This window comes from Cnephaeus nilssonii (genome assembly GCF_951640355.1).
Source record: "Cnephaeus nilssonii genome assembly, chromosome: 6".
Classification (NCBI taxonomy): domain Eukaryota; kingdom Metazoa; phylum Chordata; class Mammalia; order Chiroptera; family Vespertilionidae; genus Cnephaeus; species Cnephaeus nilssonii.
In genome coordinates, this window is record NC_137077.1 from 46,436,313 (window position 1) to 46,571,491 (window position 135,179).

Sequence of the window (135,179 nt, forward strand, 5' to 3'; positions counted from 1 at the left end):
ATTTATTGGTTGATTTTTGTATGTGCCCTGACAGGAAATTAAACCCTCAACCTTGGCGTGTTGGGACCACACTCTAAGCAACTGAGCCACCAGCAGGGCTAGATTTTTCTTATTTTCCCTCAACTTTCCTGCTTTTCCCATTCTCATTTTTCTCTATACCTAATACTCTCCTCAGACTCCCTTTGCTCTGATGACCCATTTGGACCTACTTCTGTGTTTTGAACTCAGCAGTATCCCATGGAAAAAATTCCGATGTTCAACTTCTGCCTTTAAGCATTAAGGCCTCAGATAAGAGCTATATCTAACTCTTCCAGCTTTCCCACTAAAGAGGAAGTATCAAATATACATCTTCCCTATTAGCCCCATTGGGATCTCCCTTCCTCCATTTTTGTCTTCTCTCTGCCTGCTTCCCTATTATATTTCCTCTTTCCTTCTTATCTCCCTCCTTCTTTTCATTTCTTCCAAGAAAATTTGCACACAGTGTCAGGCATTATAAACAAAATAAATACATTGCCCACCCTCATGAAATTTACAGTCTTGTGGGAGTAAGATAGTAATCAACACATACATCTATATATATAAAACCCTAAGCAACCCTTCGACTAGTTAACCATTGGATCGGTCGCTATGATGCGCACTGACCACCAGGGGGCAGACACTCAACACAGGAGCTGCCCCCTGGTGGTCAGTGAGCTCCCACAGCAGGAGCTAATCTGACTGATAGGTGCCAGACACCAGGCTTATGGCTGGTGAGCACAGCTGTGGTGGTGCAAGCCTTTCCCTCCGCAACTGCGGCAGCTCAGGCAGCCACAGCGGGGCTGGGATGATCGGGAGCAGGGCTCAGGCTCCTCCCCAGCTGCCTGCTGCTTTGCGCACTACTACATCCCCCCCAGGGGTCCCAGATTGCGAGAGGGCACAGGCCAGGCTGAGGGACCCCACCAGTGCACGAATCCGGTGGTTAGATAATTAGAATGGTGGTAGGCTGCCCTGGCTGGTTTGACTCAATGGATAAAGCGTTGGCCTGCGGACTGAAGGGTCCCGGGTTCGATTCCAGTAAAGGGCACATGCCTGGGCTGCGGGCTCGATCCCCAGTGTGGGGCATGCAGGAGGCAGCCAATCAGTGATTATCTATCATCATTGATGTTTCTATCTCTCTTTCCCTCCCCTTTCCTCTCTGAAATCAATAAAAATATTTTTTTTTAAAAAAAGAATGGTGCTAGGCCAATGAAGGAAAATAATACCTACTGTGTAATCAAAGTATAAAAGGGTACCTAATCTGGACTGAGAAGTAAGAAAAACCCTTTCTCAGGAAGACCTGAGAGATGAGTATGCATTAGCCAGGCAAAGAAGGAAGAAGAGTCTACTGAAAAAAGGGACAGTGACCTCTGAAATGAAAAGGAGTTTGGCTCATTGGAGGAGTAGAGAAGGCCCATACGACATGAGTGAGAGGAAGAGTAGCTGGAGAGTGAACTATAAAAATAGTATTAGCCCTGGCCGGTTTGGCTCAGTGGATAGAGCATCGGCCTGCGAACTGAAAGGTCCCAGGTCCTATTCCAGTCAAGGGCACGTGCCCAGGTTGCGGGCTTGATCCCCAGTGGGGAGCATGCAGGAGGCAGCCAATCTGTGGTTCTCTCTCATCATAGATGTTTCTATATCTCTCTCTCTCTCTCCCTCTCTGAAATCAATAAAAAATATATATTTTTTAAAAAATTGTATTAGTGCCCGGCCACTGTGGCTCAGTGGTTGAGTGTCAACCAGGAGGTCATGGTTTGATTCCCTGTCAGGGCACATGTCCAAGTTTTGGGCTTAGTCCTCAGCAGGAGACAGCTGATGGATTATTCTCTCTCATCATTAATGTTTCTATCCATTTCTCCCTTTCTCTCTCTGAAATCAGTAAGAACATATTAAGAAAAAAAAATTGTATTAGAGCCAAATCATAATATACCTTCTAGGTCTTACCGTTCCCGAGCTGTGGGAAATCGCTAAAGAGTAACAGGATCTTCAAAGAGGGTCATATTTGTGTTTTTAAAAGGCCATTTTGGCTCCTGGGTTGAGGATGGATTGGAAGGGGCAAAAGTAGTTACCTGCTGTGGTGGGAATGCCATTGTCTTGCTCCATTTCTTGAATCTAGGCAATGCAATTCTATTGGCAGAGGTGAGCCCAGAGCTACTGACGCCAAAACACCCCAAAATCCTGGCCCAATGTCCCTCTGCTGCTGTTGCCAGCCTGAAAAACAACAACATAGGGACTCCTGCAGGATGTCTGTTCCTTGCTCTAAGTCAGTGGTTCTCAACCTTTCTAATGCCGCGACCCTTTAATACAGTTCCTCATGTTGTGGTGACCCCCAACCATAAAATTATTTTCGTTGCTACTTCATAACTGTAATTTTGCTACTGTTATGAATTGTAATGTAAATATCTGGGTTTTCTGATGGTCTTAGGCGACTCTGCTAGCGACCCACAGGTTGAGAACCGCTGCTGTAGAGCCTAAGACCATCGGAAAACACAGATATTTACATTACGATTCATAACAGTAGCAAAATTACAGTTATGAAGTAGCAACAAAAATAATTTTATGGTTGGGGGTCACCACAACATGAGGAACTGTATTAAAGGGTCGCAGCATTAGAAAGGTTGAGAACCACTGCCTAAGTGAAGCTATGTATGGAGAAGCTGGCAAAGTGGAAAACATTTTGTTTCTAGTCATACACCTGGCAGGGAAGCAGCTACAGCTGCTATTTTCTCCAACTCCCTGCCAATCAGTATAGACAAAGCATGTCAAACTCTCGGCCCGCGGGCCACATGCGGCCCACAACAAATATTTTTGTGGCCTAGCCAATATAACAGTATGTAAGAAACATTTTAATAAAAATTTCTTAACTTAATTTTTACAATATCCTGTTATACATAATTATTAATAACGAACTACAACATTCGCTAATGCCTGATTACTGTAATCGTGTTTCATTTATTTCCCTTATGTGCCTTACGTGCAGGCACACCATTTCTCTCTACTAATATTAGCAAAGAATATTTTAGCAGCCGATTGCCACATCATTAGTCTTGGACTGACTTGTTTGGTGTGCACAACAGGAACTATTTCGCTTTCGGAGAACAAGAAAAATATGTTTATTTGCATTACTTATTAATTTGTGCAGTTATTCAGTGTCTAGTAAGTTAATGTTCAAGAAAAAATACTAATTTTTATTAAAATGTTCCATGATTTTATGTTAACGATTACTCATTTATTTCAGCCCTTAGTATTCAGCATGTCTCTACCGAAATAAACCTATGTTTCTATGAAAATTGAAGTTTTTCTTATTTTGCTGCCCACATGAACTTCAACCTTGTTTATTTGGCCTGTGTTAGCCTTTGAGTTTGACATGCTTGGTATAGGCAGTTTCTGGCCAATAGAGGATCAACTTCCAACATAAAGAAGGCATTTGATCTTGCATTGGAGCACAGCAAAGGAGTGGGTCACCTAGGCCCATAACCTTTGCAAAGAAAGGTGGTTAGCATTCTCAGATAGCCACTCATGGGGGACAACTACCTCCAGGACAAAGGTTCAGGGACAGTTTTGTGGGCCAGGCTCTGGACCAGCAGATCCAACTGCTATCAAAAGTCTCTCCTGCTCTGGCTGGGTAGCTCTGTTGGTTAGAGCATTGTCCCAATATGCCAAGATTGTGAGTTTGATTCCCCATCAGGGCTCATACAAGGAGCAACCAATGAATGCATAAATAAGTGGAATAACAAATGGATATTTATCTTTCTCTCTTCCCTTCCCTCTCTCTCCCCTCATCTCTCTAAGCATGTCCTTGGCTGAGGATTAAAAATAAATAATTTTTTAAAAATCCTCTCCTATGCATGAACCTCTCCTATTCACTGATGAGCAACAGGCCTTGGTTGGTAACCTGTGACTCTTGAGAAGACTACTTTCTGGGCTGCAAATGGAGGATCATGCCAAGATAGCAATGTTACACCCATCTGCCATCTGTGCCACAGCTTCTCCCCGGAAGCACAAGACCTTACTATCATATCCTTTATTTCATACAGGCTACCTGTCATCAGCATTGCCCATGTCCCCACCATCTTCTGATCCTTTGACAGTGTACTCATACATAGGTGGTTTATGCAGATTGGGATGCAAAGTTACCCTAATATTGTGAGTGCAACTGATAAGTAGAGATGATTGCTCCCTGTAGCCCAAGTTCTTCCTAAGCAGGTACACAAGATTCCCCATACATAGATGCAATGTTATAGTGATCCAAGAACCTGCATTTTTGTTGAAGGAAAATCAATGGAGTTCTTTCTCTACCAAGATGACCTTAATCTCAACCTTGAGCTTCTGACCCCAATCTTCCAGAACCAGCTCCAGAGAACTTGGGTTTTCCTAGAGCTAAAACTCCCAGGACTCTTATATTAGTAACTAGAGGCCCAGTGCACAAAATTTGTGCATGGGGGGGTGGGTCCCCTCAGCCCAGCCTGGACCCTCTCCAATCCGGGACCCTTCGGGATGTCCAACTGCTGGTTTCGGCCTGATCCCTGGGATCGGGCCGAAACCGGCAGTCGGACATTTCTCTCATAATCCAGGACTGCTGGCTCCTAACTGCTCACCTGCATGCCTACCTGATCTCCCCTAACTGCCCACCCTGCTGGCCTGATCACCCCCAACTGCCCCCTACCCGCCGGCCTGGTCATCCCTTAGTGCCCCCCCTGCCAGCCTGGTTGCCCACAACTGCCCCCCCTGTCAGCCTGGTCCCCCCCAACTGCCCCACCCCCACCAGCCTGGTTGCCCACAACTGCCCCCCCCCACCAGCCTGGTCGCCCCCAACTGCCCCCCCACCAGCCTGGTTGTCCCCAACTGCCCCCCCCCCCTGCTGGCCTGGTTGCCCCTCACTGTCCCCCTCTGCTGGCCTGGTCACCCCTCACTGCTCCCCCTGCTGGCCTGGTCGCCCCCAACACTCCCCCCTCGCTGGCCTGGTCACCCCTCACTGCCCTCCTCTGCCAGCCTGGTCGCCCCACGCAGCCTGCTGGTCAGTCGTTTGGTTGTCCCTCGCTAACCCCCCTTTGGGCCTGGTCGCCCCATGCAGCCTGCTGGTCAGTTGTTTGGTCATCCCTCACTAACCCCCCTGCCAGCTTTGTCGCCCCACGCAGCCTGCTGTTCGGTTGTTACTGTGAGGGTGTCATGACCAATTTGCATATTACCTTTTTATTAATATAGATGTCAATTGAATTTGGAAGATAATTGAGTGGATAATGTTTTCTTCTAGTCAAATCTGCAAGGATACCAGTAGACCTGTGGAACACTTATCTTTCATCAATTAATAGAGATGACCTTATATTTCCTCTTGGACCACGGTACTCTGGGCAATCCCCTATTACACTACCTCTCAATTAACCCAGGAAAATGTATTTAAGAGCATAGAGGTATATTCCTTGGCCCATATGCTTACTAAACAGCTAAGCCTTCCACATTAGTCTTGATGAGATGTTAGTGGATCTGAAGTAGAAGACTCCCAGGATTGTCTTACAAAATGATTATTTATCGTCTCTGCTCTGATATCCCCAAAAGTTTACTTCTTTAAGGAAAGAAAAAGATTATATTCCAAGCTGAAGGCTGCATACCTCAGCTAAAGAGTTTGTTTACCTCTGCCCTAATCAAAACTTGAAGTAGTGCCTTTGACCTGCAGTAGGGATTGTCTTATTACCTGTGATCTCTTCCCTGAGCTAGCTTTCTCAAGAAGTTGGTACTAATTGGTGGAAATGACTCCTTAGGAGCCATCTAGGCCTTTGAGACATGTAGCTTATCCTTCAAGTGAAGGTGTTCTTGGACCTCCACAACCTGGAACAGTGGTTCTCAAATTTTACTGTGTATCATAATCACCTGCAGGGCTTGTTACCCACACGGCTGCATCCCGCCCCCAGAGTTTCTGATTCAGTAGATCCCAGGTAGGCCCAAGATTTGCTTTTCTGACAAGTATTCAGGTGATGCTTAATCTACTGGACTGGACTGAGAACCATTGTCTTAATCCAGAGCTCTTTGTCAGTAACTTTGATATTAGTGGCTGGTGGAGGCGGTTGTCTCCAGGAGTCATCCCTTCCCAGTTAGAGCTAAAGATGACTCTCCAGTGCAGACAATGGTTTCATAACTATGCCCAAGGTCTGTCCTCATGGAGCTTACAGTCTAGTGGTGGAAGACAGTCTATGAGGCCAGCATTACTATCATACTAAAACCAAAGACATCACAAGAAAAGAAAACTACATATCAATATCTGTTATGAACATAAACAGAAAAATCCTCAAAATATTAGCAATCAAATCCAAAAAAGTATAAAAAGAATTATCCGTGATGACCAAGGGGATTTATCTCAGGTATGCAAGGCTGGCTCAACATTCAAAAATCAATTGATATAATTCATCATGTAAACAAAGCAAAATAGGAAAATCACTTGATCGTATCAATATATGCAGAAAAGGCATTTGACAAATTCAACACCAAATCATAACAAATTCTCAGTAAACTAGAAATATAGGGGAACTGTTTCAACTTGCTAAAGATTACAGAAAACTTACAGCTAACATTATACTTACTGGTGAAAAATTTGAATCTTTTCCACTAAGATCAGGTATAGGGCAAAGATCAGGTACATCGCTCCTTTTCAACATTTTATTGGAAGTCCTTGCTAATTCAATAATGCAATAAAATGAAATAAAAAGTGTACAGATTGAGAAGGAAGACATTAAACTGTTTTTTCCCACAGATGATATGATCATCTATGTAGAAATTCTATAGCAAGTTTGCATGATAGGTTAATATGTAAAAGTCAATTGCTTTCCTATATATCAGTGGTTCTCAACCTTTCTAATGCCACGACCCTTTAATACAGTTCCTCATGTTGTGGTGACCCCCAACCATAAAATTATTTTTGTTGCTACTTCATAACTGTAATTTTGCTACTGTTATGAATCGTAATGTAAATATTTGTGTTTTCCGATGGTCTTAGGCTCTACAGCAGCGGTTCTCAACCTGTGGGTTGCTAGCAGGGTCGCCTAAGACCATCGGAAAACACAGATATTTACATTACGATTCATAACAGTAGCAAAATTACAGTTATGAAGTAGCAACAAAAATAATTTTATGGTTGGGGTCACCACAACATGAGGAACTGTATTAAAGGGTTGCAGATTTAGAAAGGTTGAGAACCACTGCTATATATCAAAAATGAACAAGTGGAATTATAAACTAAAAACACAAATACCATTTTATTAGCAGCCCAAAAGTGAAATAATTAGGCATAAATTTAACAACATATATGAGATTTTTATGAAGAAAACTACAAAACTGATGAATGAAATAAAATAAATACATCCTATATAATAAAACCCTAATATGCAAATCGACCGAACAGCAGAATGACTGGCGGAATGACCAGTCTCTATGATGTGCACTGGTCACCAGGGGGCAGATGCTCAATGCAGGAGCTGCCCCCAGCCCGCAGGCCCCGACTGGCAGTGGTGGTGGAGGACCGGGCCAGCAAGCGGGTGGCACCAGGCCAGCCAAGGCAGGTGCCAGCAGGGGCCCGCCAATCGCCCCGCCAGTTGCCCCACAGATCGGCCCTATCACCGGCCAGGCCTAGGGACCCTACCCATGCACAAATTTTATGCACCGGGCCTCTAGTAAATACATAAATACATAAATAAATTCCATGTTCATAGATAGGAAGACTCAATATTGTCTAGAAGTCAGTTCTTCTCAACTTGATCTACAGATTCAATGCAATCCCAGTCAAAATCCCAGAAAGTCATTTTATGGATATCAACAAACTAATTCTAAAGCTTATATGGAATAGCCAAGACAATATTGAAGGAAAACTAAGTTGGAGACCTGATACTATCCAACTTCAAGATTTACTATAGAGCTACAGTAGTCAAAACAGTGTGGTACCGGTAAAAGAATAAATAAATAGAGCAGTGGAACAGAATAGAGAGCCCAGCCACAGACCCACATAAATACAGGCAACTATTCTTTGACAAAGGAGCCAAGGCAATACAATGGAGCAAAGATAGTCATTCCAACAAATGGTGTTGGAACAAATGGATATGTGCACAAAAATAAATGAATCCAGATATAGAACTCACACCCTTCACAAAAACTAACTCAAAACAAGTTATAGACTTCATGTAAAATGCAGAACTACAAACTTCTAGAAGATAACATAGGACAAAACCTAAATGACCTTGGGTTGATGATGCCTTTTTACATACAACATCAAAGACATGTTCCATGAAAGAAATAATAGATGAGTACAACTTTATTAAAATTGAAGTATACAATTTAATTTTTTTATTATATTCATAGAATTGTGCAGTCACTCTAAGTTTAGGACATTTTCATCATCCAAAAAAACAAAATCCTTTACTCATTGGCAGTTACTCCTTGTTTCCCTGAAGCCTTGCATAATATAACGGCTAATCTACTTTCTTTCTCTATAGATTTGCCTATTCTGGACATTTCATATCAATGGAATTATATATGTGGTTTTTTTGTGACAGGTTTCTTCCACTTCGCATAATGTTTTCAAGGCTCATCTATGTTGTAGCACGTATTAGTACTTCATTCTTTTAATTGCCAAGTAACATTCTGTTGTACAGATATGACACATTTTATTTATCCACTCATCAGTTGATGGACATGTGGGCTGCTTCCATTTTTTTTTCTATTATGAATAAAAATGCTAATGAGCATCCTCCATGTTTAACATTTTGAGAAACTGTCAACTTGTTTTCCATATTGGCTAATCTACAAAGATTTTAATTTCTCCACATGCTCTTCAACATTTGTTTTTCTTTTTTTAAAATATATTTTTAAAAATAAATTTCAGAGAGAGGAAGGGAGAGGGCGAGAGATAGAAACATCAATGATGAGAGAGAATCATTGATACATGCCCCACACTGGGGATGGAGCCCGCAACCTGGGCATATACCCTGACAGGGAATCAAACCATCACCTCCTGGTTCACAGGTCAATGCTCTCCTTTTTTTTTTTTTTAATCCTCGCCCAAGGATATTTTTACATTGATTTTTAGAGAGAGTGGAAGAGAGAGGGAAAGATAGAGAGAATGTCGATGTGAGAGAAGCACATCAATTGGTTGCCTCCTGCATGAGCCCTGACCAGGGCCTGGGCCAGGAAGGAGCCTGCAACTGACGTACGTGCCCTTGACCAGAATCAAACCTAGGACCCTTTGTCCTTAGGCTGACACACTATCCACTGAGTCAAACAGGCTAGGGCTCCTTTTTTTTTTCTTTCTGATAGCCATCCTAATAGGTATAAAAGGGAATCTCATTGTAGTTTTGATTTGCATTTCCCTAACAATTAGTGATGTTGAGAACCTTTCCATGTGTTTATTGATTATTTGCATATCCTCTTTAGAGAAATGTCTATTCAAACACTTGCCCATTTATTTTAATATCAGAACTTTTTTCTATTACAATGAACAGAATATACTTTTTATATTAATAACTAGAGGCTCAGTGCATGAAATTTGTGCACGGGTGGTGGTGGTGGTGTGTGTCCCTCAGCCCAGCCTGCACCCTCTTCAATCTGGGACCCCTTGAGGGCAGTCAAACATCCCTCTCACAATCCAGGACTGCTGGCTCCCAACCGCTCGCCTGCCTGCCTGCCTGATTGCCCCTAAACACTCCCCTGCCAGCTTGATTGATGCCTAACTGCTCCCCTGCCAACCCAATTGCCCCTAACTGCCCTCCTCTGCCAGCCTGGTCCCCCCCAACTGCCCTCCCCTGCCAGCCTGGTCCCTCCCAACTGCCCTCCCTTGCAGGCCTGGTCCCTCCCAACTGCCCTCCCCTGCTGGCCTGATCGCCCACAACTGCCCTCCCCTGCTGGCCATCTTGTGTCCACATGGGGGCGGCCATCTTTGACCACATGGGGGTGGCCATCTTGTGTGTTGGAGTGGTGGTCAATTTGCATATTACCTCTTTATTCAATAGGATTTTATTTGTTAGAGCAATTTTAGGCTCACAGAAAATTGAGCAGATTGTACAGAGTTTCCATATATCCTCTCTTCTCTGTTTGGTCTCCCCTATGATTAACATCTTACACTAGTGTGGTACATTTGTTACAATTGATGAACCAATATTGATACATTATTATTGACTAAAGCCCATAGTTTACATTAAAGTTTACTCTATGTATTGTACAGTTCTGAGAGTTTGACAGAGTCATGGTGTACGTGTAATCATAATAATCAGATTAACTTCACTGCTCTAAAAATCCCCTGTGCTGGACCTATTTATCCTTCCCTCTGTACTCCAAGCCCTTGTCAACTACTAATCTTTTTACTCTCTGTATAGTCTTGCCTTTTCCACAATGTAATGTAGTTGGAATCATACAGTATATACCATTTTCAGACTGCCTCTTTTTACTAAGCAATATGTATTTAAGTTTCTTTTATTCTTTTCTTGGCTCAATGGGTCATATCAAGGTGGGGGGGAGGTCTTGCCTCTTGGTATTCCCATTCCTAGCTAGATTGTCTGTATTTTCTCTTTTTATTGCTGAATATTTCACTGTATGGATGCACCACAGTTTGTGTATCCATTCACCTTTTAGGGGACATTTTGGTTGCTTACAGTTTTTTGCAATTAGGAATGAAGCTGCTATAAATATATAAATATTCATGTTCATGTTTTTGTGTGAATGTACTTTTCAACTCATTTGGGTAGTCACTGGATCGTGTGGTAAGATTATGTTTAGCTTTGTAAGAAACTGCCAAGCTGGCTTTTAAAGTGACTCGACCATTTTGCATTTTTACCAATGAAGAATGAGAATTGCAGCCACATTCTTGTCAGTACTTGGTATTGTCAGGGTTTTTGTTTTTCAGCCATTGTAACAGGTTGTAGTGTCTCACCAATTTAATTCGCAGTTCCCAAATGACATATGATATTAAGCATTGTTTTATATGTTTATTTGACATCTCTGTCTTCTCTGGTGAGGTATGTGTTCAGATCTTTTACCCATTTTTTAAACTGGGTTATTACCTTTTTTAAAAAAATACCTTTTTATTGATTTCAGAGCAGAAGGGAGGGAGAGACAGAAACATCAATGATGAGAGAGAATCATTGATCGGCTGCCTCCTGAACCCCCCCCCCCCCCACCGACTGGGGACTCAGCCCGCAACCCCGCACGTGCTCTTGACGGGAGTTGAACCTGGGGCCCTTCAGTCCGCAAGCCGACACTATCCACTGAGCCAAACTATCTAGGATGTGTCATTAACTCTTTATTATTGAGTTGCAAGAGTTACTTATAGATTCTGGATATCCATCAGTCCCTTCTCAGATATATGATTTGCAAAGTTTTTCTCTCCTTCTAAGAGTTGTCTTTTTAATTTTTTGATGGTAACATGTGCAGCACAAAAGTTACTTTTGTGTCGTCAATGGCGTTATCTCCTAATGACTTGCATTCCTATCATTTGTGGCCAGAGGGTATAGGGGCAGCAAAGGTAAGCTAGACTGGGCTGTAGAAACCGCAAGAAAAGGGACGGCTGGGGAGAGGCACCGACGCAAAGACGTGGGTGGAGCAGAGGAAGGAGTAAAGGGGATCTGAGTAAAAGATGCACCTCTTGCTCTGGGAGTACTTGACCAATGTTCCCAGGGGGGACCCTCTTTGCTTTGCAGCCCAACAGATATGCTGGCTTCACCGCCAGAACCCTGCACCCTCTTCTGCTGCAGACTTGGGACAGGGTCATCCCGGCAGGGGTCTTGTCTGTTGGTACTCCCATCCGTCGCTGACTTTTCTGTATTTCTCTGAGACAGGGAAACGCACATGTAAAGGGAGTGTTTGAGGTCCCTCTATCTATAGTAAATACCAGTGTTTAATGTTCCTCAAGGGCTGGGACTCTGCTTCATTTATCTCTTCATCTCTCAGCACCTACAACCTGGCACACAGCCTTCCAGTAAGTGTTCGTTCAGAGTGACAGAGGTGGGAGACCATAGATAGGGCCAGAGGGAGGGCTTACTGTTTGTTGCTGAGGATGCTTGAATGCAGTACGTCTCGGAGAGTCCGGGCTAGGAAAAAAAAAAAAAAGTTGTCTCTGCTGACAACAAGGGAAGCAACTAAATAATTTCTGATTCCTACTGTCTACAGGAGCTGATGGCTCCCAAGATAGATATGGGGGCCCGAGAACGCCCTGGAGAGTGAAGAAACTAAAGCCCTGGTCACATCTGAGCTGCGTTCACAGGGGGAGAGGGAGGAGGAGGAGAGAGGCGAGCAGGAGGGGCGGGGCCTCTTGGCCGGCCTCTGCCAGTGGAGGTTGGGAAGCCTCTCCTCCTTCCCCCTCCCCGGTGCCTCCACCTGGCTCCTCCCCTTGTTCGCCAAGCTCCCCTCCCCCCTTCTCCAAGGACAGTGTGCAAGCCAGCCGCGTCCGGGAAGAGCTAGAACAAAAAGGCAAGAGGGGCCCTTGGGTAACCAGCGAGGGGGAGAGCTGAGAGCGACGTGGAAATGAACGCTCTGGGAGGAGGCGGTGGGGAGGACGGAAAGGAGCAGCGGGGGAAGAAGAGGTGGTGTGGCATCAGAAGCCAGAGGGGGGATGGGTAGAGCAGTCATGAGGAACCCTAAGCCCCCGGGCTCACGTCCCTCGGCTCCCACACACAGCCCGTTCCCTGGGAATCAGGGATGGGTGGAAGGTGCTTGGACCTTGTTGCTCTTGGCTGGTAGGCTCCTCTCCTGGCACTCATCCAGTTCAAATCAGTGCACCTCCGATGCTGACTCTTATTTCCTCCCTCCTGCTTCTCTACACACGTGATTGTATGTCTAGGTTTGAGTATTTCTTCATGTTTACGTATGTGGCACTGTGGATCTGTAAAGGATGCTTATAGTTGAATCTGCGTGCCTTTCTGCGTCCTGTCCCTGTGTAACTGTCTTAGACATGCAGAAGAATCGGAGCAGGTTTTTGTGTGATCAGCACCACTAACCTCCTTGCTATGGTGAATTCTCTCCCTCACTGAAGCCTCCAGGTGTGGGTTTCTCTGCCCCAGGAGCTCCCAGAGTGAATGAGGGAGAAGACAGCGTAGGGGAAAAGGGATCGGCTTACTCACGTTTTGGTCTTTTCTTTACAAATTTTTACCTTCCTATTTGCACCAGCCACTTAGTCTTTCATTTTCTGAGAACAGTAGACATTTGGACATGAACGCTAAATAGGAGATTGTCTCTCTCCACATGTTTATATTTCTTTTAGCATTTGGTTTCTTTGGTCCTTTTTGCATCTGTATGTGTTAGAAGTACAGATCATATGAAGCTGTGTCTGTATCTAAACATATTTGACCTTTTTCATATATTTGTGTGCATTTTGTGTTGTTTGTCAGCTCACTAATGCTTTCAACAAGTATTTATTGAACTTCTGTTATGTGCATAGACTTCGCTAGACTTTGGCAAGCTGTGGGAAAGTTTTAAGAAATGGACATGATCCCTCCCTGGGTGAGTTTTTAGTCTAGTCAGGGAAAATGACTTTAGTAATCATCTAGTTCAGGGGGCTGTAACTTTTTCAATAAAAAGACAGATGGTAAATATTTTAGGCTATGCAGGGCATCTGGTCTCTGTTGCAATAATCTACTCTCTTTTTGTAGCACAAAAGCACCCATAGATGATACATGAAAGAATGAGAGTGGTATGGACACTGAAATTACAATTTTATATAATTTCCACATGTCATGAAATTGTTTTTTTTTCAACCGTTTTAAAATGAGAAGGGCTAGATTTGGCCTAGGGGTTGTAATTTGCTAACCCCTGATCTAGTCTAACCTTCTTTTCAATAAATAGTATGCAATTAAAATACTACAGAAAGTAGTAATTAAGTGCCACATGAATGATCCAGGTCCAGACAGTATGTTACTAGAGGAGATCCATAAAGGAGCCCTCCTTGACCTGTGGTCATCGGTGAAGGCTAAATAGGTTTGATAGGGATGCGACTAAGATGGGTCTTAAATGATGGAGCGGGATATTGATCTGTGGAAAAGGCCCACAGATCAATACGGAACTGTATCGCCTTCTGGAAAAGGAATGCAGTGTGTCCAGGCACAGAAGTGGGGAGGAGCAAAGCATTGTTCAGGTGATGATGAAACAGAATTCGTGGGAGCCAAGGTTCAAGCTCCAGGCAAGGGCTAGATCTTGGAAGTTTTGAATGCCAACCCAAGAAGTCTGGACTTATCTGTCAGCACTGATTATATGAAGTATGTCTGTGAATCTGTGTCTCTTAATAACACTCTGTGTGTATGTATGTCTTCATGAGTCTCATTGCATGCATTTTATTGGCAAGAGTGTGGATCTGTGTTTACGTGTATGACCTATATCTTTATCGGCAGTTACCCTATTTTCCCAGATGCACAGCAGAAACATGATTTGTGCTTAAAGGTCATCACCCTCTGTTCATGTGAATGAATCTTCTCTTCACTGAGGCCTCAGAGGTCTATGACCTTCCATGGAGGTTTATTTTGTGTCTCTAATAGAGCGGACAAGGGAAACACAAGGAGAGGGAGACAAGCTATTGTGGTGGGCAATTCAGATGGAAAGAGGCAGTGAGGATAGACGAGACTGGAGTGATAATAAGAAGGGAGAATAGACCTAGCCAGTTTGGCTCAGTGGATAGAGCATCGGCCTGCGGCCCGAAGGGTCCTGGGTTTGATTCCGGTCAAGGGCATGTACCTTGGTTGCAGGCGCCTCCCTGCCCCAGGCCCTGGTCAGTGTTCATGCAGGAGGCAACCAGTCGATGTGTTTCTCTCACATCAATGTTTCTCTCTGACTTTCCCTCTCTCTTCCACTCTCTCTAAAAATCAATGGAAAAATATCCTCAGATGGGGATTAACCAAAAAAAAAAAAAAAAAAGAAGGGAGAAAAATAGGATTTGGTAACTTTTGATTCTGAGAGTAAGGAGGAAATAAATTTTAAAATATAAGATTTTAGCCTGGATAACTGGGAGAATGATGATTCCATTGGCATTTTATGGACACAAAAGTATGTCTTGCGTGCTCCTTTGAGAGACATAAGCTCTAAAGACAAAAATATGAAGGTGCTCACAAGTTGTGTGCACATATCTGTGTATGTGTGACAGTGATTTTGTGTTATTCTTCTCCTTTGATATTATGTAGTGTGAGGGGCAAGGGCTGAAGACAAAGGCTCAAAGATGTTCAGGAGGTGAAGAGCCTGAGAGGGATTGGAAAAACCATAGAAAGTCCCTAATTATATAATGACAAGAGAAGATTTGACTTTGGGTGGTGGGCACATGGTGCAATATACAGATCTTGTAACATAGAAACCCACACCTGAAACGTGTATGTTCATGTTGACCAATGTCACCCCAATAAATTTAATAAATAAATATTTTAAAAAAATAATAATAAAAAGAAAGTCCCTAACCATTCCTGAGCCTGACACTGTTAACGTGCCCAAGCTCTAATGCACCTTTAAACCTTAAAGTCCAGTTCCCACTTAGCCCAATTCCATAACACCCAGCCCTAATCTTAACCATAATCCAACCTATCTTTGCTTTTCTGCTTTCACTTTGCTGGGTCTCATCTGATTCCTATGCTCTGCAACAGCCCTTCCCTTCATTAAAAGAAAGGATCCCTAAGGCTAACTTAACTTTCTCCTTCCTTTTTCATTTCTGCCCAGTCAATCACTCTTCTCCTTGACCTTTGCTTATTCTACAAATAGGCTCCAATTGGCAGGATCAGCCAGGACTTTTGCGGTCTCGGGCTTGATGACTGTGACATTTCAGCTTGTCACTCTGGGGGTGTGCGCCTCTCTGGAAGAAGTTCAAGCTCTCAGGCTGCAAAGCCCAGACTCCGTTTAGTGAGAGAGCCTGACTGAAGTGGCTCTATCCAGTCTAACAGCCATTTCCAGAGCTCATAGCACCTTGATCCAGCTGTGTCTTAACTGATTACTATTTGCATTCTAGACTGGATCATGACCCATGAAGAGCATCATGCAGCCAAAACCCTGGGGATCGGCAAAGCCATCGCCGTGTTAACCTCTGGTGGAGATGCCCAAGGTAAGGAGGAGGGCCCTGCTTGGTTAGAGACAAAAACATGGCTGATGGGCCCGCCTTGAGCTTCTTGACTCCCCTTAGCCTGTAGAATGAACTATCCTCGGGTTACAGATTCACACTGGAATCTTGGGTTTTCCTAAAAATCGCGCAACTGCTTTGGATTTTATTTTCTCTACTTTTATTTACCTAAATCTTCAAAAAACTTCTTTCCAAATTTCTCTGAAGATGTGGGTCCATTTGAGTCCTTTGGTACCTAAAAGACGGATGTTGTCTCAAAGAACATTGGAAAGAAAGAAACTGATGATATAAAATGATTGAGGAGGCAAGTAGATAGATTCACTTCAAGTACCGTGGAAATGTTGGGAAAAGGAGGAGACCCAGCATTGGTATTTGGTGGGCTCCAGCTAGAGCTTCAGGACTAACTCTGATGTCTACAGAATTCCTGCACTGACCAGGGTCAGGCACCTCACTCTTACAGCACATGTCCTTCTACTAGGCAGAGTTCTGCTCCATTCTCTGTTTTCTCTGGCCTGCCTCCCCTTCCATCCATTTAGCCCTTGGACACACAGAACAGCAGCAGTTATTCAGTGCAGATCCATGGTGGGGGTGGGCAGTGGGCAGAAAGCCAGAGGGAACCCATTTCTGAGTTGCATTTAAGAAAAATCAGGTATATGGAAAATGAAGTGGGAGATAGGAGATGTGTGATTTATTTTACTTTTTCCCCTCCTTTGATGATCTTGTATATTCTAACTTAATACCTCGAAGAGAGGCAGAATCTCTTAGAAAGGGACATCAGGACACGGAGACTGTGATGAGAAAGAGAAAGAAAGAGATTTCAGCTAGTGTCCCTTCCTCTGCACCACTTTCCTAGGCTTTCCGATACTTTGTGGTAAGCACACACTTCGTATAGAGCCCTGTCTCGTATGTTGTAAAGAAGGTGATTTCCTTTGGGAACTTACAGTTTAATGAGAAAAGATGTCAGACATAACTAGAATGCCTACGTGTAGGACACATAAATAGCAATTATCAAGTGTGCTTAACCCAGTAGAATCTACTTATACGATGAAAAGATAGGATTAACCAGGGAAAACTTCACAAAGATAGATTTCAAGAAACTGAACTCTTCATTCAGCTAACGTGCTTAGAACAGTGCCTGGTACATAGTACGTACTCAATAAATGTATCACTAATTAAATAAAGTGAATAATTGAGCACCTGCCGTGTGCCAAGCAGGATGCTAAGCACTAAGGCTATATTAATGAAGAAGTCACACATTGTCTTTGAGTAATTGTCCTTCTTGTTAGTATGGTAGACTTTAAGCATCTTTTTAAACTAACATTTATTTAGTTATAGTTGGATATATATTATGAATAGAAGAATGTTAGAATGAGGAAGCTGAGGAAGGGGGGCACAGAAGCCCCACTTTAGGAATAGTGGGAAGATTAGAATGCAGAGCCCAAGTTGAGGCTATAGAGACTGTTGACCTGGCTCCTGCCGCTTCACTCTTCTCTCCTGGAAAGAATCCTGTGCCAATACTGAGCTCTTCAACATAAACTTTGAGTGTTGATCCTAAAACTTAGGTAGGATGGCCTGTAGAATGGATCAAATTGTAGGAAATGAGTAAAAGTGATGACCTGGTAAAAGTACCAAGTAAGTCACCCAGAGTTGTGAAATTATGAAAAAGAAGATCTCTCTGGAAAGGGAAAGAGGTAAGAGGGGAAAAAAGGTTTAGGATTTAACGTGGGTCTAAGAGCAACAGAGCCCTTCCGGCATCTGATCCTGAGCAGAGAGACCCTCTTATTCTAGAGATGACCATCACCTGTGTTAAACCTGTGTGAAGGGAAGGGTCATCTTCTGTGAAGGCAGGGGCTATTGACAGGCTGATTTCTGGAAGGCCCACCTAGGACAAGGCCCAGGGGATTCTATGACAGAATCAGTGTACCCAGGGAGCTATCTCACTGTGAGTCCACACAACATCACAGGTGCATAGCAGTAGGCACCGAGAGTGGTGGAGGATGAAATTCTAGGGAGGCAAGGAAGCAAAGCAGAAAAGTCACAGTAGAGCTGAGAGGTCCCAACTGAAGGAGCAGCTCAGATGCAGAGGCGGCCTGGCCACGGATAAGTTTAATGGTGCCTGTTCTCTCAGGGAGAGAACACAGAAGTGTGTTTTCCCTGGAGGCTAGGGCTCTGTAAAATCCATGGAAGTCATAGCTCTGTCACTCTCTGAGCCTTAGCAAAGCTAATAACCTCTTAAAGTAGAAGAGTGGTCAGGAGTGAGGAGACATCCTGAGCTCAAAAGTTGGGCTGATTAGATACCAAATCCTAATTCTCTTCCCAGCCCTGCCCCCCTAAACCATGCCACAGTTGGCCTTAGGAAATCGGCATGTCTATCGGAAAGGACCTCAGTCATCTGCTCTTGCCCTCTGTCTTCAGACCGACAGTCCATTTAATTAATTTATTTCATTATTATTATTATATTTTTTAATCCTCACTCGAGGAATGGGGATATTTTCCCCCCATTTATTTCTAGAGAGAGTGGAAGGAAGGGGCGAAGGAGAGAGAGAGAGAGAGAGAGAGAGAGAGAGAGAGAGAGAGAGAGAGAGAGAAAGAGAGAGAGAGAGAGAGAAACATGAAGTAAGAGAGACACATCGATTGGTTGCCTCCCGTTTGCATCCTGCCCAGGGCCAGGGATTGAACCTGCAACCGAGGTACGTGCCCTTGACTGGGAATCGAACCCAAGATCCTTCAAGTCTGTGGGCCAATGCTCTAACTACTGAGCGACCAGCCAGGGCCAGGCAGTTCATTTAAATGCATGTTCATTCTATTTTTACATGTTTACAGGAGCAGGGATTCTGTTCTCTCTCTGATTGCTATTCTAGGAGTTATAATTTTCAGTGACATATTCATCAGAAAGAGTAAGTCACATCTAATAAATATTTATTCCTCTTATTTGGAGTTTAATAATTTTTCTCTTATTCAAAGTTCAGTTAAGGTAGAAAGAAACATTTTAGCTTCTGCTTTAAAAAAGATAGTGATCAAGTCATATATTAGTTTTATTGCTATCTTGTAGAGAACCATCACCCATAGTTCTTCCCAAAGCCTCTTTCCAACAGGCTGTAATTGGAGACTCTAAAAAATTGCATGCTTCTGATGTTCTCCAGAGCCCCTCCTAGCTGTACCCAGAATACCCCCTGGCTGCTGCCTGTAATCTTATCCTTCATCTTGCTTCTAATAGGTCAGACAGCTGCTCATAGAGAGTTATTTAGGACAACATGGAACAGCCAAGGGGAGCCTGGCCAAGACTGGCCTGGGGCCAGAATAGGCCAATGAGTTTGGATAGCAGAGTCCAAAGAATTACTGGGACTCTGTAGTATAAACAATCTATACATCCTGGTCTGTGATTTCTAGGGGACTAGGAGTTTGAGACAGGTCCAGGGACACAAAGAGGGTCCTAAAACTTGATTTCTAAGAAAACACTCAGCTATCCCATTTAGAAGCAGGAAAGATGGCCTCTAGAGGTTGGTAGGGTTGAGGTAAGAAGAAGGCAGAGGGAGGAGAGAAGAGAAAGAATCTTCTTTCCTTGTGGGATTTTTCTTCTGCCCAATGGACTTGGATAGTTTGTGCCCACCATCTTTTGTTTCCTTTACACTTAAAACCTTTTACTTATTTATTTATTTTAAAATATATTTTTATTGATTTCAGAGAGGAAGGGAGAGGGAGAGAGAGATAGAAACATCACTGTAGAGAGAGAATCACTAATTGGCTGCCTCCTGCACGACCCCACTGGGGATTGAGCCCACAACCCCCGCATGTGCCCTGACGCATAATCGAACCCTGACCTCCTGGTTCATAGGTTGACGTTCAACCACTGAGCCATACAGGCCAGGCACACACAGACTTTTCTTAAAGCTTCTGAGAAGCCCCCTCCCTTCATAGACTTTTCAGTTTTGACTCCTTAAGTCTGAGGGTGTTAACTCTGACCTCTAGGCTTCACGGGGCTTTGCTTCAGTGATGTCGTAAATAAGCTTAGATATCAGTGCTCACCAATGATCTCTTGTTGGCATGCCCAACCTTGCGGTTGTTATTTTAATTATCAGAAGCATTAGACACTGTTCCCACATCTTAAAACTGTCCCCTATGGCTTCGAAGACGTTGCTAAGTCCTGGTCTCCTTTTGTCTTTCTGGTTGCTCCTTAGAGTTTCCTTCATGGATTCCTCATCCCCTGCCCATTCCTTCCATGTGGGTTTTCCTCAGGGTTTCTTTCCTGGCCCTTTTCCCTTCTAATTCTTCGTATTCTCTTGAGACAGTCTCTTCCAAGTTCACATGATGTCCCACAGGAACTCAACTCAAAATATGAGTGTAGCATCCCCACCCCTATCTTCCCAAATCAAAACCTGCCTCTGCTCAGTTAACTGCATGACAGTTTTACCCTTTGTGAAAGCCAGTCATGGGCATTTCCTCTTCTTCCACAAAACTTTGAAATCTAATCACATTGCTGATTAGATGTGAGTCCTATTGCTTCTGTTTCCTGGGTGTCTCCTGTCCAGTATCTCTGTTTTGTAACAAATATCACTCTCACAGTCTAGAACCTCATCACCTTTTGTCTGGGCTATCTGATGGCCATCCAATCCTTGTGTCATCCATCTTTTTCAGTTTGTCCTCCACACTGCCAGAGCCATCTGCTGAGATGTCGATCTCATCCTGTCCCTGTACTCTCACAGTGCTTCAATGATTCTCCATAGTCTGTAACTTTTTTTTTTTTTTTGTCACAAACCCTTTTAAGAATCAAATGAAAGCTGTGGACCTTCTCCCAGAAGAAGTGCTCATGCCCGCAAAACCATTACCCATGGATCCTTAGTCAAACACTGGCCTACAGAATGAAGGCCACTTTCTCATATAGCTTACAGGTGCCTGCCCACCTGTGTAGCTTCATCGCTCACCACTTCCTGTTTTATATTTTATTTTTTATAATACTGAATTACCTAAGGTTATTCCTTGAAACGTGCCTTTATTTGTGTTATTCTCCCTGCCTGGAACATTTCCCCCCAAATTGTCCACCTGATAAAAAGATTAAATGGAAATTGTCCTTTAGGTCTCAGCACAAATGGTCTTTTCTATACAGCCTTCCCAGACTTCCTCCTAGCAGCTGAAATGCTCCTTCTCCTTGTTCCCACTGCACTTTGTACAAATCTCCTTCATAGGGACCCATATTGTCACCATATTATAATTCTTCACAGGTCTTGAGGACCATTACCAAGCCCTTTATCTCTGTATCCCCTAACTCTGCGTTCTTCTCTGCTGTATCCCCAGTGCCTACATAGTGCCAGGAACATGATATATATTCACTAAATATTTGTTCAATGAGTGAATGGACCTCCAATATGATTTGGAGCTTACAGCCATATTAGCCTAAAAAAAACAAAACAACAACCAGAAGCAGACATTCTGGTCTTTTTGATTCTCTTCCTTTCCAGAGAGCTTTGGGTTATGCAGTAGTGTGTGATGGATTTTAGTCTAGTGCTGCAGATTTTTCCATCACTGGCTTCTCTAGTGCTCAGTGGTAGATGGTATTTCCCCAGGTAGGGTTAAGGAGCATGCAACTAGATTTTAGATTGAAACAAAAATACATAGTGGAATATCTTGAATAAGAAGTTGATCTCTTATGACGCTATGATTCCTTGAACATCACCTTGAGTCCCTCCTCACATTATAAGCCAGAGAATCTCAACTGTGTGGTACACATTGGAACATACACCAACTCAAATGACACTAAAAAGCTGTATATGTATGGAGACAGGTCACTGAGCCTCAGAGAGTCATGTCTTTGTCCTGAAAAGCCTACCAAAGCTGGGTGTATGTCTAGATTCAGTGCAGAAGGCAAAAAACAAACAAACCTAAGACAGCCATTGAGATTAGGAGGACATAGCATGGAGGTCGGTAGTGTTGGTTTAAGCATTTTAGGACTTGGATTCAAATCTGAGCTTTTTAAGAGTACTAGCTCTGTGACCTTGACCTCTTGGAACTTAGGTTTCCAAAATTTGTAAAATGGAGGCAACTCCAGGGTTGTGAATAGGATTAATTGAGATGATGTTTGATAAGCACTTAGTGGTGTCTAACACAATAAGCGTTCAAGATTATTATTCCCCAGATTACCCTGGCAAGGAAAGATAGGATTTGCGGGGAGGGAAAATGAGGGGGGTATCTGGAGCTACATTAACATTGAGACTTGGCTGAGCGGAATATTCTAGATTTAGAAAAAAGCCTAGCCCAGCCAGTGTTGCTCAGTGGTTGAGCATCAACCTATGAACCAGAAGGTCATGGTTCAATTTCCCATCAGGGCACATGCCCAGGTTGCGGCTCTGTCCCCAATGGGGTGTGTGCAGGAGACAGCCGATCAATGTTTCTCTCTCATCATTGATGTTTCTCTCTCTCTTCCTCTCCCTTCCTTTCTCTGAAATCAATAAAAAAATATATTTTTTTAAAAATAGGGAAAAAACCCGGCCAGTGTGGTTCAGTGGTTAAGTGTTGACCTATGAACCAGGAGGTCATGGTTCGATTCCCGGTCAGGGCACATGCCCGGGTTTTCGGCTCAATCCCAAGTGTGGGGCAGGCAGGGAGCAGCCTATTAGTGATTCTTTATCATTACTGATGTTTCTCTCTCTCTCTCTCCTCTCTCTCTCTCTCTCTCTCTCTCTCTCTCTCTCTCTCTCTCTCTTTCTCTCTCCCTCTCTCTTCCTCTTTGAAATCAATAAAATACATAAAACAAACAAAAATAAAATAAAATAGGGAAAAGAACTGTCTCCTATCTTGGATTCCAGGGCTGCTTTTCTTAGGAGTAACCTCTTTCTCACTTCTTTCTTTTCTCCTTGCAGGAATGAATGCTGCTGTCAGGGCTGTGGTCCGAGTTGGTATCTTTACTGGTGCCCGTGTCTTCTTTGTCCATGAGGTTGGTTGTCTACTTTGTTCTCCATTTCTTTTTTTTTTTTTTTTTTTTTGCTACATGCTTAACCTGCTCCTTTCCTCTCCCCACTTCCTCTTTCCTTACCTCCCAGTTACATTGCTGTGTCTGATTTGTCGTGGCTCCCGCCCCACTCTCAGCCTCAGTAATGATGGTAGGACCCAGGGATCTGAGGACCGGGTCCCCATGTTGCCTGTTCAGTTTAAAGGAAGAAGTACCTGTCTTCCCTCCACCTCCCTCCAAAACAGAGAGAGAAGCTGAAATGAGTTAGTATTTCACAGCAAATTGAGTATATCCAGAGATAGAGCCGTAGGAGGAAAGAGTCTCACTAGATTTCTGTAGCTTGCCCAGCTTTCTGAGGTTCTAATTCCTCTTTGTTTCCCTTCTTTTTGTTTCCTCTTGTTCTTTGTCACTCTTCTTTAGGTAAGGTCTAGCTGTCTTCTCTTAAATTGTGTAGTCTCTTGTCTTTTCAAATCACATTCCTCTCCTCCCTCCAACATCCCCTTTTCTTCTCCTCCGCTGTTACCAAAACCATCTGTTATGTAGTTCCCCTGGGAAGCAGATTAGAGGAAATGGGATGAGCCAGGAACAAGAGGAATTAAGATTAAGTATTAGGAAGGACGTAAAAAATGGGAGAAACTAGAAGAGGGTATTGAAAAAGTTAACTTCTCCTTCTTTGGACTGTGTTAGTCTCACAAGTATCCAGGAATCTGTAATGGGAGCAGGTGACTTCATTCTCTGAGAACCTCTTCCCAGGTCCTGTCTTGATCCTGGGAGTTAAGGGGGAAGCCTAGCCGAGACTGAATGGGTCTAATGTGCCCCACAGGGTTATCAAGGCCTGGTGGATGGTGGCGAGCACATCAGGGAAGCCACCTGGGAGAGCGTTTCGATGATGCTTCAGCTGGTACGTTCTAGAGGACGTTTGTCCCCTGTTTTGTCCTTGTTTCACCCCATGCTGCTTTGGGCTCATGGTTTCCCCAGTTCCCTGCCATGTGGTTTGATGGGAAGGGATTCAGTGACGAGGTAGGGGCTGTGATTGCCCTTTACTCTTTGCATCTGAAAGTATCACCCTGGTTTTCTAAAATGGGATAGAGAGTGGGGATGTGATCATAGGACAGTTCGCTCTGTATATAAAGGTCATAGGCACGACTTGGGGAACTGGCATGTAAGCAAGACCTGCTCTGGGGTCACGGGGAAGGTCTGGCCCTGAAAATAACCTTACCCGAGGACTGGAGCCAGAGCCAGAAGTAAGGCTGAAATATGCTGCTAGTCCTCGTGTGATGGTGATGAGGTGGCCTGAAACCAGACCATTTAAGGGAGGGAGGAACCCAGAAAGCCTTTCAGAGTTAAAAATCAACCAAACAAACAAACGAAAAACTAAAAATACCCCGATCACATTCATAACCCTTTGTCTTTAAGTCATTCTTTAAGTCACTATATACTCATTTTCTGATTTACTGAAAAACTTACTAATTATATTTATATCTCCATCCTTTGCTTCAATCCCCTACCACACCATGAAAAGAAATTTAATGTGCAGGGCTTAGTGACGGTTCTAGGCAAGTGATGGTGCCTGCCATAACGTGGCCTGGGAATCAGTGCCCCAAAGTTCTGGATATCAGAAGCTTATATGATTTTTGAAAAATAAGTGTATTTACCTCTCTTGGGGTATCTGTAAACCCTTGGAAATTTAAGGCTTTCTATATCCAAAGCTATTTTTCTTGTGAATAACTGGGTATTGGGGTTCTTTCCACTAGCACCCTAGATCCCACAGAGCGAAGGGAGAAGACTGGCAGTGCCTGGTTACAATTAGAAATCACAGTGTGGTGGAGAGGGGAAAATACTACCAAGCACACTGAGATGATGCAGTCCTTAATGTCAGGCCAGTAGGGAGAACTTCCAAAGGGTGGAGATTATTTCAAAAGCCAACAGACATCTATGTATTCGCCTTGAAAATCATGTTGATAACAAGGCCTTCAAGCAAATGGGTTGATCTTAGAAGCCTTCCAAGAGGTGTAGCAGAATGTAGGAATGATGCTGCGACATCCCAGCCAGCGTTATTGCCCCTTTCCTTTCAAGGGAACAAATGACTCTTAAAGATGTCAGGAAACTTCCCAGGGACCACATGGTGATGTCAGCCCATCACAGAATCGGAATAGGGGAAATCTGAGCATGTGGAGCCCAAATTTGGCTGTGTCATCTGGTGAGCTGACTTCTCCCTCTTCCCCAAAGGGAGGCACAGTGATTGGCAGTGCCCGGTGCAAGGACTTTCGGGAACGAGAGGGTCGACTCCGAGCTGCCCACAACCTGGTGAAGCGTGGGATCACCAATCTGTGTGTCATTGGGGGCGATGGCAGCCTCACTGGAGCCGACACCTTCCGTTCTGAGTGGAGTGGCTTGTTGAACGACCTCCAGAAAGAGGGTGAGACATTGTTCTCATCGGTACTGTTTGTGCGCGCACACACACACCCCTTCCCTTCCATTGGAGAAAGTCGTTACCTAGACAAAATAGGCAGTCTTTGTCCTCCTTTTTCTGCCATTGCTTACATTTCCCACGAGCTCCAGTTCCCCCTCTCTCTGGTCATCTGCTCTTCGGCATGCCGGGCACCTCACCCAGGGCTCCTGGTTTGCTTTCCATTGTCAGGGAAGATCACGGCTGAGGAGGCCAAAAAGTCTAGCTACCTGAACATCGTGGGTCTGGTTGGCTCAATTGACAATGACTTTTGCGGCACCGATATGACCATTGGCACTGACTCTGCCCTGCACCGGATCATAGAGATTGTAGACGCCATCACTACTACTGCTCAGAGGTAAGGGGCTGGGGGTGGGCAACGTGGGAGGATGGCAGCTGGGACAGACTGAGAGCTCCGAGCTGGAGAAGATGGAAGTGTTTGAGCTATGGTGACTATAATGACTAGTTTTCTGAGGCTAGAACACATTTTTAACTAGGAATTATCCCTAGAGCACTGAAATTGCACTGCTCTCGAAATGTGTAAGATTTGCCTCTTGCCTCTGTCTAGCCCACTGTCCAAACATGTAGCTCTGAGGTCTTTATACCTCTTGAGTCTCCCACATGATTAGTGTCTAGACTGAGGCGAATCCAGGGAGCCCAAAACCTGAGCCACCCTTTCCAACCACATCGTAGAGATTGTAGAGGCCATTACCACCATGCTCAGTGGTTAGGGGGCTTGGAGGCAGTGTGGGAGAATGGGAGGGCGAAGGGTAACAGTTTACCCCAGGGGAATCCTAGAGGATTCCAGGTTAGTCAGGTCCTCTCTTCTTCACTTCTTTTCCCTTTCTCTCCTTCTCTTCCCGAGCCCCATCCCTTCTGGAAAAGAGCCTCAGTACTGACACCTTTGTTTTTTTGTGTGTTTTTTTAATATATATAATTGATTTCAGAGAGAAAGGGAGAGAAATAGAAACATCAATGATGAGAGAGAATCATTGGTTGGCTGCCTCCTGCACGTCCCCTACTGGAGGGAATCGAACTCACAACCCGGACATGTGCCCTTGGCCGGAATTGAACCTGGGACCCTTTAGTCTGCATGTCAACAAATCTATACACTGAGCCAAACTGTCCAGGGCAGTACTGACACCTTTTACTGCTGTGTTCTCTTAGGCCTAGGAAGGACACCCTGTGGCTAAAGTGTTTCCCGTAGGTCTTCCTATTCTCTCAGGAAACCTGCTGGAAGGCCTAGCAGCATAAATACATCTTCCAGAGGGGTTACTTGGTCTAAAAGTGGGTACAGCTGATCTTAACCAGAGGGACACTTGGACAGTGTAAGTGTCTGTCTCTTGCAGCCACCAGAGAACGTTTGTGCTAGAGGTGATGGGCCGGCACTGTGGGTAAGATCCCCATCTTGACTTGTTTATTCCATGGACCCAGCACTAGCCCTTTCCTTCTCCCTGTGGCGTCCAGAGAGGCCTCCAGTGGTACAGACCTGGAGGTGCCCACACGCCTCTTGTTGTGGCCCCTTTCCCTGTCCCCACTGCACCTCCCATGCATGCCTACACGTGCATGAGTGTACATGTGTGCACGTGCACAGGCACACGCAGTGTGAAAGAACAGGCAGTGCTCTGAGATGGAAGCCACTGTGGGAGGTGAGCATGAATAGAACGTGCCCTGCAGGGGCAGAATCTCATTGAGAAGCTGTCTCCATGGTCACCCTCACCCCAAGAATGAAACTGAGGATCCTCAGTGCTTTCACCAACTCTGGGGACTGGCGAACGTGTTGGGTACAGGGGAGGCTATCTGTGGAGTGTAGCTCCTAGCGTGACGCCTCTGGTTCTCACCTCAGATACCTCGCCCTTGTCACCTCTCTCTCCTGTGGTGCCGACTGGGTTTTTATTCCTGAATGTCCACCAGATGATGACTGGGAGGAGCACCTTTGTCGCCGGCTCAGCGAGGTACTGGCACTTTATTTTTGCCCTTAAAAAACAAAATTCCTCACCCTGTTTCACTGATGTTCCATTTCCCCTCCATCGGTTTCATCCACTGACCATTTCCCTCTTTGTGCTTGACCAGACAAGGACCCGTGGTTCTCGTCTGAACATCATCATTGTGGCTGAGGGTGCGATTGACAAGCATGGGAAACCAATCACCTCAGAAGACGTCAAGAACGTTAGTATGAATGAAGTCGGAGATGTCTTGAACACCTTCCCCACCCCGGGCCCATTCCCTAATGATTTCTGAGTCTCTCCTTAGTCCTTCTGCACATCTCTCCCAGGGTTCCCGCCCCCTGGTTTCCTCCCACCAGGAATCATTATAAGACAAGAAGATAAGTTGTCCATGCTTTATCTACGTCTCCTTTTCTTTGACTCTGTATATCCCTTTCTCTGTTCCTCTCTTGGTCTCTTCAGCTGGTGGTAAAGCGTCTGGGATATGACACCCGGGTCACTGTCTTGGGGCATGTGCAGCGGGGTGGGACACCGTCAGCCTTTGACCGAATCCTGGTAAGTCCTGGGGCTTGGTGGCCCTCCTGCCTTAGAACCCTCAGCTTGCTGTCCTTCCCCTGCAGGGCTGTACCTCACCAGCACAGGGCCTTAAACCACTGGTCACGCTGCCCCGCCACCAGCCTCTGCAGTGGCTGGACCCATTCCCGTACACTCAAGAGTTCTCTTCTGTTGCAAAAAATAATGGGAAACTATATGATCCCCCAATGGTGAGGTCTCCTATCTTAGAGCTATGAGCATCAGGGCAATGGTTAGATCTAATCTAACCTCAGACACTCAGTTTAAACCCTCTTATCGTACTTTCATCGGAAGAGAGAGGCAATATCCTTCCTTGTTTTATCAATAAGAAGGGAATATTATTAAGCCTCATCGATCCCCTTGACCACTATAGTGGGACATGTTTCTCTGGAATCAAGTAGTATCTTTGGGGTTCTGATGGCAAGAGGATGAAGAGTCATGAAGCTTTAGATGCAATCTGGGTAGGGAGGTAGAGCCCAGTAAGTTCTTGGCTACAGTCTTTAAATGTGGAACTCTACCCTGTGAGTTGGAAAGAGCGCTAAGTGCCCTGGTTCCCCAGGCCAGGCCAAGATAGGGAGGCCTGAACCAGACTTTTGCTCCTTGGGCTCCTACAGGGCAGCAGGATGGGTGTGGAAGCAGTGATGGCACTACTGGAGGGGACCCCAGACACCCCAGCCTGTGTGGTGAGCCTCTCTGGTAACCAGGCTGTGCGCCTGCCTCTCATGGAGTGTGTCCAGGTGGTAAGTACTGACTCCAGTGCCCCTTCCTAATGCTCCAAACCCATCTCTGAGCTGGAGCTTATGGGGAAGGAGACCAAACCCAGGGCTGCTGGGGGCAGGAGCAGAAGGAAGGCAGCACGGCAGAGTAAGAGAAGTCTGGGGAAAGGATGCCATGGGCTTTGCATAGCAGCTGTAACCTCTCCAACCCAGCCTCAGTTTCCCCATCTGTGACATGTTCCTAAAGATTGGGAGACTCTACATCTTGCCTAGTAATGAGACCCGTTATCTCATGATATCCAACCTCAAACCCCTTCATCAAGTCTATTAGAAGAGAAATGCAATATCTCTCCAAACTTTATTTATTTATTTAAAACATGTCTTAATTAATTTTAGAGAGAGAGGAAGGGAGAGAGACAGCTAGAAACATTGATGAGAGAGAAACATCAATCGGCTGCCTTCTGCATGTCCCTACTGGGCATCGAGCCCGCAACTCAGGCATGTGCCCTGACCGGGAATTGAACTGTGACCTCCTGGTTCATGGGTTGATGCTCAACCACTGATTTACACCAACCAGGCTCTCCAAACTTTATTTTTTTATTTTTTTAAAATATATTTTTATTGATTTCAGAGAAGAAGGGAGAGGAAAAGAGGGATAGGAACATCAATGATGAGAGTGACTCATTGATTGGCTGCCTCCTGCACACCCCCTACTAGGGATTGAGCCCACAACCCTGGCATGTGCCCTTGACCAGAATCGAACCTGGGATCCTTTAGTCTGCAGGCTGATGCTCTATCCACTGAGCCAAACCAGCTAGGGCTCTCCAAACTTTATTAAAAGCGGGGATATTATTAAGGTCTGGCTAGGTAGCTTATATCTGCCTCTGATTTCTACCCTGGACATGCTTCTCTGAACTAACATGAGGTACTAATACCCACCTGGAGGGCTGGTATAAGGATTGGAGAGAAGCCACGTAAAGGGTTTGATGCAGTGCCTGGAAACAGGAAATGGTGTGGCCCTTATAGAGGAATCACTGATACCACAGAGCGAACATCGTGGCTGAGAGCTAAAGTGTCTGGCAGGAATGCTCAGGGCTGGCTCCCACCTCTTGGCCGGCTTCCCTGTGAGACTTGGGGTTCCAGTGACCTACAGCCCAGACAAGCTCCAGCCTTGCTTGGAACTGGATCTCTAAAAGCCTCAGAGCTAAAGCACTGGCTCCCAGAGCAGAAGTCAGTGGTGGGGGAGCACATGGCCGGGGTCAGCTCTCCTCCCCATCTGGGTTATCTGCAGGGTCTTCTCCATGCACTCACTGGTTCGGGGGCTACTTGAGGCTGGGCCCTGAGTGTGATGGAGGAAGATGCTGTTTTATATGGGAGCACTGCTACACTCTGCCCATCTTCTAATAAACAGAGCATTGGATCAGCTTTCTTCTATTGCTGCTCATTACTCAGAAAATTAAGGGGAAAACAAAAATACTTCTTCTGTGAAAGTTTGAGGGGCACAGGAACGGTGGGGTGCAGGGTGGACAGGACTTAGTCACGCGCCAGCGATGGGCAGAGTCTCCCTGTGGGATGGGCCTCCAGCTGTGCAAGACCTGCCCTGGAGTCACGATTGTTGCTGTGCTCCTCCCTCAGACCAAAGATGTGACCAAGGCCATGTCCGAGAAGAAGTTTGATGAAGCCCTGAAGCTGAGAGGCCGGTGAGGAAACGACCGGAAGCTCACTAGCTACAGCGATGAGATGCCAAATGAAGCCAAAAGTCACAGAGCCCCTGCCTCCGCCTCTTCTTGTTGTCTCTGCAAACTTTCTTCCCCAAGAGAATTAGTTGTGAAGTAACCTTGAGGCTCAGTTCATCCCAAGGATGCCCTCCCTGAGACTGGCCTTTTATAATCTGTCATTTCTCTCTGTGGAGCCCGGCTAGATTATTAGTGTCTAGGCAAGGGGCAGTCTCTGTGCGGAGCCTGGGGAGAAGCGTGCTCGGGAGGGTTTGATGAATTAGTGCCCCCTTTGCAGACCCTGCCCAGTCCCTGCTGCTGCCCCACGTATGTCCTTAGAGATTTGCCCTGTGGAATTTCACATTGGGAGCAAAACTTCAGACCAGATCCCATTGGCTGCTGGCTTGGGGAACAGACGGAAGACACCTCTCTCTACTTTTTACAGGAGCTTCATGAACAACTGGGAGGTGTACAAGCTTCTGGCTCATGTCAGACCCCCAGTGTCTAAGGTACTAGCAAGTTATTCGCCCTGCGTCACCCTGGCATGCCCCCAGTCTCCCTCTATGAAATGCTTCTCCCAACTCCTAGTACCTCAGCCTTTCCAGCTTCTTTGCCCCACTATCACCTGCAGTGCCGAGTCCCTGACCCTGCTAAGATAACTTTGTGTTAGCCACCCCCAGGTACCAGCCCTGTGTTCTTAGCATGCCCTGGATATCTCTGACCAAGACCCGTGTCCAACTCAGGGCTGACGTGATAGCACGCAAGGAGCAGGAAAGAGGGCTTAGGTATTATTTTCTCTGGGCAAATCTGGGAATAGTCACACCTAAGTGTGTTGAAGCCACCTCTTCCACTGGAGGAGTGTTTATATTTATGTAGAGCAGAGTCCCTGGTGCTGATGCGGATTCCTGGGTCATTCCTCCAGAGGGGATTTAGATCTGGGGCAGGGCCCAGGAAGAGGTAGATTGACTGAGCTCCCTAGACGGATTCTGAAGCAAGTGGTCCGAGGATCTCACTTTGGGAAATGCTGCTCTGGAAGGTCTTATTCATTATATAATGACTAGAGGCCCGCAAGGTTGGCCAGCCGGGGAGGGACCGCGGGAGGGCTCCAGGGCATGTCCGGCCAGTCTCGCTCAGTCCAATCGGCCGGACCCCAGCAGCAAGCTAACCTTCCAGTCGGAGCGTCTGCCTCTTGGTGATCAGTGCACATCATAGCGAGCGGTTGAGCAGCCTTAGCATATTATGCTTTGATTGCTTGAACTGACAACCAGACAAACAGACACCTAGCATATTAGGTTTTTATTATATAGGATATCTGAGGTCAGGGACAGCAGCTTTATTGACTGATTTGTGATACAGAATTTTGCTTCCATTGTATGAGGGAGCAAGCTATACAGGAGTTCCCTGAGAGAGGGGTGTGTGTTGTCAGGCAGCTGTCCTGATTCAAGGACCACAAGGGACTCAGTTCAGCTTCCTTTCTGACCTGTCCCCCCTTTTTCCCTGCTCCCTCTCTGCTTGCTTCTCCACAGACGGGCTTGCACACAGTGGCCGTGATGAATGTGGGGGCCCCGGCAGCAGGCATGAATGCTGCCGTCCGCTCCACTGTGAGAATTGGCCTCATCCAGGGCAACCGAGTCCTGGTTGTGCATGACGGCTTCGAGGGCCTGGCCAAGGGTCAGGTACGGGAGCCGAAAGGAAAGAGGGTGGTATTCTGGGGCCACAGAGCAGTCATGGAGGATCAGTGTAGCAGGGAGTCACCTGTCTGTTCTCTTTTCTGCCCCTGTCCCTCACTACCTTTCTGTCTCATAGTTCGAGCAATGAGCAGAAGTAGATATTTAATTTGAGGACAGTAGAAACAGGCAAGGGCCACTGAATCGAACCCCTTGCAAGCAACACATCTCATTTAATTCTCTATCCCAAAGCTCAACACCGTGCCTCACATAAGTAGGTGCTCATTATTTGGGCATGAGCAGAAAGGGTGGGAGATGTCCAACGAGGTGGGGAAAAGCCAGTCCCTGGTGGTCCTCTTCCAACCAGAGGGTGTCAGGGTGGGTCAGAACTCAGGTGGGGTCAGTGTACGATCTGACCTTTCCCCGCAGATCGAGGAAGCTGGCTGGAGCTATGTTGGGGGCTGGACTGGCCAAGGTGGTTCTAAACTTGGGACTAAGAGGTAAGTGGCATTGCAGGAGCCCCCCCTCCTAGTTACCCCTTCAAGGGAGCCAGTTCATCAGGTCAGGGTCCGCTGGGACCACTGCTGTTGTCTGGGATTCTCCCTGCTACGCTCACTGTTGCTTCAGTGAGAGCAGACAAGCCACCCCACCTCTTTTAGCAGCTCTGGCAGTTTAGAGCCCCAGTGTGTGTTCTTGGGTGGGGGTGGGGTGGGGAAGAGGGCACAAATCAAGAAATTAAAAGTAAAGTGTCCTCTAACTTTCCTCTCTCTGCTGTCTCTTCCCCAAATTTCATTATCCTCCCTCCCCACCCCCACACCTATTCCCACCCACCTCCACCCCCAATTAGGACTCTGCCCAAGAAGAACTTCGAACAGATCAGTGCCAACATCACTAAGTTTAACATTCAGGGCCTTGTCATCATTGGGGGCTTTGAGGTGAGTGCCGGTCCCATTTCCGCCTCTCCCTCCCACCCTCCCTCATTGTCCCTCGCTCCCCTCATCCTGCCCCGCCGCTGTCTCCTCAGGCTTACACCGGGGGCCTGGAGCTGATGGAGGGCAGGAAGCAGTATGACGAGCTCTGCATCCCGTTTGTGATCATTCCTGCCACCGTCTCCAACAATGTCCCTGGCTCAGACTTCAGTGTGGGGGCTGACACAGCGCTCAATACAATTTGCACGGTGAGAGCCCCCCACCCCCCACCCAGGCCTCTGGCCAAGATTATAAGCTCTGGACTGAGTCTGGTCCTGGAAAGTGAGGTATATTTTTTGTACCAACCAAGTGGAAGGTTTTGAAAAATGCTTCTTCAAGTCTAGGCATTTGCACAGACTATGTAACCATTCATATGTGTTTATTCTCCTCATCTGTGAGTCCTCTGACCAAGAAATGTGTCAAGACTCTGATACCAAAGTTTTTTTTCCTTTCTGAGGTCACAGCCTAATTTCCGTGCTCTGAGCAACGGGAAGGGTAGCTCAGCAGTGAGCGCGGCAGGTGTGCCTGCCGTCCTGAAGGCAGGAACCTAAGGTGCCCGGGGAGGAGATAGTTCCAGGTTAGGTTACGAGCAGGGCCACGGAAGTGACAAGAATCAGATTCCCTGACCGTGTCTTTCTATGACCCTTTGTCTTTGCAGACCTGTGACCGCATCAAGCAGTCAGCAGCAGGCACCAAGCGTCGGGTGTTTATCATTGAAACTATGGGTGGCTACTGCGGCTACCTGGCCACCATGGCAGGACTGGCAGCTGGGGCTGATGCCGCCTACATTTTTGAGGAGCCCTTCACCATTCGAGACCTGCAGGTAGACAGCCACCCAGAGCCTGCTAGGTGGCTCTCCCCTGCCCCGGTCTGTCCCCACCATCCCCACAGCGACCTGAGCTGAGAGCGCTCAGGATGAGGACAGAGCTGATTGGTCTGGGAGTCCTGCGAGGAGACTGGAGAGAGCACTGAGCAGGCCTTCCTTGGTGTGACCTCACATACACGACCACAGCGCCTACTGTTGGGGCATTCATTCAGAAGGATGGCATGCTGCTCGGACCTTTATGTGTGTTTTTCCTTTTATTTTCACAACAGACATGCTAAGACGATACTATCTTCATATTACAGACGAGAAAGGTTTAGAGAGGTTAAAAACTTTTCTCAACTCATAACTGATTGAGAAAGTTGGTGACCTTTCTACTACACCGCACTGCCCTTCCCAATTTCCCTTGCTACCAGCGTGGGCTCTTCTCATTCCAGTTTTGAGAAGGGGATGCCCGTTCACCTCCAGGGTGAGGCTCTGACTCCTCTCTCTCAGAGGGACCATATGACCCTTACTTTCCAAGATCCCAGTTCCCTGGAGGAAAAAAAGAGCCACACAGTGGATACTGAAGGAGTTCCCTAATCCAAGACTGCAGCCAGCCCCCGCCAGGAGTGGAGGGAGGGACTTTTTCTCTCCTACCCCCAACTCAAAGCCCAAGCGAAGGAACAGGTTCCTCCCAGGTGAATCACTGCTGTACATACAAGCAAATCACGTAAAGACTGACGCTGAGAGCAGAGTCAGCCCTCCGAGGGAAGCAGAAACCCCTAGGAAGGGAGAAGGAGAGGGGTTACGAGGGGGCTAAAACTGACAGTCACCACGGCTGTCTCCAACTTCTTCCTCTGCCTGTCTCACTTGCGGTCTTCATTTAAATTTCAGTCTGCCCTGAACTTCATAAAGGGATCAGGCCCAGTTCCCTCTGGGAGAAGCCTGGTTGGGAAGAGGTCTCTGCACTTGCCCGACCTTATCCACTCCCACAGACTTAGGATTTACTGCTTCATTTTTTTAGGCGAATGTTGAACATCTGGTGCAAAAGATGAAAACAACTGTGAAAAGGGGCTTGGTGTTAAGGTACCTCCTCCACGGTTTGCTCCTAACTGAAGAGAGAAAATAGCCAGGCGCTGGCCCTAGCCCACAGAACGGGTCCATGGTTGGGACACTGAGGAATCTGGATACAAAGGGAGGGAACCTGAATCATGGGAGGAGATAGCAGAGGGCAGAACAGAGCCTGCAGAGGCAGAAAGGGGGTGCTGGGGTGGGGAGACAACCAAAGTCACGGGCATTTGGTCTCTACCTGGCAGGAATGAGAAGTGCAATGAGAATTATACTACTGACTTCATTTTCAACCTGTACTCTGAGGAGGGGAAGGGCATCTTCGACAGCAGGAAGAACGTGCTTGGCCACATGCAGCAGGTAGGGAAGACGCCCCAGTCATGCCCTTCACCAGACAACCATACCCTCCCAGCCTTGAGGCTCCCGCTGGCCTCTGACCTGCTGGAGGCTGTCGGTGCCGCGGAGAGCATGAGCCTACAGTCTTTTACAGTCATAGAACCAAACCATCTTTACCCTGGAAATGGCCTTAGAGATCATGTGGCCCATCCTCTTCATTTAGGGCAGGGTTTCTCAACCTCGGCACTATTGCAATTTTGGGCAGGATAATTCTTTGTCGTAGTGGCTGTTCTGTGCATTGTAGGACAGTTTTAACAGCATCCCTGGACTCTGCCCATGAGACACCAGTAGCACGGCCACCCCAAGTTATCACAAGTAAAATCTGTCAATGTCCCCTGGAGGGTAAAATTGTCTCCAGTTCAGAACCACTGATTGCAATGAAAAAAATGAGGCCCAGAGAGGAGAAATATTTTTTTCAGGGCTATTCATTAAGCTTGGATGAGAGCCTGAATGAGCCTCAGCCATTGTTCTTCCCTCCACACCATTTCATACGGAGCCTGTGGAATAGGAGTACAGGCACCTTGCTGCTGTTGGGCTCCATCTCCACTAACTGGGTTTCAAGGGAAAAGGAATTCCTTTCTACCACCCACATCCAATCCCCACATTCAATCCCCACCCAAGGTAGGCCTCACTCACTTACAGTACTAGTGGTCTGAGACCTCCCCCATCCCAAATGTCCCCAGTTGATGCTATCTAAGCATTGCCCTTTGACCTTCCTCTACCCACAGATGAATTCCCAGTATCTCAGTTTGAATGAGTACCTGCAGGAATGGGGAACTATTACATGAAAGTATGAAGACCTCGTTCCTGTTTTTCCTTCCCACTTTCCAACCTACTTTCTCTTAGTTCAGAAAAAAATCTACATCTATAATAATAAAAGCATAATATGCTAATTAGACTGGATGTCCTTCCGGATGACCTTCCAGACAAAGTTGGGACTGTGAGGGAAGCCTGGGTCCCGGGTGCCTGCCAGTGGCTGGAGGGAAGCCTGGGTCCCGGGTGCCAGAGGGAAGCTGGTGCCAGCAGCAGGGGGGAAGGAAGGCCTACTCTTGCATGGATTTCATGCATCGGGCCTCTAGTGTTTTATATTATTCTGAGGTGCTACCAAGAGCATCCAGACTTGGCTACAAGGAACACTTCAATGTCATCGATGATGATGACTGACAAAAGCTGCTAGGTTGAAGAGGGGTAGGGAAGTGACCGAGTGGCCAATGAGACTAGAAGTACATGAACAGGATCTGGGAGTTGTGGAGCTAGGAGAGGCCATTGTGATACCGGTCATCCCTTTACCTAATTAGTAACTCTTATACCTGACAAATAGCCAAATATTCCTGGCCAGCTCTCCCTGGTTCCCAGAACTATCTCAGAATTTCCTTTCATAATTATATTTCTAGATTTCTGTTTCTGGCAGTAACCTGAGTCCATTCTTTCCTTTTTCTCTGTTTTCAGATATCTCTGCTGCTTAGAGCCCTTCCCTCTATAATTTTTATGATTCTTTTTCTAGGGTGGGAGCCCAACTCCATTTGACAGGAATTTTGCCACTAAGATGGGTGCCAAGGCCATGAACTGGATGACTGGGAAAATCAAAGAGAGTTACCGTAATGGTAGGTGGGGTAAGAGGGTAAGGCCCCTCCGAAGAGACTCCCCAGTATAGAAGCTGACTGACCATCCCTTATTGCAGGACGGATTTTTGCCAATACTCCAGACTCGGGCTGCGTTCTAGGGATGCGGAAGAGGGCCCTGGTCTTTCAACCAGTGACTGAGCTGAAGGACCAGACCGATTTTGAGTGAGTACCTCTGCTTCCTGGAGTGATTCCCTCCCTGGTAGTTTCAAGGTCTACTTTTCCGGTCTGCTCACTGCCTTCAGTTTTTCTCTTAGGAGCAACATCTGTAGCTGTACCTAGGATCCGATGCCCATGCCCTAAATCCAGCCTCTTTTGCTCAACTTCTTCCCATAAGCATTTGATAGTTGACTGTCCTGCTAAAAGATTAAATCATCACCTACCTCAGGGGTAGGGAACCTTTTTTCTGTCAAGGGCCATTTGGATATTGATAACATCATTCATGGGCCATACAAAATTATCATTTTAAAAATTAGCCTGCTATATTTGGCCAAACATTTAATTAACTCACCCTAATGCCTTGGCAGGGCCAGACCAAGTGACTTCGTGGGCCTTATACAGTCTGCGGGCCGGACACTCCCCACCCCTGATCTACCTCATTCCTTTGTAGGCACCGCATCCCCAAGGAACAGTGGTGGCTGAAGCTGAGGCCCCTCCTCAAAATCCTGGCCAAATATGAGATTGACCTGGATACCTCAGAGCATGCGCACCTGGAGCACATCAGCCGGAAGCGGTCTGGAGAAGCTCCTGTGTAAACACCTCTGGAGTGAGGGGAATGGATTGTCTGATCATGGGCAGCTCACCCCCTGATAGATCTCACATTCTCAAGTGTTTTAGCTCATTTTTCATTAGGTTTCCTTTTATTCTCTAACTGCAGCCAAGATCAGCTCTGGCTAGGGGGCAATGAGTGAAAGCTCCTTTTAGGTAGAATTTATCAAGACTTCTACCCCAGCTTCATCCATCACACGGGCTGGGCTCCTCTACTGCTAGATTTCAGTTACTCGGTTAGAATTTTCCTAAAAATAAGCTTTATTTATTCCTTTGTGATAACAAAGTCTTGGTTCCTCTACTGTGTTTGCTGCAGTGACAAACAATAACTACACTAATAAATGCCAACTGGTCACTGTGCTTTTGGATCTCCTGCTGTCATCTTCACAAGTAGAGCATAGCACTACCAGACTCTGTCCGGACAGGACACATGGGAAATGCAGCCCACGGGAACAGCCCATGGGCTTTTGCAGCATCTCCTGGCTTTGTACACAAGGTCCTTGAACATAGTACACTGGTCCTCACCTTCATCCGCACTAGCTGCTTCTGCAGTCAGTACGATGCTCGACTCCCTTAAGCTAAAGCTGTGCTTCTCTTTTTGATCATATACCCATTACCCAGAGTTGCTTTTCCCCAGCCATCCCATGATCTCTACTCCTCCACTGACAACCCAGGGTTCTCCCCTTTTTAACTATTCCCCTGTACTCCTTCCTGGATGAGAACCAGACTCCATTTGTGGGGAGACATGTATATTTGGAAAGCTTGGGAAATTCAGACATCTAATCTGGGACTTGATTTGGTTGCAATACTGTTTTGGAAAGATGTCCATTCTTATTCAGCTTAATTTGTTTTCTGTCCCATAACAACAGCTTCTTCTTCCTTATTAGCCAAGTGCCCACGTAATGCAGTCGGTCTTCAGGATTGGGACTACAAATTATACCAAAATGGTCAGGATGATGCCCTGGTTTAAGGTTAGCCTCCAATAACCAGATCCTGGCTCTCAGCACAGGCAAACATATTCCTCCCAACTCAGTTTCCTCACCTGCTTGGTGAAGCAGGAAGGAGGTTCAGGCTTAGAAGGGGTGGAGGAAGGAATTATATCTAATAAATCAGTTTTGCTGGCTGTCCAAAGTATTACTTCTTTACTCTAAAAAATTATCTAGATGTAGCGACTGAGAAGTTGTGTCAGAGTCCAGAATTAAAGCAGCCAAATGCTCTTTATACAAGAACTAACAACAAATATCAAGCATTGTTATCACTGAATCCTCAAAATAGCCTATGAGGGGAGGGTGACAGCCCCATTTCAGAGATGAGTTCAGGGTGATTAAATAATGTGGAGAAAAGTAAGAACAGCAGAAATTGCCAGTTACTTTCAGAACTGTTTATTTTTTAAGGAAGCAAAAACACCAATAGCAAAAGAGCAAAAGCAGATATACTTTTTCAAATTAGCTAAGTCAGCAGATTGTTCATTTTTATTTGTAGTTCCCAATTGTTTTTTTTTAAAAGGTTTCTCAAATTTGCATACAGGTCATCTAAGACCAATAATAACTTGATCTAGCCCTAGCTGGTTTGGCTCAGTGGATAGAGTGTTGGCCTTTGGACTGAAGATCCCAGGTTTTTATTCCGATAAAGGGTACATGCCCGAGTTGCGGGCTCTGTCCCCAGTAGGGGGTGTGTAAGAGGCAACCAATCAATTATTCTCATCACTGATGTTTCTCTCTCTTCCTCTCCCTTCCTCTCTGAAATCAATTAAAAAATAATAATAAGTTGATCTAGTTTAGGGACATGGAAAGGAGTATTGTTGACTAAGCATTATTCACTAAAACAGATCTTTTTTTGGTAGATGGGCCATCTCTAAAGAGACTTCCTATAATGCTCTTCCCCCAGCCCCAACTCCATCCCCTCTACCAATGTCTTGTTTAGATCAGTAAAGAGCCAATTTTCCAAAACAAACGAAAGAAAATAATTCCAAGCCCTTAGCAAAGTGAGCTTCATATAGGGAATGAGGAAGACCCGCAGGGAAAGGCAGCCCAGCTCCTCTCCTACTACAGCAAACACCTCCGCCTATGGTGCAGGAAACGCCTGCTAAGCCATTAGAGCAAGCTGGCTTTCAGGAAGAGAACGAACTGCAGTAGAAGAAAGTTCTTAGGACTGCTTAGAACCTGCTATCCTATGTGGAAAGCAGTGAGACAATCTTTCTGAAATAATATTGCTGAATTATTGTAATCCTTAGGCACAACCATGGAAAAGAGGCAAAGACTGCTGCTTCTTTGGATGGTGAGAAGGGGGGCCAGTCCCTTCTGAATGCCCCATGAGGTAACACTCTAGGGATACCATCCAGCCCAGTTCTCCATCTGCACACTACTTGAGGCTATGTAATACCTTCATCTTTGGGCAAATGTTAGATGGAATTTTCTTAAACTTCTTCACAGATCAATTAAAATGCTTCTAGAGGATTGTTCCAAACTGTTAATTATGTCCCCAAAGGAAAACCAAACACACATTCTTTGAGTACTTTGTACTTTTCATCTTCCTAGAGAAAATTAGATTGCACTGTTGGCAATCTAATCTAAAGAGGAGGAGAGATGGGAGACCTCTTCACAGGGTGCAATATAGTAAGTAAACAGAAGACAAAAGTGAGAGATCTTTTTCTTGTTGTTTGGTTGCTTGGTTTGGGGAGAGGAGGTTACTGTTGTGACATGTTGCCTCAAAATATAAACAACACAACAGGAACAGCTGCTTTTCCTGTTTTCCAAGACAGAGAGACAGCAGCGCAGGGAAAACCTCACCCAGAGTTGCCTGCGTGATGGTGCCAATGTCTTCTCCAGGCTATTCTACGAGTAACAGGTATTCCTTCAGAGAAGCTGGCAGGGGAAGGCCCTTCACTGCATCTGGCAGATACTGGAGTCCCAGGCTACGGCGCACAGCATAGCGAGAGAGTGTTTTTAGAGTTCCTGGGGCTGAGCACAGAACAGTCAGTTTTTCACATAGCTGCTGGTCTCTGGCCACTTCTCGTGGCATGGTGCCATTTTTCCTTAATTCAAAGTGTCCAACAGCCCTGTGGAGGAGCTCAAAGCAAGAGTCCTCTTTCTCAGTTCCAAGTCCCCTGACTAGCAGAGCCACCAGGCGGGAGATGGGTGTCTGGCCTTTTAGGTTGATGACTCTGACCTCTGCACCATAATCAAGAAGGATGCTGACGCTCTCAAGATTTCCCTTCATGGCAGCCCAGCTGAGTGGGGTGTCATTGTTGTAATCCAGGGCATTGACAGAGGCCCCACTCTCTAGGAGGGCCCGCACACAGTCAGCGTTGTTCTTAAAGGCTGCCCAGTGAAGGGGGGTGTCGCGGTTGCCATCCAGTGCATTGGGGTTTGCACCATACTCCAACAGGACCTCCACACAAGCCTCATCCTTCTCAGCTGCATAGTGGAGGGCTGTTCGGTTGTAACCATCCAGGGCATTCACCTGAAGAGAGGGAGGAACTATATTACGGTAGATGGACTACTGAAGACGATAGGTGGGCAAAGAAGCGTGCATGTTTATCCACTACCTTTGCTTGTAATGTTCTGAACAAGAGGGTCAACAAGCAATTCCCAGGGGGGTCTTGGTGATTAAGGTAGAGATATCACAGGAGCTTAGGAGCAAATAGGAAAAGAACTGTCCCCAAGCAACACTATTATGTGCACTTCCTGGCTGGCCTGCGTGCTTTAGGTGCTTGCTGCTGTTCTCATTTATTATTCACTAGAATCTCTACCACAGAATAAGGGCTAAAGAAAGAGAAGATATGCCCTGGCTAGTATGGTTCAGTGGTTAGAGGCAACTACTCAATGTCGATGTCTCTCTCTCTCTCTGTCTCCCCTTCTGCCCCTCCTTTCCCCTATATGCAATAAAGAAAAACTGAAACATTTAAACTGAGTTCAACCTTGTATTTAGCTAAAAACTCTCTTCTCCTCCTCCAAGACATTTTCATTTTCATCACTGACATTAATCACTGGCTTTCATTTCAGGGTCACTCACAAAAGTGTTATGGAGCCCTGGCCAATTTGGCTCAGTGGATAGAACATTGGCCCATGGACTGAAGGGTCCTGGGTTCAGTTCCAGTCAAGGGCATGTACCTTGATTGCAGGCTTGATCCCTGGCCCCAGTTGGGGTGCGTGCAGGAGGCAACCAATCGGTGTGTCCCTCTCTCATCAATGTTTCTCTCTCTGTGTCCCTCCCCCTCCCTTCCACTCTCTCTAAGAATCAATGGGAAAATATCCTGGGGTGAGGATTGACAAAAAAAAAAAGTTATGGAAAATATAATGACAGTAGAGAACAGCATAGCTGTGTGGAGATCAGATGCTGGGGCTGCCCTTTAGGCTTACTGATTAGTGTGTTTGGAGCCTGCACACCAGTTTCATGGCATGTCTGATTCAAATTAGTGCCTCTGCATGTGCACGTTAAGATAGCTCACCACGAGTCAAACTGCTTATATAATTATTTAATAAGCAGATCGCAATTATTACATGCCAGTGTTCTAAATACTTTACAACCTTATAAAGAAGATACCATTGTCATCCCCATTTTACAGGTGGGGAAACTAAGGTAAAGAAAGGTTAAGTAACTTGTTCAAGGTCACATAGCAGGAAGAAGTGACAGCTAGAATTCAAATCCATGAAGTCCTGCTCCAGAGGCTATTCTTTTAATCACTCAGTATACTATGCTGCTTCTTGCTAATGCCAACATAAATTAAACTATGGTTTTTACAGAAGCAAGATATACTAAACCAGAAAATAATTGGTAGGCAGAAATAGCACAAATAACCCAACATTGAGGAGGGATTGCTAACTGATATGTATCTCCCAGTGACTGATATTAAGAATGCACGTCTAGCAGCAGGTCTCACGTGGTTTAGATTTAATCAGAGTCCAGGGACCTCTGCCCTTACGCTCTTGGACAGTCAATAGGCAGTAAAAGGGTTAAATGGAAGTATAAACAACTCGAGAAGGAAGGCTGGGAGAGAAAGGGGAGATAAGAGTCCTTCTTTCTGGACAACTTTAAAAAGAAAGTCAAAGGAATGAAATCCTTAGGATGACTTTATATATTTGCCATTGCATTTTGCTTTCATATTGGCTATGCCAATATTACCAGGAGCTAGAGGATGGGAAGAGATGGGAGAAGAGATAAATTTTAAGAAAATGCGAAGCTCCAGTTTTAGTAAACCATTAATGTGACAGTGTTGAGAACATTACCTCAGCTCCCTTTTCCAGGAGTAACTCCACGCAGTCGGCATCGGACACCATGCAGGCACAGTGCAAAGGCTTCAGCGTGCCATGGGTGCAGTTCACATCAGCTCCCTACGGCAGAGGGCAACTTCAGTCAGTGTGCTCAGCTCTGGCTCATCAAGCAGGACAGAACTCAGAACTGAGTCCAGGGGGAAGAGGGTTCTAACTCAACTGTAAACAGACTAGTGGTCCCAGTTTCTATTCCTATTAAATAATATTGTTAATATACAAACCAAACAAACACACTGACTATGAATAAAAGGGACTGTCAATTCCTTAAATAAAGTTATTTTCTCCACAAGAGAGCCTGCCAGGTCATTTGGACATCACTGAGGACATAAGCTGATATGTAAAAGCGGTGGGAACCTCATCAGCAGGCAGGAAAGCTGGAAAAGCTTTCTATGAGCACTAAGCTCTGAAAAAGTCAGGAAGTCAGACTGAAGCCAGCAGAACCGAGCATGCTCTTTTTGCCATTCAACAGATGACCATCACTAATAGTAAGGTCACCTTAACATCTTTTTGTTTACAAACATTTTCAAAGTAGCCTCTTAGTGTCAGCATTCTTTGCCATCTAGCCCTGCTGGTACTTTTTTCCCCCCTAAATCTGATCCAGGAGATGGAGATACTACAGTCACACCAAAGTCACTGAATGACTCAGCAGCAGAGCTAGAATTAGAACGTGACAAAGTTTCTACTGCGGAGCCTTCGGATACCACTTTTGTTGAGAACAAGCTAACACCGTATGGCTTTTTCTTCTCACTGCTGTGCCATACAACTCTGAAGCAGCTACAGAGCTCTAGGCTGTAAGTAAGGATTCTAAAGTTGTTAAAAAGAATGTACAGAAGTAACCATCTGGATACATTTTCTAGTGATCAAAAATTACACTGTAGCCCTAGCCAGTTTGTCTCAGTGGATAGAGTGTTGACCTGTGGACTAAAGGGTCCCAGGTTCCATTCCCATCAAGGGCACATGCCCAGGTTGCCGGCCTGATCCCAGCAGGGGGCGTGCAGGAGGCAGCTGATCAATGATTCTCATCATGATGTTTCCTGCTCTCTCTCCCTCTCCCTTCCTTTCTGAAATCAATAAAAATATATATATATTTTAAATTACGATGTAACTTCTCTTCAACAGGAATAATATGCAGAAAAAGGTATCAGAGACCTTCTAGGATATACTAGTCATGAATTATTGAACAGTAGTGGTTAAATATCAGATATTAAGGTATTTTCTGAAGTCAAAAATTACCATGTATTGTAGGGGTTGATACTATTCTTTACAGAACTAGAAGTGGTAGCTGTTGTTAGAAGGCAGATGATATCTCTCCAGGTAATCATAAAACACAAAGATTTGAAAACCACTTCTGCTTTGCTGGTCTCCTTCCTCCCTTAGTACATGTGTAGAAGACTTTGAGCTTGCTGGATCTGATAGACACCATATCCAGACAGGGATTTCACAAAAAACATGAGACCAGGGTTATCTAGAACATATGTTCTGAAGGAAAATATCAGATGCTCAAAGTGAAAAGGAGAAGGGAAGAGAAGCAAAAAATAGGGAAAATATATTTCAATGGTCAAATTACTACATTTAAAAATACTGAAAAATTACTTTGTGATCTTGAGCTGAGTCAAAGCTGCAAATCTGTAATCTAATAGGATTTCCCAGGAACTTTCACCTCCCCAAGGACTCTGTGTCAATAGCAGCACACTCACCCCTCTGATGAGGTCCTCTACATTATCATGTGGGAAGGAACGAATGGCAGCAATTGTTCGGATTAAGCGCTCTGACAGAGAGTATTTGCTCTGAATGCTCTGCATAATATACCACATACTGGAACTCATCAAGGCTCAGGGTTTGTTCACATGCTCCAAACTGCCTGAAACAAAGAAGTTTTAGGCATACACAGTATCACTGAGCTACCTGTTCTTAGGGGTAGGAGTCCTCTGAGGCCTTCCCAATACTAAAAGCAGATTTCAAAGAGATCAATGATTAGTTAATATAATTTTCTCTTAATCTAAAGAAAGAAATTAATAATAATTGCTTGGGGAGCTGGGTAAACCTGGACACAAATGACCTGACCATTAGAACCTCAGTTCTACTCTCTGACCTAGCCTAGCACAAGATTTCCCCAAGAGGTCCCAAGAATCCCATGGAGTTCTGTGTGATTTGAAACAAGTGTACACAAGGAAGGGGATTTTTTTAAAGTCTAAAGATGCCACAAAACATTCTTTTCCTCCTCTGAATTTTGTGGTCTTTATTATCAGCACCACCTTTAGGGTATTTGAAATGTTTGGCTTTGAAGTATAGTTATAGTCATATGTTTTCTCCATCTAAATTGTAATCAGCCCAGCCCCTGTTTACTTTCACTTCAGATCCAGAGAAAACACCAAGGGGTTTTTATTGAGCACTGACCTATGAACCAGAAGGTCATGGGTTCAACTCCCGGTGAGGGCACATGCCCAGGTTGCTGGTTTGATCCCCAGTTGGGGGCATACAGGAGGCAGCCAATCAATGATTCTCCCTCATCACTGATGTTTCTATCTCTCCCTCCAGAGGAGCCCTCTTTTTTAAAAAAGAAAAGAAATTGTAATCAATTGGAAGGCAAGGCCTTTGTCTTCCACTTTTTTGCCCATGTAAGGCTATCCACAGAGACTTGCAAAAAGTAGGTATTTAATAAATATTGGTTGATTGACCAAAGGGCATGGAAGTGATTGTTATCTGTGAGGAGAGAGGGAAAAGACTTCGGAACAACTACATTTTGTTAATGACAAAGTTTTTGTGAAACGGTTTAAAATGTTTTTAACAAAGAAAAAATGGGAAATATTTGAGGTAATATTCTAAAATAAGAAAGAAACGTAAAAGTACAACAACTCTGGAGTCGATTATATTAAATTAGAAAAGAATCCAAAGTTTGCACCAATGACACACAATTATAGGGAAAGAAGCAGATTTGAGTGCAAAATGAATTAAAAATTTTAGTAAATTTGTGACAACTGAGAAATAGATTTGGGCAAATATATATTGAGACCACAGGACAATTCTAGGATGGAAGAAGAAAATAATGTAATATTTGTAAATTCAACAATGGTCAAAGTTTTGGCTGTATATATCAAGCATATATCAAAATCTGTAGAGAAAATATAGTATGTAGTATCAGCCCTCTATGTGTAACTATTTAGAATCTGTTATCTATATATATAAAAGCCTAAGCATGAATGACCAATCAACCAGTCGCTATGACAACACACTGACCACCAGGCGGCAGATGCTTCCACAGCCAACCACCCTTGGTTAGCCAACCACGCTTGGTCAGCCAACCTCCTGCGGTCCCTCTCCCTGGCCAGCAGGCCCCAGTCGGCCAGATTGCTGGCCAGGCTGAGGGACCCCACCCATGCACAAATTCATGCACTAGTTAAACTATAAGTTCCTTGGGGGTAAATATAATCTTATTTTCAATAGTGCCTGGCACGTGATAGGTTCTCAATAAATGTTTGTTGAACCAATGTAAAGCTTATTACTTTGGATCTTAAAAAAATTCAAGACTTGTAATTAAACAACATTATGCATATGATGATTACTAAGGGAAAAATCCTAAAATTATTTTGGTCATTTCATATTATATCATTTTTGCTTTTTGTGATAGAGTATCCCCTCATACATTATGTAACATACTACAAACGCTAATAGTTTCTATTTTGCTAATCACTAGCCATTTCTGTTTAAATATATACAGTGATAATTAATAGAATGCAAGTTAAAATTATTCAGTTCATAGGTACCAATGATTCAAATTGGGAATTCTTCTCCCCTATGTTATTATGAATAAGCTTACACACTTGTTTATATGTCTCTCTAAAATTTCTAGATAGTTTAGAATTAGCATAATCTGTCCAACAGCCGCTAAACTCCTCAGAGACAAGGGTCAGTATCTTATATTTCTTTGTTGCAAGGAAAGCGCAAAGGTGCATTTGAATCAGAGATTCCAAGAATGGGGACAGAAGACAGAGCATCTGAAGTGGGAAGGCTTAGACGAGTGGTCCTGTTAACCGATTCTGGGCCATGATCATCTGAAGATGCTAAATAAACCCTGCAATCATTTTGGGGGGTGCTCATGGAACTCCTAACTCAGAATATGACCAGGGGTTCTCTGCTGCTGCCTCCAAGTTCCTGGTGAAGAGTGAAACTCCGGGGCACATTGACAACATTCACTGTCAGGAAGGGTCCAGGAAATCTAAACGCGACCTATCTCCAGTCAGCAGCCATGCACGGTCTGACCCCCAAGTGACCCCTTTTCTCCCCTGGAGCTGAAAGCCCTCTTCCCCCATTTACTTGCACTTCAGATCCAGAGAAAACACCAAGGGGCTTTTATTGCGAAGCTAGAAGCGAGGTCGGAGGCGACACTTAATAGCTCTGGTGCTTCCACGGGGAGGGGAGACCCTCGGCCCAGCCAGAGGAACCCCCAACCCTGCCGCACCTGCTGGGGGAGGGCTCGCGGCAGCTTAGTCTCGCCGAGACTAGCGGGCGGAGGGTAAGGGTACGAAATGCGAGGACGTGAGGTGTCACTTTCCGCAGGTCTTCCCCTCAAACTGCAGCAAGCCTGGCAGGTCTCCCGGAGTCGGTACTTTGAGGGGGTCGCATAAACGGAGCCGCGGGAGCCCCAGAGGCAGACCAACCCCCTCCCTGGTCTCCCAGAGGCCGGGACGAGATCTCAGGCTCGAGGGCTCGCGGACCCCGAGCGGAGAGCGGAGGAAGCGTTACCGGGCTTGGTGCCCCGGGTTAGGGAACCTGGATGCAAGCATTCCCGCAGCGAGGGCCGCACTCACCGAACCGGGGGTGGGGGTTGAGCTGGGTCGTGAGAGCGGCTGTCAAGGAGTGACCCGGAAGCAGAAGTTGTCACCAGAGGGCTCCCCTGTTTACAGGACTTAAAGAGCGACTAGGATAGCGCCTGCGCACCGACCAGTGTCCGTAGGCGGGCCGCGCCTGCGCAGACTCGTGAAGCATCGGTCCTTCCCAGGCCTAAAGCACCCGCCGCTCTCTCTGCTGGTCCAGAGGCTTTGCGCGCAGGCGCAATGTGGCGCTTTCGGCCGCAGCCGCGGGGCTCGGGTCCACCGCGGTGGGGACAAGCTCATTCACTGGCTGTTGGACCCACTCTGTGGGGCCGCACCTGCCTAGCTGTGGCCTGCAGTGGGTCCATCCATGCCCCCCGCTGCCTCCCACTGCTCCATCCGAGATCAGTCCTGAGCACCTCGTTCCCAGATTATTCCCCAAGTCGCCACACTAGTTCCGCTGTCTAGGAGACTGACCAGTTAGTAAGAAGTGTCTTTGGCTAATAAAAGAGGCTTCCAGAATTATTCATAATATTGGAACGCATTTATGCTCCTCGGAACCCTCCTGAATATTGTCAGCCCTCACTCAGAAGGAGCTATACCAAAGGTAAACAACCACCTAAGACAGTGATGGGCAACCTTTTAAGCTTGGTGTGTCAAACTTTGCCAAAAAACTGAGCATAACTCGGGTAGTGTGTCACTTTGAGGAAAAAACTAACTCCAAGACTCTAGTCGCAAATGTTTCATCCTCAGGAGCAGCAAATGTTTCATTCTCGGCATGCGGCCGCGTGTCATCAGAAATGGCTACGCGTGTCAGTGCTGACACGCGTGTCGCAGGTTCGCCATCACTGAAGAGGTGCAGTAGCCCAAATGTTGAGGACTGAAGAAGAGGTACATGCTAACAATAACGGGTCCCACCAAGAGAGATGCAGATGCCTGCGATGTGCTTTCCATATAAAGCATAAACATTTCGAAGCCAGTAGCAGATAGTATAGTGATGCATACAAAGAGTGAAGCAGCCGACACAGACTGTCAGTGCTGTGGTCTACTGGCAGCCTTTTTTACCAAGAGTGCCCCAGCACCCACTTGCCAAAGCTTGTTCTTAGCAACAATATGTAAAAGTAAAGCAGGGCTCAGACCATCCATGTACAACAGTGAGGGGGTGGTGAACTGGAAAAGCTCACGCCCAGTCTGAGTGTGCCTCCTCTGAATTCCAAACGCAAAAGGGTTTTGCCATGCAGAAATGTCCCTCACCTCCTCCACTCTGCTATGGTGAGATTGTCTAATATTTAAAAGAAGCTGAGCCCTGACCAGTTTGGCTCAGTGGATAGAGTGTCGGCCTGTGGACTGAAGGGTCCCAGGTTCGATTCCAGTCAAGAGCATGTACCTTGGTTGTGGGCTCATCCCCAGTAGGGGGTGTGCAGGAGGCAGCTGATCGATGTTTCTCTCATAGATGTTTCTAGCTCTCTCTCTCTCTCTCTCTCTCTCTCTCTCTCTCTCTCTCTCCCTTCCTTTCTGTAAAAAATCAATAAAATATATATTTAAAAAATAAGTAAAAGAAGCTGAAACCCCAGATTTTTAAAAAGTGAATTCTCCCAAATTGCAAGTGTTGGCAACTTTTCTTTTTCTTCTTTTTAAAAATATATATTTCTTCATTGATTTCAGAGGGGAAAGAAGAGGGAGAGAGAGGTAGAAACATCAATGATGAGAATCATTGATTGGCTGCCTCCTGCACGCCCCCTACTGGGGATCGAGCCTGCAACCTGCGCATGTGCCTTTGGCCAGAATCAAACCTGGGACCCTTCAGTCCGCAGGCCCACGCTCTATCCACTGAGCAAAATTGGTTAGGACTGCAACTTTTCTTTGTTTTTGTAAAAGAATTATTTTTAAAAGCAGGCAACATTCAGCCTGCAAACCACCAATTCCAGACTCAGGATTAACGGCAGTTTTGGTTATTGACAGCTCTGTGCGGGCAGTCCTCTGGGAGTGAGTCTGGAGACTTGTTTTGAAGTAATGGCTACATATTAACTCTGTTGTTTTTTAATTCATAGGTTTACTTGGGAAAGTTTGAATGAGACTTTATGGAAGCTAGAGTTTCTCACCCCCACCCACCAAACTGCTAAAAGGCATTTGGATCAAATCACTGACCTGGAAATGGTTTGATTCTATATCCATTGCTTCTAACCTAGAAAAGTATATTAGGGCCCTAAAGAACATTAGACCTCCAAACATAGGATCATGCTGATCCAAAATAAAGGAGTTATCTGAGAGCCTTAGTCTTTCCTGACCACCAGCAGGAACGATCATAAGAGAAATCAAACCACCTGCATGTCCTGTCCAGACCTAACCTCATTTCAGTCAGTATCTCTCAAATTCCCATTTTTGTGTCCAGAACTGTGTGACTCACATTAATACCCCAGTGATATATTCTCCCCTGGACCCTTTAGATCCTCCTTGGCTGGGGAATTAATGAGATGAGAGGCAGAGATGTAATAAATACCGTGGGCCCAGGCCTGCTAAGTCTTCCTCTCTCCAGATCAAGGTGATGCTCTGATTGGCACCACCCATCCCTTTCTCAAAGTGGAGCACAGCTTCACACAACTGACCTATTGAGGTTGACTGCCTCTCTGGCCTTCGTTTTGTTAAGTCTAGCTCTAGTGGCTCTACTGCTCGTCTAAGAGAATCCACTGCACAAAGAAGAAGGCCCTGCCTGTACACAACAGAAATGATAGAGTCAGAAGGACTCAGCACAAGAAAGTCGTACATCTGAAGGGTGGCATCCGTCCCTTCTCTGAGGTTCCATGCTTTGGCAGCTCTTGTTCAATGTCATGTGCCAACCAGGATGATAGAAAGAAAAAGCATAATATAGAATACCTAGATTTTTGCCTTGGCTCTGAGATTGGTAGTTATTTTGTTCCATTTGGGGGGGGAGGTAAGGGGAGGATCAGTATTCTCATTTGTAAAGTGAGAGCACAGGCTGAAGTAATCTCTAAATATCCTTCTATTTCTATAAATTCTGAATCTACCTAATTCCTAAGCAAAAATTCCTGCTTCCAAAATTTTTATTCCCTAGTCCAAATAAGAACAGCTTTATGGCTGTTGTAATACTAATACTGTATATTAATGGGACCTGTGAAGGCTTAATTTTAAGATGGCCAAGTCTACATAGTTTCTGTTACATTTTTGCTTCTCTGGCTCCTCATTTCTAAAACAGGGTAAAGACATTAGTGATATCCAGCTTCAATTTTTAATGTCATATAAAAGATAAAATGTTTAAGCATACAAAAAAGCTAAAAAGAATAGTATGATGAACTCATTATATCCATCACCTATGTTTAACACATTAACATTTTGCTAAATATTTTAATCTAATTTTTTCTCTGTTTTTTTTTCCCAGCTTTAGGGTTTTGAAATGAAATACTCAAACAATATATCTGCAGTTCTCACAGGTTTGAGGAAATTTTTTATGAGGTTCGATTTGACATCGCATAACTTTTTTACAAACCTAAGCTATCTCATGATAATTTATTCATCTCTTCCTTGAAAAAAGATGACATTTTCCCTGTGTTGTGTCATCTCTCAAAATTTCTTGGCTGATAAATGCTAGAGTATATAAATTCTGAAAAACGCCAAGCATGTTATAAATATAAGAATGATTAGTCTCCCAGGGAGTGATAAAATAGGCTGTCTATACAGATTATTTTATAGTGTTTCTGAGAATCTACTGCACAACCAAAAGAGAGTTCAGATCCATTCATTCATCCATTCATCAAACATTTACTGTGCACCTACTTTGTTCAAAGGTCTGTGCTCAGCAGGCAGGGAAGATAAAGATGGAAAGATAATTCCCTTTCTATCAAGGGCTGGGAGAGAGAATTGCAAATGGTTAATTGCCATTAAAGATGATTATTTCAATGAAGTTTTTATGTACAAAGTCAGTGTTGAAGAACAGTTCTACTTCATGGTGAGATCAAGATAGTGTAGGGAGGGAGGGTCTGTGAAGATGTTTCTTGGGGAGAAATTTATTTGTGCTGTTGAGTTCCCACTCTCCTCATACACAGAGAAAGAGACAGTACTTGTGCTGTACCCTCTTCTCAAGTATAAAGAGGGGCTTCTGTGGGACTAGAGAGCTTGGAAATTGTTCCCTGTAGTTGTAAAACACAAGAACTGCACTGACTCTTACCTACAAACTTGAAGAAGGCAGTAGCCATAATGAAGCAGAGGTGGCTGCATTGGGATCCACTAATACTCCCAGATTTGGTCCGGATGACGAATGAGTAAATGTTTCCCTGGACCAGATGTGGGTCACATAGAAGGCAGTCAGCATGGGGTTGCCTTTGGTCTATTCAAAAGGGCTGTCTGGAGATGTGGAAGGACGCAGTGACCAGAAGTTAGCGATGAACACAGAAATCCTAGAACCTATAGAGGCTGTCACAAGCAACCATCTGTGTCTATCTAGGACAAAGGGACTCAAGTGAGAGGTCTCTGATGATGGTAATCTCCAAAGAACCTTGAATAGCACTCTACAAGAAAGTCAACTTGAACCATCCAGGTAGTACAGACCATCCTATCAAAACAGATCTGCCCTACCCCCTCAGCTGTCCAGCCTCCTCCCATTTTTACACAGCAGATCAAACAGCAGTTACCTAATGGGGGTGGAGGTAAATTGGGGAGAGCTGGAGGCTGGCAGCCACTAGCCACAGAAGGCCTTGTGCAGGGGACAGGGAGAAGGAGAAGGCTTAGACTAGTACTTCAGAATGAAGACTGAAGTATTTGGTTACCATCTTGGACTGGAAACATTCTATTTACTAAATTAAGACTCTCTTTTTTTTAGTTAAAGCAACTGTCAATTATAGAACAATGAACTAAAAAGTCAAGGAATCTGCTCAATTTTCCATTCAGGGGCATTGGAAGATTATCACCTCCCAATCAGTATTTAAACAATATAGTAAAAGCCAAAAAGTAAAATTGTATTTTGATCATATCCCATGGATCTTGCATTTAACATTCCAACTTCATCTTTATATATTTCAGTTTATTTCTGTTTTTCATATTTTGATTATAAGTAATCCCACAAGTTTTTTTTAATGTGTTGTATCTCTATAAGACTTTTTGCATTATTTTTTCTTCTCTCCCCTGCTAATTCCAGTTCTGCTCTTAAGCAGTGTTCATTAGATGGTGTTGATTGACAGAGCAACTAGTGTTCCTATTTTCAGACCTTGGCATAAACTTAAACTAGAAATTTGATAATGGTGTTTTGCTTGTAATTATTGCTGCTATCACTGTTCAACTTGTGTTAGTATCCAATCTCCGTGAGTAGAGCATTTGAGCTGTCCCAGGTTACAGATCTGGGTGTCTTGCTCTTTGAGCATTGTGGCTACCTATTGGCGACAGGCCTTTTGGAGTGAAAAACTCCTTTCTTCACCTGCTGGCTCCAAACCCTTTCCTGATTTTGAGTGCAATCCTCTAGAGTGACAATGTGCTGGTGGAGAGGAATTCTGCCTTGCAACCTCTCTAAGTGGTTACAAGAAGCCTTTTATAACATTTTTTTTTGGGGGGGGGGGGGGGGAAGTTCTTGCCAGAGCTCATTAATTATTCTTCTGTCTAAAAAGGCCTCACCTCTCTTCAGGGGCCACTTGACTAATGTTGATGGCAAAGTTTTCCGGGCACCTTTCCCAAAGAAAGTAAGAAATAAGTCCTATCCCCTCAGCTGTCCCAAATAAGCATTTCTCCCATCATCAAAGAAAAAGAAAAAAACCAAAAGGAAGTTTGAGATTTCCTAAAGGCAAAGTAGAGAGAGGGGAATCAATCAAAATTAACAGAGTAAGGTGAAAAATAAGATCTAAGCGCCAGACTAGTTGAGAAAAATAAGCTTTCCTTTATTGCTATAATAGTGTATCCTCTTTACTTTGAATTTCTTTACTTTTTAGGGTTATTGCTTATAGCATAATCCCTATTTTAGGAACAATGTAGTATTATGTGAACACCATCAAGACCAAGCTTCCATTTCTGATAGTAGCTCTAGTTACTTGACCTGTCTAAGCAAGTTACATTATCTAAGTCTCTGTTTACTGATCTATACATCAGGATGAAAGCAACAACACATACCCCAAGGGTTAATTTCACAAAACTTAGATCGCATTTGTGGACAGTGGTTTTGTAAATTATACATATGTTAGATCTTATCTATGTCATCTTTGTATTATTTTATACTAGAGGTCCGGTGGATGAATTTGTGCATGGGTGGGGTCTGGCTGGCCCACCCCGATGGGGGCCCATTGGGCCGGGCCAGTGGGGGGGAGGGGCCATGGGCGGTTGGAGTGTTGGGGGCTGATAGAGGACCAGATTAGGCTCGTTGGCTGCTACAGTGTGTGTCATAGCCACTGGTCGTTCTGGTCATTCTGGTCATTCTGCCGTTCCGGTTGCTGGGCTTATCTATACTAATAAAAGGGTAATATGCTAATTAGACCAGGAGACCTTCCAGGAGACCTTCCGGATGTCCTTCCAGACAAAACCATGGTGGCAGGGCCAAGGCAGAGGCGGTTAGGGGCAATCAGGCTGTCAGGGGGGGCAGTTGGGGGCAACCAGGCCAGCAGGGGGGGCAGTTGGGGATGATCAGGCTGGCAGAGAGGCAGGTGGGGGTGATCAGGTCTGCGGCGGGGGGGGGGCATTTGGGGGTGATCAGGCTGGCAGGGGGGCAGTTGGAGGTGAGCAGGCCAGCAGGGGGAGCAGTTGGGGGCGAGCAGGCTGGCGGGGGGCATTTGGAGGTGATCAGGCCGGCAGGCAGAGTGAGCGGTTAGGAGCCAGTTGTCCCGGGTTGCAAGAGGGATGTCTGACTGCTGGTTTAGGCCTGAGTCCCAGATTGGAGAGGGTGCAGGTCGGGCTGAGGAACCTCCCACGCCCCCGTGCACAAATTTCGTGCACTGGGCCACTAGTATATATATAAATTTGTTTAAGGAGGTTACCAAATGTCTAGTCTTCCCAGTTACATTGTAAGCACCTTAAGACAAGAATTAGATTTCCTGCACTTGCCTCCCTGCCAATGCACAGTCCCAAACCCAGTAGGTATTGGATAAATGCAAGCTGAATTTAACTACAGTGAACTGCCCTCCCAAAGACAGGAATAGTGGAATGCCTCTATGTACTGGGTCCTGAGAAAGAACTCCAAAACACATATAAAAGGAAAATTGAAAGGGAGCTTTGGAAATAGAGCAAAAGAAAAGAGAAAAAAGTTCAGAGAAATATAATGTCAGCCTCTTGAAATTTTTTATATACTTAAACCTTGTCCTAGAGAAAGTAATTCAGCCGAGAAAAGAACAGTATTAATGTGCAGCAGGGGTAGTCTCCCAAGACGTGTCATCAGGATTAAACAAGGACTTCTTTCAGAACACTGCTCAGAGGCAGACATGCTCTCAATATTCAAACTCCACTCTTTCTTCTTCCCTTTAACTTTCCCCAAGGCTCAGGGAAGTTTATGAATCACTGTTTTATGTTTTTAAATTAGCTTTTCATCAATGTTTTATTATTATTTGGCTCTATAGTTCACCCATATTTTTCATTACTTGAATAATTTTGAAAGATTTTGGGACTTCATAGAGAAAGGCTATCTAAGGAATTTTTAAAAAAATTACAGTAAAAATACAAATAACAAAGTTAATGATAGAATTTAAATTACATATTCATGATACTATTTTTCCAAGAATGTGAGCAGTTATAGCTACATTTCCTAGCAAATCAAGACTGCAATAGAGAAACTCTAGCCGGAAAGATTTAAGATTGTTCAAGGGAGGAAAATTAACAGAGGAAATGCCAGTGGTCTGGGACCGGTGGATGGTCCAGACTGATCTGGAGAATCCTACTAGCAAGAAAATGATTGAATTCTGTGAATCAATTTCAAGGGCTTGACAAAATAGAGACAGACTAATAGATAGAGAGTAGGCAGACAGCTGTGGGTGGGGAGGGTGGGGGGTATGGAGGGATTGAGCAAAAAAGAAAAAAAGAGAGAACTTAGGACATGGACAACAGTATAGTGAATACAGGGGGTAGAGGGGGTGAGTGGAGGTGGAAGAGGGCATAGAGGGGATAAATGGTGATGGAAAAAAATAAATTTAAAAAACACTCAAAACATGGGGAAGACACTGCATCCCAAGTTCTTTTAAAAATTTAAAAATTAAGACAAAAAAAATTTCAAGGGTCTGAGTTCTGTGCTATTTCTAGTAGGAGTATGTCTCCCCCTGGAGGGGAAATAGAGCATTTGTCCCTTCAGGCTTCTAGCTCAGAGTTCCATAGTAATTAGTTCTTTGTTCATTCATTCATTCATCCATCCATTTATTCAACAAATACTTGTTTCTTATGATAGATGCTGAATATTCAGCTGAAAATAAAATCAACATAGTCCTTGCCTCCAGGGAAATTCTACGTTTAGTGTGGGAAATAAACATTAGATAAAGAATCACCTGAAAGTCTAAAAGATCACAATGGTAATAAGGAAAAGTTTGGAGGGCAATATGGCCATTCAGTAGAGTACCACAATCATACTAGGAGGTCAATGAAAACTTTCCTGAGCACAGACCTCAAAAATGAATAGATATAACCAGATCAAAAGTGTGGAGGAGGTGCAGGGAGTAGGCTTTCTAGCAAATGAAAAAGAATATTCAAAGACTCCAAGAGGAAAAGAGCTTAGGAAGTTGGAAGAAGAGAAAGAGGCCAGAATAAGGAGGGAAATACAAGTTGAGGCTGGATGCTCCAGATCAGGCAGGGTCTTGGGGGACATGTTAAGGATTCTAAACTTTATCCATAAAGAATAGGAAGCTATTGATGGGTTTTATAACCACAGTTGTGTTTTAAAGGATCACTTCGATTTTATGATAAAGAATGGATAATAGAAGGGGAAGATCAAAGATTAAAATGGGAAAAACAGAAGTTAGGTGATCTAGGCAAGATATAATGGGGGCTTGTATTAGGGTAGTGGCTATAAAAAGGAAGATATATGGATGAATTTGAAATATTGTAAAGTAAGAATTATTAAAACTTGGTGATTTATTATAAAATGAAAATGAAGGTATACAGATTGCCAAGGATGGTTCCTAGATATTTTCTGTGAGCTCCTGGATGAACTGAGAAGACATTTACAAAGAGGGGAACTGGAGAAGAAATGTGTGTCGGGGGATGGGGGGCGGGACAGGGGAGGAGGGAGCTGATCAAAGATCAGTTAATTAAATATTTATTGAGGTTACTACTATAGGCAAGTATAGACACTGAAAGTTAAAAAGTAGAGGCAATACGGGATCCCTGTTGGCCCAAATCTTTTGGATAAAAGAGTTATCCTTTGATAACTCTTGTTGCCATTAATAGATTACTTCAATATAATGTATCTATGCAAGAATGATCAATGTCCAGCAGGAGCTCAGAAAATATATACCTTTGCACAACCTGGGGGGGTCAGAGAAGAATTTTGAGAGGAGATGATAACTGAACAAAGTCTAAGGAATAGAGGGAGTAAATATGGTAACAAAAGTAGAGAGGGTTTCTCTCTGCACCCCTCTCCCCTCCTCCCCAGAAAAAAGAAGCCATTCTGTTGAAAACAATAAATATACTGACTAGATTTATTTTTAATCTCCTTAAAAGTATCCAAGTTAGTTTCAAATAGGATTCTTTAAAGACCTATAATCCAAATTCTATTCCAAAGCACATGAAAATGGCAACTTCAAAAATTCTTTAATAAAATAAATATAATATTGAAATTAAAATTTGAGATTGTACAAAAGAGAACTATATGCCAACCTCATTCATTTAACATCAATGCAAAAAATCTTAAATAAAATATTAGCAAATGGAATCAAACAGCATGATATATCCTGACCAAGTGGAAATTGTTTCAGAAATGCAAAAATGGTTAAATGTTAGTAAATACATGAATATATTTAATAATTTTATATATTTTTATTTATCATTATTTTTTAATCCTCATCCAAGGATATTTTTCCATTGATCTTTTAGAGAGAGTGGGAGAGGGAAAGACAGAGAGAAACATCGATGTGAGAGAAAGACATTGATTGGTTGCCTCCTGCATGAGCCCCAAACAGGGCCTGGGCTGGGGAAGAGCCTGCAATAGAGGTAGATGCCCTTGACTGGAGTCGAACCCAGGATCCTTCGATCTGCAGGCTGACACTCTATCCACTGAGCCAAACCAGCTAGGGCAATAATTATATATATTTTTAAAGTTTTGCAATTATCTCCATAGTGCTGGAAAAACATTTGAGAAAGTTCAAGATGTATTCCTAATAAAACAACTTTCAAAAAAAGAATAGAAGAGCATTTTCTAAGCATTGTAAAGCACCTTGCTTATCAGCATCTTACTATTTTCATGGGAAAACACTGGAAGGATTCCTGCTAATGTTGGAAACAAAAGCATGTCCCTATTAATATCATATCTAACATGGTGTTGGAAGTTACTTGTCACAGTATTGCTACAGAGAAAACAATTAATGTATGAGAATTGTAGATAACATGATGGTGTGTCTAGAAAATGAAAGCAAATCAATAGAAAAACTACTGCAAAGAAAAAGATGATTCAGTAAGGTAGCAGGATATAAAAGCAATTTACAGAAGGCTTCATAGATACAAGGAAGAACCAGTTAGAAGATTAACATAGAAGAGAACATCAACATCCCAATTGTAATAGAAACCATAATTACAAAACTCCTAGGTATAAAATTAATAAGAAATATGTAAAAACCTAGCTGTAGCCGGTTTGGCCTGTGGACTGATGAGTCCCAGGTTCGATTCTGGTCAAGGGCACATACCTTGGTTGCAGGCTCCTTTCCCGCAGGAGGCAACCAATCGATGTGTTTCTCTCACATCGATGTTTCTCTCTGTCTTTCCCTCTCCCACTCTCTCTAAAAGATCAATGGAAAAATATCCTTGGATGAGGATTTTTTTTTAAAAAAGAAAAAGAAATATTTAAACACCTGAGAAAACTTTACTTATAATACTCCCCAAAGACACCAAAGTGGAATCAAGCAAATGAAAGATACAAATGAATTTGTTAATTTAATAGAATTTCAAAAAAAATTCCAACAAGTTTGTTTGTTTTTAGTTAGACTAATTAATTTTTTTATTTTTTATTTTGAAATAATTATAGACTCACAGGAAGTTATAATCTTTGCCCAATTTCCCCCTATGGTGACATCTTGTATAACTATGTATAATACCAATATTAGGAAATTGTTATTGTTATAATTCATAGGGCTTATTCAGGTTTCATCAGTAATATATGCACTCATTTGTATGTGTGTATATAGTTATATAGAATTTTGTCATAAGTGTAGATTATAACCATCACCATATAATTAAATCAAGAAACAGAATCCATCATAAGGCTTCTTTGCATTATTTCTATGTAGACAAATAGATTTTTATGGAAAAAATAAAGAAGAACTTCCAGGAAAACACTAAAAAAGAAGAGCAATGAGGAGGGATTGGTCTTATCAGACATCTAAAATACTATAAAGCTTTCACAATTAAGACAGTGTAGAATTGGTACACGAATAAACAGACATACTAATGTTAAAAGTCTATGTATCAATCCAATACATAAAGAAACTTAATATATGATAAAGATGTACTTTTAAATAAATGCTGTTGAAACCATTGGGTATCATTTGGAAAAAGGTAAAATTGAATCCATAACTTATATTGCATGCCAAGATGAACTCCACATGGATCAATTAACTAAACATAACAAAAACGGAAACCCTACAAACTATAGAAGAAAACATTGGTAGATTTCTGTATAATAGACCTATGGGGGTAGTGGAAAAGCATTCTCATGACTCAAAATCTAGAATCAATAAAAGACTGATAAATTACATCACATAATTTTTAAAAATTGCATGGCCCCAATACCATAAGTAAGACCAAAGAGAAAGTCACTGGACAGAGTTAATCTTCTTAACATATAAAGAGCTTCTAGAAATAAAAAGACAGAAATCCAGTAGAAAAATTAGCACAAGAAATGAACAGATGGCTTTTTAAAGTGGCCCTTAAAACAATAAAACAGACTCAACTCATTTAAAAAGAAAAGAAAATTTCATTACATTGAGAGCATTTCTTACTGTGTTGTCAAAAATCTCAAAGTTTAAGAGCAGTTTGTTGCCAAAACTCTGGGGAAAGAGACTCAGATATGCTGCTGGTGGAAGTATAGAATATTTGGTACTATCTAGCAAAACTACAAATAGATGCATTCACTCTTTAACCAACAGCAATCACATTCTCTATGAATCTATACTAAAAGTACATTTGCACAAACTTGAAATGATATATACACAAGGTTATTCATTGTGGCATTATTTTATGGCAATAGACTAGAAATATTCTAAATACCACCAATAGTGGGGAGTTGAATAGTCAAATAAACTATTTCTATGTTTAATAGTCAAATAAACTATTTCTATGCTGTAGAATAATTGTCACAGTATATTATATGAAGTGAGGTGCAGAACAGTGTATATGATAGCTACTTTTGTAAAAAATGAAACATTGAAGGGTAATCCAGAAACTAATAAAAATTGTTATTTTAAGAGGTGGGGAGGAGGAACTAGATATTAGGAGATAGGAATGGAAAGGAGACTCTGAGGACACTAGAATCATGTAATTGTTTTACATACTCAAAAAGTTGATTAAACCAAAAAGAGTACAAAGAGCAATCCCTAAAATTGAAAACAAATAAAATAAATGCAAGTATATATAAGATTGGTAACATAACCAAAGAAAGAATTATTTCAAATGACTTTTTTTTTTTTTTTTTTTTACAGAGAGGAAGAGAGAGGGAGAGTTAGAAACATCGATCAGCTGCATCTTGCACACCCCCTACTGGGGATGTGCCCGCAACCAAGGTACATGCCCTTGACCAGAATTGAACCTGGGACCTTTGAGTCCACAGGCCGACACTCTATCCACTGAGCCAAACCGGTTTCTGCTCAAATGACTTTTAAACATAGGACTTTGTCCTTATTTAGTGGGATATATTCTAAGAACAAAACAAACTGCAAAGAACTAACTTCATTGTGTAGTTTTATTGTTGGGTACTAATACTGGTATTGTGAAAGTGTTTTATGTATGTTATAAGATAAAGCAAGTAAGTTCAGTGTATGTCAGAAACAATAAAAATGTAATATCAAATAATTTAAACATGTAGTGTTTTAATTAAATGTAAATTAAGTCTAAGCTACAGGTATTCTGAAGAAGGTAATAATCTCACTGAAGAATATGAACAAGCTAAATAACTTGGAGCTATGGGTGAATCTCTGAGTGAAGAAACACAGAAGATTGATCTTCAGCGGGCCAAGCATGATGATTCCTCAGAAAACTTCTGTGAACCCTGATACTGAATATGTGGATTATTCTTAATTCTAAGCATTACACAGTTATAAAAGACCAGATGCTTGGAAGATAGGGGATATAATAAGAAAATTGTTTCAAGTCATAATGAAAAGACCTTGAAATATTTTGGCTTTTGATCAAAGGAAATGTGAAGAGAACATTTTTCACTGATGGCTAGGAGGTCTCTGTGTAAAAACAAAAAGGGCATTCTCCAGACTTATATCTGGACTACATGAAAGCATTAATGTGCATTACAGTGCCAGACAGTCTTTACAAGACACCTGTTTGGAAAAGAAATGGGGGCACACATTACAGAATTTCACCAGTGGGTTTGATGGAATTTTGACTGAAGGGGAAAATCCAAGAGAACTTGTATTTTCTCTACTTAAAAGAATTAGGCCTTTATCTAAAGTACTACCATTTGGACACCCAAATTTTCAACTACTCACTAGAAATGAAGTTTAATATTTAGAAAACAAAGTTATTCTTGGAAATATTTCAGAAAGTCAAATCATTTCTTTTGTACTTTTATGAAATTCATTTTTTGCTTGGGGTAGAAAAAGGAGCAAGATAATTACAGGCAGACTTTAGAATGTACTGTGGAAATCTTTCTAAAATTATGGATTGTGTTGGTTAGCTTAAATGTCAACTGTGGGAAAATATTCAGACTCAGGGTTTGGGCACTGCTTTGATGGTCTTGTTTTCAAAGAAATTGACAGCAAATATGCAGAAAGTGGGCCCACTTATGAATACCATCTTACTAGACAAGAAATAGTATCTTTGTTTAATGCATTTGGAAGAATTTCAAAAGTATAAAAGAATTGGAAAACTTCAGGAACTTGCTGCAAAATATTCATTACAGAAATTAGCTGAAATGTGCCTATTTCTGGAAATGGAGGCAAAAGAGTGGAATAGCAGTGAAAGTTTAAAGTCAAGCTTTTTATATAAAGTTACTTTTATTAGAGAAGAACTATATTGCTTAAGTAAACAGTTTATTTTGTAATTGGGTTTAATTTAAATATATACAATATTATTGTGAGTCAAAGTATTACTTCATTAATTTGATACAAATTTTACAGTTTAATATAAAAAATCAAGATTATCAAATTTTAAAATAAATAAAATTAAAATTTTTCATGGGAAAAATATAGCAAATTATAAACTATAAAACAGATTAGAGAACTTGAAGACATAAAAGTAGAAACTATTCAAAATGAAGTATTGAGAGAAAAAAGACTGAAATAGAAAGAGTCAAAGTGATCTGTGAGACATATCAAGCAATTTAACACACATGTAACTGAAGATTCAGAAGAGCTAGGGCTAAAAAAATATATATATTTAAAGAAATAATGGCTAGCCAGGCTGGCATGGCTCAGTGATTGAGCGACAACCTATGAACCAGGAGGTCACAGTTCCATTCCCAGTCAAGGCATATGCCCGGGTTTTGGGCTCCATCCCCAGTGTGGGCTCAATCCTCATGGGGCAGCTGATCAGCAATTCTCTCTTATCATTGATGTTTCTATCTCTCTCTCTCCCTTTCCCTGCCCCTCTGAAATCAATACAAATATATTTTTTTAAAAGGCTAAAACATTTCAAAAATTTGAAAGTTCAATGAAACCCAGGCAGAATAAATTTAAAGAAAACCATGCCAAGGCACATCATAATCAAATGACTTAAACCAAGGATAAAGAAAAAAATTCTAAAAGCAGCTAGATGAAAAAAGACATATTACAGATAGAACAGGAATTGGCAAACTATGGCCCATGGGCCAATTAGAGCCCACCTCTTGTATCTGTAAATAAAGTTCAGTTGGAGTGTAGCCCCTACATTTATTTATGTATTTGCTATGGCTGCTTCTGTTCTATGATCTCAGAATTGAGTAGTTGTAGCAAAGACTATATTGTTTACAAAGCATAAAAGATTTACTATCTGGCCCTTAACAGAAAAGTTTGCCATCCCCTGCTAGAGAGGGACAAAGAAAACAATGCCAGCAGATTTCTTTAAAAAGCTATGCAAGGCAGAAGCCAAGGTCAACCCAGAAATTTTTACCTAGCAAAAATATCTTTCAAAAAATAAAGGTGAAATAAATACTAAATAAACAAAAGTTCTTCAGGCAGAAGAAAAAAATAATAGATGAAAATTTGAATCAAAAGGGAGAGTGTGAAAGGTGATAAGTATGTAGGTAAAATATTAAAAACATTTTTCTCACATTTAAATTTTTAAACTTTTAAAAAATTTACTGATTTTAGGTGGAGAGAGATAGAGATAGAGATAGAGATAGAGATAGAGATAGAGATAGAGAGAGAGAGAGAGAGAGAGAGAGAGAGAGAGAGAGACTGATTTGTTGTTCCACTTATTTATGCATTCATTGGTTGATTCTTGTATTTGCCCTGGTGGGGATCAAACCCGCAAACTTGGTGTATCTGGACAACACTCTAAACAACTGAGCCACTGAGCTATCCAGTCAGGGCTTTCTCAGATTTTAATCTCTTGAAAATATAAATGACTGAAGTAAAAACAATAAAAGTGCACTTGAGGTTTTAGTATATGTAGAAGTAATATGTATAACAACAAAAATACAAAGGACATAAGGGAGGAAATGAAAGTATGTTGCTGTTCTTACTCTATTTGAAGATAGACTGTGATAAGTTAAGGGTGTATCTTGTTAAACTCTTGAGCTGCATTGTCCAATAGAGTAGCTACATGCCACACATGGCTATTAAAATTAAAATTAGACAAAATTAAAAATTCAGTTTTTTAGTTATACTAGCTATACTTCAGTATTAATAAACATATGTGGTTAGTGGTTACACATACTTGACAGTGAAGATATAGAATAATTGCCATCTTCACAGAAAATTCTATTGGAAAGCATGCTCTAAAGTAATAACAACAATAAAACAAAGCAAAAGAAAGAGAAGAGGAAGAGTTAAAAAGGAATCATTTAGTCTAAAAATTCAATTAGTCTAAATATTGAAATAGAAATAAAAAACAACAGATGAGACAAATAGGAAACAAATAGCAAGAATATAGGTTGAAATCCAATCTTACCAATAATTATAAAAAATGTAAATGGTCTAAACATCTCAATTAAAGGATAGAGATGTTCTATAGAAAACCCACCTTAAACATAAAGGCACAGATATGGCAAAAGGAAAAAATGGAAAAATATATCATTCAAACATTAATCCAAAAATATCTGAAATGCTTCATTAATATCTATTAGAACATTGAACATTACCAGGAATAAAGAAAGGCCATTTCATAATGATCAAGCAGTCAACTCACCAAAATGATATAACAACTTAAATTATTAAAGACATAATAGAAGAGTTTCAAAATATAAGAAGCAAAAGTTAATAGAAATGGAAAATAGATAAATTCACAAATATAGTTTAAACCCAAATATTAAATTTTTACTATTAAATATAACTAGACTAAATGCTCTAAATAAAAGAGAAAGGCTCACAATGGATAAAAGGCAAAACAAAATGAAATCTGACTACATGTTATCTACCAGAAATACACTTAAAACTTGCCATGTCTTTTAGAAAACTCTCATGCTTGGAAATTAATAAGTATTTATTTATTTAACAAATATTTAATGTATTCTTATTATGAGCTGGCACTGTTCTAGGCACTTGGGATTATGTCAGAGATAAATTAATAATTAAAAGTCTGACAATACTAAGTGTTGGAGAAAACGTGAAATAAAGAGAATGTTTATCCTGTTGATGAAGTGTAAATTATTATAACCACTTTTGAAAACAATTTGATATTCTCGAGTAGAGCTGAAGTTAATCATACCCTATGATTCAGCAAGTCCATCCACTATATACACTTTGGAAAAACTTCTGCACCACAAGACATGTACAAGAATATTCATGGCAGCATTGCTAGCAATAGCCTAAATTTGAAAACAGCTGAAATATCCATCAACAGTAGAATGCAAATAAATACATGACAGTATATTCATACAATGAAATACAGTAGAACAACGAAAATAAACAAGCACAGGTACCCAAACAACACTGATGACTTTTATGAATATAATGTGGAAAAGAAGCAAAACAATAAATTCTGTTATTCCATTCAAACAAAGTTTGAAAGAATAAATGCATTGTGATGCTATCTATATAATGTTCAAAAACAGACAAAATTATACTATATTGTTTAGGGATTTATAAACATGTGCTTGATAAACTATTTAAAATTAGAAAATTATTATCAAGATAATTTACCAATAGGAGGGAGAAGATTTTGATTCTAGGATAGGATTGGGGGGGACTTCAGGTGTACATGCATGTTTATTTACTTGTATATATTTGTACTATATTTCACAATTAATAAAGGTAAGATGCATTTTAAAATGGAGAACAATATGAATAAAGGTATGGAGGCATGAATGTGTGCTGGGGGTATGGGAATTACAAATAGATTTATGCACCTTAGAGGGTAAATAGTGAGGCAGAAAGGGGTGAGGCTGGAGGCTATGGGAAGCCTTTGGGACATTTTAAGCTGGGTTACAAAAAGACTCAAATCTGCCCACCAGCATGGCTCAGTGGTTGAGCATGGATGGACCTATGAACCAGGATGGCACGGTTCGATTCCGGTCAGGGTACAAGCCCAGGTTGCAGGCTCGATCCCTCCTGCAGCCGATCAATGACTCTCTTATCATTGATGTTTCTATCTCTCTCTCCCTCTCCCTTCCTCCCTGAAATCAATTTATATATATATATATATATATATATATATATATATATATATATATATATATTAAAGACTCAAATCTGAATTTTAGGTAAGTTCTTCTGACTGCTATGAGGAGATGGATGCATGGGAGGAGAGTGAAGGGAGGGGGCAGAGGAAAGGTTGAAAGGGAAACCATTAAAATCCTATAGGCATGAGATAACATGAAGTTTGCTTGTAGAAATAGGGAAGAGGAAATGGATGAGAGAGGTAACTGTAGGCATCAGAAATTATGATAATCTTCTTATTTTAAAAAACACACAATCACTCAGGACTCTTCCAACTTTTGATTCGTAGAATAAGAGTATAAGCCAGGAGTTCTTCTCCCTGACATACAGGATGGAAATACAGGCTTGGCATCATCCCATTTCAAACAACATTGAGGGTAGGGGAGAGCATGCAGTCCTCTGACCTAGAGTTTTTACTTTCTATTTTGTAAGAGGTGGAGACTTTCATGTGTTTTATAGCAAGCATTCCTTTATTGAAAAGAAAAAAAAAAGCCACCAAAGGGCCATTAATTGTGTGAGCATAAGCCATAGATCACCAAAGTAGATGGTTGGAATTATAAAAAACAAACAACTAAACTGTTAAGATAAGGAAGAGTTGGAGCTCTGCAGACTGCATGTCCTTATAGAAAATGTTTCTTTTTCTAGATATGGACTCAGGCTTCATTCATCCATCCATTCAACAAATATGTATTGAGCCATTGTGCCTGGGACTATTCTACGTGCTGGAGATATGGCAGTGAACAAAACCAAACCACTGCTCTAATGGATCTTATACCCTAGTTGGAGGTAAAAGACAATAAACAAACAGGTAAAAAATATACTATAACAGACATTGATAATTGTTTTGGAAAAAAATAAAGCAAAGTCAAGAGACTAGGGAGTTCTGGAGTGCAGGGGATCCTTGTGCCTTTAGGTAGGAAAGTGAAAGACAATGAACAAACGAACAAAGCAGGCATCATGCCTATAAACTGTGAATAAGTGCCTGACCCACAGGTAACAGAGCTGTTTTCATGCAAGACTTCTTAGAACATGGGCTTCAGAGTCTGGGTGGAAAAGTTGAGGAAAGGGCACTTTTCCTTACGACACTGCAGTACTTTGAAGATGTAGATATACATTTTGGAGACAGCACCTCATAGCAAAAGGAACATAGTAGAAACCACCTTTGATGTATTTTTAGGGCCTCTGAGAGGTATGGAGAGAGCATATGTAGATGTATTAGTAAGAGTGAGATCTACAGCCCTAACCAGTTTGGCTCAGTGGATAGAGCGTCGGCCTGCGGACTGAAGGGTCCCAGGTTCAAATCCGGTCAAGGGCATGTACCTTGGTTGTAGGCACATCCCCAGTGGGGAGTGTGCAGGAGGCAGCTGATTGATGTTTCTCTCTCATCGATGTTTCTAACTCTCTATTCCTCTCCCTTACTCTCTGTAAAAAATCAATAAAATATATTTTTTTTAAAAAAAGATATCTACAAAATTTTGTGTGAATTTCTACTTTAAAATACTACCACAGACTTCTTCAAGATAGGACAGGTGAGAAGTGGCCCAGAAGCTAGCTAACAAGTCAGTATTGAGGAATGCTAAATTTCTAAAAATTCTTAAATGGAAGGGAAGTCTGTGGCAGACATACCACAGTCCATATCCTGCTCAGATACTTAGACATAATTTTCTCTAAATTGAACTGATACTCTGGGAGAGGCAATTTATCCAGCAAAATTTCCCCATGGTACCAGAAATTATGAGTGTTCTCAGATGGTGTAGCATTATTATTATTTTTGAATATATTTTTATTGATTTCAGAAAGGAAGGGAGAGGGAGAGATAGAAACATCAATATTGAGAGAGAATCATTGATCGGCTGCCTCCTGCACGCTCCCCACTGGGGTTCAAGCCCACAACCTGGGCATGTGCCCTGACTGGGACTCGAACCGTGATCTCCTAGTTCATAGGCCAACGCTCAACCACTGAGCCATGCTGGCTGGACTGGTATAGCATTATTAATGTCTGATGAGGATTCTGGCAACTTTCTGGGGGCGAAAATATATGAAGAGGATGCAGTGTGCAAGAGGCCCTGCACCAGAGTCTGAATGCCTACCAGTATGTATGTGGCCAATTACCCAACAACACTTAGACTGGAACTAGTCGGAATGGCACAGGATAAATGACTGAATGTGCACTGAAAGGAGAAAAAGCCTCTGCAAGTGTTGACACGAGAGAAGCTATTGCAGTGGGCAGTGCGGACAGGGAAGATAGGGCAAACACCAGCAAAACAGGTTAATTGGAATGACAGGTTATCTTCAGTGGAAAATAAGACTGCATGAGAGGGTGGAAGGTTCCCTGGAATTCTTGTTCTGAGTAAAGTTAACATGGAAGAGAAGGAAATGAGGGTGGGAAGTGTCCTTTAGGACTCCTAAAAGCAGTTTGGGGGCACCGAGCAAGCAACTGGAAGACCAGTTCAGGCCTTAAGTGAGGGGTGTGTATGTGGCTCAACTCCTGACCAAGTCTCTGAGGCACTAGAGGATCTTGATAGTGTGGACAGTCACTCCAGTCAGAGGCTCATAAGGGTTCAGGGTCCTTACAAACTATCAGGACCATGTCTCTTTATAAGCGTGAAGGAGATGAGCAAAAAAGATTGGCAAACCTCCATGAGAGGCAAACCACCCTCTCATACTAAGAAAAGTTAGTCTAATATGCAACAGACAAAACCCACAACAATGAGTATTCTTAGCCTCTCAATATTTCTTACCCTCTAGGAAGGGCCCTCTGGCATTGATAGCTGTGCAGATCAGGGGAATAGAGACAGAATCAAAGGAACTATAACAAGGACCAGGAGTTTCTTCCTGCAGAAGAGAAAAAGAATACATCCAAGAAGTGAAGGGAGGGGGGAGTGAAAGACAAGGGCCAGGCTTGAGAGAAAGCTTGGGGGTGTTTGGGGGAAAAGAAACAGAATGGCAGAGTGCTATCCTATAATGTGTGAGATGAATAGAGAAGTTTAAGATGTTTGCCTCTATGCCAGGAATGTAACCCCCTGTAGAATTTTCCCAGAGCCTATAATAAACATCTAAATTGCTTTTTAATTCTTTTTGGCTATTACCTGTGTTTCTTTTGAATGTGATATCATGCTGAACTGGGCCTCAAGACAACTCAACTTCATAAAAGTTGAATTTGGGGAGTATTGTCTGGGATTGTAGGCCTAAGATGCAGCATTATAGATCTAAATGAGTTAAGCCGGCATCTTCATCATGATTGCTGGATTTATAGTGCAAAAAGCACACAAATTATATAAAATTGAGACTGGGGGTAAGGTAGACAACAGGTAGAGGGAAATGGTAGAGATTACTAAGATGTTAACTTTAGTGAGAATGTGATGTTTGGAACTAGGTGTACCTGATGGAGACCTTTGTCTATGCAGCATGGAGTCTCTTCTCCTGCTTGGCCTATGAGACTGGAATAAGAACTAGAAAAGCGAGGTGATTCCCAAAGGATAGAAAAAACAGCAGAAGAGGATTGTGTAGAGGTTGGTTTTTTCCTTGCTATATAGCACACTTTGCATGCATAAATACTCTAATGACATGGCCAGCGTACCCATTCAGCCCCGTTTTGCTTGTGAAGGGACCCACTCAATAAACCTTAGGGCATTGGTATCCAGAGGGCCCGGCCTTGTAACCCAGCAAGCTTAATGAGGTTCTGCTTCACTCTCTGCATCTATCCCCCTTATTTTTATGAGACTAGACCCTTCTCCTATTCTCCCTTGTCTCACTTTCACCTAGAATTCCTAAAATAATCTGGTTGTGAATCTGATGCACCAATTGTCTCCTCATATTTTCAAGTCCTACTACTAGTCCACTCCCCCAGTTCCCACCTACCCTTGGCTCTCAAATGTCTGACCTGGAGCTTGACTGGATCAGCCACATCCCTTGATCTCTGCACTTGTTTCCCATGTTCTTTCGTGCTTCTCCAATAATTTCCCCTCCCTCTAGGCTCATACCCTTTATATGCCCAGTGGGCTTCATGCTAGCCCCTCTGGACAACATGATGTAATCTTATCCTGAAAGCCTTGACATACATGGTACCCTCAACAATAGTGGCAAAGGGCCTTGTATGATGGCATAATCTAGCTATGGTTAATGTAAGGTTAAGGCTAAGATGGTAGGCCCTATACTGGGGACAGGGTCACTCCTAGTAGATCGAAGGCAGGGACTCACCTGAAGGGTGAGGAAGCTGGCAAGATGAAATTATCCATGTCAAGTGCTGGTCAAGAGATGTGAAGTAACAGACAGGCAAAAACCTACAAGTCATGCCAGTCTTTTCTACTTATAGCAGAGCTCTCCAGGGAAGAATGAACAGCAGGGTTGACGCTGTAAGTCCTGAGAATATGCTTGCTGTAAATATGATCAGAAACTTATGCTATGTAACCTCAACTGGTTGGCGCGTGTGTGTGTGTGTGTGTGCACGCGCGCGCACGCGCGTGCACGCGTGTATCTTGTCTCTGTTTCTAGTTTTCCTATAGCTCTTTGGTAAAGTCTTTTTTGTAAATACCAGGCCGTATTGGCTTGCTTAGGGAAACCAAGAAAAAGCATTTTTGTCTTCTCCAGAGCTTTAGGAATAATCTCTGGGGCAACTGGTAGAGGTAGGAGTGATAACCAAGGTAAGAGCACAAGTTTGTGGAATGGAGTAAGGAGGAATGAGCAAGCAAATAGGGCTGGATCATTTGTTTGAGAAAATACAATATTTTAGGGGGTTTTGTTGATATATTTGTTCAGTGAAATCAAATTTCTAGTAGCGGCATAATACTTTATTATATCAGCAACGCCTTATATGAAACATTCTGCTATTTAGGATATTTCCCCACTTATTTCTATTTTAATATCAGTAACGTAGGCATAGGCCACACAGCTCTTTAGAGCCACGGAAGTTCCTCTGGGCCAGCCCTGCTCTTCATCACTAGAATATGCAACCAGGGAAACCCCAGGTAACACACTTGCTGTCCTTGAACCACTGGTATACAAAATACTCACACCCAGCTCTTCCCCACCTGGGTGTGATACAATTTGTTTCTCCTCCTCAGATTTATTTCGTCTTGTGAACTTCATTTTTGGTTTCTGATCGCTTGGCTTCTCTAGTCTACTAATTGGTAAGTATGCTGCTGCCCAGGTGCTGTTTGCTTTTCAATCTAAAGTCATCTGTAAATATGTTAAATTCAGATTTTCTTCCCCCCTCACCCCTCCCGCTCCACCCCTCAATAGGAAAAGGAGTTGTCACAAAGGTTGAGACACTCACTATATGTCTTTACCTGGGTACCCGGTCTGTTCAGGGAGAATTATCTTCACACACAGTCTCCCCTCCCCCACCCCCACCCCCGGCCCAACACACACATCCACCCCTTCTACACACTGTCTCCTTTTCAACTGTTAGCTGATGCAGAGTTATTCAGAGTTAGAGATAATATTAAAAATTATCCAGTCCAATCCCCTAACAAACCAGGAAAATCGTTTATTCAAGGTCTCTGAATTAAGTGGCAGGAACAAAACTGAATTCTCTTAAATCCACGATGTGTGGGCTGGAGGGTTATGGGTGAAGGAAGGGGACGTCGTAGTTCTTGTTATTCATTCAGCGAATGTATTCAGCATTCACTTACTACGTGCCAGGCACTATTTTAGGTGCTGGGGATTCCGTGATGGCGATAGAGGGCTCGGAAGAGACAAAATTAACTGAGCTTTCATTCTCAAAACTGAAGTACTTTGCTTCACCATCCAGGAAAAATCCCCAGCACCCTGGGTAGGAGTGTTTAGGTCTCATGTGGGAGGGAATCCCATCCTTTCTCTGTTCCTGCGCTATCTACAGTGACGGGGCTGATTTACTGCAGAAACCCGAGAGGCGGAAACCTCCAGGGGGCCCTCCCCGCTGCTGCAACTCCCAGGCTGGGCGGGGCCGGCTCCAGCGCGCCCCCCCCGCGCTCCAGCTCTAATCTGGAATTATTCGTGTCCCCTTTCCTACCCTCTCTGCTTCCCTGCCAACCGCTGAAGGACAGAGAAGCAAGACTGGGCTCTAGCGCCATCCTCTGAGAAAGGATTTCGAGCAAGTTAAAATCCTACCGAGGCAGTCGCGCTCAGAATCTAGCACCCCAGCGCGGGGAGGGACTGCCTCTCCCGGACCTGGGGTCTATGCAGTCAAGTGCCCTCACGCTTTCCTAATAAATCCTGCAGCCACACGCTCTCCCCGGCCTCGGCTGAGGCCGCTGCAGCGTCCTCCCCGCTCCCGCCCCACCCGCTAGCTCCGACCCCAGAGCCCACTGCAGCTTCCCAGCCGCGCTCCCCTTTCTCCTCCACTTCCTGCTGGCCTTGGAGACACACGTCATTGACGTGCCATGCGTCGCCTTGGAAACGGGAGCATCCGCGGCTGGGAGACCCGCCCCTGCCGCTCCAGCCACACTCGCGGTTAATAGCCGAGGGGAGTCCCGAACCCGACCCGCTGCGGGTCTCGGCCTCGCCCCGGCCCCTTCGCAGACGCTTCTGTGACCCGGGGACTCGGCGAGCACTTGCTGCGCGTGGCGCCCAGAGGGCGCGCGGACACGGGCGCAGTCCCAGCGGCGAGGCGGGGCAGGCGCCTTCGCCCCGGGGTGAGCGGGACGGACGCCGCCCGGTCCCCGTCCCCGTCCCCGTCCCGCGGGCTCTTCCGGGCCTCCCGGATCCTGCCGCCCGGATTCACCTCCTCACGCCGGCTCCCCGCCCCTCTCGGAAGCCTCCTCTCCCCTCGGCTCCTCCCCGGCCCTCCGGGGACCTCTCCCCTCCCTCCGCCCCATTCGGGAGGCCGGGCTGGACCTGCCCCAGAGCGGCCACCACCGCTTCTGCCACCCAATGGAGGACGGTCTGCTGGAGATCATGACCAAGGACGGCGGCGACCTGCCGGCGCCTCTGGAGGTGTCCGCCGTGCCGGCCGTTGGGGACGTGATCTCGGGCGAGTACAACGGCGGCATGAAGGAACTCATGGAGCACCTGAAGGCCCAGCTGCAGGCCCTGTTTGAGGACGTGCGGGCCATGCGGGGCGCCCTGGACGAGCAGGCCTCGCACATCCAGGTGCTCTCGGACGACGTGTGCGCCAACCAGCGGGCCATCGTCTCCATGTGCCAGATCATGACCACGGCGCCCCGCCAGGGCGGCCTGGGCGTGGTCGGCGGCCACGGGAGCTTCCCGGGCGCCCCCCGAGAGCCCGAGACCCCTTCGCCTGGGATCGAGGACAGCGGTTTGCTGGATCGCGACCCCGAGGACGAGGAGGACGACGACGAAGCAAAGGAAATGCCCCGCTCCTCCACACCCACTAGTCCCTTTGAGCGCTCCGAGAGCCCCGGGGCTGGTCTCCTTGCGGGGGACGGGCCACTTGTGGAGTCCCTCGATCCCCCCGATATCACCCTGCTGCAGCTGGAGGGCGAGCCCTCCCTGTGAGGGGACTCCGAGGGGCACTGCTTTCCCGAGCTGGCTCTGGGTTCCCGAGTGCATGACGCGAGTGGACTGAACAAGCGCGGTGCAGCACGCTTCACTCCGACCGCTGCTCTGTGGATCAGGCAGAGAGAGAGAGAGAGAGAGACTCCTTGAGGAAGGATTTATAGGGTGAAGGACTTTGGGAGCATCGAGAATTCTTTCTGCCTAACCAAGCAAGAGACGTAGCAAACTGCAGAAAGGTGAGGTTCCGGGAGAGGATGCGCTCATCTCTGGACTCCCATCCATTCCCCTACCCTGTCCTTCCGCCCCCCACCCCAGCCAACAGGAGAACCCCCCGAATTGTGTAAATAAAACTCTGCTTTTTTTATTCTGAAAAAAAAAAAGGACTTATCCAGGACTATGGCAAATAGTCTCTAACGATTTGCCTAGAAATTAAAGAATTGGGGTATTCTGTTCTGGCAACAGAAATTTTCCCCTTCTGCTGAAATCCAAGATAATTCAGCGCTCTGCAGAAGCCTCTCCCCTCACAGATCTTTGCGGCTGCTGATTGGTAAAGGAAGCTTGAGGAGGGAACTGCAGCCCTAGAAATCTAGGAGAATGGGGTTCCCAGGGCCCCTGGGCCGGGAGGAGCTGGCTATGAATGTGCATGAAGACAAAATAGCTCAACCTCTCTAGGATTTTGCATGCAGAGCGGATCCTGCTTTGTCGCTGACTACATCTGGAATTGCTTTTTCCACTCGCTGGGACTTAGAGAACAAAGAGCCAGTTCACAGGCAGAGACTTGGGGGTGCTCAGCAACAGCCCAGATTTAGGGGACATTTGAGGGACTTTTGGGGGCCACAGCCAAAAACTGTCTCTCTCCTGGCTACACCCGCTTAACTTCAGTTCCTTTTTCCTGTCAATATGTCCCTGCCCTCTGCCTCTCGGTCTTGCCTCCATAATGTCTTGTGTGTGTTGTGTGTGTCCACTTGTGTAGTAGTAGTATGTGAGCCCTGAGGGGCAGGGCTTGTGGCTCTGGTGTTAGGGGGCTTCAGACCCTTCTCTGAGCCCCAGGCTGTCATGGCGCTTTCCCCTCTCCTCCCCTCTCTCCCCCCACAACCAGGGCATGGAGCATGTGGCTGTCCTGAGGTTCTTAACTGATGTGCCTCCCTCCCATCTCCTCAAGTGGTGACTTTGTGTGCCCTTCCTCCTCCTCTGTGTATTCCTTCTCAATGCTTTTCTTGGTGTTAACCTTAATAAAGAGGCATCATCCCCCCTCCTTGCTGACTGGTACTAGGTGGGTATCAGGGTTGGGCTTAGTGGGAACTGCAGGGACCATGCCTTCCCTCCTCTCTCCTTGCTTCTAATTCCAAGGAATTGACCATACCTGCCCTAGTCAGGGCAGGTATTGCCCACTCTACCTGCTTTCCCTTCCATCCTGGACGTTGACCTCCAACTGCATTGGGAAAGGATAGGGTACGTGTTAAGACTCCCAAACCAACAAGGATTTTTAGTAGCCAGAACTCCAGATGTGCAAGAGACCTCTTTTCAGTGAAGCGCCTAGCCCCTGAGTCCTCGAATGGCATGCTACCTGTTTCCTGGGAGGGTTAGGGAGGGGGTATTGTTTGGGAGGGATTGCTGGGCATCTCTGTGAGCAGAGTGACACATCACAAAGGAAACTGCAATAACTGCCTCGGGCCTCTAGTGGGGAATGCCTTACCCCAGGGAGCACAGACTGACATCAGCTCTAGTCAGCTCCCTGGGCAATGAGGATTTCCCAAACAAAATTTAGAAGAATGAGCTGGGGTGGGGTGTGTGTGTGTGTGTGTGTGTGTGTGTGTGTGTGTGTGTGTTCTTGCTGCTGGTTGCTGCTGAAAGAGCACTGGAGTCACAGATCTGGGCTTGAATATCAGTTCCAACACTGAATGATTATTGCCTGAGACTTCGTTTCTGCATGTGTAAAATGGGGACAAAAAGTTTTGGGGGAGAAAAATGTCTAAGGCTCCTGGGAAGTCTGTGCAAATGTCAGTTTTCTTATATGTAGTTCTCTTGGAATGGGGAGGAGGTTGTGGTGATTGACTCTTCTGGGAAAACAAAACTACCTAGGGAAGGTTCTAGAAGCTCTCTGTTTATATAATCTTTTCTTATCTAAAGAACTCTTGTCCTTTAGGATAGTCAAGTAAAGGGGATAGTAAGATTCTGACATGGACCTTTTTGTCACAAATGTCACACAGTTATGGGCCGAAAAGATCTTCAGGGCTAGCTCTGTACACATAGGATGGCCAGAAGAAGCCCTGAGTTGTACAGTGTTTGGGGAATGTGGGCTGGAGCCTTTAAAGCTGGCAGCTAAAGTATCCCTGGAAATAGGATCCTATTATCGTTCCAGTATTTATCACCATTAACAACAATGATAGCTATCATTTATTAAGCCTCTACTGTGTGCCAGACACTGCCCAGTTTTATCTCCCAACCACCATATGAAGTAGGCACTATTATTATTTTCACTTAACAGTTCCAGAAACAAACTGCAAGACTTGCTCAAGGTCACACAGCTAGTACTTGGCAAAACCAAGACTTCAAGAACCCTAGATTGAAACCATGCTGCTAATTGCTCTTCGGAAGTCTGAGAGTCCTGGAAAGGAAATACTGTTAGTTACATTTTACCTTCTCAGTTGGAACAAGAAATTGCAGCTCAGGTTTTGGTTAGTGACCCTTCTCAGAGTCCAGTGAATGACAATACAGTAACGACACCAAGAAGATGGCCTTTTAGACCCTCCCCTCGAGAGGAAGATGTTGATGCTCCCAGACACTCCCTGCCACAGCTCTGTTTTTGTGCTTTTCGTGTTCCCTGTAACTCAAGATTCTTCAGAGTCTAACATGAACCTCAAGCCAGCATAGAACCAATCTCTGTACAAAGTTCAGGTTGAGCCCTGTAATCCTTGACTCCATTTTGGTTCCCCTTTCTATGCCCACTGTCATAAATGGGTTATCAGTTCCTTAGCTCAGGGCCTCTTAGAAGTGCTTCATCTATTCCTTCCAAGTCCAGATAGATAAAAATCTCCCCAGGAAAAGCAAGTTTGCAGCTTTCTTCGGTCACCTGCACCAGCATCTAATAGGGATCCAGCACAGGTTGGTCTCCCACCTCTTTCTTCCTCCCTATTCCCCACTCACCTCTTGCATTTCTCCTTTGCATGGTCCTAATTAGTGAGTTTCAGGTGCAATTCCTAACCTGGGACTCATGGATGGGGTCACTATTGAACTTCAGGGGGTCACAGCCCCTTGAAATTGAATGCAAAAGTCATGTAAGTATGAAAACTCTCTCTAGAGAGATCTACTATTTAAACTTAATTCTTAAAGGTAAGAATTAAGTTAAAAAAGTAAGAATCACTGAGCTAAAGAGTAATGAGACTTTTTTCACATAAAAAAAATACCAAAGAAGAAATTATTCTGTCTGAACTGGTTCTGTATTGAACTGGCAATACGCCCTTGCCTCCTGTGGCCTCCAGAGTATTTCCACTGAATTGAAATGTTCACATGACTCTGATTACTCACAGCCTACTCAACAAATTCAAATTATATTGGCACCCATTAGAATGTGCTAAGGATCTTCTAATACTTTCACTCTGCTAGAGCACTGCTGATATATAGAAGTGAGGAAATGGTCCCCTCCATAGCTTTGTGCGGCAGTTCATGTCTGGGCCCAACACAACACGGAGTGTGATTCATCACAGTTCTTTCAATTTCTGGCACTCCTGTCTCTCAATGGTCTACGGGAAGTCTCTCAGGGTTAGCTCAGTTTCAAAATGCAAACACAACTATGTAGAAATATGCTATAACTTTAGCCTGGTACAACTAAAATCTGCTCTAGAGAAATAGTTATTTCTCGAAGACTTGCAAACTACCCTCCTACATAAATCTGCAGATTTTTTAAGCAATATATTTTTAATATTTTTTAAATTGATTTCAGAGAGGAAAGGTGAGGTAGAAAGAGATAGAAACATCAATGATGGGAGAGAAATCATCAACCAATGGCTGCCTCCTGCACACTCCCTACTGGGGATCGAGCCCAGCAACATGGGCATGTGCCCTCACCCAGAATGAACCATGACCTTCTGGTTCATGGGTTGATGCTCAACCACTGAGGCACACCGGCTAGGCTAAATCTGCAGTTTTAGGTGTGGCCTCAGTATCACCGCAGAGTATGGTCTCTGCTTGATATGTACAATGAAATGGCTTACCCAGAAATTTTCTCAGAAATAAGGAACAGTTCTTTCCTACATATATTTAAGTCTATATTCCTTGCATGACAGAAAACTGCTTGCATCTTTGAAAAGGCAGGTTTTCCTAATCATCTTTCCCGATCTACATGCCTAGGAATAGAAATTCAGCCAAGATACCCAGCTACGGTAAAAAAAATAATATAGGAGAAAAAGAATATTTTTGACTCTTTTATCCCAGCTACCATCCCCCTCCCCTCCTTCATCCTCTCCACCCTCCCTCTCCCTTCTAGAATGTTTCCAGAGGTGAATTCCCTCTGAGAAGCACAGCCTTTCTGCTTGGAAGCGCTATGCTCATAGAGGGATGCCTGCTCTGTAAATAATGCTGTAACGGTGCCACCTGGTGAGGAACAGAAGCATTACAAGGGGACCCTCCAAGTGAATTTATGCCTTTCAATTCAGTGAGCACTACCAAATGCTTACTAAAGGCCTGGCTCTCTGCCAAGTAGTGGGTGGTGGGGACAGAAGAGGAAATTAAATAAATAAAATGTATTTGAACAATATGACAACCCACTGTAATAAACTAACTGGTCTCCTCCAGCCTCTTACACACCTATAATCCTAAAGATTATTCTTCCTAAACACACACAGCTCTGAGAATTCATCCTCAGAAATGTCCCCCTTATATCCTGAATTAAATACAAAATCCAGTGGTTGGGGGAAGTCAAAGTCTTCCCTAGTAAGGCCTGGCATACCTTTGGGCCATACATTTCATTTCCCAGGTACATTTTCTAGCCACTGTCTCATCAATTGGAGGCCCACATCATCCAGTCAGCTGTAAATGATTCCCAAGGATATCCCAGCTCTTTCAATCTCTGGATGAGTGGACTGGATGAGTTCCCCCTAGCCCTTGACTTTATTTCTCTTAGTCTTCCCAAGTGCCGTCAGAAATAAGTCTCTCATCCAGAAAAGGGACTTCTGCGGCCATGGTCACCTGCACCAGCTTCTCATGGGGGTGCCCGACTGCTTTTCCCTCTGCCCCCTTTTATGCTACCTGGAAGTGGGAAATTCCCAGAAATAGCATGCAAAGCTTTTTATTATGAATTTGTGCTTTTCTTTCTAGGAATAGGGTTCAAAGCTTTCATCAAATTCTTAAGTCTATAAAGCCAAAGACGTTAACAAACTCTATAGTCCAAATACGCTATTCACCATTTCCCAGAAATGCCCATTTTTCTGATCTGATTTTTTGCTCATTCTCTTTATTCTTCCTACTCCATTCCATCTCTGCCCGTTGGAATCCTACCCGTTCTTCGGTTCTTCGAGGCCCTCTCAACTGCCACTTCCTTCATGGAGCCTTTTCTAATGTGATCTCTTCCTCCTTTAAATGCCCAAATCGTTTTGTTTGTACCTCTTTTGGGGACAATTACTATATTTCTTTACTTCTATTATTCTTTATGTGCTTATTATTCCCCCTTCCAGATTATTAATATCTTGAGAGATGGAACTGCTTTTCTCATTTTTATAGTCTCTGAAGCACTGACCTTATTTTATTGACTTCAAGGCACCATTGATTGTGTGGCACATCACTATTTTAGAAAATAAATTAAGAAAAAATACTGCCAATTAAGCTATTACTATGCTTTCTTATTACTTATATTTTAAAATTTCACTCCTATTTAAGAGTTCATTCAGATTTATTTTTTATATCATACAATGCACATAAATTTAACTGAAAGTCATTACGGTATTCTTATAATTTCCTCATATTGAGCTCAACACTTCTGAATTACTTATTGATTCAGAGTTGTTGATATCTGTACTTCTCCATGCGTTCATATTTTCTGGGTCATTAAGCTATATAATAAAAGCCTAATATGCTAAGTGTCCAATCGTTTGACTTTTCGACCAGTCACTATGATGTGCATGGACCACTGGGGGATAGACGCTCTGACCTGACCGGTAGGTTAACTTGCTGCTGGGGTCCAGCCGGTTGGGACTGGGTGAGACAGGCCGGACATACCCTGGAACCCTTCCGCGGTCCCTCCCAGGCCTATCATGCACCAGTGGGGTCCCTCAGCCTGGCCTGCACCCTCTCGCAATCCGGGACTCCTCGGGGGATGTCAGAGAGCCAGTTTTGGCCTGATCCATGCCGGCCAGGCTAAGGGACCCCACCGGGCCTCTAGTAGTGTTAATAAAGCAGCATTTCTTAGAAAGAGCTCCACTGTTGTCTTTGGGAATTTCTTCCAGGCCACAACACCTATTTTGCGAGTTTTAAAGCTGGGATTTTTTAAAATCTTGCCAGAAAGTGTTCAAGGAAGATGTTCAGACAAGAAGCAAGTCAGATATTCCTTCAAATGATCTTTAAATGGTTAATTAAATGAAACATCAAGAGATTATAATTTTCCATCATGCCACATAGAATAACAACTAGGCCCAGGCATGTACAGGCAATGACAACTCTGTCATAACTGCTGCTTGGCCAACAAGAATTGTGAGCTGAATTGATTATTATTTATAAGACACATCCCATTTCAGAGAGGTTAAAAGGTGGATGGTGGGGATGTCTGGAATCAATTAAATGAGCAGCAAGGGACCTTTCTCATAAATCAACAGAAAATAGGTATTTAATTGAGTCATAAATATATCAATGAAAAATTACAGGACTTTAGAGCTAAGAATAAACCTCTTAGAATCTTCAAAAATGCCATTGCTTAAAGAAACCTTAGTGATGCTGACATAGCCATTTTATATATAACTCAGATGTCTTAAGAGACTTCCCATGTCTCAGAGATCTGATTAATTTGGCCCTAATTCAATTTCCAAAATCTGGGAATTCCACAGCATTTCATATAATTTCTACAATGTCCCACGTTTTGTTTTGCTTTTGTTTCCCTCTGTATGTACACCCGAGTCCATGCAAACTGCCTCAGCTGACTCCTTATCATCTCTAGGACACATGAAACAGCCCCTTCTCTGGTTTCAATAAGGATATAACCCTACTGGGCATTTTTAAATTTTTGCTGTAGACTTGAATTTTAAAAATAGAGAGGGGAGTGATCACAAGGAAAGTTCCCATTGAAGACTTTATGCCTTTCACAGGCTCCTTCACCCTATCCTTCCTAGACTCTCTTCCTCCTGCCTACTCCAAGAAAATGAACAAATTCTTTCTCTTACTCTAAGAAAAATAGTTTCTCTCACATTTAATTCCCTGGGTGGGGGAAATTTACCTTATTTACACTAGTTTATTTAAAAGTGGATATATATATATATATATATATATATATATATATATATATATATATATATTTAAAATATAGCCTTCTTCTAAGAAGATTAACAGTGAATACTTCATTTCATATATTTAAAGAAATAGATGGGGTGACATACCCAAGGTTGCATAGTTAATGACAGCATTAGGAACTCTGGTTGTCTGAATTATAGAGATCAGTGGGTTCCCCTCCTATTAAATGGTACTGCACCTTACTCTGCTTATGCTAAGGAAAGCTTGGGGTGGCTTGGATTCAGCTTTGGGAATAAAAAGGGAAAGGCAAAACTTCTTTTAGAGCAGACAAACAATTCTTAAAAGCACTGTGATGAAATATATCCTAGAAGGGAACCATGAATGAGTCAATCTGCCAGCAAATATTTACCACCTGCCTATTATGTCTCATGAGAGAGGTTAGGCACTGGGGCAGACTCCAATAAATCATGGTACCTGCCCTGAGTTGGGACAGAGTGCTTTTCAGAATATTGAAGGCAAAAATCTGTCTTCTGTTAGCATTGTTAACTAAATTAAAAGCACGTTAATTTTAAAATGGGAATGGTGTGTGTGCACTGGGGACCACGAGGTGGTGATGACAAGATGAAATGGAGAGGACAAAAGTTTAAAAAATGCTGAAAAACCACAAAATTTTATGCTACAGAAGACATCAAGTATGACATTAGAAGAAAAGCAGTAGCAGAGGTGGTATCCTGTAATTCTCTGGAAAAAAGTAAGTAGAAAGGGGTTGGGGAGAAAAAGTACTTATCGCCTCTATACCAATGCACAGACTACAGAAATAAACAAATAGAACTTGAGACTTTATATAATGAGAATATAAAAACTCACAGAAATAAAGAAACTTGGAAGGATGGGAGTCATGCCTGAAACATGCAATGAAAAAAGGTGCCATACATTTTTCCAAAGAAACAGACCTGGGTTCTTATGTACAACTGGAAAAGAATTGAGAATTGTGTGGCACACGCCATATGTTTGTGGGGAACTTCAGAAGCAGCTTCTTTGCTGTGATCTATAAAAAGTCTGCCTTGCACTCAGCATGTCCAAAATTCAAAAAGAAAAGGGAAAAGGGCAGGGAGTAAAGGAAGGAAAGTGACAAAAGGAAGTAGGTAGGAGGAATAAAATAAAAACAAAAGAAAATAATGGAAGGAAAGTCAGAGTAGCACATTATATCACAAAAAGTCTTATGTGGGGTTATATATCCTTGAGAGTGGAAACAAGAAAGGAATTATTTAGGTGAAGATAAAAGAGAAGGAAAGAAGTTATATCATTATAAAAATGTGTTAGAGTCTACAAAACATAAACTGGATTATAGATCCCAGGAACAAATAAATGAAATTAGTACAAAACCAAGTTCTAGGAGTGAAGGGAAAGTTGATTTAATCCTATATAATGAAAGCCTAATATGCTAAGTGTTTGGTCGTCCATTCAACCAATCAAAGCATAATATGCTAATGATATGCTAAGGCTGCTTAACCACTCTCTGTGACATGCACTGACCACCAGGGGGCAGACAGTTGACCAGTCGATCAGTCACTATGACATGCACTGACCACCAGGGGGGCAGATGCTCTGACTGGTAGGTTAGCTTGCTGCTAGGGTCTGGCTGATCAGGACTGAGTGAGACCCAGACATGCCCTGGAGCCCTCCCCTGCTGGCCAGCCTCCCACAGCCCTCCCTGGCCCTGATCATGCACCAGTGGGGTCCCTCAGCCTGGCCTGCATCCTCTCATATCTGGGACCCCTTGGGGGATGTCGGAGAGCTGGTTTTGGCCCGATCCTGCAGACCAGCCCGAGGGACCCCACTGGTGCACGAATTTGTGCACTGGGCCTCTAGTGTAATATAATCCTTCAGAAGGAAAAGGATGGCAGAGCAGAGCTGCAATTCTGGATCTAATTCTGACCCACAAGATGGAATTGATTAGTAATATGGGAGTGAGGAAAATCTTGAGAGAAAGTAACTATGCCATTTTGGTTCTTCCTGATAGTCAAGGGGATAAGGTGACAGATATAAGAAGACTGACTTCAAAGAGTTAAAAGATGATTTTCATAGCCTGAAACTCTATGGGGGGGAAGGCTCAAGGAAGATGGGATTCTCTTAAGAATGAAATTCAGTTAGTGCAATTCCTTTGGCATCCAGTGAGGAGGAGCAGATGGAATGACTACAGGGATCCAATGAACTCAGATTTAGAGATGCCAGGCAGATATAGGTATATCTAAGAGTGTAGTAGACATATTTCAACACTTTCAAAAGCACAAACCAAAAGGCAAAACTGAGGAATTTGATTACAAAACAAAGATTTATATTCTGTTAAAGGAACCAGAGACAATGCTAATAGGCAGATGGTAGAATGAAGAAAATATTTGCTTTGTCTAAAGCTGACAAGTATGTAATATCCTAGAATATACATGAAACTCCTGCAATTGAACAGGAAAAATACACCAACACAATAAAAAAAAAGTGCAAAATAAATCAACAGGAAACATATAGAATAGGAAAAAGCTAATATGCAATGGAAATTTAATCAAAACCATTAGTAATCAAATGCAAATTAAAACAACAATGAGATAGCAATTTACAACAAAATTAGAAATCTAGGTAATTACAAATGTTTTTAGAATCTTGTACTGTTGAAGACTGGTTCCACCACTTCTGGAAAGCAATCTGGCATTATTTGGGCACATTAAAAAGATTCATGCACTAGAGCCAAGCAATGCCTTTCCTATGTAATATAAAACAAATTATTTACAAATCCAGAAGGGGCCAATACAAGGATGTTCTTGCAGGGTTATTTGTAGTGCCATGGAGATGGAGGCAATGTGTGTGTTCATCACTGGAGGAGTGGGTGGGTACCATGTAATGAGTGTACATCATGGAATACCAGATATCAATGTGAAGTAACAGATTAAATGTCAGCATCTGGCAGTAGGGACGGAGATGAAAAACAGTAAATGGTGAAAAAAACTAAGAATGAGACATAGCTTAGTTGGAATGCATTTAAAAATAGATGCCTACAAAACAACTATTTTCTGAGAACATATTTAAACAGAAATAACACATTAAGCACGTAGGAAAATCGCCTATTGTGGGGGTGGCAGTGGTAATGGGAGTGGAGATAAAGGGTATAAAGATAAAAAAAAAGAAATAAAGACATAAAACAAGAGGGCCTTTCCTTGCAGGGACCAATGATGGTGTGTCATGAACTGAAGAGGATGATTAACTCAATCCAAGGAACAAAAAGTTCAAAATAGAACATAGCAACACAAACACAAATAGAACCTTAATAGAATAGCACTTAGAAGAGGAAAAACTGGAATGAGGAAAACTTGCAAAAATACTGACAGCGAAATGGGTTTGTTATTCCCAGTAAGAAGTACAAAGGACAGATAAGTACAATGCTCAGGGCACATGAGGTGCTGTTTACAATTGGAAGGGAGAAAGTAACATTTTGGAGGGCTGATTTAGATGTTTGAAACACTTTATCTAATTTAATCCTCAAAATCACATTGAGGTAGATATTATCTTAGTTAAGACTTGTTTGGTTGCAAGAAATAAAAACCCACGGAGGAAAAAAAGTGTATTATAAGGATGTAAGTTTATCTCACAAAACCCAAAAGCATGCAGCTGGGCCACCCAGGCTGACCGAAACCAGGGCAGCCATTATCTCAGGCTCTTTGGAGATACAGTCTTTTATCTCTGCTTCCCTCTGCCCTCTGACTTCAACCTATTCTTCCTGTCTGCCAACTTTATTTGCTTTTTCACATACATGGAAAAAGATAACTGCTCCATAGCTTGAGTGTCTGCCTGTTCCAGCCCAGGAATGATTACCCCCACTGCATACCAATTCCAGATTCCCAGGAAAGAGGACTTAATTGATCCAGCTTACCTGCACTGATTGTGGTGTTGGTGGAGGGTGGCATCTCATGGTACTAACTTGGTTGCCAGGGTTCACCCCTGTTGTAGGAGAAGAGGTTTCTTGGAGAATGGTCTGTGTGCCATAACATTCTCTAAAATGTCTACCACAGCTAATTGGATTGTGGAACTTTTGCCAAATGAATGAATGACACAAGACACAGTTTTGTCTAACTTGAAAGCCCGTGCTCTTTCTCCTACATCATGTAGCCTTCCAAACGATTCCATTTGAGGTAACTGTTTTCATTACCTCAGTAACAGAGAATGTTCTTGTTTAAGGATATTCCCAGGAAACAGATGGCATACTCAAATTAGGATAGTTTGAGGAGAGTTTAATAAAGGATCCTTTACAAAGGTGTGGGCAGGGGGTAGGAAAATCACACTGGGGATACAGTACCCTGAATCTCTTATTAGAGGAACTAAGCTTGAAAAGGTCTTGGGAGATGGTGGTTCCAGAACTTAGAAAGAGAGAACTATCCTGGGTTGGGTTCACTTCCCATAATTTTGGCCTGGGCTGTGGTAACCCTAGAGCAGTGATGGGCAACCTTTTGAGCTTGGTGTGTCAAACTTTGCCAAAAAACTGAACATAACTCGGGTAGTGTGTCACTTTGAGGAAAAAACTAACTCCAAGACTCTAGTCGCAAATGTTTCATCCTCAGGAGCAGCAAATGTTTCATCCTCGGCATGCGGCCGCATGTCATCAGAAATGGCTACACGTGTTAGTGCTGACATGCGTGTCATAGGTTCGCCATCACTGCCCTAGAGTCTGGTCTCAGACCCTCCAAATACAGGTAATGGGAGATGGTGGTTCCAGAACTCAGAAATACTTAAGAGAATTAGGCAAAGAGGGCCAGCTGACAGGAGCTGAGATCTTAGCTATAAGGACTCAAGGGAGCTTGCCACAACCCCCACAGGGAAAGAAACAGAGGATTAAATACCCCAACCTCACACTACTCCTGCCTTTTGATCTTTGGCCAATGCTACTCATTGATGGAACCCAATAGAAGGCCAGAGATAAGGGAATCTGTTAACATGGTCCATGCAGGTCAGCTTCTCAAGCCCAGAGCTAGATGAAGAGGGTGAGGAATTAACCTGACGAGGCAAACAGATATCTAGGTCTTTAGACTAGAAAATAAAAATAACCTTGGAAGTCCAAAAAGATGAGATTTTAAGAGTGCCCCTAGAGGCACTACATGTTTAATTTTCATGACCTGGGTAAACTATATTTCTATATATTTAAACTGAGTATTTCTCCTGAAGTCACTAATAATAGGTGCCTCAAGGGCTTCCTTGAGGGCTCAGGGCTCTGGACACTCCCTCTCCACTTCTATGGGAACAATTTTGCTTTTATTTGGTTTAAGATTTCGTTGAAGAAGTAGCGCTACAGCGCCTCGTATGGCCACTGTGCTAAGGCCTAAAAGGTGAATCAAACTAGTGGGGAAGGCAGAGAAGTAACGAGAGTGCAGCGGTAGGACAACCCACAGGTTCTGAAGGGAACTCAAAGAAACCAGAAAGGGGAAGGGGCCCGGGAAGGCTTTGTGGAGTGGATAACCGGAAGGGGGCGGCAGGGGAGCTCAAGGGACATTCCGTTATCCAAAAGAGGGAAGAGGAACCCAACAATTACATCATTCGCTAAAAGGGGGGCTACCACCTGGAAAGAACCGGGCTAGGGATCCGTGGACAAGGTTGGGAGCTATGGTGACGCGATGTGATTGGCAAGATCTCTGCTCAGGCTGGCCTCCAGCCTGGCTCCGCCCCATCCCCTCCCATCCCCCGCCAAAGGGGCCGGGCATTTCAACAATCCCACTCCGCCGGGTGGGGACCCCAAGCCCGGTGTCCGCTCTGCTACGGGGGAGGGTGAGCGCCCAGTCTCCCCAAAATAGCTGGTTTCCCCGAGGCGGTCGGGGTAGCGCCGTCCGCCCGGGCGGGGCGGCCCTGGAGAAGGCTCTCATTGGTTGCCACGGCGGTGATCCGAGAGGCCGCGCACCGCTGATTGGCCGTGGGTTCCTAGCTGCCGGCGTCCGTCCCCGCTCCGGGCTGTAACTGGGTCAGGGCCCCCCGCCTCTTGGGTCGTTTGGGGAGCCCGGATCGTGGAAATGCAAAGGGGCTGCGCAGGGCCGCGCCTGTCAGGGTAGCTTCTAGTTTTTCATTACACGGGCTTTTCCATCCCTGTGGGCTCTGTGTGTACCTCCCGTGCCCGGAACCAGAGCAGCTGCTGGGACCAGGGAGACGCGACCAGGGCAGCGGCTTCCCCTGCGCGAGAGTCAGCCCCCCCGCCCCCTCCCCCCCGGCCCCCCAGGCGTCTGTTCCTGTTTGGCGGGAGTCCAGGACCTTGAACCAGAAGGTGCTCGCCCTTGAGAAGTTGTAGGTCACAAAGCCTGGTTTTCCAGCATTCCCGTCCCCATTCACCCCCTCTCCTCCACCACCATCCACCTCGAATGCAACCCCCTCCACCACACACACACACACACACACACACACACACACACAACACACACACACACACAGAGAGAGAGAGAGAGAGAGAGAGAGAGAGAGAGCTCTAAAAGTCCCCCCAGCAGAGTTGAGTTCAATCTATTGCAATAGTCTTAAGTCTTTTTGCCTGTTTAACCTTGCCTAGTGTAATTTTTCTTTGATAATGGAAATCTTTAGGTTCTGCACTTATTGTTTCTTCTCAATTACAGTGAGGTCTCATTTCTTCCACCTCTCTAAGAAATCAACTTAATGCCAGCTCTGTTCCTCACATGTCCTTTGATATCTAGAGATTCACCAGTTTGGACTCAAAAAATAAAGCTTTGTGGAGTGAAGGTACTGCATTAAGTCAATGCAGAGAGTAGGATGTGATAGGATGTGGATAGGGTAGTACATCTATTTGAGGGCATCCTAAATGAGGTGCATTCATCTTATGGAAGTGGTACCAGAAAATACAGAACAGGACTATTCCCTTTTCTTTCCTGTTTTGAAAAGAGTATGAGAAAGATGCCGTTTTCAAAGAAAGAGAGAGAACAGCTGAGAATATAATACTCCCCCCGAAGGGATGCTAGGTTTGGTTAAGGAGAGAAGCTAGAGGAAACCAGAGAGGTCAGGGTTGCAAATAGATAGTCTTCTTCAATGCTGGAGGTCATGTAGAGAGATATTCCTTAAAGTACAGGGAGTGAAATGGATCCATTTAAGATGAGGAGGTAAGGTGGGATAGGACTGAGTTGGAATGACATGAAAGATGATTGAGAAAAAGGAAGGCAGTAGGGAGAGGGGAGTTAATTTGGGGTATAAATAACAGGGAAACTGGTAGTCTGAGAAGCTTGTTAGAGGCACTTACTACTTGGATCTAAAGGGAAATATCAAGCAGTCATGTTACTTAAAGAAACTAAAGGATTTAGACACACTGGCCTCTCACACTTGCCCTTCCCAACAACACACAAGCATAAATAAGTTGAATGCAGTGTTGGCAATTTAATGCCACCACAAATTCTCTCTCAAGGGCTAGTGGAGGGCAAGAAGATAGGCTTCAGGCTGGTGATCCTTAGTTTTTCTTTTTCTTCTTTTCTCTAACTGACCTTTCTTAATGTCAACTCTGTTTCCTAATTATCCTTTTCTTAGTTCTTCCCCTATTTTTCTCATATAGGAGTAGGGTAGATGAGAGAATATTCAGGATATGAGATATGAGATTGGATGTGAGAAAGAAAAGCAGAAAGCAGACTGAAGTGATAAATTGAAAGAGAGAAAAAAAAGTCTACTCCTAAATGTATATGCAAAATGCAGGCTGGGAATAGCATGTCAAAGTACTATACAAACACAGTGAAATGGAATTAAGTGCACTTATGTATTTATCAAATCCTAGTGGAGAACTTAGAAGAAGAAAAAAACCTCAGGAAATACTCAAATTCTCCCAAGGAAAGTCGAAGAGAAAAAAATGCTTGAAGTGAAATCAGATAGATGAACATTAGACATCAATAGGTTCTTCCAGGTCTGATGCTAGTAGAAAGGAGGCTATGAATGTTCTTTCTTGGAGCCTTTCAGCATTGGAGAGTTACCCTACGGTCAGGGCTAAAGGAGGGCGTTTCCCCTCCAGGGGTCTTCCAGCTAGACAGACTCTGCCTGGGCCAGGCTGGTCCTCCCAAAGGCCCTCACCATGGCCCCCTTCATTTCCTTGTTTCGAAAATTGTACGTGATGGGGTTGCACACGGGGGTGATGATGGTGTAGAGCAGGGAGAAAAACTTGTCTTTGTCAAGGCTATGTGTGTGGTGGGGTCCCAGGTTCAATTCCGGTCAAGGGCACATGCCCGGGTTGTGGGCTCGATCTCCAGTGTGGGGCATGCAGGAGGCAGCTGATCCATGATTCTCTCTCATCATTGATGTTTCTATCTCTCTCTCCCTCTCCCTTCCTCTCTGAAATCAATAAAAACATATTTAATAAATAATAGGTTGGGGAAGAAATTTCTAATGTACACATTAGAAATAAAAAAGTGTGTGCCCGGCTAGTGTGGCTCAATGGTTGAGCATCGGCCCATGAACCAGGAGGTGATGGTTCAATTCCCCATCAGGGCACATGCTTCAGTTTTGAGGTTGATCCCCAGTAGGGGGCACGCAGGGGGCAGCCAATCAATGATTCTCTCTCATCATTGATGTTTCTACCTCTCTCTCCCTCTTCCTTCCTCTCTCTAAAATCAATTAAAAAAACATATTTAAAAAAAGTGTAAACCTTAGTGTCCATTGACAGATGATTGGGTGATTACATATACAATGGAATACTACTCAGCCATAAAAAAGACAAAATATTGTTGTTTGTGATAACATGGATGGACCTTGAAAGTATTATGCTAAGTGAAATAAGTCAGATGGAAAGGACAGAAATTGTATGATTTCACTCATATGTGGAATATAAAACAAAATAAACAAACTAACAACAAACAAAAACAAACTCAGAGATACAGATAACAGATTAGTGGTTACCAGAAGTGAAAATGGGTGGGGAAAGGGGGGAAGTGGGTAAAGAGGATCAAATATGTGGTAACCGAAGGAAACTAGACTTCTATACACAATAGAGTATACAGATGTTGTAGACCTGAAAATTATGTAATGCTATTTACCAATGTTACCCCAATAAATTCAACTAAAAGAACAAATAAAAAAGTAAAATAATCACAGCCACAAAGAAAATAAAAATAATTATGCAACAGTACTCTGCAAAACCCCATGACAATCAATTTGAAAGTCTAGAAGTAAAGATAACTTTCTAGGTAGATATAAATCACTAAAATTCATTAAAGAAAATATAGAAACCAAATTAAATTAATATCCTAAGAGAAATGAAAGAAATGCAGTTCTGAACCTTGGCTTAATATTATAATCACTTGAAGAATTTTAAAACATCCCCATGCCCAGACTGCATAACAGACTAATCAAAACAGAATGTATTCAGAGAGACTCAGCCATCAGTAGTTTAAAAATCTCCCCAGATGATTCCAATGCTCAGCCAAGTTTGAGAACTATTAAACTGGAGAAAGTTGACAAAGAGCTCCAGGCCCTGAGAGCTCCATGAGTTCTTTCTAACCTTGCAGCAATGAGATATTTTTGAAGGCTACTGAAACTATTTATAAGAACAGAAAAAATAAGTTTCCTGATTACAAAGTCATCAAACCATTGATACCAAAACCTGAAAAAGTATACAAAAGAAAATTATAACCAATATAATTATTAATAATTAATAATGAAATAGGCAAAATAAATTATAAGCAAACTAGAGGCCTGATGCACAAAATTTGTGCAAGAGTAAGCCTTCGCCCCCCAGCTGCCGGCACCAGCTTCTCTCTAACTAACACCCAGGACCCGGGCTTCCCTCACAGCCCCGGCTTCGTCCGGAAGGTCATCCAGAAGGATGTCTGGTCTAATTAGCATATTACCCTTTTATTATTATAGATGGAATCCTTCAGCTTTCAAAGAATAGTGTGAGATGACCAAGTGAAATTCATTCCAGGAACTTACGGTTTTTCTTAAATTAGGAATTCAACTAATATAACTCACCATATTAATATGTCAAAGATGAAAAACATCTCATCAATGAGATGTTAAGGCATTTGATAAAATTCAACAGTGATATCTGATTTTAAAAATCATTAATATAACAGGACTAGAAATAGGCTTCCATGTCATAATTTTAAAATGTATCTAAATTAAAATAATCATAATACATACTGTTAGGTATTACTTATTCAAAACAATACTATGGGATAGGTAGTCTTTCTTTTATTCTCATTTTACAGATCCACAGAAAGGGTCAGTAATTTGTCCAATGTCACACAGTAAGAAGTGAAGCTCAAATTCAAATCTGCAGAATCTGATTCCAGAAGCTGCATTGTCAACTATACCCACAGCTTCAGGGTCTGGATGGCCTACAAGCACTAACCAAAGCTTTCAACGAATTAAAGGAGTGTTGTGTTGGTAAGTGTTTAACAGATGGCTCTGAGAGGTGCATCTGATTTGTAGCATTGCCAGTTTCCATGGTGCAAACACTTGTACCATGACCTATTTCAAGCTAGAAATGTGACACCATTAAACATGGAGGTAGGAAGGAACACACATAAGATCACTGTTACATGGTTTTTCCAACCATACAAAATAATAAATGCAAGTAACTTTGAGAGCATAGATAATCTATCTATAATAATAAAAGCATAATATGCTAGTTAGACCGGACAGCTGAACGACCTTCCGGACAAAGCCAGGGCTATGAGGGCTGAGCTCCCTTGCACAAATTTCGTGCATCAGGCCTCTAGTATAGATATAAAAACCTAATATGCAAATTGTCCCCTCGGGAGTTCAACCAGGAGACCAGGAGCTCGACCAATTGCTATGACGTGTGCTGACCACTAGTGAGCAGCGCGGAATGAAAGGAGGCCCCGGCCAGCAGCTGGCAGCTGGGGAAGGGAGGACCCGGCAGGCAGCTGGAAGGTCCTGATCAGCTCTGATTGCCGGCCAGGCCAAGAGACCCTACCCATTCATGAATTTTGTGCACTGGGCCTCTAGTATTAAAATATAGTTAAACAAAAGAGAGAGAGAGAGAAACTTACGAAGTGATGAATTTTGAGGGTTTATTATCTTTGTTTTGTAATATGATGTACTTAGTAGTAAGTATACATATTTGTTTACACTGGCTGTGTTTAACAATCAGTTCTAAAATTCTTGAAAATTTAATAATTGGGTTTTGAGAGCTAGTACCAATTGGCTCCAGCACACCACTGGAATGAAAAGGAAAGAGCAGAATTATCATTATTTGCAGAAAACATTTCCAGGAGTAGGATGAATTTCTCTCTTTTTGTTTCTGCCTCAACTTATAGGGAGGCCAGGATTTCTACCTAGACTTCTCTTATTAGGAGTGAATAATGTTATAGAAAACATTTCTGATCTCACTTCACTCTAGAAATAACCTAAATGTCCCTCAGTTGGGCACAAGTTACATATATTATGGTACATACATAAAATGAGACAATCTTGTGGAAATCATGTCTTACCTCATTCTGTTGCGATGGCTGTAAATGGCCTGTTTGTCACCAAATCACTGCAACAGGTCAGAAAGACAATCTTATGGAGCCTGAGGAAGAGCTACCGCAGGGAGGACATCTGATGTTGGAGTCTTTTCTGGAAGTGATGGTGCCCCTGTTAGTTTATATAATCCCTCACATGAAATCTCTCAAATCATTCCAGTGGATATCTACTCAGATAAAATTTCTAATTTATAGTCATTAATAGTTAATATATTATTCCATTTAAATCTTACAAAAATCCTATGGAGTAGATACTATCTCCATTTCACAGATGAGGATATTGAGGCTTAGAGTGCTAAACTAAATTGCCCAAGTTCATATAGCTAATAATTAAAGCAATGAGACTCAGACCAGGCTTTTTAAGTCCTTGGAATACTTTTTCTACTAAACCAAGGTGTCTAGGGGCAGAGATGCCACGGCCTCCTGTAGGTTATACTACCAATTACTGTCTCAGTTAATCAGGAATACACACACACAAACACAAACACACACACACACACACACACATACACACACACACACGTTATAATCCACTTTTTCTTACAGTTATATTCCTCATTATTTAAGTTTAACCCATGGTAAAGCAAAGTTTATTGTGATTTGAATATATTTATTAACCATTTTAGCCTTTTTTCCTCTGGCTAAATATTCACGACCCTTTTACCATGCCTTGCTATCCTTATTTCCTCATTATCTTTAACGTTTTCAGAAATAAGAAAAGAAACAACTAAAGAAAAAATTGGTTGGAGACATGAAGGAGAGAATAACAACTAAATAAGCACATACATTTTTAACATTATTTTGTTAAGATTCTGTTATTTTTATTTATTTATGTATTTATTTAAAAAATTTTTATTGATTTCAGAGAGGAAGGGAGAGAGATAGAAACATCAATGATGAGAATTATTGATTGGCTGTCTCCTGCATGCCCCCCACACACACACACTGGGGAGGGGGTTTGAGCCTGCAACCCGGGCATGTGCTCCCAGCTGGAATCAAACCTGGGACCCTTTAGTCCACAGGCCAATGCTCTATCCACTGAGCCAAACCGGCTAGGGCTAAGCACTTACATTTTTAAAAATTCAACATATATAATACCCCTGGCCAACAGGCTGATCAAATCATCCCTGAAACAAAGAATTATATATTATAAAGGGGCGTGAACTAGAAAAACACTGAAAAGAGAGATTTGAGAGGTTTAGGAAGAACATTCTGGAAAATGTTCTATACAAACATGGTGACTAGCTGTTCCCCAACTGTCACAAGACTGAAAAATAGGAAATAGAGGTAAGTGAAACAAGAGCATTAGGTTAGACAAAACAAATACTTTATTAATTTAATGAAGGATTTGAAAGCATCAAAGTGACTGACCAAGGAAGTAATGAAAAATCTTTTCTGCAATCTTTTATGGGAATTAGAAGGGATACTGCTATCAAACACCTATGTCTATTATGGAGCAATTTATACTGTCCTAGCCTCAGCAAAGATTGAGATTTATGTTCAACCTCTTCTTTATCGTGTGGTAGACAAACAACAAAGTTTTTAAAATTATAATAATATTTTCTGTTCTTTTATCTAGATATTTTTAGAGATAAATGTGATTTCTTTCCCTTTTTTCTAGTTTAGATTCTACCCTTTTATAGTTGGATCTACTACAAAGTCTCCATATCTCTGCAATTGAGGGACCCTGAACTACACTTCATATGATGGCCTGACTGGCATTGTGAGGGCCCTTGCTTGGCATGACAGACCCTTACTACTATGGGCAAGATAGAGGCATAAGCTCTAGTCACAAAGAAACTTCTCTGGCATCCACATGAGTGAGAGACAGCATAGATAACCTTATTTAAGGTATTTATTTCAATCTATTTTCTCAATTCTAGATAGATCTCATTCCTACATATCATTTTCATTAAAATACTTGACAGTTGTTCATAGTGTCCCTTCCAGAGTTTGTGATCTAAGCTATATATAAAGCAAAAATCAGCTTGGCTGGCGTGGCTCAGTGGTTGAGCGTGGACCTATGAACCAGGTCATGGTCTGATTCCCGGTCAGGGCACATCCCCAGTGTGGGGCATGCAGGAGGCAGCCAATCAATGATTTTCTCTCATTATTGATGTTTCTCTTTCTCTCTCTCTCTCTCTCTCTCTCTCTCTCTCTCTCTCTCTCCCTCTCTTTTCCTCTCAGAAATCAATAAAAATATATTTTAAAAAATCAAATAAACCCAAGAATACATTCATCCTCCTGACAACAGCTTTAACTACTTTAGGAAGAAAACAAGGCTCCCCATTCACCCCAAAACTTCCTCCCTCCCTACCAATACCCTAAAAGGTAGAGGGAAAACAAGATGAAAAAGTGACTAATTAATCCACATATAAAATGATTTGTTCCTGAATATTAAGGATTTGGCTATTTGTACAAAATGGGTTTGTAGGAAATTATATAGAAGGACTTTGTAATTGATGAGGGCAACACTGAGCATTAAATTGTCTCTTTTCAGCAGTCTTAGCAGCTCTGGTTAACGTGAACTACAGTGTCATTTATGTTGATTTAAAAATTGTGCTGTTTGTAAAAATAATCAGAAACACAAAGATAGGTAGATGAGATAGTCACACCTGAAAGTCTTAGAAAGAACTAGAGATTATCTAGTCAATGACTAGATAGTATTAACCTTTTGCACTCGGATGTCGAGTGTGACTCGACCCGGCTAGCATTAGAATAAAGGAATCGAGAAAAAAGCAAGCGAGTGCAAAGGGTTTAAGAGGTGAAATGGATACTTTTTTAGACCCAATATCCTCATGTGAAACTCACATAATGGCAGATGTACAGGAAAGGCTTAGGGTTTGGAATTAGATAAACCAGTCCTTATATATCAGCCTTACCACTTACTAATAGCATTTTGGGATAACCTCTCTGACTTTTTGGTTGGTATAAAGATTAATTGATAATGAAAATAATGTATTTAATGTGACTGACAAATAGTAATTGATTAGTACATGTTCATTGCCTTCTTTACTTCTTTTCTTCTTTGCTCCTCATATGTTGGGAAAAGATCTTTTAAGGTCTTGAACCAATATTCCACTGCCTTGGAAAATTCCTGGGTAGAAACTATGGTTTTCTTTTTAAAAAAAATCACATTTCTGGATCAGGAAATTCTTTTATATAGCAGATTAAATTCCAGTCCTATCGCTAACTCCTTGTCCTACATCCTTTTAATTTTATTTATTCTGTAGATCTTACCAAAAAATGGAAAAACTGAATCTTCATGTTATTGATCTTACTTCTTAAATATTCACAAACTCTTTGAGACTCCTCATCCATCTTTTTTCAAAGGGGTGGGAAAGAAAAATGCATAGATAAACAGGAAAACTACTCATGTAGGCAAATGGATTGAAAGAAAAACACAAGTGGAAAAGGAGTAAGAGAAATAAATTGTGAAGCAGATAAAAGGAAAAAAAGGCAGATGCTCCAAAAACAGAAGATGATGTCAAAGAGGGAAGTAATATGTTAGAAATAAGAAGAGACAAGAATAGATTGTGAAAAAACAATAATCCCAACAACCCCTCCCATTTCTGTGTTCCTTACAACAACTATGAGGAACTTCATGCTCTAAAAAGGTGCCTCTAACACGATTTAAGATGGGGAAATGGAGTATCAGGAAAGGGTAAGTGACCTGATTTGTCAAGTAGCTAAAGACTCTAATTATGATCTTTTAGTATCCTCAAAACCTCTGTGGATCAAGTCTACTTATCAACAAAGTATTAAAACCAAAAGAAATTTCCTGGTTCCTAAGACAGTGCCTTTTCTGCTATTCATATTGAAAGATGGAAAATAATAAAAGGGGGGATCTAGAGAGAGGGAGATGAAGGACATGGTGAAGGCAGAGAACTAGAAAAAAAAAACAGAAAAAACACACACAGAAAGATGAAAAGCCAATTAGTAAAGAGCCTGAGAGGCCCATGGAAGCATAATGCCCTTGGATGATATGGAACCAAATTCCCAGTCTAGGAGTTTGCAATCCTCTCAGTTAAACCAGGTAACTCTGAGAAGAATTAATCTGGTCTCTGAGCTCTTTCTACCTTTTGGACAGGTCACCTCAAAACTAGACCAGCCTGTAGGGAGCGGTTATAGGGTTAAGCCTAGGACTTACCTGCTGGCGAAGCTGCAAACAAGTCCCAGCTTAGAGGGCACAGCCCTCTTAGCATAGTGAAGCTTGACCTTATAAGCTCCCTAGATCCTTCCTGGGTAGCTAATGGGCTGTGGGAGGTGCAGCAAGTGCTGCCAAAACAAGTGAAACTCACAAGAACATTGTAACTATGGTGACCACTACCTTGTTTACCTCCGACTATAAAATAAAGCATCAGCTTGCAGTCTGGATCTGTTCTGTGGTCTCAGCCAGGCACAGAAGATCCACCTAGACCCAGCTTATTCTCTTTGTCTGTCTTTTCTTCATCCTTCGCCAGCTCTCTCAGGCTCGCCAAACCCTTGGCTGTGCTGGCGCGGCACACCAGCCCTCCCATCCAAGCCATCTGCTCCTTGGTCAGAGGCAGGTGGGCAGGCTCAGAGAGCCTGATGGAAACATGAAGGGGAGATTCAGAGGAAGAAGCAACTAAGTGGAGAGAGGTGGGAAAGCAGAGGCACAGCTAGACTTCTAGAAAGGAAAATTCAGAGCAAGGGTGAGGTTAACAGAGTCAAGATCTGTGACATCTTATCTATGGCTACTGCGTGCAGAGCCCTGGTGTGGCCGGAACACAGGTGGTTTCTGAGGGAGCCAGTAAGTGTTACCCTCTGATGAATGTCAGCAGAGGCAGAGTCAGCTTTCAGCACAGAAGTAAGCACATTCACTGACCTTCTCTGTGGGCTTCAATATGAGTGAGGACATTGCTTGTGTTATCAGACCCAGAGTGAGGATGCAGTGAATTCTACTGTAAACCAGCTGCTCCTATATAGAGTGTGAGCTCCTGATTCCCTGCTCCCTCTGACTCTGCTCTCCATAATCTCTCTCTCTTTCATCACACACACAGACAACACACACACACACACACACACACACACACACGCACGCACGCACACACATACACGCATGCACCAAGATAGCAGGACATCTAATAGGCTCTCAACATCAGGTAGGTAGAGGCTGCCTCTCACTGGTCACTGATTGGAAACTGACTGGAACAGATGAACAATCCATTCTGAACAGGTCTCAGAAGTTAAAGCAGATGAGACCAGTCCCAGGATCCTCTGGGAGACTACTTGCCAATTAGCAATGGGCCCTGGATTTTCTGAGTTAGTTTCAGATTTTCCAGGCAGAATTTTTTTCCCCACCCAAGATTGCTGTTTGGAATAACTAAGGGTCAGAATATTTCCATGTTTCCTACCCCTTTATGCCAGACAAGGAAACCCCCATTCTTAGAGATAGAATCTATCTAGAATGTGATCACTCTGACCCCCAACCCAAGGGACTTAGGAAGATCCAATCCAACATGAGATCCCAGGAAATACAAAAGGATAGTAAGTTTTATTTGGGAAAATGTCTATTCAGAACAATTCCTAAGTTGAATCAACTATCCCGTCATGTTGAAAATTTTCAGCTTGTCTCATAAACTTTTTTTTTTTACAGTTGGTTTACTAGAATGAGAATCCTAATAAGACCCAGAACTTATAAACAACCAGGACACAGTGTTCCCATGCCATCAAGACTAATTCTGCACACCTCTGCTGACAGAGGGAGTTCTAATTTCCTCCCTTGCCTCATTCAGGTGGACTTAGCAATTGCATGGGCTGAAGTTATCCTATCTAATAAAGAGGGAACATGCAAAATGACCGTCACTCAGTAACAAAATGGCTGCACCCACAGCCAAGGCAGGGATTCCGTGAGACAAGATGGCTGTGCCCACAGCGGAGCTGGAGATGCCATAACACAAGATGGCTGCACCCACAGCGGAGGCCAAGTTCCCGTAACGAGCCTTAACGAGCAATCAGCAGGGACCTGAGGCTGTGCCCCTGGCCTGGTGGGGCTTGACAGGGGACCTCAAGCCGCGCCCTCTGCCCCAGCGCCAAGCTGGGGTACCTCAGGCTGCACCCGCCCGGCAGGGCTTGATGGGCGACCTCTGGCCATGTCCCCCGCCTGGTGGAGCTTTATGAGGGGCCTCAGGCTGTGCCCCCTGCCTGGCAGGGCTTGATGGGGGACCTCAGGCCACGCCCTCCACCCCAGTGCTGGGCTGGGGGACTTCAGGCCGTGCCCCCCATCATGTGGGGCTTGACGGGGGACCTCAAGGCATGACCCCTGCCCTGGCCCAGACTGGGGGACCTCAGGCCGCACACCCCACCCCGATGCTGGGCCGGATGACCTGAGGCTGCGCCCCCCCCCCACCTGGTGGGGCTTGACGGGGGTGGGGTCAGCCAGTTCTGAATCTAGCCCAATGGGGATGGGACCGGCCAGGTCTGGGTCTCACGTGATTTTGAGGTGCACATGGGTGGGCGGGGACTTGACTCTGGTTCCCGTGGCATGCCCCAGACTCTGACAGGAGGGAGATTTTCATATACATTTTACTAATTTTCTTTCATCTCTGACACTTCTATTATAGAGAAAGGGCAAATAGCAATATTAAAATATTTCCTCTAATTAATTCCCTTTTAGTGTGCAAGAATTTCATGCACTGGGTCACTAGTAGTAGCAATATTTCGATCTTTGCAGTAAACTTGGCCAGGGACTAGAGGGCTGATAATGAGTTAGTATACCACATGTAAATCTCTATCACTTTTTTCATCTCCTCAAACAATCATTGGTACCATGTGCCAAGGGACAGTCTTTGCATGCTGAAAGCAGCCTTTCTTTACAAACTGCTGGTGCCCAGGACATTAGTGCAACATGAGGAGAAACCAGAGAGTGAGGCAAAAAAGGTCTCTGCCAAAAGACCAGGAGACTGTCACCTACATAACAAAGTGAGGCACAGGGTCAGCCTCTTCGAGGAGCATCTTTAGGGAAGAGCTGCTATTTTGGAGTTAATCCATGAACTGAAGACAATGAACAGCTTCTAATCCAGGTAGTATGGAGATAGCTTTGAATGTGTCTCCCTCTAGCTTTGAATCAAGATGCAGAGAGATAGTCAGAACTTTCCCCACAGTCTTGGATTTATTCCTGAGGGAAATTACTTCTGTGGTAATAAACACACTTCTCTATAAGAATAACCACAAATGAAGCACTGTAGTCTTTTTACTCACTTTTCACTAAGTCTAAAAGAGCAATATCAAATACAGCGAGCCCCCAAATCATGTGTACACATTTTAACAACTGATAGTTCAATTGATGTTCCTTTCTTTTCAGCCAGACTAAGCTTTGAACAAAGGAAATTCATCCTAAAATGCTAATGGAAGTTTGAAAATGCAGTTGAAGTACATCACTGCCTTTATAATTATTCCAAGTGTATATACACACTTTAATAGCTGATAACTCACTTAATTTTCACTCCTTTTCAGGTTTGACTGATTTGAAATAATGGGTGAAGCCAGACTAAACTTTGACCAAAGAAAATTTATCCACTATACTTTTTTATGGGGATACATAAAAGATAAGTTTACAGTACAAAACCAGCACCAGTTGATGAATTGAGTGTGCACAAATACTGAACAAAATGATTCTTGATGTTTGCAATTCCAGAACAGTCATCAATTTGAAAACAGGCATTAACAAAAAAGTTATTCATTTCTGTAGATTCTTTTACATTTTGAAAATGAACTGTATGTTAATAAACACTGACTTAATAACCATTCAAAGTGTGTATGCATTTTTTGGGACACCCTATATATTGTGGCACCTGGAGTATCAGTATTAAAAAATCACCCTTATTCACTTTTTTAGGCTGACCAAATTACTTAACAAATTTCTTGTGCATATGACAATTTTTGAAGCTGGGAATAATAGAATACTAGTATCTTGAAGGGAAGAGCCTTCCTGAATTAAGATGATTTAATTCCATAAAGGGTGAGTGTGGGGTTGTTGTGTTTTGTGGTTGTTTTTTTTTTAGAAATATGATTGTTGTATAAGAATGACAAAACTTTGTCTTTACCACATCTTATGAAAGTTCTGGTGAAGGGACTACCTAGAGTCCAGGTCTGATGGCTCAGCACTGTTACTGATATTTAACAGATGGTAGAGAAGTATAGCTAACAGGCTACTATGCACAACTCACAAAAGTCTGTGCCTTTCTTTGGGAAGTGGTAAACATAAATTATTTTCTTTTAATTAGACAAAGTTGGTTTTATTAACTTGTTTTAATGATGGAGAATGTCCACCATAATGAACCCTGAGGCATCTCAGAAATAGGGTGTAAGAAAGGATATAGAGTTTGGTCTTATGAGTCTGGGAAAGGTTAAGCAAAGTGGATTCTGCTCTAGATTGGATGTTGTCAGGAAGTGGGGGTAATTCTTTGGAGTATCTTAGTCATTCTCTTTTTTTAATTGAATTTATTGGGGTGACATATATATATGGCTAATATGCTAACTGTCCATCCGACCAGTAGCTATGACACACACTGACCACCAGGGGGCAGACGCTCAATGCAGGAGCTGCCGAGCTGCAGTGACTTGGCAGCAGCGGTTCTTGGGTGACGCACCCCAAAACCAGAGAGGAGGGAGCCTGATTCCTCGCGGGGCAGTGTGATTCTACCTTTGGCCGTGGGTTATGTTGTTGCTGGGGCACTGTAGGCCCTGAATCTGGTTTACTGCACACTTGCGTTCGCATTCCACACCCTGTACAACAGCAACGTTGCAGAGTGCCCTCTCGCACTTTGGGACCCCTTGGGGGATGTAGGAGAGCCGGTTTTGGCCCAATCCCCGCAGGCCAGGCCGAGGGACCCCACCTGCTGGAGGGACCCATTCACTCCACAGATGCCCTTCAAGCCCCGGCGCCACCCCAGGTGCTGCTGGCCGGGGAGGGACCAAGGGAGGTTAGCTCCAGGTCGTGTCTGGCCCATCTCACCCAGCCCCACCCTGTTGGCCACCTAATTAATTACCTTTCAATGTGCATGAATCCGTGCACCAGGTCACTAGATGGTTAATAAAATTATATAGGTTTCAGGGGTACAATTCTACAATACATCATCTGTACATTGTATTGTGTGTTCACCACCCCAAGTCAAGGCTCCTTCCATCACCATCTATTTCCCCCTTTACCCTCTCCTACCTCCCCCAGAAGTTCTTAATTTTAATGGAGTCATATTTAAGATTCTGCTTTATGGTTAGCACGTTTTGTGTCTTAAGAAAATTTTCCCTATCTCAATATCATGTAAATATTCTAATTATTTTCTAAAGCTTATTGTTTTGTTTACCAATTAGATCTAAATTTAAATAAAAAGTATTTTTGTATTCTATATACACTGAGTGGTCAGATTATTATGATCTCTGAATGCATAATAATCTGGCCACTCAGTGTATATCCTATATAATAAAAGGCTAATATGCAAATTGTCCCCTAGACCAGGAGTGTGACCATCAGGCAGGCCAGCCAACCACCCATGTTCCCTCCCCCTGGCCAGGCTGGCCGAATCCCACCCATGCATGAATTTATGCACCAGGCCTCTAATACACACACACACACACACACACACACACACACACACACACACACATACACTGAGTGGCCAGATTATTATGCGTTCAGAGATCATAATAATCTGGCCACTCAGTGTATATCAAATAGGAGTCAGATGTTCATCTTTTCCTGTATGGATAACTAGTTGTCTAGGCACCACCAGTAGAAAAAACATCCTTTCCCCACTGCTTTACAGTGCCACCTATGTTATAAATCATATGTCCATAAATGTGTGGATTTTATATGTGCACAATTATCTTGTATGTTAGTATAGTTTTCAAATATATTTAAAATATATTTTTTATTGATTTCAGAGAGGAAGGGAGAGGGAGAGAGAGATAAAAACATCAATGATGAGAGAGAATCATTGATTAGCTGCCTCCTGCATGCCCCAAACTGGGGATCAAGCTCACAACGCGGACATGTGCCCTGACCAGGAATTGAACTGTGACCTCCTGGTTCATGGGTCAACACTCAACAACTGAGCCACACCAGCCCAGCTAAAGACTGTTTTAATTCTTCCTTTTTGCTCGGTAGGCCTTCAACTTATTTTTCCATACCTTATTGCACTGGCTAGAAATCTAGTATAATCTATCTACATAATCTATCTATATAACAGAGGAATATGCAAATTAGCTGGGATGCCGTAACATCACAACTGAACAGCAGGGACCTGAGGCTGCATGGTACCTGGCCGGGGCGAGAGACCTCAGGCCGTGTCCGCCCCCTGCCCCGTGGCACTTGATGTGGGACCTCAGGCCACGCCCCCCGCCCAGCAGGGCTTTATGGGGGACCTCAGGCCATGCCCCCCACCCTGGCGCCAGGCCTGGAGACCTCAGGCTGCACCTCCGCCCTAGGCTGGGGGACCTCAGGCTGCACCCCCTGCCAGGTGGGGCTTGATGGGGACCTCAGGCCATGCCCCTCACGTGGCAGGGCTTGACAGGGGTGGGGCCAGCCAGGTCTGGGTCTCACCCAATGGGGGTAGGGCCAGCCAGGTCTGGGTCTCCTGCATTTTCGAAGCACGTGTTGGTGGTGGACAGGGACGTGACTCTAGGTCTCGCAATGTGCCCCAGACTCTGACAGGAGGGAGATTTTCATATTCACTTTACTAATTTTCTTTCATCTTTGACACTTCTATTATAGAGAAAAAGGGCAAATAGCAATATTAAAATATGTCCTCTAATTAATTCCCTTTTAATGTGCATGAATTTCATGCACTGGGCCACTAGTATTGAATAAAAACACAAGGTGGGGTAAAAGTAGGTTTACAGTGGTAAGTATGTAAAACACAGAGTTTATTTTTGTATTATTTATTATTATATTATTTTCCATACCAACAACTGTAAACCTACTTTTGTCCCACCCTGTACTGAGTGGAAATAGTTGTTTTGTTCCTCACCTGAGAGAAAAAGTATTCAACATCTTGCCTTAAGTATGACATGAACTATAGGGTTTGTTTTGTGCTTTTGTTTTCTTGTAGATTCCCTTAGATTTAGAGCATCTACCTTTATTTAGCATTTCAAATTTATTTTCCTAAGGTGTACAGTATACCTTAAACATTCTGCAAATTTCCTGTGTTTCAATATTTATCTTTTCTTTTGTATGTTTTTCTTTTTTCCTTAGGTTAGCTAGTAGTTTATCTATTTGTTTCAAAGAGACAGGTTTTCAGTTAAGTAGATATATCTTTTTCTTTACTTCATTAATTTTTGCTTATCTTTATTCCTTATGTTTTGTTTCTTTTACTTTATTGTTCTTTTTAAATTAGGAATTTAATTGATTTATTTTTGTTTATACAAGTGTTTAAGACCAGGAAGTTGTCTTTGATCACTATTTAAAATGAACTTCATAAGTTCTTAAAGGTAATGTTTTCATTATAGTTACTTTTTGCCGGAAACAAATCAGTTTCACTAAAAGAGAGATGTTGACAGGAAGCCAGGAAGACTGGTCAACAACCTTAATTGCTCTAACCACTCACCCTTTAGTTGAGACATTGTTAGCTGAAGCAGCCTCCACCTTTGTTTGTCCTATGTATGTTTCTGTTATTTCCTGCCTAAGGGCTACATGTAAGTTTCTGTTTATCTCCTGCCTAATGGCTACATGTAAATTTCTGTTTATCTTGCCTAAGATGTTTTCCCCAAAACCTCAATAAAAGGGATGGCATGGCGAGAGCAGTGAGTAGTTCTCCCACTAGAGTTGGACTACCGCCTGGCCCCCCATATCGCCAAATTACATTTCTTCAAGTCTCTTTTCATTTGTGTGCGGCCCTTCTCCAGAACTGGAACCCTGAACTGGAACCCTGAACCATTCGGGACATGGAAAGGGATTCCCACAACTTTTTAGATATTCTGTCATTTTGATTGTATGTCCATTGTCACCCAGGAGTTGTTTAATATAAGGTTTTAAAATTTTTTGGTGGAAAGATGTTATTAAACATTTGTTCTCCACCTACCTCCTTGTTGAATTATATCATGACTCTATTTGTCTGTTTACTTATCTCCTCAACTAGAGTATAAGCACCATGAAGGCAAGAGCCAATTCTGTGTTGTTCGCTGTTGTATCCACACCTGGCCTAGACCCTGACCCTTTGTAAGATTTAAAAAAAAAAAGTTGAGTGAATGAATGAGATAACGAAGACGTTACCCAGGGCAGTGGCCATGGAGAAAGAAATGAGAGAACATTTGAAAATTTTAAGGCCCAGCTTAAATGTTCAGTCCTCTCTGAGGCCTCTCCTTATCTCTCTAGTTAAAAATTGAGTATAGTGTCCCATGGCTGAACATCCTCTGATTTCTGTTTGTGCTTCATTTTTGGTACTTAACATCCCCTAACTCTTGTAGTAAATGTTTTGAATAACTTCTCTTTCCTGACAGATTTTTACCTATATTTTATTCATGTCTCCCATAATATACAGACCCTGCTTGGCACGTATGTATTTTGAATGAAAGAATGAGAGAATGATCTGAACATTTTCCAGTTCTAGGCTGAGGGGAAGGGATCTCCATAAATTGGGTGCCTGGATAAATTCCCTGTGACTCTTCCCAGGTTGAGCCATGTATCCTTCCTCTTCATCCCTTCTCCTTCTCTGGTGTCTCTGGGAATAGGCTTAAGGGGAGGAGAAGGTAGAGTCAAATTGAAATGCTCAGTGCCCTATTAGTATTTGCTACTTAGAGATCTCAGAGGTTGCAAGTGTGGAAATCCCTACAGGGAGCTTTAGTTCAGATCAATTAAGGTCAACCTGAGTTTTGCTTTTATTCTAAATGAGTCTCAGGAGGTTAGTTAGAAAGATGCCTACAGGAACTCCCCAAACGACAGCCCAAAGAAGATCAGGGACACCTGGGATTTATTAAAAGTGAGAAAAGGGCACATGTCCAGGAGAAGTCCCTGTAGATCTTGTTCCCAGTATAATGAGTAACCTGGCAATTCCAGGGAGAGCTCTCCCTGCTATGTAACTTAAAGACTGTCTCTGGAAGGCCCTCTATGCTCCTATCCTAAATCTTTCCTTTACAGTCACTTCTGGATTAGTCAAGAGAACCTGGTCTCTGACTTTGGGTCATCCTATTAATGTGCACTTCTCTAATCTATTTCAATCACCAATAGTCAGATTAAATCCCATTCTGGAAACAAGACCTTCATCTCATTATACTAGTACCCTGCATCACAGGTTGTTTATAATAGCAACAACAAAATAAAAGAATCAAAGTAATCAACAACAGATGAACTGTTAAGTAAAATAAGGAACACGTATATAATAACATTTTATGCAGCCATCAAAATATTTATAAGTTGTTTACTCCATGAATACCTATAAAGTGAAAAATCAGAATAAGAATTCTATATATCATATGAAAATCACATTTAGACAAGGAATAAATGGAAATATACTGAAATGAAAAACATGGAAGTACTATGAATAATATTTCCTAATTGTTATTTTTTAAAAACTTTTCTATAGTTTTAATATCAAGTATTATGATGATAATCAGGAAAAAAACACATTAAAATAGTAGTGGAGCCATTCAGCACAGAGTTATGATTTTCTAACACCAAAGAAAAATTACTGACATTAATCATTAATTTGTTTCCTAGGGCTGCCATAACAAATTTCCACAAACTGTGTAGTTTAAAATAGAAATTTATTCTTTCACAGTTCTGGAGGCTAGAAGTCCAGAGGGAGAGGCCCTGAGGGAAAATTCGTTCCATGCCTCTCTTCTTGTGGTAGTTGTTGGAAATCCTTGGCATTCTTTGGATGGTAGACACTCCACCATTATATAGCCTTCTCCCAAATCTGTGTCCAAATTTCCCTCTTCCTATAAAGATGACAGTCATTGGATAGGGATCCACCTAATCCAGTATGACCCCATGTTGACTTGATTACATCTACAAAGACCCTACTTCCTAGTAAAGGCACATTCACAGAGAGCTTGCTGGGGGAATAAATATATAGAACTTACTCTCTATTCTACCTCTCATCGCCAGCCAGTGCCCCTCTTGCTAGAACCCAAATGGAACCCGAAGGCCAAGAAAGCCCATGATGGAGACCACCCTGATCATCCCTTGGAAACACTGAGCATCTTCATATATTTGGGCTTTCCAGTTAGCACTCTCAGGGAGAAAGAAACAAAAACAAACACAATCCTGACTCTCCAATCCCAATGCTTAGGTGAGCAAAAGAAAAGTCCTAGTCAGATTCTGAAACCCTCAGCAGTTTCAAGGAAAGGGACTTAAGGAGAAAGTAGGGCCAGTTCCTCAGGAGCTGAAATTTAAGGAGCCACCAAATTCTATCCCAGATTGTCTATAACTAGCCTCTCACTCACTCTTCTGTATCTCATTAATAAGGAACATAACAACAGCCTTTCCCTTCAAAGGCAAATGACTGCAACAGCATCTTTAAGGGGAGCACCTCCAAGGTCCCATCTCAAAACACAGGGGGTCCTGAGACTGTATTTCCACAAGCCGCCCTCTGGTTTTCAGGTCTCAGAATGTCCCTCCTAGGGTGCTCTGATCATTAGCACAAGATGGGCGCGGGATAGGCAAGACCATTGGAGTGTAGGTCAGGCACATGTAGCTTTCAGAGTACAGGAAAGGTGTGTGCAACAATATGAAAATTTTCCACTTTTATCCCTGCCCCCGCCCCACTGAGGTGCCCAATCTTTCTCTAGCACCTCTTAGGATAGTCCTGGACCCAGCGTGGTCCCCGTGTCCGATGCCTGTGGTCCCTTGAGTCCACTGCACACGTCCCATCAGCTTTAGGGAAAGAAGCAGCAGCCCAAGCACCAGGAAAGGTGCCTGAGCAAAACTGAATGGAAATTATTGCTGCAGCTTGCATAATTGGACTTGTGTAGTAGGTGGGGAGAAAAAAAATGTGAATGGGAGTAAGATAAGCAATCAATTTTTTTAACCAATCATAGTGCAGAACTGATGTTACAGACCTGAAAAACCTGCCTTGTTACCATGGCAACAACACAGGGATGAAAATTCTGTTTCTTTCCGTTTCAAGTCAACAATCACTGATAGAGGCCCACCAAGTAAGATGTGGCTCTTCCTCTCAGAAATGAAATAAGGAGGACAGTTGGTCAATCCAGAACTCTATTGAACTACTTGTGTAGGCAACATACTAGATACAAAGGCAAAACAATTTTTAAAAAGCTGCCCGTCCTCTTAAGCAGTGTATTCTTTTTTTCTTCTTCATTTTAAAATATATTTTTATTGATTTCAGAGAAGAAAGGAGAGGGAGAGAGAGATAGAAACATCGATGAGAGAGAATCACTGATCAGCTGCCTCCTGCACGCCCCACACTGGGGATGGAGCCTGCAACCTGTGATGTGCCCTTGACCGGAATCGAACCCAGAACCCTTAGTCCACAGGCTGTCGCTCTATACACTGAGCAAAACCAGTCAGAGCTCAAGCAGTCTATTCTGACAGAAATGATGATTATTGTGATGTGTACTATGGGAACAAAACGCAAGGACTCCTAACCCAGACTGTTGAAATGGAGAGGGAGAGTCAAGGAAAGCTGCCTAGAGAAAGTGATGGGTGTGAATTTTAATCCTGAAGTTTTGCAAAGAACTTCAATTCTCATTACTTGCACATGAAATTAAAATCCAGATGGATTAAAGAACTAAATATTTAAAAGAGTAAAAGTATTAAAAGAAAATAGAGAATACTACTTTTATGATCTAAGATAGGTAAACAGTCACAAAGCTATCCTATATAATAAAACCCTAATATGCAAATCGGCCGAACGACCAGTTTCTATGATGTGTACTGACCACCAGGGGGCAGACGCTCAACACAGGAGCTGCCCCCTGGTGGTCAGTGTGCTCCCACAGGGGGAGTGCCACTCAGCCAGAAGCTGGGCTCATGGCTGGCAAGCGCAGCAGCAGTGGCAGGATCCCCAGGGGGGATCAGGCCTAAGCCAGCAGGCGGACATCCCCCAAGGGATCCTGGACTGTGAGAGTAGCAGGCCAGGCTAAGGGACACGCTCTCCCAGTGCACGAATTTCATGCACTGGGCTTCTAGTGAAGTTATACAGGAAAATACTGATAACACTGACAACATAAAATTAGAAACTTACCAGTAACAGAAGTAGCATAAACAAGATTATGGGGCAAGAAAAGACAAGGAAAAAATCTGTATCATGCATGAGAGCAATCAACATCTAGAGGTCTCTGCCCACCAGTCTAAAGAATAGGAAGCACACCTGTAGGCAAATAAGAGTTGTGTCTATTGTTGTAACAGGCAAGTTTGTACTACGTACACCATGAAGAACCTGTGGTACATCTCAGTAAGAGGGGATTAAGAGGGGATTGTTTTGTGATTTGGACTTGAGTTAGGTTCGGGAAGAGTCTGTCAGAAAATGGGGCAATTCTGATTGGATATCTTATTATCTAGGAGATGGAGGAATCAAATGGATAAAGGTGTAATTGGTAAAGCAGCAACAAGCCCTTATGTTGCTGGGAGAGAGTTCAACACCAAGAGCAAAGCAAAATTATCCTATATAATAAAGAGGTAATATGCAAATTGACCTTCACACCCTCGCACAAGATGGCTGCCCCCATGTGGTCAAAGATGGCTGCCACAGATGGCCAGCAGGGGAGGGTAGTTGGGGGTGACTAGGCCAGCAGAGGAGGGTAGTTGGGGGTGACCAGGCCTGCAGGGGAGGGCAGTTGGGTACGACCAAGCCGGCAGGGGAGGGCAGTTAGGGATGACCGGGCCAGCAGGGGAGGGCAGTTGGGGGCAACCAGGCCTGCAGGGGAGGGCAGTTGGGGGTGACTGGGCCGGCAGGGGAGGGAAGTTGGGGGCGATCGGGCCGGCAGGGGAGGGCAGTTAGGGGCAATCGGGCCATCAGGGGAGCTGTTAGGCGTCGATCAGGCTGGCAAGGGAGTGGTTAGGGGGTGATCAAGCTGGCAGGCAGGTGAGCAGATGGGAGCCAGCAGTCCCGGATTGCGAGAGGGATGTCCAACTGCCGGTTTAGGCCCGATCCCACAGGGGTCCCAGATTGGAGAGGGTTGCAGGCTGGGCTGAGGGAGAGCCCCCCCCACCCCAGTGCACAAATTTTGTGCACTGGGCCTCTAGTCTGTTAAAATTCTTGAGTGAAAAACATTAAATATGAGGTTTCTATTAATGGAATGGAATGAGAAAGAAAAACAACTATCCTTAACATCCAGGTACTGATTTGACACTCCTATGCTATATGCTGTCCTCCTATTGGACATAAACAATCTCACAAGAACACCCATTTCAGACAAGATCATTGTACAACCCCCCCCCCCCCCCGCAAAAAAAAATGTCAAACATTTCTCGGTAACCTAAATCAATGACTGTTAAATTTTTTTTTAACAATTACTGCTTTACATTTGCTCCAGTGTGTCCTCCCTATAGATAAAATTTATTAGATATTCAATCAGAGTTGTTCCTTCTTTTTGACAATACCAAAACCAGAACCTCTGCTACCTTAGACCCTCCCCAAAATTATCCAACCAAAGCCCAAATCCCAGAATTAGTTCTAATATCCTTTTACTGAGATACCCCAGAACTCCCCATGGTGTATGTTCTCCCTTGTTACAACGAGTACTAGATTTCATTTGTTTAAATGCAGCTTTTCTTGTGACTGAAGGGCATTGACAGTATCACAAATATAAAAGTAATCAATTATATATTTAAATAAATATTTATTGAGCCTACACTAGATACAAGGTAATGTGTTAAGTTCTAGGGAGGATTTGAGCCAAGGAGCTTAGAATCTATTGAGGCTGCAAAATAAATATACTAATGAAGCACAAAATGTTTTTTAAGCAGAAGCAAAGGTTATATTATGTTGAAGGAATCAGGACAACTTCATGAAGAGGTGTATTTTGAGATTTGTCTAAGTAGAGGAGGGTTTATGATTTCCACATGTGTAAGCTAAGGCAAAAAAATACTGTACTGTATTTGCCTTCTTAAGCTATAACAACAGTTTCTATAAAGCACTGTTTAAGTGCTCTAGAAATATTAGCCTTATTTATTCCTCATAACATCCACATTTTATATATGAAACTGAGAGAGGTTGTCATTAACCCAAGGTCAAACGACAAATAAGGGACAGAACTCTGATTCAAACCCAAGTTTGCCTGACTTCAAAGCCCATGCTCTTAACCATTCCAACAGTGCAAACCAGGCTTCGTGTAATAGCAAATCTGCCTTGATGTCTGCTGGTGTTGAAGTAACAGTTACAATTTAAGCCAATTAAATACTGGGCTCCATCAATGTTGTTAAAAAGAAGTAACCAAACACGCTCAAACTAAAAAACAGGGAGAAAAGAAATAAATTGTACAGTGTGAATAAGAATATTTTTAAACTATATATTTTTATTATTGATAATATTACATATGTCTCCCATTTCCCCCCATCTTTATCCCCCTCCTCCCAGTCCCTCCCCACTCCCTCAGGTCTTTGCCTCCCTATTGCCTGTGTCCATGGGCTATACATATAAGTATACAAGTTCTTTGGTTTATTTCTTCTCATCCCCCCAATCTCCAAGAATAATACTTGGAAGAGTTCTAGGTACTTGAGGATAGCAGTAACAAAGGTACTTTCTAAGGCAAATTATTCTACCTAATTTACATTGACCAGCTAAAGGGAATAATTTACTTCTGGAGGTAGTAGCTATCGACAGAGTAACTGCAAAATGGTGGCCCACAAAACACGTAATTATGAAAGAAAGAGGTGGTGCAATTTCAACCCAAATAAGGGCTTCAATATCTTTTCAGGGTGTAATAGGCTTTACTGCAGGAGATAAGGTTTGTAAACGATGTTACATGTTAAAGCGGATTTGTCAAATATACCCTAAATGAGCACTAAATCTAAGAAGCAGCAAAAAAAGTTTTACAACAAAATCTAGATTGAATTTAAAGTTCATAACTTTATTGTTAAATATTAACTAAAGCACAAATCATTGTGCTAACCTTCCCTAATACATGTGCATGCAAGTGCCCCGCAGACATGAAAACCCACTAATACCAAGCGTGCTATAGGTTACTAGAAAATTCAGCATCATTCCATTTTCCAGGGATTTTTGTCCTTAGTATGTAATGTCTTTGCTGAGATTGTAATATGAATTACATTGATTCAACATGAATTAAAGAATTAATTTAATTAGCACAAATTACATGAATTATGTGACTCAATATGACTAGACAAGGGTAGTCATATGAGCCAGTACTTCATGGACCCTAGAAGGGGCAAAACCCTGAAGAAATAGAACTTTGACACTCACTCCAGAAATCCCTCCCATGTGCTTGTCCCAGTCATAATCCTCTCTCTTTCCCCAGGGATAATCATTATTCTGACTTTTATAGTAACCACTAGAGGCCCAGTACACGAAATTCGTGTATTGGGGGGGGGGGGGGGTCCCTCAGCCTTGCCTGCACCCTCTCCAATCTGGGACCCCTCAGGGGATGTCTGACTGCCACTTTAGGCCCAATCCCTGTGGGCAGTCAGATATCCCCCTCGCAATCCGGGACAGCTGGCTCCTAACTGCTCACCTGCCTGTCTGCCTGATCACCCCTAACCACTTCTGCCTGCCTGCCTGATAGCCCCTAACCACCTCTGCCTGCTGGCCTGATTGCCCCTAACTGTTCCCCTGCTGGCCTGATCACCCCTAACTGCTCCCCTGCCTGCCTGATCACCCCTAACCGCCTCTGCCTGCCACTCTGATCACCCTTAACTGCCCTCCGCTGCTGGCCTGGTCTCCCCTAACTGCCCTCCCCTGCCAGCCTGGTTGCCCCTAACTGCCCTCCCCTGCTGGCCTGATTGCCCCTAACCACCTCTGCCTTGGCCCCCGCCACCATGGCTTTGTGTAGAAGGATGTCCGGATGGATGTCCAGAAGATGTCTGGTCTAATTAGCATATTACCCTTTTATTAGTATAGATTATACAACATAAGCTTTAAGGTTGAATTGCATTAGTAGAAATGAAGAGACATTTCATTAAAAAATGCATATTGGTTTGATATGATTCAAATCCACTTGTTTATGACAAAAATCAAGTCTTTAAGAATAGGATTGCTTGCTCTAGCTGGTTTGGCTCAGTGGCTAGAGCTTCAGCCTGAGGACTGAAGGGTCCCAGGTTCGATTCTGGTCAAAGGCGCATGCCTGGGTTGCGGGCTCGATCCCCAGTAGGGCACGTGCAGGAGGCAGCTGATCAATGATTCTCTCTCATCATTGATGTTTCTATCTCTCTCCCTCTCCCTTCCTCTCTGAAATCAATAAAAATCTATTTAAAAAAATAAAAGAATAAGATTGCTTTGCTATCAAAGCCAAGTAAGGTGTGTCATTCATTCTCCCTGATGAAGTCTGAGCATCTCAGTTGCTAAGCGACTTCGCTGGGTTCTTATCTATCTATATAATAGAAGAATATGCAAATTAGCTGGGACGCTGTAACGTCGACCGAACAGCAGGGACCTGAGGATGCATGGCACCTGGCTGGGGCAAGGGACCTCAGGTCGCACCCCCCACCCCACGGGGCTTCACGGGGACCTCAGGCCATGCCCCCTGCCCCGATGCAAGGGACCTCAGGTCGCACCCCCCACCCCACGGGGCTTCACGGGGACCTCAGGCCACGCCCCCTGCCCCGATGCCAGCCGGGAGACCATGCCATGTCCCTCTGCCCCGGCACCAGGCTGGGGGACCTCAGGCTGTACCCTCTGCCCGGCAGGGCTTGACAGGGACCTCAGACCACACTGCTCGCCCGGTGGGGTTTGATAGGGGACCTCAGACCGCGTCCCCCACCCTGGCACCAGGCCGGGGGACCTGAGGCTGTGCCCCCCGCCCAGCGGGGCTTGACAGGGGTGGGGTCAGCCAGGTCTGGGTCTCACCAAATGGGGGTGGGGCCGGCCGGGTCTGAGTCTCCTGCGTTTTCGAAGCACATGCGGGTGGTGGGTAGGGACTTGACTCAAGGTCCTGCGGCGTGCCCCATACTCTGACAGGAGGGAGATTTTCATATACATTTTACTAATTTTCTTTCATCTCTGACACTTCTATTATAGAGAAAGGGCAAATAGCAATATTAAAATATTTCCTCTAGTTAATTCCCTTTTAATGTGCACGAATTTTGTGCACCGGGCCACTAGTCAAATAAAATCCATAGAGAAGCAACTATGCCCACCATGCATTTAGGCTATAAAGACCGAAAGTTGGGGAGGATGAGTGCTTCTGGGGTAGGAGACAGGGATGGTCAGCGGCTGGGAGGCAGGGAAGACGTGGGAATGCCCAGGGCCTGGAAGCACCAGAGGGTCTGGGATATGCAAATCTGCTGGGGACGGGGTCAGGCCCTGCGCTCTGAGAGGTCAGGTCTGGAGGGAGGGCATGGGTGCAGTTCTGGGGATCCCCTTCCTGTGAGGCTCCTCCTCCTCCCCTTGACCCCCTAACCTGTCCACTTGGATGAAGGGGGTGGGAAGCAGGTACACAATGCCTGGGCTGGACGCCCCTCAGTCCCAGATCTCTCCCGGGAGGCAGAGGGGTGTTTGTATTGGTTTATTTGATTCTTCTTACACATTGAAGGGGGTGGCAGGGAGTGTCTGCCAGACATGGTTTCCTTCTGATTGATCGCCAGAGCTACCCCACGTGATGCCTTTTCCCTTCCTTCCCCACTGCCCTGAGCTAACGCGCATGAGATCGCCAGGGATGAAACTGGAGCCCCCGTTGTATTGCGTGGAGATGGCACTCCACAGGAACCTGCCTGATCCAGGGAGGGTTCGGGTCATTCACTGTGGAAAAGGCTCAATTTAAACAAAGCCGCCACTTAGATAGGCGCCGGCTGAGCCGTTTGCGGAGGGTTTATCAGCCCTTCTGGCTGTTTCCTTAGAAACCACAAATTCAAGATAGCAGAACCGGGGGCTGCACCCAAGCCGGGCGGCCTCCAGGCCGAGCAGCGCAGCGGGCCTGAGCATGCCTCCACCGGTGGCTACCTCTACTTGGGGCTGCCCCCAGGCCGGGCGGCCTCTGGACCTGGCAGCGTGGTGGGCCTTCCCGTGCCTCCACTGAAGGCTGCCTCTGCTGGGGGCCATCCCTGGGCCGGGCAGCCTCCAGGCTGGGCGGCTTCCGGGCCAGGCAGCACAGCAGGCCTGCCTGCGCCTCCGCTGGTGGCCTCCTCCACTGGGGGCCGCTCCCAGGCCAGGCGGCCTCCAGGCCAGGCCGTGTGGCAGCCCTCCTGGTGATGGCAGTCCCCGCCCACCCGCTCCTGCTGTGCATGTCTCCTGCTGAGCAGTCATGACGTTACAGTGTCCCGGCTAATTTGCATATTCCTCTATTATTATATAGGATTCCTTGTTTTTTCAAAATATAATTTTATCATTCAAATATGCATCCCTAGTCACTATAGCTTAGTCTTGTTGATTTAAAAAAATATTTTCTGTCTTTTAAGACACTTTCAATCTATGGAGTTATCTTCCATATTTTCCTTTTCTTTACAATATATATGCTGAGAACCCAGGCCCATTTGTCCTGCAGTTTTCACAATCTAGATTTTGCTGATTGCATACTCATGTCTAATTCAATATGTTCCTTTATCTTCTGTATTCTCTGTAAATTAGCATCTGGGCCACTTCATCTGTATATGTAAAGATATATGTGGTGTTTGTCAAGACTAGGAGCCAAATAATATCTAGTTGTCTCTTTGTGATGTTAGCAGCCATTGATGCTTGATGCATTTATCTCTTAATTCATTGGGAGTTGCAAAATGGTGATATCCTTTCCATTTTTTAATGTATTAAAAAGAGACATTTCATATATTTCATCCACTACTTGGTTATGTAGTGGTATACTTCATATGGGAAAGGATGAATAAATGCTTGATCCTTCCCTTTTATTATCAGTGTTAAAAATAATGAATTGGTTTCCTATTATCTTCTGTGAGTGAATAATTACTTTATTTTTAAAATGCCATTATGGACTCAAGGATTTAAACATATTTGATGAGTTTCAATCTATGATATTTCTTATCCTTACTGATGCTCAAATTATCCCTTCTTTAGCCAGTATCTTCAACTTGGTTTCTGAGGCATTCTTTGAGAGCTTTCAAACTATCTGCTGTGTTAAGATATTTTAAGCTTTCTTTGTACATTTCGTGCCCCTGACCTGGAATTGGCCACTTCTGTAAGAAGCCCTGGTTTCTTCAAATGTAAAATGCTATTTCAAGACCATCCTTGGTTTTTTTCTTTTATCCTTTTGCTCATTGTTTTTAGGCATTTGGGGTGACATAGCAGTATATCCTATATAATAAGAGAGGAATATGCTAATTATCCATTACGCCCTGAGGCGTAACGACCAACCACATAACAACCGGATCACGGATCTGCAGGAGGGTGGGGCAGTGAACTACAAGCGGGAGGCGGAGAGCTATAGGAGGGAGCAGGGCAGCAAGCTATGGGGGGGGGGGGGGGGAAGGGGAGGGGTCGGGGAGAGCTATAGGAGGGTGGGGCAGTGGGTAGAAAGCTACAGGAGGGCAACAGAGAGCTACTGGCACACAGATTCATGTGCAGGGCTACTAGTATATCTATATCTCTATATAGCTATATACCTATATATATAGATATATAGATACATATATATAATTGATATTTCCAATGCAATACTACAGAGTTTTTAACTTAACTTTTTTTGTATTACATCTGAATCTCCTTTCTTATACTTTAGTAATCCTGATTCTTAGGAGATGACAAAATTTTAAAAATCCCATAATTACAGTTGTTCTATCCCATATCACATACAGTCTCAGAATAACAATACTAAGATTAGCACCATAATTATTATTGAAAACACGAAACATTTTGAGCATAAACTCTCGGCTTAGTTTTGCCTGTTTTGAACTTCATGTATATAGAATCATATAGTATGTTCTCATGTCTGACTCTTTTCAGCTTACTGAGATTCATACTTAATAGAGGGTTTTTTTTCCCCATCCTATATAATGAAAGTGTAGTATGCAAATTGTCCTCTCAACTGAAGTTCTTCTGGGAGTTTGACCAGGGGGCAGGCCCGCCGGGGGAAGGGAGGGAGTCCCCTGCTGGCAGCTGGCAGCTGGCGTCCACTAGGGACCCTACCAGTGCACGAATTTCGTGCACTGGGCCTCTAGTTGCCATTATATAACTCATCAAAAATGAATAATTCTTTAGAAAAATCTATCTGGTTCAAGTGTAGTGATCATTTATCATTTATGATACGTCCAAGAATCTGGCCTCAGAGACCGCCTAATTTGTGCTCTGACTCTTTGAACTAGGCTCTAGATCTCAAGCAGTGTGATGACATAAACTTCATGTTCATGAACTCTATTTCCACTTCTCATTCCTACTTCATCTCTGGGCTAAAGTAAAGAAACAGAGATATTGTTGATATTATCCCACAGACTCAAGTCTAAAGTCAAACCAGTTATGATTGCTGTAGTACAAGTTTCTATAATCTATGTCAGCACTGCACCTACAGGAAGCCCTATCTTCAGAGAATTATATAGTGTTAGAAGGAAGAACCTTGAAAATCAGCCATTTCTGTGGTGTCAAGCCTGTGTTCTCCAAACCTCTCAGAGTTCTTAAACAATTTTCAATATTTCAAATGTTTTAACAGAAATCACATAGCTACTTAAATCTGTGCATGCTAAATAAAATTTTGGTGTTTGTTTTTTTTTTCTTTTTCTTTTGGCTGACATATCAACTCAGGGTGGCAACCATGGTTATCTTATGCTAATCAGAAACAAAAATGTATTTAATTAATAAAAAATAGAAAAAATAGTTTCTTAACACAGGCAAAGTCTTTCAAAGCTAAGGATCATGGAGGAAAAATTGTAACAAGTTAGGGCTCTTGATGGTCTAACAGCTGTAGTTGAACTTGCCTATTTTGAGGATATCTTGGCTCAGTGAGGTGACATTATTTGCCCCCAGCCATCTCCTAAGGCTGGGAACCCAGTTTGACAAAAGTATTTTTAACCACAGCACAATTCTGTTCTATGCCTGATTATTCTTTAGAACTAAGAACAATGTGCAGCTAGTGGCCAGCCTGATGGTGAAGAGGTGTGTTTTTGTAAAGTTAGCAGCTTTCTCTGAGAATGAATACTCTCAGTCATTATCCTCAGCTAGGTGCCCTCCCCTATAAGACAGAACACCTGTTATATATCTGTTATCATTTTGATATGAATCTCATGTAAAATAAATCACTTGTTTAGCACAATGCCCAAACTTCTATAATTTCTATTATTATTACACTAGAGGCCCAGTGCACGAAATTCATGAATGGGTAGGGTCCCTAGGCCTGGCCCAGCGATCAGGGCCAATCGGGGCCTTCTGGCTGCCAGCCAGGGCCTCCCTTCCCCGGCTGCTGGCCAGGGCCTTCCTTCAGTCCGTACCGCCCCCTGGTGGTCAGCGCACATCATAGTGAGTGATTGAACTCCTGGTCTCCTGGTCAAACTCCCGAGGGAATGCTTTGCATATTAGCCTTTTATATATGTAGATAGGCTAGACCAGTAATTTTCAAAATGTAGTCCCCAGAACAGCAATAATACCACCAGCTGGGAATTCATTAAAAAGGCAAATTCTTGCCCTGGCTAGGTACCTCAGTTGGCTAGAGCTTGTTCCCATGCAGCAAGGTTTCGGGTTTGATCTCCAGGGTGCATACAAGAAGCAACCAATGAATGCATAAATAAGTGGAACAACAAATCAATGTTTCTCTTCCTCTCTCTCTCTCTCCCCGCCCCTCTCTCTCCAGTCAATAAACAAAAGAAATGAAAATTTAAAAAGGCAAATTATTGGGCCTCACCCTAAACCTACCAAACCAGAAATATTTGGAGTAGGATCCAGCTTTTTAACAAGCTCTTCGGTGATTTTGATATTCTCCAAGTTTGAGAATCAGATCCCACCATGACAAAAACCAAAACTTAATTCTCCTGGATATTTCTATTTACACATATCTTATTATGTTTAACACACACACATTCTAAAAGGCATAAATTAGCAGTAATACTGGGAGTTAATTTTAATTATATGGCTGGTCAAAAACTTGCTGATAGGCAGAATGGGGTAAAGAGAAAGGGGAAGTGCTCAGGGCCATCACATGAGTGCCAGACAGCAGCCTGTGGTGGGAAGATCATCAGAAGATGGACAAACACTTGCAGGTGGACACTGGGAGGGAAAGGGAAACTTCCTTATCCACAAAGCTCTGCTCTCTGCCCTGGGGAAAGGCTCTCTCGTGGCTCTGCCCACGCCATTCTTTCGGATTAAATGCCTTGTTCCCTGTTCTCTGCCCAGCCCGGTCCTTTGATCGGAAACCCCTCCTCACCTCAAGAGTCTCCTCAGAGGTCCACTTGGCCCGTCTGTGTCTCTCCACAGCCTCACAGAAGTAATCTATCTCTGTGTTCCTTTTGTTTCCTAGTTTTACTCTAAAGTGCATCCCTTGCCCCTTGATTTTTACGTCCTTTTTCGCTCTGCTTCTTCCTTGGGGTAGGTGCTCTCTGTGAGCAGTTACCAATCTTCCTTCCAAACTCCCTTGCTAGGCTCTGAGGAGCCGCCTCACGATAAAAAGCGGGAAAGTGGCAGGGGCGGGGCCAGGGGAACAGCTGCTCTCATTGGCCAATGTCTGCTTTTGCCCCACCCTGCAAGGGCTTCTGGGAGGTGGCTTTTTTTTTTTTTGGAGGGGGGGGGCGGTAACCTCTTAGAGGGAAGCACCGCCCTAATTATTGGGCTTCGCTGCTATTGGACGCATGGTTTCCCTGGTGTCAAGGCCCATCAATTACAGCCTCTGTGGGCGGGGCAGCTCTAGGAGGCTCTGCCCTCCCTCTAAAGGAGATCCGCTCCCCACCCTGTGAACCATCATTTTCATTTGGACTCTGAGGGACATTCCACCTTCCCGCCAGGCCTTCTGCCTAAAGGTCTTCCTGTTGAGAACGCTCACTTCTGGAGGTGGGCAAAACTAAGAATTTTTTTTTCCTAATGGTTTATAGAAAACACGGAAATGGAGGTTTTCTGAAGATAAATGTTCCCCTGGAATGGAAGAGGCAGAGAGACCCATTATGTGATCATCACAGGGAAAGTGAACAGGAGGAAGGAAAGTGTTGCCCACTCCATTTTCTTGGGGAAAATTTCCCTTTCTTTTATAGATTGAAAAGCCCCTACTTTTTTTGTGACTACTAGATGCGCAATCTTCCTTGGAAGTCTTATTTGGGGATTCTAGATCGACTCTCAATTTTCTCTTTCTAAAAAAGGCCTGCCTTAATTTCTTCAGAGTAGACACTTTCAGTTTTAAGGCCTTTGCTCCTTTAGGAATACTCACTCACACTTTTTTTTTTTTTTTGTAGCACTTTTTGTATGTTCCACATTCCTTACAAAGCACCTATAAATGAGTTGGAAAAATAGGATATAAGTATTATCTGAAAAGAAAAATAACTTCAAATTCAGAAACTGCAGACAGAGCAGAAGTAGTTTAACATATTGTTTCCATTTTTTTACAACTCAGTTGCCTTCTTCAACTTTATTTAACTACAGGCATTGCTGGTATTGGCACATCATAAGGAGACTTGGGGCCTGTATCTTAAGGATCTTAAGGTGACTGGATCATGAACAAGGACCCATTGAATGAGGAGCATATGAAGAATGGCTAGATAAAAGCAGCTAGTGGATTAGGGAAGCAGAATAGGTATATCTGAAAATTTGTAAAGTGCCAAAATAATAATTCTCAACAAACTCAGCATTTTACCTTTTCTTCTGGAAAGTCATATTTTAGGATTCTGAAATGTGAGATGAAGGAGGTTTTTACCCTCTTCTGGATAATTAAAGTCTTTGGATCCTAATCTTGAAATCTAACATTTTTGCTAATGTTTAAAATACTTTCTTCCATCCTAAAACTTGATCAAGGCTCTAGAGAATTTTTCCCCCATTGTCTTTTTCCCCCCATCAAAATATCCCATAAGGATTTATTACAAAACATGCCAGGTGAGGCAGGTTTCCTTCAAAGCTACCATGGGAGAAATTTAAAAAGAAACATTTAGTACACTGAACTTGCTGCTAACCACACCCAAGTGGGAACAGAATCTGAAGGCCAGGGGTGAGCCCTGTATCTGCAGCCGGTACCCAGGCCCAGGCACGCTGAGGAGTGTCCCTTTGCAGAAAGACTCACTTCATGTACTTATCCTGCCTATCAGTCAGGATTTTGGCTGAATAGTTGGTATTGTAGAAGAGCTCACTGATCTCCTCGACATGCTCTTTATTTGTTTTAAAATCTTTATTGTTGAGCCCTGGACGATTTGGCTCAGTGGATGGAGTGTCAGCCTGTGGACTGAAGAGTCACGGGTTCGATTCCGGTCAAGGGCATGTACTTTGGTTGCGGGCACATCCCCAGTAGGGGGTGTGCAGGAGGCAGCTGATCGATGTTTCTAACTCTATCCCTCTCCCTTCCTCTCTGTAAAAAAATCAATAAAATATATATTTTTAAAAGTTTTTTTAAAACCTTTATTGTTGAAAGTATTACATATGTCGCCTTTTTTCTCCCATTGACCCCTTATTGCCCGCTCCCACCCCTCACCCCAGGCCTCCACCACCCTATTGTCTGTGTCCATGTTATATATGCATACAAGTTCTTTGGTTGATCTCTTCCCACCCACCTCCACCTTCCCTCTGAGATTCAACAGTCTGTTCCATGCTTCTTTGTCTCTGGATCTATTTTGTACAACAGTTGAGGCGCTCTTTCTTGATGCTATCATTCCCGTTGATCTTAGCAAGCAAGTTGGCTGGTGTTAGCAGGAAAAAGTGGTCTTGGTACAGATCTCCCCCAGGGGGTTCAGTGTATCCTCACTGATGTTGATTTCCTATGTCTGGGCATGGATTTTAATGATCTGTTTCATTTCCTGCGGAGTGTACAGCATGGTCCGGGTGATCATTACTCAGTCCACAAGGTCGAGAGGGATGCTATGAGGAGAGGTGATATCCTCATCGCCCCTGATGACACAGTTGCCTCAGTTAGATGCAAAGATGACAGTGGAGGCAATAGAAGATTCCTGGGCCCAGTGCCGGTAGGTGAAGCACTCAATGTCCACATGTGGACGTCATTAACAAAAAGCACACCTGGAACCAGCACAGCAATGTCCTGATCAATGTCCTTGTTCACCACCTTGTTAATCTCCCCTCGAAGTTTGCTCACAATTTCTGAATTCTTTTCCTTGGGGCCGGGTGTTGGCCACGTCCAAGTCATGCAAGGTAACATCCTGGATGGTCTCTTTTTTCCTTGTACACATCACCCTTTGGCAAGAGGACATACTCTTCAGCTTCAAGGTTGAATTCTGTATCATAGGTATCACATCTGCCCTGCCTCTTTATGGCTCCACTGTTGGCTTCAATGTAAATCACATCTCCAGCCTCCACTCGCTCTTTCTGCAAGCTTTCAAAAATGCTGGGGTCCAGTTTCAATTGTTTGGTTCCTTTGGCTGTTTTGAGTTCTATGATTACATGGCTAATGTTTTTACCATATCTCCCCTCCCCCACCATGGAGTTCTCTGTCTCACATGGAGTTAGTTCTATGACTTCATCTTCATAAACCTCCTGGTTTCCTATATCCTCAGCTCAGTGGCCCTGCAGAAGTTCTCCATCAGCACTTCTCTGTCTTCTTGATCTCTGTAAGCTTCACTCCCCACCATGGGGCAGAAAGGCACCTTACCACCCAACTCCTGAGCAACAGCCAGAGCTAGAGCTGTCTTGCCAGTTCCAGGAGGTCCTGCCAACAAGACAGCTCTCCCAGCCATTTTCTTGCTTTTGATTAATTCTATTATCACACCACATGCCTCTCGAGGTTTCTCCTGGCCCACGAGCCCCAAGGCACCTGCTTGGTCAAGCCGATGTCATCCAGCCCCCAGCCCCTTCAAGTGGCTGTGGGAGGCAATGTGCTACATCTTCATAGTGCTCTTCACCTCCTCAGTCTTGAAAAAAAACAAAAGTTTATTGTTGAGAGTATTACAAATGTCCCCCATTTCCCCCATTGTCCCCTCCACCCAGTTCCTGCCACACCCCAGGCCTTCACCACACTATTGTCTGTGTCCATGGATTATGCATATGCATATATAAGATTTTTGGTTATTCTCTTCCATTCCCTCTCCCTCTTCCCTCTGAGATCTGTCATTCTGTGTCATGCTTCCATGCCCCTATTTTGTTTGTTGGTTTATTTTATTCATTGGTTCCCACATATAAGTGAGATTATGTGATCTCTGACTGGCTTATTTCACTTAGCATAATACACTCCAGTTCCCTCCATGCTATCTCAAAGGTAAGAGTTTTTTTTTTTTACAGTATTCCATTGTGTAAATGTACCACAGCTTTTTTATCCACTCATCTACCGAGGGGCACTTGGACTGTTTCCAGATCTTAGCTATTGTAATAGCACTGCTATGAACATAGGACTGCAGACAGTCTTTCTGATTGGTGTTTCGGGCTTCTTAGGATATATTCCCAGAAGTGTGATCACCAGGTCAAATGATAGTTCATTTCGCCTTCTCAATCTTCATCTTGCAAACTTCAGGAGCCAAGACCACCATGGGAAACCAGGAGCAAGTAACCCACACCTGGGACCCAGGTTATCATGTGGCTGTTATTAGGCGGTTTGTCCTCCCTATTGGTTTTTAATATAGTTTTTTTTAAAGTATAAACTTAATGTTTATTTATTCTTCTGATGGTTGAAGGAGGCAGTATATAAGAAAGTGGGACAGGAACTATGAATGGGAACATTAATCAAGCATCCAATAAGGGAAATTAGAAATCAGTGGCAAAGAAAGAGAATCTCAGTTTTTCTGAACCTACTAAAGGTGGAAACTGATAGGCCAATGAGAATCCAGTGTCATTTTAGAAGAGCAAACTGGTTGTTGAGGGACAAAGCTGCTTCTTTGGTGATGAGGGTGGGGGTTGAAATATGTGGTATTGTCTCCCAGCATTTGCTGTTGTTTCATGGCAGTTTATATGAATAGTAGAATTCAATGTTTCTTCAAATACACAAGGTTTATTTTTTTTTATGAGTTCTATGTTTTTAAGAATATAACTTCTGAATCAATTTAAGTGCTTTGTAAAGTTAGCTTTTTAATCTGTTAAGTTTATAGCTGATTTGTGATTGTAGTATTGGTAAATAATCTAGATTTCTAGCCTAGGTCAATAGGTCCACGGATTTCTTTCTTTTAGGATTTGTAGAGAAGGTTGCTCCTCTTTTTGGTATATTTGTGTATGCTAATGTCAAAGGAGACTTTTTTGAATAATACTTAGCTATAAAAATAAAATAATAATATGTAAAATAATATATATGAGAGCTCTCATGTGTATTGATATATCGAACCTGTCCCGAAGAGGTGGTGAGGTGGCAGGAGGCAGGACTGTGCATAACTTTCCAGGATTCCAGCACAGGCTTCTTCACGTATAAAACACAAACTCGCCCTAACTGGTTTGGCTCAGTGGATAGAGCGTCGGCCTGTGGACTGAAGGATCCCAGGTTCGATTCCGGTCAAGGGCATGTACCTTGGTTGCGGGCACATCCCCAGTAGGGGGTGTGCAGGAGGCAACTGATCGATGTTTCTCTCTCATCGATGTTTCTAACTCTCTATCCTTCTCCCTTCCTCTCTGTAAAAATCAATAAAATATATTTTAAAAATAAATAAAAAATAAAACACAAACTCACAATAATATTATTAAGAACTTTAAGATGACAACCTCAGTATCAAACTTCAAGCATGGAGCCCTGTATGACAGCATTAGTCACATGTTCATGAAGTTGGCCCTGCTAATTACATTAACCTTTTGCACTCGGATGTCGAGTGTGACTCGACACCGTTAGCATTAGAATAAAGGAATCGAGAAAAAAGCAAGCGAGTGCAAAGGGTTAGAGAAAATTTCTCCAATGTAAATAATGAGGGGTCACATTCCTTATGTGTTCCTGTCGTGTACCTTATCTTGTGCAAAATGGAAGGCTCATTCACATTGGTGATATTTAAGTATTTATCTCTATTGCCTAAGGTGAGAGAAATTGTCCTATACTCATTGTTACATTCATAAGATTTCTGTCCACTGTGAATGGTCTTTTGTTACCTAAGGGATGAAGGAGCAATAAATGCTTTTCAGCACTCATTGTGTTCATAGGGATTCTCCCCACTGAGTATTCTCTTATTCATGGTAAGTTAAGAACTACAACAGAAAGATTTTCTATACTGGTTACACTCATAGGGCTTTTCTTTGGTATGGTTTGTCATGTTTCCTAAGGGGTGAAGTAACACTCAAGGCTTTCCCAAAGTTACTGAGTTCCATTTTTTATTCTGTTGTATACAGTAAGGGAAAAGATTCTTCTGAAGGATTTTCTCTATTAATTACAATAATGGGATTTTCCCCAATGTGAGTTCTCATGTGCATATCAAATGAGATCCCTTCCACTTTCTCTTAAAAAAAAAAAAAAGGTTAGTTGCAATGTGAAATCTGAGACCATATCAATGAACTTTTCATACCCTGTAACATTAAAAACCAATGGTCTCTCTTCTTTTACCCATACATAATTCTGTAACCTTGCGTTGTAAAATTGCAATGCATTAGCCATTTGGAAAATATTAGTTCATTGAGTTAGGCAGATCTCCCACAAACTGACATATTTTACCATTATCCAAAAATCATAATTGTTAATATAACCACTGATCTCAACAGAAAGTGTTGGGATAGTGTCAAATTTATTTTAGCTGATACAGCTCTTCTAAAATGTTATTTTTTTTGTCTAAAAACTGGATTTTACCATTAGCAATCATATCAGTTGTTTTATATGAAATTATAGAGTCACTTTATTCATTTCTGAGAATGTTTGATAAATACCTAATTTTGAATAACTATTGTTTGTATTTCAGTTGTTCATTCAAGTACAAATGGTGTTTCATGAAAAAGTGGCTAATTCACCTTGCAATTCAAACAATTGCAAAAAGGCTTGTCCTTGAGACAATCACTAAATTTCAACACATAGCAGAAATGCTTTATTTGCACACAGAATGTTAAAAAGAAAGGTACTCAAGGATTGAGATTTAATAAAATGATAACTTTTTATTGCTTCATCAAAGATATTTTCAGGTTAATTGCTGAGAGATTTGCTTGGTCCTCCTAGTGTGATCACCTGGATCTAGATTCTCTGAACTCATTTCTGAAAAATTGTGCTCAAGAGTAAAAGGATGAATGCTCAATAGCCAGGCTGTCTCCATGTTTTTGTTTGTTCGTTTGTTGGTTTGTTTGTTTGTTTTAAATATATTTTATTGAGTTTTTACAGAGAGGAAGAGAGAGGGATAGAGAGTTAGAAACATCGATGAGAGAGAAACATCGATCAGCTGCCTCCTGCACACTCCCCACTGGGGATGTGCCCGCAACCAAGGTACATGCCCTTGACCTGAATCGAACCCGGTACCTCCCAGTCCGCAGGCTGACGCTCTATCCACTGAGCCAAACCAGTTTCGGCTGTCTCCATGTTTTTAAGGAACCTTGTTATTTTATTTTTAATATTCCTTTTTGTGAACCACTGTAGTCTTCCCCAAAGCCCTGAAAGTACTAGCAGGCTTATTTGCTCAAATAACTATTGCAGGGTCATTTGCATTAAAGTGGGAGGCACATAGTAGTTCAGGAGGGGGAAAGGGTCTTAGAATATAAGACAAAATGAGAAGAAAAGTTCCTTTTCAGAAAAAAAGAACTAGCAGTTTAAGGTCAGTGAGGGAGTTGTAATAGACTTTTGAACACGTTTCTGTTATTTGTTTGGAGAGCGGTAAATTGAGTCACAGCAAGATAACTGAGTCAGAAAGACCTAACACCTTGGAACTCAGGCCTGTGAATTAAGGAGAGGCAGTGAGTTACAGATTGAGATTAGATCAGTGTGTGCTACTAATTTTTGCTGCGCTCTGGCATGGAGTTATCCTTGGTGAAGTTAGAGCTGTATAACTCTGTATGAGATTAATTGAAATTTCTGATGTTCTTACATTTTAGTATAGTAAAAGGTTGCTTATTCTCTAAATCAACCAAGTTCCTCTAGAGACCTCAGAGAGGGCTAGAGAAAGAGTCTTGTTATCAAGTGAGAACAAAACAATCTTGCTCTGGAACTTGAAGCAGAAGGATTTAAGCTTGACATTATCCCCTAGCATCCTCCCTCCACCCCAACTCCCATCCGCCACCCACAAGGCGTCCAGAAATTAAGAGCTGTTGCTCTTTCTCACAATAGGGTGATGATCCTCTCTAAGTGATAACTTCTGGTTTATAATCAGAGACCATTCAAATTGCAAGGGATAGTTGTCTTTCTGAATCTTGGGTTGGGATTACCTGATTAGGGGCTAAACGCTGCTTTATACTGACGCTTTTCCTAAATAAATTGTTTGGTTTTTTTCTGCAGTATTTTTTTCCTTTTGGGTTATCAGAAGAAGAAGGCTGGCAAGTAGACTTATTCTAAAGAGGAAGAGAAGAACTCTAAGGGATTGGTCTATGAAAATGTCTGTCAGCTGGTTTTCTTGTCCTCTGAGCCAGCTGAATGGTAGTGGGCATTTGTTTCCTACCTCACATTTTTGTTATTCCTCTATTACCTATAGCACATTTATACAGAAATCTATATAGAAGTAAATGATCTATACTAATAAAAGTGTAATATGCTAATTAAACCAGGAGACCTTCCAGACATCCTTCAGGACAAAGCCATGGTGGCAGGGCCAAGGCAGAGATGGTTAGGGGCAATCAGGCCAGCAGGGGAGGGCAATTGGGGGGGGGGGGGGAGCAGGCCAGGGGGGGGGAGGCAGTTGGGGGTGATCAGGCTGGTGGGGGAGGGGCAGTTGGGGGCAATCAGTCCAGCAGGGGCGGACAGTTGGGATTGATCAGACCAGCAGGCAGAGTGGTTAGGAGCAATCAGGCAGGCAGGCAGGTGAATGGTTAGGAGCCAGCGGTCCCGGATTGCAAGAGGGATGTCCAACTGCCTGTGGGATCGGACCTAAACCAGCAGTTGGACATCCCCTGAGGGGTCCCAGATTGGAGAGGGTGCAGGCTGGGCTGAGGGACACCCCGCCCCCCGCACAAATTTCGTGCACTGGGCCACTAGTTATATATAAATGAAAATGTTTGCTTTTTTTGCCATAGGTATTTTGATATGTTTTTTATATATTTCTTTTTCTTTCATTTCATGCTAATTGGCCTCCTTTATAATTGCAGGGGTATTAATACAATGGTTGTTTGACTTGGTTCTTGTCTTTCATGATACCATTGTGTGCAGCCAATCTGGAATTAGCTGATTTGAAGGTTAGACTTCACTTACTTTCCTCCTACTCTCAAAGTATACAGTTTTGTCTCTTTTTCCTCCTGGTGGTTGCCCCATCCTGTGGCCACTGACCTATGCAACCAGGAAGTATAGTCAGATCAAGAGTCTACACAAATGGGAGAAATCCTGCTCCATGTGGCTCCGCCTCACCATCAGGCAACTCTTCCAGGGTGCACTTTCTATGTGTTAGTCCCCTCTCCTTGGAGATCCTCAGGTTCACAGTACTCTTTTGGGAGAAGGTAGAGTGAATGCTTGTAGATACTCATGATTTTGAGCTATGATTATGGAGATAATAGAGATATGTAAGGTGGGGAGTGTCGATCTTAGAGAAAGGGAAACCAAGCACAGTATTGTAGTTAAGAACTCGGGCCTTAGAATTAAATAGACTTCAATTTGAATCCAAACTTGACCACTTACTGCTCTGTGACCACTTACAGATGTGTCATTATGGTATCTGTCCTTCACATCTCAGCCCTATGCCACCTTTCCAATCTCATCTCCTGCCATATCCCTTCTCATTGTCTACTCCACTCCCACCCACCACCCCAACACTTACTTGTATTTTAACCAGATAGAACTTCCTGGGAGTTTGTTAAAAAGTATACCTTTTGGCCTCATCCCAGACCTAATTACTAGAATTTGCACTCTATGAAGTGTGCATTAATGTTTAAGAAGTGCGGGTCTAAGCTACTTCCTAGAACTTTGATTCCTGGAAGAAACTATGTCACAGTAGACTGTTGAGTATATGTGAATGTCCTCTGAAAAAGTATGACATACTTTGCAATTTGAAGTATTCTTTGAATAATTCTATCAGTTAGTCCCAATTAAACAGTGTCCAAAATAAGAAATCCTTGAGCAGCTAGCTTCCTTGCTCCCTTCATTTCCAACCCTTTGAAATTCATCCTGCTCCGTTCTACTGATTTTCTGGGAGTTTTCTTCTGAATCCAGAGAAAGCCTCCTCACCAGGAGAAGTTTAGCAGACTCAATCAAATGCCTGCTATGTATGATGAAAGATAGTGTTAGGTGCAGGATGATACATAGAATTGAAAGACTGTCTGGTTCTCAGGAAATTTTTTTTATTTAGTTGGAAAGACAGAAAGCCAGAATAAAACAATTTATGCCTCTTGTCATCTACCATCACCTTCTCTGAACCATTGAAATAATTATGTGATGTTGGTAGGGAAGGATTACTGGCTTTTTTTTTTTTTTTTTTTAAGAAATCAGATCCAAAGATATTAAGGGATTTATCAATGCCATATGGCTGTTAAAGAATTAAGATATGGCCCGGCCAGTGTGGCTCAGTCGTTGAGCGTCAACCCAGGAACCTGGAGATTGGGGGTTTGATTCCTTGGTCAGGAAAACATGCCCAGGTTTCAAGCTCCATTCCCAGAAGGGGGCAGGCAGAAGGCAGCCAATCAATAATGTTTCTCTCTCATCAATGTTTCTATCCCTCTCCCTTCCTCTCTCTCTTAAAAACAATAAACATAAGGAAAGAAGGAAGGAAAGAAGGAAGGAAGGAAGGAAGGAAGGAAGGAAGGAAGGAAGGAAGGAAGGAAGGAAGGAAGGAAGGAAGGAAGGAGAGAGAAAGAAAGAAAGAAAGAAAGAAAGAAAGAAAGAAAGAAAGAAAGAAAGAAAGAAAGAAAGAAAGAGAAAAGAATTAAGATATGTATCTATGTTTTCCAGGGTTGTTGGGGTTTTTTTTTGTTTGTTTGTTTGTCTTTTAAATATTGTGGCACATTGTACCCTCTAATACCAAATTAATTTAAAATAAAGAATAAGCAGTATAGGAGTGTAAAAGTAATTGTGATAGTTAAGAGGAGAGAAATCATTAGCAGGATTCATCCAGGCAGAGAAAGGGGGTGGGCAATCCAAGAAGAGGCACTGGAGGGAGATAAGCACCAAGGCTGTTCAACAATGTTTAGACCAGTGCTCCTAGGCTATTTGGAATCTGATTGTTCCAGCCCAACAGAATGAGGCATCTGAACTTCCTAGGTGTGGGTACCACTGTGGTTCCTTCCTTTGTGGAGAGTCCAGGAGACACGGCTGCAGACACAGCTGAAGGGACCTCACCGTGGGCCTTTCTAGGCCGGCTGTGCTTTGTGGACTACCACATTCACTTCTAAAGGCCTGTGGGGCTTGTTTTGGGGAGTTGAGAGCAGTGTCTCTCGCCTTAGGGAAGTATGAGTAGATGGTGTGCACCATTTTTCACAGAAAACTCGTGAACGTCAAAAAGCGGTCGAGATCAAGATCCATGAGAAATGTGAGCCTAAGAGCAGGGAACAAACTCCGGAGGATTATGACGGTGGTTCCTCCGGGCGCATCGGTGTGGGAGATCTGGAGGGGGTTAGACCCAGAAGGAAGCGGTAGGTGATTAAAAGTCAAAAAGGCCCCTACCCGGGAGGGAGCTGCCAGCCCGCTGCTAGGAGTGACCCCCCGGCTGGCCCGCCTTTGTGACGTGGCCCCCAGCCTCCGCCCGAGCTCAGTCTCGGGTAGGCGAGTCCCCAACCCAGCGCCCCGCGGAGCAGAGCTGGGCCATGGCGGAGGCGGCCGGGACGGTGGCCGGGACCGGGACGGTGGCCGGGACCGGAGCTGTAGCCGGGACCGGGGCAGGGGCAGAGGCTGGAGCCGGGACCGGGGCTGGAGCCGAGGCGGAGAAGGCTGAGCCCAGTGGCGGATCCCAAGGCGCTGAAGTTGAAGCCCAGCAGCCCCCGGAGAAAATCCTCGCGGCACCGCCGAGGCGGGACTCGCGCTCGGTGCTCCAGGTGTCCCAGCTGCTGCTCGGGGCCATCGCCTCGCACCGGCGGCTGACGGTGGCCGCGCTGCGGAGGGAGCTGGGGAACGCCGGCTACGAGGTGCGCGGGGACTGCCGGCGCCGCTCCAGCGCCGCGCGCCCGGCCGGCGTCCCGGGCACCCTCATCAGGGTCAGCGGCAGCCACACCTCCGGCTACTTACGGGTCTGGAAGCCTCCAAAGCCCAAGAGAAAGCCGGGGCGCCCGCGGCTGGAGGAGGGCGTTCGGCCCTGGAGGACCCCTTCGGGGCGGCGGAGCCCGCGGAGGCGCTGCCGCAAGGCGGCCCGGCGGGCCCGGGAAGGGTGGAGGCGGAGCGCGAGGGTCCGCGGCGCCCTGCGGAGGCTGAGGCCGAGAGTCGGGGGCCGGGTGCGTTCCAGGGCCAAGGACTCGAGGGCCAAGGGGATGGACCGGGGGAGAGGGAGGACCGGGAAAGAAGACAGGTCTCGGTCCCGAGGCAGGAGGCCCAGGGACGAGAAGAAGCAGGACCCTGAGAAGCCGGTAAAACGCACCAGCCAGAGGTCAGCTTCCGTTAAAACTGGCCCGAGGGCTGCGCGCACAGGCTGCCGCTGACCTGAGAGCCCGCGGAATCCAGCGCGGAATCCTTAGTGTGGGAGCAGCTTCCCTCCCTCCAGGCACAGAAGCCCTTCCCCATGTGCTTCCCGTTAGAGCCGCTCTCACACTCGTTGAAATGGACAAACTATTCACAAGACCTTTCCAATCACCATATCGTGTCCGTTTCCTCTTTATCCACGTGGGGGCGTGGTGGGGGTTGTTGGGGTGAGGCCTTGCAGCAGGGACAGGTGAGGTGAAGGGAGGTCAAGTCATTGAGGTTCTGTTCCGGCTACAGGGCCCAGGAAAACGCCTTTCAGAAGAAAACAGGTATAAGGAAACCAGTAATTCATGGTATCAGACAGAAGTATTGCATTAATGTGAGATACCCTAGCAGCTCCATATTGAGTGTGGGGGAGAGGGCAGGTAAGAAGAGAGTTGGAGGAATCATCGGGGCAAGAGGAGACAGCCTTTAAGTTGAGGGGTCTCCCTGACCCAAAGTGTTCTTACCTGAAATTCCTTTTAGGAAAAAGTCCCTTCTCCCAGAATTGATTGTAAATGGCTTTTAGATTTTTGCCCTGGTAATTTTTTAAATGTTTTATATATTAATCCTCAGTTAAATGAGTGTGTGTGAAGCATCTAGCACAGTGCTTGGCACAGGGTAAGTCTGTCATCACTGAGTTAAATGAGTATAAACAATTCTTGATGGAGTGTTAACGTGCTATAGCAGAAATCCGCTGGATCAGTACTTAATGAGACCAGGTTCTAGTCAAAGTTCCGCCACTCAGAGCGTAGCTGAATTACTACTTAACCATTCATGGCCATGGTTTCCTTCTCTGAGAGAGAGAGAGAAAGAGAGAGAGAGAGAGAGAGAGAGAGAGAGAGAGAGAGAGAGAGAGAGGAAGAAAGAAAAAAATCGGGATTAAACTAGGATGATTTTAAGTGTCAGTAGAATAAGAAGGACTTAAATATCACATATGCTTTGATTGACAAAATTCAATAAGGGAATTTTCAACTGGGAAAGTACGAACTCCTAGAGAGTAAACTATTAAGATTTATAGAACGTATATCAGAAATACAAGGAAATGGGGAAGGTTAGATAATGAATAGCTAGTTCTTTTGCTTTTCTGAAAAAACATGTATTGAGCACTATATATAAAATATGGAACATGTATGATTCCTTTCAGTTCTGAACGTAGGAGTTAAGAATAGATGGGAGTAGTTCTCATGCCATAGGCCATGACAGGACACGGGAATGATTCCTAGGGAGCCCTGGCCAGGTAGCTCAGTTCACTGGGACACTATCCAGATATTCCAAGGTTCTGGAATAAGCCAAGGTTGCTTGCAGGATACACAAGGTTGCTAGGAAGGGAAACAGCAGAGTAGTTGGTTCAGGGAAATGATGTTTCCAGCTGAAGCCAAAGGAGTGGGGGGAGGGGCGCGCGGGGGGGAGGGGGGGAGGTGCTTTTTATTCTGAAAAGAGGTGAGGGGAGGTGGAAGGTGGGAAAGTGTTAAAACAACCTGGAGAGCTTTTTGCAGAGTATGCCAAACCCAGCTTTTCCCAGAAGAGTCTGATATCTCTCTCATCCATAGATGATTTGAACTTTAACATTTCCCCCTGCTGTAATTAGGTTTATTGTGCTCTTACATTGTCTGCGAGCAGCAGAATGAAGCAAGCAGAATCAGAATCAGAATAGGGAGCCATCTGAAGAGATTAAGAAGTACAAAATGGTAGTTACAAAACAGTTATGGGGCTGTGGAGTACCGCATAGGGAAGATAGTCAATAAGACTGTAATAACTATGTATGGGGTGCCAGGTGGGTACTACTTATCAGGGGGATCACTCCATAAATTATATAAATATCTAACCACCCTGCTATACACCTGAAACTATTATATAGTAATATTGAATTGTACTGTAATTGAAATATAAACATTTAAAGAAAAAAGACTAGAGAGCCATCTAAAAGTGGCAGTGAGAAACACAATTAGAACTTAAATGTTCTTATGATAGCCACATGTATTGCCCCTTTATAGTCCCAGTTATTTTTACCTAAAGAACTAGATGGTCTAGAATTAGGATGTCTTTTCCCCTAAGATAGGTAGGAAAGAACACTGGCAACAATTTGTTTTCTAGATTTCCTAAGAACATCACACTTCTGTTTATATATAATTACTTCATTTATTAGTAAACCTACCAAATTTATTAAATGACAGACCCTGATCTTATATAGCTAACAATGATCATTTCAGATTATTTTTTATTAATAAGCTTTAGGGTGTCTGTGCTCCGATGAAATAGAAGAAACAACCTTAACTCATTGGCAGCCTATCAAAATTATCTAGATCCTAATCCTAGCTGGGTACTTCTGTGAAAGGAATTCCCAAGAATAGCTGATCTCATCACTAGTGTTCATTATGACTAAGTCCTGCAATATGCTGGGCCCTTTGCTGGGAATAAAGATGGATAAAGCATAATTCCCACTTTTCATTGCTCACAATGTAGTGGCATATTTAGGTATTTAACTTTAGTCAGAGTAAATGGAACATCTGTGACCTCAATTCTTTGCTTCCCTTTTATCTCAGCAGCCTAGTGCAATGATGATCGGAAAATTGTTGGACTTTAAAAAAAGAAAATTGTTGGACTTTAGAGTTGTAATGAACCTTAAATGCTCTCTAGCATCAAATATTCAATGGTTATTGAAAAAAGTTAACAAATGGCCTTTATAAATATGAAAAATGTGCAATTTTACTCCTAAGAGAAATGCACATTAAACAATAATTTTAATCCAAAAATGTTGGGAACCTACTCCATTGGTGAGGCTGTGGGGAAACCAGCACTCACATACAGTGTTAGTGGGAGTGTAAATCTCCGCCACCACAAAAGAGGGAATTTGGCTTTCCAAATTGCAAATTCGGATATCCTTTGACCCAGCTGAACTACACTTAGGAATTTATCTTTTAGATATTAGTGCACTGGTGAAAACATTTATGTTCAAGGTATTTAGCGCAGCATTGCAGCAACAACAACAAAAAGGAAATAATCTAAATAGCATGAGGAGATTGGTTAAAGCATGAAGCTTCCCTCCAGTAAAATAGCATGAAGCTATAAAACAGGGGTCCTCAAACTTTTTAAACAGGGGGCGAGTTCACTGTCCCTCAGACCGTTGGAGGGCCGGACTATAGTTTAAAAAAAAAACTATGAACAAATTCCTATGCACACTGCACATATCTTATTTTGAAGTAAAAAAACAAAACAGCAAAAACACCCGCAGGTGGCCCGTGGGCCATAGTTTGAGGATGCCTGCTATAAAAAAATGGGGGGAGGGAGGAGATTCTCTATGTATTATTATGACAAGCTCCCCAAGATACATTAAGTGGGGGGAAAAATCAAGATGACCATACCAATGAAGGTAAATGTATTTCTTTGTATTGTATAAAGAAACTTTGAAAGGATATACAAAAAACTGGTCCTCTATTGTGAGGGGAAGGTGATGGGAATTGTAGAGGAGACACAGAAATTAGACTTTTTATTATATATTTTTTGTATTTGTTTTCAGAATCATATAAATTGTGTAGAAATGTCCACATAATTGTCAATTACAGCCTTTTCATTTATAAGATGATGTGTGCTTTTGCATGCATTATTTCATTTCACCTTCATCTCAATCTCTTAGATCTTAAGTGAAAAAGCTAATGTTTAGAAAATGTACAATTTAGAAATTGACTTTTTTTTTTAATCCTCACCCAAAGATGTTTTTCCATTTTTAGAGAAAGTGGAAGAGAGGGAAAGACAGAAATATCAATGTGTTTCACATCGATTGGTTGCCTCCTGCATGTGTCCTGACCAGCAGTAAATTTGGTTGCCTCCTGCACGTGCCCTGACCAGCCTTGATCGGAATCGAACATGGGACCCTTTGGTCCGAAGGCCGACGCTCTATCCACTGAGCCAAACTGGTTAGGGCTAGAAGTGGACTTTTAATAGTAACTTCAGTGCTCTCTTTACTACAGTTAAAGATGTTGAATGGGGCCTCACCATCTACTATTTAACTCTATGAACATCTTTTTTATGTAGGTAAAGGTCTGAAGTTTAGAATTCATTTCTACACTGAATGTTTTAATGATTTAGTGGTTTCTTGCAGGATGTTCTCAAACACATTGTGGGAAGGTGTT

The 135,179-nt window shown here is 43.4% G+C and overlaps 4 protein-coding genes and 1 pseudogene across 7 annotated transcripts; 3 read left to right on the forward strand and 2 right to left on the reverse strand.

Annotated features, from left to right (window-relative positions):
- Nucleotides 1-12,404: 12,404 nt before the first annotated feature.
- On the forward strand, nt 12,405-38,618 carry PFKM (phosphofructokinase, muscle). The gene is made up of 23 exons (XM_079775707.1): nt 12,405-12,456; nt 15,962-16,054; nt 22,924-22,997; nt 23,836-23,913; nt 25,242-25,431; nt 25,654-25,819; nt 26,811-26,855; nt 27,308-27,416; nt 27,535-27,630; nt 27,870-27,962; nt 28,595-28,720; nt 30,332-30,396; nt 30,857-30,920; nt 31,938-32,087; nt 32,508-32,578; nt 32,926-33,013; nt 33,103-33,255; nt 33,705-33,869; nt 34,876-34,937; nt 35,168-35,279; nt 36,820-36,919; nt 36,997-37,102; nt 37,548-38,618. Exons 2-23 carry the CDS (start codon nt 15,970-15,972, stop codon nt 37,690-37,692), a joined length of 2,343 nt encoding a protein of 780 aa, XP_079631833.1. The 5' UTR covers nt 12,405-12,456; nt 15,962-15,969; the 3' UTR covers nt 37,693-38,618.
- Nucleotides 38,619-39,045: 427 nt separating this feature from the next.
- ASB8 (ankyrin repeat and SOCS box containing 8) lies at nt 39,046-47,910 on the reverse strand. Of its 3 annotated transcripts, none has more exons than XM_079775713.1 (4): nt 47,787-47,910; nt 44,676-44,839; nt 42,934-43,038; nt 39,046-41,167 (listed from the first exon to the last, which is right to left on the reverse strand). In XM_079775713.1, exons 2-4 carry the CDS (start codon nt 44,802-44,804, stop codon nt 40,535-40,537), a joined length of 867 nt encoding a protein of 288 aa, XP_079631839.1. In that variant the 5' UTR covers nt 44,805-44,839; nt 47,787-47,910; the 3' UTR covers nt 39,046-40,534. The 3 variants fall into 3 exon arrangements, with proteins under 3 accessions (XP_079631839.1, XP_079631840.1, XP_079631841.1); XM_079775714.1 differs by having other exon boundaries at nt 44,676-44,835; nt 47,787-47,855; XM_079775715.1 differs by lacking the exon at nt 44,676-44,839 and having other exon boundaries at nt 39,048-41,167; nt 47,787-47,803.
- Nucleotides 47,911-72,339: 24,429 nt separating this feature from the next.
- Nucleotides 72,340-74,856, forward strand: CCDC184 (coiled-coil domain containing 184). Its single transcript, XM_079773492.1, has one exon. The coding sequence runs from the start codon at nt 72,782-72,784 to the stop codon at nt 73,364-73,366; it is 585 nt and encodes a 194-aa protein (XP_079629618.1). The 5' UTR covers nt 72,340-72,781; the 3' UTR covers nt 73,367-74,856.
- A 45,653-nt stretch (nt 74,857-120,509) lies between these two features.
- On the reverse strand, nt 120,510-122,146 carry LOC307101798 (ruvB-like 1; annotated as a pseudogene). The gene is made up of 2 exons: nt 121,064-122,146; nt 120,510-120,598 (listed from the first exon to the last, which is right to left on the reverse strand). The product of its transcript is annotated as a ruvB-like 1 (transcript).
- Nucleotides 122,147-129,795: 7,649 nt separating this feature from the next.
- H1-7 (H1.7 linker histone) lies at nt 129,796-131,372 on the forward strand. The gene has a single exon (XM_079775939.1). The coding sequence runs from the start codon at nt 130,203-130,205 to the stop codon at nt 131,025-131,027; it is 825 nt and encodes a 274-aa protein (XP_079632065.1). The 5' UTR covers nt 129,796-130,202; the 3' UTR covers nt 131,028-131,372.
- The last annotated feature ends 3,807 nt before the right edge of the window (nt 131,373-135,179 follow it).

Excerpts from the sequence above, each read along its gene's own strand:
- H1-7 (XM_079775939.1), top strand. The coding sequence starts at position 130,203 with ATGGCGGAGGCGGCCGGGACGGTGGCCGGGACCGGGACGGTGGCCGGG.
- PFKM (XM_079775707.1), top strand. The coding sequence starts at position 15,970 with ATGACCCATGAAGAGCATCATGCAGCCAAAACCCTGGGGATCGGCAAA. Across the intron at positions 32,579-32,925 it reads TCTAAACTTGGGACTAAGAG|GACTCTGCCCAAGAAGAACT; the intron begins GTAAGTGGCATT and ends ACCCCCAATTAG. Across the intron at positions 33,014-33,102 it reads TCATCATTGGGGGCTTTGAG|GCTTACACCGGGGGCCTGGA; the intron begins GTGAGTGCCGGT and ends CTGTCTCCTCAG.
- CCDC184 (XM_079773492.1), top strand. The coding sequence starts at position 72,782 with ATGGAGGACGGTCTGCTGGAGATCATGACCAAGGACGGCGGCGACCTG.
- ASB8 (XM_079775713.1), bottom strand. The coding sequence starts at position 44,804 with ATGAGTTCCAGTATGTGGTATATTATGCAGAGCATTCAGAGCAAATAC. Across the intron at positions 43,039-44,675 it reads TAGAGGACCTCATCAGAGGG|GGAGCTGATGTGAACTGCAC; the intron begins GTGAGTGTGCTG and ends CCTCTGCCGTAG. Across the intron at positions 41,168-42,933 it reads TCCTGGAAAAGGGAGCTGAG|GTGAATGCCCTGGATGGTTA; the intron begins GTAATGTTCTCA and ends CCCTCTCTTCAG.